The sequence below is a fragment of the Moschus berezovskii genome, chromosome 1, assembly GCF_049115385.1.
Source record: "Moschus berezovskii isolate FMDL1 chromosome 1, NW_MosBer_1.0, whole genome shotgun sequence".
Lineage (NCBI taxonomy): Eukaryota > Metazoa > Chordata > Mammalia > Artiodactyla > Moschidae > Moschus > Moschus berezovskii.
Window position 1 is genome coordinate 19103993 of NC_142460.1, and position 143555 is coordinate 19247547.

Here is a 143555-nt window from a genome sequence, read left to right on the forward strand (position 1 = left end):
CTTTTCCAATGAGTCAGTTCTTCCCATCAGGTGGCCAAAGTACTGGAGTTTCAGCTTTAGCATCAGTCCTTCCAGTGAATATTCAGGACTGATTTCCTTTAGGATGGACTGGTTGGATCTCCTTGCAGTTTAAGGGACTCTCAAGAGTCTTGTCCAACACCACAGTTCAAAAGCATCAATTCTTTGGTGCTCAGCTTTCTTTATACTCCAACTCTCACATGCATACATGACTACTGGAAAAAAACATAGTTTTGAGTGGATGGACCTTCATTGGCAAAGTAATGTCTCTGCTTTTTAATATGCTTTCTAGGTTGGTCATAACTTTTCTTCCAAGGAGCAAGCGTCTTTTAATTTCATGGCTGCAGTCACTATCTGCAGTGATTTTGGAGCCCAAGAAAATAAAGTCTGTTACTGTTTCCACTGTTTCTCCATCTATTTGCCATGAAGTGATGGGACCAGATGACATGATCTTAGTTTTCTGAATGTTGAGCTTTAAGCCAACCTTTTCACTCTCCTCTTTCACTTTCATCAAGAGGCTGTTTAGTTCTTCTTCTCTTTCTGCCCTAAGAGTGGTGTCATCTGCATGTCTGAGGTTATTGATATTTCTCCCAGCAATCTTGATTCCAGCTTGTGCTTCCTCCAGTCCAGTATTTCTCATGATGTACTCTACATGAAAGTTAAATAAGCAGGGTGACAATATACAGCGACATACTCCTTTCTCAATTTGGAACCAGTCTGTTGTTCCATGTCCAATACTAACTGTTGCTTCTTGACCTGCCTACAGATTGCTCAGGTGGCAGGTCATGTGGTCTGGTATTCCCATCTCTTTCAGAATTTTCCACAGTTTGTTGTGATCCACACAGTCAAAGGCTTTGGCATAGTCAGAAAGCAGAAGTAGATGTTTTTCTGGAACTCTCTTTCTTTTTTGACGATCCAATGGATGTTGGCAATTTGATCTCTGGTTCGTCTGCCTTTTCTAAATCCAGCTTGAACATCGGGAAGTTCATGGTTCACGTATTCCCGAATCCTGGCTTGGAGAATTTTGAGCATCACTTTGCTAGCATGTGAGATTAGTGCAATTGTGTGGTAGTTTGACTATTATTTGGCATTGTTTTTCTTTGGGACTGAAATGAAAACTGACCTTTTCCAGTCCTGTGGCCACTGCTGAGTTTTCCAAATTTGCTGGCATATTGAGTGCAGCACTTTCACAGCATCATCTTTCAGGATTTGAAATAGCTCAGCTGGAATTCCATCACCTCCACTAGCTTTGTTCATAGTGATGCTTCCTAAGGCCCACTTGACTTTGCATTCCAGGATGTCTGGCTCTAGGTGAGTGATCACACTATTGTGATTATCTGGATCATGAAGATCTTTTTTGTATTTTGGGTCATGAAGATCTTCTGTGTATTCTTGCCACTGTTGTTAATAGCTTCTGTGAGGTCCATACCATTTCTGTCCTTTATTGTGCCCATCTTTGCATGAAAAGTTCCCTTGATCTCTCTAATTTTCTTGAAGAGATCTTTAGTTTTCCCCATTCTATTGTTTTCCTCTATTTCCCTCAGTTCAGTTCAGTTCAGTTCAGCTCAGTTCAGTCACTCAGTCGTGTCTGACTTTTTGCGACCCCATGAATCACAGCACACCAGGCCTCCCTGTCCATCACCAACTCCCGGAGTTCACTCAAACTCATGTCCATCGAGTCGGTGATGCCATCCAGCCATCTCATTCTCTGTCGTCCCCTTCTCCTCCCGCCCCCAATCCTTCCCAGCATCAGAGTCTTTTCCAGTGAGTCAACTCGTCGCATGAGGTGGCCAAAGTATTGCAGTTTCAGCTTTAGCATCAGTCCTTCCAATGAGCACCCAGGATTGATCTCCCTTAGAATGGACTGGTTGGATCTCCTTGCAGTACAAGGGGCTCTCAAGAGTCTTCTCCAGCACCACAGTTCAAAAGCATCAATTCTTCGGCGATCAGCTTTCTTCACAGTCCAACTCTCACATCCATATATGACCACGGGAAAAACCATAGCCTTGACTAGACAGACCTTTGTTGGCAAAGTAACGTCTCTGCTTTTTAATATGCTATCTAGGTTGGTCATAACTTTCTTTCCAAGGAGTAAGTGTCTTTTAATTTCATGGCTACAATCAGCATCTGTAGGTGGTGGTTGCATCCCTGATGACTGTGACATTCTTTGTTTACTAATCTGGCAGGTAATATTCATTTATCACTTCCCCTTCTTTATTCCCCCATTCCCTGGCAACTGCTACCTACTTTCTGTCTCTGTCAATTAGGCTATTTTGGACATTTCATGGGCTTCCCTGGTGGTGCTAGTGGTAAAGAATCTGCCTGCCAATGCAGGAAACATGAGTTCAATCTCTGGGTTGGGAATATCCCCTGGAGAAGGAAATGGCAACCCATTCCAGTATTCTTGCATGGAGAATCCCATGGACAGAGCAGCCTGGAGAGCCACAGTCCACAGGGTTGCAAAGAGTTGGGCAGAAGTGACTTAGTACACATGCACGGACGTTTCATATTAAGGGAAACATACAGTAGTTGGACTTTTGTGCCTGGCTTCTTTCATTATCATGTTTTCAATATTCATTCATGTTGTATATGAATGGACATGAATCAGTACATTTCTTTTTATGGTTGAATAATATTCCATTGCATGCATCTACATCTGGTTTACCCATTCATCATTTGATGAACATTCGGGTTATTTCTACTTTTTTGGTTATTGTGAATAATAGGGCTATGAACTTTCCTGTGTAAACTTTTGTGTGGACACATGTTCTCATTTTTCTTAGGTCTATACACAGGACAGGAACTGCTCGGTCAGGTGACAACTGTGTGTTTAAGTTTCTGAGTAACTGTCAAACTATTTCTAAAATGGCTACATCATTTTACATTCTCACCAGCAATATGTGATCGGTCCAATTTCTCAAGACCTTCAAATTACATTCTATTATATGAGCTATCTCTGCATGCATATCACTGTTCCTCTTGGATTTAAACTCCTAGAGGGCATGAACTGCACTGAGGCTGTCAAAATAGCAATCACAGCACAGGCCAGATTCTGAACAGATCTCACCTGTCATTGGATGACCTTTTTTATTATAATCACAGTTTCAAACTAGAGGGTAAGCTTGCTTTAGGAGAAAGTACAGGTCTAATTTCCCATCTTCCAAAGACAACTACACAGAAACCCCACTTATTGCGACCTTACAGGATACTTGCCATATATGATCTTAGTTTTCAGATGAGGAAGCCGAAATTCAGGCTACTCTTCCAAGTAATTAACGGCAACGCTAGGCTTTAGACCCAAATTTTCACTGAACCACATTGCCCTTTATGGTGAAGAAATTCTATTTTGCAATAAAGGGGGAGGGGGCAGGGGAGAGAGGGAGAAAGAGACTTATTTAAAGACCTTTTGTTCCCGCATCCATAAACACGCCAAAGGCAAGGACCAAGATTTTGTTTGTTATATCCTACTGTACACCTGGCTTCCCAGGTGGCGCTAGCCGTAAAGAACCTGCCTGCCAATTCTGGAGACGCAAAGAGATGTGGGTTCCATCCCTGGGTGGGGAAGATCCCCTGGAGGAGGGCAGGGCAACTCACTCCGGTATTCTTGCCTGGGAAATCCCCTGGACAGAAGAGGCTGGCAGTCCATAGGGATGCAGTCAGACACCACTGAAGCGACTTAGCACGCACGCAGGAACTCAGTTCATAGCAGTAATGCAAAGATTACTTTGGGAACATGATATAATGACTAATAAGCTAAAAATCTAAAAGGAGGGTATTGTTAATCGGGGTCTGGTTCAATCCCTCATTGCGCCTGTATCTGACAATATACGGTAAGCATGTAACCACTTGCCAACGGCGGCAGCCAGGGCTATATCCCGCTTAAATCCCCCAAAGTTGGCCTCTGTGCCTCAAAAACGTCACCACATGGGACCCACAGAAGCGCTGCCGCTCTAGTTATCATCCCTGCGCGCAAGGCACTGCCCGGCGCCTTGAGCTGGCGTCCGCAGTCAGAAAAGCGGAACTGGGGAAGGAGCTCTTTGCCCCTAACCAACATGGCCATTCTGAGGCTTCAGACTGAGGGCGGCAGCCTAGGGATCACGTGAGGAAAATCGCGCTCTTCTATTGGCTTGCTCTGCTGGACGGCCACGGGGACAATAACCCACGTGGGCCCGCCTTAAAGGGCCCGCGGCTGTCTCCGCCGGAGCTCTGCCCTCGGTGGCCGGCCGGGGCCCCCGAAAGGAAAGGCAACGGGCGGGGCCCGGCGCTCTCCCGGAGCCGCGGTGACCGCCGCCGGCTGCGACGCGAGCCCCGAGGCGGTTAACCGCCCAGTCGGCGGACGGGAGCGGCGCGCGAGGATCCCGCGGGGGGCCGCGCGGGCGCGGGGTCATGGAGGACAGCTCCGCCGGGCCCCGGCTCGGGGCGGCGGCCGAGGCGGCCGAGGCGCGAGCGCAGCCCGGGGGCACGCTGCGGCCCTTCGCTCCGTTCTCGGGGGCGGCCGGGCCCGACGAGGGCGGCGGCGACTGGAGCTTCATCGACTGCGAGATGATGGAGGAGGTGGACCTGCAGGACCTGCCCAGCGCCACCATCGCCTGCCACCTGGACCCGCGCGTGTTCGTGGACGGCCTGTGCCGGGTGAGGGCCCGGGCGCGGCGGCCCGTCGGGCGGAGGGCGGACACTTGTTGCCGGGACGAGGCGGCGCCGAGGTCCGGGGCCGGCCCGGGGCAGCCTCTTCAAGCCGGGCAGCCGGCGGAGTAACGCAGCGATGTCCTCGGCCACCCTGCCTCGGCCCCGCTCTGTCCCGGCTGGGATGGGAGCGCCCTCCCCGAGATGCCGGGTCCCCGAGCACCTGCCGGACCGCGCGCTGCCCGCCCATGGTGGGGATCTTCAAAGGGGCTTGCCTTTCACCTGGGCTGGCCTCCCAGCGATGCCCCTGCCTCCCTCCCCCGGGTGTGAACTCGGGGCGTTAGAGGGGCGACATAGCAGGAGACGATCGGAGGATGAATTAGCTGCCCAGACGGCCGGGGATGCGCGTACCCTTACCTTGAGGCTTGGGTAGTGCCGGGCACTTTACTTAACTCCTTTGAGGAGGGGTCGCTTCATTCATAGGGAGGAGGAAACAGAGACATTTGGCCGCGCGACGTTGACTCACTGTACATAAATAGGACGGCGTCTCCGCATTCTCAATCTGCACGCCTGGGAAGGAAAGCCAATGTTTGGGTGAGGAGCCGCGGTTGCTCTTTATCCAGCGCTTGGCCAGTTTTGGTCGAATGGTGCTGGGGGGAAGGGGCCATTTGCTAGGCCTTGAGGATAATTAGTCGGGAATCCCGCTCCCTTAAGGGGGCGGGGAGGGGGGACAGAGGACACTCAGTAAAGGGGGAATTGGATTTTGTTTTCTGTGTCTTATTTCCCCCTCCAGATCCCCACATTTTAGACACGTTGGAGGGTGAGGGGGCAGGTATGAGTAACAGATGGTGGTGGGGAGGAGGGATTTATTTCTGATCTGCAATCACTATGCAGAATAAAATGTGAACCTTGTCCGGCGTTACAGGATAAAGCCTGCCTTTGAGAGAGATGGCCCATTAGGGGAGCAGCTATCAAAGAAAGTGCTGCTTTCGGATGTTTGGCTCTGAGTCCACAGTTAACCGTCAGTGAACTGGAGATGAAGGCGGCTGCCAAGAGGGACACCATTGGAACAGAGAATGGTGCCCTTAAGACCCGTGTGTTTATCAGGTACAGGCCCATCTACTCTCAGAAAGGATGTCCAGTGCTCTGTGCTTAGATAAGGGTCCATGCATGCTTTCTAAGCTACAGTTGGCACAAATACAGGGTCTAACTCCTTTCACTCTAAAACCTTTTCTTGAGACTGAGGTCTGTCAGCATATGGAGTCTCTTTCTTAAGGGTCCTAGGCTGTCATGCCAAAGGAGCAAGATCGGATCATACAAGATGCTGCTTGTGTGCCTAGCAGTCTAGTTTTGCAGTCTTCCCTGTGTCAGAGACCATCCTGAAATTGCTGCGTCTGAAATGTTCCCACCTTGCAAGCTCTTCACTTTAGCAAATGGGTAGAGATTCTGCTTTGAGCCAGGCACTGTTCTAGGCTCCGAGGGCACAGCAGTGAAGAAAAGATACTTCCTGCCTTCAGGACTGGCATTTTTGTTGGGGAAAACAAGACAGTAAATAAATACATATCAAATAGGTCAGGAGGTGATGGTACTATAGGAAAAAAATTGGCCTTAGGAGATGGGGCTGTTTTGCCATAAAACGATCGGGGAAAGGCCTACTCACAAGGTACTGTTTTGAGCAGAGACACCGTTCATTCATTTATTCTTCTACTGTTTAGCGAATGCTTCAGGTGCTGTTTTAGGCCCAGTGGACAGAGTGGTGAACACGATGAGCTTTCTGCTTATGTTCTAGCAGAGGCTGAGGAAGGGAGAGACAGTTTTAAGAGGGGGGTGCACAGGTGGGAATCGGGATGATGTGATAGGGAGTGACCGAGGAGAGGATGGGGACTGGGCTGTACCAGTCAGGGCCTAGCAGGGACACTGTGGTGGTTCAGGAGGTTTAATGAAGAACTGGTTGGCTGGGGCAGGACTGAGGGAATCAGCAGAGATTATTGGATGGAGGGAAGTCCTGTTGCTGGGACCCTGGGGGAGGAACCTTCTGGCAGGAGCTATAGACATGGAGGGATGGAACTGAGATGCTGAAGCAGCAAGCTGCAGGTTAAGAAGTACCCCAGCTTGCCCCAGCTTTCTGATCGCATCATTGGCAGAACCAAGCTGGCAGCCAGGAGGCTGGGGACTCCAGGCAATACAGCTGGTAGGTGGGGTCAGGACTCAGAGAAGGTGGAGCGGGCAGAACGCGGCCCTGGGATCAGTGCTGGCAAAGAGGACCTGCAGAGAGAGTCAGCCTGCAGCCCACTTTACCCCGAGTGACCCCAGAAGGCCACTCTACACTGCTTGGATGTGGCTGGCAGGAAGAAGCTCCTCATGTAGATGTTGTGTGGTGGGCATCCAGGCAGAGGGAATAGCAGATGCGAAAGTTCTAGTGCAGGGATGAGTGGACGCCTTCCCAGGGCCCAGTGAGGGTGGTGGTGGTGGCCGAGGTTGGATGCAGCCAGGGAACTGTTCCCTGGGAGCCTGGGAGGCCCTGGGAGGGATTCGGGTCCTGTTCTAATTAAAAGCTATCTGGAGAATGGCTTTGGGGAAGGAGGTTGGGTGGGCAGGAGAAGCAGTAAGAAGGCCCCTTGTGAGGATCTTAGCTTGGGTTGTCAGGGGAGCTGGTCAGGTGTTTGCACTAGGCTTGTGGGGTTGGAAACCATACTATCTTCTCCATTCGGGGGTCAGGAGCCTCTGAATGTGGGCAGGGGGAACTCTGTGCCTTGGTTGCCCATCTACAGGGTCCTTCAGACCCCTGGAGAGCCTTCCAGTAGAAAGCTAGTCTCTCATTTAGCCAACACCACCCCTCCAGGTGGGAAGATGCAGCTTCTGAGATTTCAGTTGGACGACCTTATCGTTTTGAAGGCCATTTTTCCTAAAGCTGGAGTGTCGCCTTGGGGTGCTGTACTGAAAATGTGATTCTGCTTGAGGTTGGCAGTGTCTGACTCTTGAGTAGGCAGACTGTTAACTGTGTTGCCCACAGAGGTCCCCTTTGTGCTGGTGGTCTGGCCATGTGGGTCTCTTTACCTAGTCTGTTGGAGGGTCACCTGGGTGAGTGACAATGTCTTAACCTGTTAAAGCTACTGTAACAAAATACCACAGACTGGTGGCTTCTAAACAACAGGAACTTATTTCACACAGTTGTGGAGGCCAGCATGGCTGGGTGAGGGCCCTCTTGTGGGTTGCAGGCTTCTCCATGTCCTCATGTGGTGGAAGGGATGAGAGAGCTCTGTGGGGTCTCTTACAAGGGCACTAATCCCATTATGAGGGCCCCACCCTCATGATCCTTAATGACCTCCCAATAGCTGATGCCATCATCTTCGAGGGGGAGAACATCAGTCTATGAATTTGGAGGAAACAGGCATCTAGAGGGTGGCAGGTGATGTGAAGGAAAAAGGCTGTGTCAGTTTTGTCCCATGTGTTCATATCATTCTGACCTTCATCTTAAAGGAAAGAAAGAAATTGACCTGAACTATCAGTTCATTTCCTGGTGGCACAGACGGTAAAGAGACCACCTGCAATGCAGGAGATCCAGGGTTTGATCCCGGGGTCGGGAAGGTCCCCTGAAGAAGGGAATGGCAACCCACTCCAGTATTCTTGCCTGGAGAATTCCCTGGACTGAGGAGACGCAGGCGACAGTCCATGGGGTCGCAAAGAGTCAGACAGGACTGAACAACTAACATCAGTTCATTAGGGAGTTAATATTGGAAGCTCATTTTCTAACTATCACAGTTGGATCTGATATGTAAAATGTATTTTTGTTAGCTGGATCATCATCCAGTATTGTAAATTATTTATAATCAACATGTTCATTAATTGTTTATCTAAAAATGAAGCATATCATCATTAATTTCAAGTAATATTAGTCATTTCAAGTAATATATTAGAGTCACACCATTACAAATAAATGAAAACTTTTATTAAAATAAGATTATTTTTCTGTTGTACAAATATTTGCTTAGCATATTCCACTGCCGTGTTCTTTTTGTGAACCTTTTTGCTTTTTACTGAGAAAGCAGAGCTGTGCTTTGCACCAGTAATTACCTGTGCTTTGGATTGTTGGCAGCAGTTGGCTGGTTCCCTGGAATAGGAGTTCAGTTAGTTGTCACCAAGCTAACCAGAAGTTTAGAGTTGTCACATAATATTGTTAGTCTCCAGGCAGTAGAGCCGGTTCCATAGAGTAATGGAAATGAACACCACGTTTCTGTTGTCTGAGCCATGAATGTACATTTGATCGACAGAGCTTTGCCTGCAGGCTAATTTGGAAAATGCTAATCATAGAAAAATTCACTCTCCTAGTGAATAAACTCACCTTTTTTAAAACAAATGCCCATGTAAGATTTGTGATACTGCCATAACTTTCCTTTAAAAACATGAAATATCCTGATGGTCATGAAAGGAGTTGGAGCAGTGTCCTTAAATTCTTTTTATCAGTGAAGGCCCCTGAACAGTTTGCGAAACACCTGTGCCCAGGCCCCTCCAGACCAACTCCAGTCTCGGCCTGGAAGTCTTGGCCTGGGCGACTCCCCAAGGTGATTCTAATTGGGAGACAAGGTTGAGGACCACTGCCTAGCCAAAAAGGGTCTAGCCTGACCAGAGTCGTTGTCATATCATGAACATATCCTTGAGTCATTGATCACTGGTTACACCCTCAGCCAGATCTGTACCTTGGTCTCCTCCAGTCCAAAATGAGAGTCAGGCCATGCTCTGGGGCCTCCCTTCTCCTAAGTGCCATTTGACCTCGTGGCTGTAAAGCAAGGTGACTGGCCATCAGCCTGAGAACCCAGCCTTTGGGACAAGAACAAGAACACGTGAGACAAGAACACCTCAAACATGGGCTTACCTCGCATGGCCTCCGTCCTCAGCCTCTTGTGCTGCTGCTCACTCTCTTGCTGCTGCTGCTAAGTCGCTTCAGTTGTGTCCGACTCTGTGTGACCCATAGATGGCAGCCCACCAGGCTCCCCCGTCCCTGGGATTCTCCAGGCAAGAACACTGGAGTGGGTTGCCATTTCCTTCTCCAATGCATGCATGCATGCTAAGTCGCTTCAGTCGTGTCTGACTCCGTGCAACCCCATAGATGGCAGCCCACCAGGCTCCTCTGTCCACAGGATTCTCTCCACCAGACGTCAGATCCCAGACTTGTCCTCGCAAAACCTGTAGTTTGGTAGTAAACAAGTTATCACTCAGTAGTGATCTGATGATTGAAACACTGGGGAGATCCCAAGTGGCACAGCTGAGGTGCGTGGTTTCCACATGTACGGCTGTTATGTGCTTGGCCATGTAGCTGTCTGTGCCTGTCTCGAGTCAGTTTGTGGCAGCGTGCTGTGAAATGTGACATTCCGGCAGAAGAGTTGGGTTCTGTTTCAGTGTGACATCCCTGCCTGCCCGGACCATTTGCACTTCTCAGCCTAGTGTCACCGGCTTTCTCAGACTTGAACCAGGCCTCACAATTCCTCGTAAACCTCCTGAAGAAGAGAGATTTTAAGCCAATATGGTATGCTTTAGTTTATAAAGTTCAGAATGTTCTAAGTTTAAGAAAAACCCGCCTATTATATATGTGCAAAGTTTACAGTTATCCACCGTTTCCCTAATTTCAGAACTTCTGGCTCATGTATAAACAAACAGAGGATATATTAATGTCCACGAGGTTCTTTTGATCTCTCCTCCCTGCTCCCCTCTCTCACAAGCATCGACCCCCTTTTCAGCTCAGCCCATCAGCACCCTTCATTCATTGCTCACAGCACGTCTTCTTCGGTGCAGTCGTTTTCAGGACTCTTGTCAGCAACTACAGACATTTCAAGCCCCAAGACAATTACATAAGGGAACCTGAAAACAAAAAAAAGACTTTGTGATATAACAGCTAAAGCAGAGGTTGTTTGATTCCAGTGTTTGTATTTCAGGCTTTACTCCTTTCTACTCCATTCTTTTTGCCTACAGGCCACCCCCTGTTCTGTGTCTGCCCCACTCCTGTCACGATGATGGCGCTTGTGCACGTCAGTGTGTGTGTTGAGGGTGGGCTGGGGAATCGCCTCCTCGGTGTATGTTTTCTGCACACAGTTGTTAGGACCCATTTCAAGGGCTGAGGAGCGCTAGTCATTCAAAATACAATTCAGTTGCAACAGAGAATTTTTTCCTTTGTAAATACTAATCAGAACATGGAGACGCTGGCACTTAATGAAACTGTAAGTGACTCTGCTCTGTCCTCTGAGCAGTGATGGGCTATACCATGGCCATACTGGAGTAGGTTGCCATTCCCTTCTTCAGGGGAATCTTCCTGATCCAGGGATCGAACCTATAACACTATAAAGAATGCGATTTTAGACTCCACTACTTAATGTAAGTAAAATACCTGATTGATAGGTTTGCAGCAAAAGCTGTCAGTCCATATACTTCTGAACTGAAAGTTCGGGAAACTAAAGCTTTTTTTTTTTTTTTTAACGTTGGGAAGGCTCAGTACTTTTCCTTTCATTACAAATTTCAGCAGGTGCAATATGTAGTTCCCACATGTAATCACAATTAACACCAGAGAAAGAGGTGTTTGACATTGGCCTGAATTCAGAATTAAAAGACAAAAATGTTATTGGATTCAGAAAGCTAATTTTGGAGGTTTTTTTCACTCAACAATAGCTTGTTTTACTTTATCACCTTTATCATTTTTGTTAAATTTTCTGCTTCACTTTACTGATAATAAAATAGTTTCTGTTCATTTACATGAAGTGCTTTCTGTCTAATATATACCATTTCATCATTTTACAAGAACTCTATGAACTTGGTACTATTATTCCCATTCTACAGATGTGAAAACTGAGGCCAGGAGAGGCCAAGTAACCTGTCCTGGGTCACACAGTAAGTGCTGGCCCTATGATGGAAACTTGCTTTCGTGTTAGTTGCTCAATCATTTCTGACTCTTTGCAACCCCATGGACTGTAGCTCACCAAACTCCTGTCCATGGAATTCTCCAAGAATACAGAAGTGGATAACCGTTTCCTTTTCCAGGGGATCTTCCTGGCCCAGGAATCAAACCCCAGTCTCCTACATTGCACAAAACTGGCTTTAGCCAACTCCAAAGCCTGTTCTGGAATGATCTTACAGTATGCAGTAATGCACGTGAATTTTTCATATCTTTCACATCTTATTTCAGCCCTAGGATAGCTCTATGAATAAAGTTCTTTTATCCACAGGAAACTGAAGTTCAGATGAATTACAACTCTATTATTCTCTCAGCCATTTATTTATGTTTGACAGATATATTTGAGTGCTTTTGGTACATCAGTTGCAGCCCTGATGACATTCTTGGGCTCAAGCAGAAGGCAGTACCTGGGTGCTGGAGCCAGACAGACCTGGATTTAAACCCTGGCTCCCATCGCTTCACTCATGCATTCATCCATCCATCCAACTCACTCACTCCTTCCTTCCATCATTCGTTCACTCACTCGTTCAACAAGTATTTTTTAGCTAATATATTTGAATTTTATTTTTATTATTGTCATTGAGTTTATACATTTTGATACATTTTTAAATTTAATTTTTTTGAATATAGTAATATATTCACATTGTTCAAAACCCAGAAAGTATTAAAAGGTATATAGTGAAAAGTCTGTCTCCAATCCTTGATAGTCAGTCCTCTCAAAAGTAGCTATGATTTTTGGTAAATTTTCTGCTTCCAGAGTTTCTACATGCATATTTGAATATAACATGGGTATTTCACCAGACTTTCATCTCTTTCCCCTTGGCACACTAAAGTTGCATATTTGTTTACTGTTCTGTATCTTGATGTTTCCCCCACATAACGGTATAGCTTGGAGATGTTTCTATAATGGTACACAGAAAGGTCTCATTTTTTCCTGCTGCATAGTATTCCATCGCACACATATTATACTTTGTTTAATCAGTCCCTATTGGTAGATATTTGGTTTGTTTCCTTATTTTTCCTGTTACACATGACTTTTCCATGAGTCACTTCAGATGGGTGGCAGAGAATTCGTCTAATCAAAGGGCATGTTCATTTTCACACATGCTTCTCAGGGCCTGCTGTGTGTGAGCACTGTGCTGGTGGCACAGCCCTCTGCAGGACCCCAGAGAATTCAGTCAACCTCCCCAGGCCCAGCCTGCCCAGTTGCAGAAGGAGGACAGTCACCCCACCCCCACAGTCTCGTGAGGTCAGTGTGAGAGGTCACGGCCCTCGGTGGATGGCAGACAGCAGCCTTCCTCCTGGTGCTCACAGGCCAGGGAGAACACGTGATTTTTTTTTAAATTTTGTATGCTATGTAAATACAGTCCAAGGGCTTCATGGGCTTCCCAGATGACTCAGTAGTAAAGAACGTGCCTTCCAGTGCAGGAGATGTGGGTTCGATCCCTGGGTCGGGAAGATCTCCTGGAGAAGGAAATGGCAACCCACTCCAGTATCCTTGCCTGGAGAATCCCACGGAGAGAGGAGAGTGGCGGGCTACCGCCCATGGGGTCGCAAAGAGCTGGACACAACTGAGCACACACACACACACGTGCAAGGGATTAGCAGATCCACAACCAACCAGCTGTCCTCAGGCAAGAAGGCCACCCAGACCTCCGCGACTTCAGCTATGAAGTGAGCAGGTTGAGCTGGATCAGCTCAGCGAGGTTGCTTCCAGCTCTTCCATCGGTGTAGCGCGGCCCCTTTGCCCCTTGCACCCCCATAGGATTTCCCCGCAGGAACTGGCTCAGGAACAGAATGTTCTTTAGTGTGACTGTGAATCTAGTTCTCTTCCATCTGGTTTTCCAGCCTCGAACCTGTAGCAGAGGCAGAACCCTGCCTCTGCCTGTCCTAGGTTTTCAGCTGTGACTCTTTAAGAAAAACATGGATCACAAGAGAAAATCAGTTACTAACATGTGCAGTGTGCATCGAGGGGAGAACCCTCAGCCCAACAACGTGGAGACTTAGAACTCGGCTTATACAGCCTCTTCAACAAAGAATAAGTTGATAAGAGAAACAGTAGGAGGGAGGGAAGCCATTTCAGACTTCCAGCTCGCTGCAGGGAAGTCAGTTCGTGGGAGGAAGCTGATGGCACATTGGCACACTCCTCCATGAGAGTCTGGAATGTCTCCATTAAGAGGGTCATTTATATCCTACCTTCGGGCAGGAAAGAGAGGGAAGATGGAGGTTTCCTGCATATGTGCTTTGTAACTGCCTTCAGCTCCAAATAACTTTTATGTTGAAGAGGCATTCATGGGGGGTGACGTTCTGGTTTCCCCATCCCCATGTTCCTGCCTTACCCTGCAGTGGTCCCTGGGAAGCCTGTCTGTGTCCGACTCTTTGCAGCCCTATGCCCTGTAGCCTTCCAGGCTTCTCTGTTTGTGGGATTCTCCAGGTAAGAATACTGGAGTGGGTAGCCATGCCCTTCTGCAGAGGAATCTTCCCAACCCAACATTGCAGGTGGATTCTTTACTGTCTGAGCCACCAGGGAAGCCTACTCATCCTTCTTACAACCTTCTGTGATAGATACTGTATTTGCCCATTTATAGATGACAAAGTCTTTCTGCTTCCTTTGAGAAGGTAATCAGCACACAGAATCCCATGGCAGCTGGGCATCAGATTCTGGGCGCAGCTACAGAACCATGGCAGAAAGGACCTCGGGCTCAAGCCTTTTTCATTTCTGCAGGGAGGAGTCAAGGCTCAGAGCGGTGCTGAGGTTTCCTCAGGGGGAACTCATTACATACTGGCAGAACTAGGATTTTCTCCCAGCCTGCCAGTTACACCGCTTGTCTGATTTCCTGTGCAATGATGTCCTCCTCTGCTCCATCCCCCAGCCCTCACTGAGCACGAAGAGTTGTTGTTTAGTCAGCTGAGTCGTGTCAGAATCTTTTGTGACCCCCTGGACTGCAGCCCTCTGTTCCATGGGATTTTCCAGGCACAAATACGGGAGTGGGTTGCCATCTCCTGCTCCAGGGGTATGTGATAATGAGGTGGACATCCAGAGTCTCATCGGCTGGAACAGGAAGAACTGTGACTGCGCCACCATTAGGGGCCCCCAAAAAGCAAGGTATCTGTGGCTGGTCCTGGTGGAGGGGCAGAGGACCGTGTCCTGAGAGCCAGTCCCTGGGCTGTTCGAACACCAGCGCCCGCCACCAGGGGGAGGTCACCTCACATAAGTTCTGCCATGGAGACTGGTGGTTGCCTTAGACTTTATTTCTGGTGTCAAAGACAGAAAGTGCATTTTCAGAGGGGGATCTCCCTCCTTGTGCTGCAGAATAAGCTATCATAATCATCAGTGTGTAATTGAAACTCGGAAGTGGAGAGACACCCTCTCCCCTCCCAGAAAGCCAGCCAGGGGAGGGGACCCTCCCTGCTGCTGGGCAGTGGGACCCCCTTTGGTTCCAACAGGGAACAAGGATGCTGTGCCACAAAGAGTGACCCTCCTCTTCCAGCTGCCCCTAGTACACGCTATGACATCCTCCCCCCCTGCTCTGATCTGTGGTTACTTGTTCAGACGGTGACTCAAACTATCAGCGTAAAGAAATACAAAGAGAGCTCACTCAGATGAAGCAGGCACTTCACTGCAGAGATCAGGGCGATTTTCTGAGCTGGCTTCTGCCATTAGGTTGCTGCAGAGATGAGTTTTCAGAGGCAAAGCTCATGCTGCTGCATAGGTTGCCAGACCCCTGTGGTGACCCCTTTCCTCCGAGGAATTATCTGCTGCCCAGGCAACACGGTGACAGTATTGTTCTGGGCTGAAGTCAGGATTTGGGACAATTCGGGTGGATCTCAGGTCTGCTCACACAACCACGTTTCCATCCTAAGCTGCAGATCTCAGATGGTGATGGAGAACCCTCAGGTCGGAGTCAGCTGACTTGTTATTCAGTCGCTAAGTCATGTCTGACTCTTTGCGACCCCATGGACTTCAGTGCGCCATGCTTCCCTGTCCTTCACTGTCTCCAAGAGTTTGCTCAGACTCACATCCATTGAGTTCGTGATGCCATCCAGCCATCTTATCCTCTATCACCCGGCTCTCCTGCCCTCAAGCTTTCCCAGCATCAGGGTCTTTTCCAGTGAGTCGGCTCCTCCCATCAGTTGGCCAGAGTATTGGAGTTTCAGCTTCAGCATCAATCCTTCCAGTGAGTATTCAGGGTTGATTTCCCTTTGGGTTGGCTGGTTTGATCTCCTTGCTGTCCAGGGACTCTCAAGAATCATCCCCAGCATCACAGTTCAAAAGCATCAATTCTTCAGCACTCAGCCGCCTTTATGGTCCAACTGACTATAAACTCCTAAAAACAGACCACTCACCAGCAAAACTCACTGGGTTACAGTTCATGAACTGGCCAGGAGACCCTTGCTGATGTCTGGCAACATCTCTCCCTCTCTGGAACAGCCCCACCGTAGATGTATCCTTCAAACTCAACCACCTGTTTGACCCTGACACAGCATTTCCAAAGCCGTTCTCATTTTTCACATCAGCTTTGAATTTGTGTATTTCTTCACAGTGATTTAAGTTTTCTGGGCATGCTGGGACCCCAGTGTGTTCTGTCACTCGTTATTTCCTTGGTATATCTGGGGAAATACCACCATCAAATGGTCAGGTGGTCCGTAACCTCCACGTCCAGAGTAGTTCCGTTATTTGGGACACATTGAAGATACTGACCTGGTGCTCACTGCTGTGAACATGCCTGAGACCCTGGCGTAGATGAGTTGGGTGGGCGTAGAGAGGTTATATGTTTGGGGGTGACTTCCTGCATTTATTGGAGGGTAGCTGTGCAGAGGACCGAACAGAGTCCAATGTGCTAACAGCCAGCCTGTGGCTGAGGCTGTGAGCACGTTCTTTATCTTATATTGTAAAACAAGGGCTGGGTGGTCCTTTACCCTACTAGGATACTGCGAGAATGAAATACAGCAAGGTCATGTTTGTGATAATACTTGAAGGCAGAACATACCCTGAAATGATCTGTTTAGTCTTTATCAAGGACTTTGTTACTTACTTTATGATCATAGGTTTTGCATTGAATCAGTTCAGTTCAGTTCAGTCACTCAGTCGTGTCCGACTCTTTGTGACCCCATGGACTGCAGCACGCCAGGCCGCCCTGTCCATCACCAGTTCCCAGAGCTTACTCAAACTCATGTCCATTGAGTTGGTGATGCCAGTGTATTAAATAGCCATTTCATTTTTATCTCATTTTCCTTTCTTTCCCTCCTCTGTTTTCTCTCCTAGATAGCACAGGGAACACACTGGCAGGATCACCTACTGGCAGGCTTTCTTCTTGCCTGTTGCTCACTGTATTTTAATGGCTTAGCCCAGAGTGAAAGTGTGCAAAAGAGAATGCATGCATTGCCCAGAGAATGCCCACCTTCTTTATGGACAAATGCCTACGTTCCTTTAGGGCTTCCCTGGTAGCTCAGTGGTAAAGAATCCTCCTGCCAATGCAGGAGACACAGGTTCAATCCCTGGGTCGGGAAGATCCCCTGGAGAAAGAAATGGCAACCCACTCCAATATTCTTGCCTGGGAAATCCCATGGACAGAAGATCCTGCTGGGCTGCAGTCAATGGGGTCGCAAAAGAGTCGGGCATGACAGCAACCTACTTTTATTTTGGTGTTGTGCGTGTTAAAAAAAGTGCAAAGAGTCAGACACAGTTGAGCGACTGAGCACAGCACAGACATGTTACAGAAGCAGTAAGATGCAGTAGTTACACGGGTGGACTCCAGAGTCTAGTCGGTCTAAATTCAGATCCCAGATCTGTGAGACCTTGGTCAAGGAAGTTATCGTCCCTGTGCTTCAGTCCCTTTGTAAAATGGGGCAATAAAAGTATGAGATGAAAAGAGCATATAAATAGAGGGCTAAGAATAATAACTTCTAACTGTTAGCAGTTTTATTTCAGTGATTACTAAAATGCAAAGACTATTGTATCTGAGATTGCTTTCTGCTATAATCCTGTGCCCAGGACAGTGTCTGTACATAATAGGCACTTAATAAATATTTGTGCAGCAGTGGAAATAAGGCATTAACATTATAAGGAAAGTATTGCTCTTTTAAGTTCATTAAACGTTAAGCCTTATTTTCCCAGGAGTGATTTTAGGCACCTCCAGATGCCACCTACATTATCTTAGCCCAGTAGGCTCTGCTGGGCTTCCCAGGTGGCTCAGTGGTAAAGAATCTGCCTTCGATGCGGGAGACTCGAGTTCGATCCCTGGGTCAGGAAGATCCCCTGGAGTAGGAAATGGCAATCCACTCATATTCTTGCCCGGAAAATTCCATGGATAGAGGAGCCTGACGGGCTACAGTCCACGGGGTCCCAGAGAGTCAGACATGAGTGAGCGAACTGGGCACACAGAGGCTCTGTAGCTTTAAAATTGTTGCACGCGTGTGTGTGCGACATACCCACGCCTGTGTGAAATTGACAGGCTTAGAGTTTCCTCAACATTTAGGCTACTGTTGTGAAATGTGTTATACCAGATGAATACCCTGGCTTGTTATCACTTGTAATGCTCAGAAAACCATGTTTTAACATGAATGAGTGTTGCCACAATGTTGAAAACAAAACTATAAACACTTAAAAAAATAAGTCAGTAAGATTATGGACATAAAAGTCATCATTTTTATCTGAAACAAAATCATTATTGATGAAAAGAAATCCTAGGCTTGTCCACACACACACATACAATCCTGTAATTGAAAAATATACTGTCATCTTTGCTGGTGAGGTTTCCCCCTCCCTCCACCCCTCCCTTCTTCCTCTCTCTCTCCGCTCCCCTCGTGCTTAGAATGCCTTTTTGAGGACACACAGATCTTTTCAGAAATTCATTGTCATCTGCTGAATCCCACGTGCTAGCCAGCCTCTGGCCTCCCTGTTAGAAGGGAGCAGGTCATTCTTTGCCAAATCTCGTCCAAAGAGGGCGAAGTCAACTTGTGAGCTTCTTATCTCTGAACGCTGCTGCCCTGGTTTCCATCAGATTGTGCCAGGAAAGATGACCTTCCTTAATGAAATGCATGCTGTCTGCTTAGTACTCAGTAGCCTGCTGTGCTTTTAATTAAATGAACCAGTCCTTAAAAACTTGAGTCTCATCCCCGGAGCAGCATGGCACCCACAGTCTGTCCCCAGGTCAGCTGTTCCAGATGGTTACATCATAGAGTGGCACCCTTGCGGACTGAAGATTGGATCAGAGGCTTTAGCATGGTGTGATCTGGGCTCATGGTTCTTGGAGCACTTCTTTGTGCTTTCGGTCCAGGATAACTCAGCCTTCATCCAGCCTTCTAGTCAGAGTATAGCCACGACGCGCTGACGTTAGCAAGAAGTTACTCGCCCTGTGTGTACGTCTACACTGTGCCCGGGGACTGTTGTCCAGTCGCCAAGGCGGGTGTCACTCTTTGCCCCCGCCCCCTGCCCCCACGGACTGCAGCACGTCAGGCCTCCCTGGCCTTCACCATCTCCTGGAGCATGCTCAGGCTCATGTCCATCGAGTCCGTGACGCCATCCAGCCATCTCATCCTCTGTCATCCCCTTCTCTTCCTGCCTTCAATCCCTCCCAGCATCAGGGTCTTTTCCAGTGAGTCAGTTCTTTGCATCAGTTCTTCTTTGTGCTTTGAAGACTAATTCATTATAAAATTTACATTTGGTCATTAAAATAAAAGCGTTAATTGAAAATATCTCATCCTCTTCTCTCATTCTGTTTCTTAGAAATAACCTCTGGGTTTTATGTGTACTATTTCATGCATGGGTACACACTGTGTATGTATTTATAAATATCATATACACTCTTTTGCTACTTGCTTTCTTAAAATATTGGACATCTTTCAATAGACTCAATGCATTTCTTTTGATAACTGCCTTGCATTTCTTATTAAGAATACAATGTAGTTTAACCAGCAATTCTTTTTTCTTTTTTTCTTGTTAGACTTTTGGCCATGCCATGTGGCCTGACCAGGGATCAAACCCATGCCCCCTGCAGTGAGAGTTCAGAATCTTAGCCACTAGAGCCCTAAGGAAGTCCCAGCAGTTCCTACTGATAGACATTTAGTTTGTTTCTAGGTTGGGTGTTTTGTTTTTTGTTTTTTCCTATTATTAGGAGCATCCTTACACAGACCTCCCTGAGTGTCCACGGTGGACCCATTCCAGGACGTATGGTTACCAAAATCTACAGAAGCTCGAGTCTCTTATGCTAAATGACATCATATTTGCACATAACCTTCTCAGTGTAAATGCTCTGTGCATTCGTGCATACTTAGTCGCTCAGTCGTGTCTGACTCTTTGCAACCCTTTGGACTGTAACTCGCCAGGCTCCTCATTCCATGGGATTCTGATGAGAATGAGGAGAATATTGGGGTGGGTTGTTCTTTTCTTCTTCAGGGGATCTTCCAACCCAGGGGTCGAACCTGGGTCTCCTGCACTGGCAGGAGGATTCTTTACCCTCTGAGCTACCAGAAAAGCCCCTACAAAGAATGAAAGCAAAACTCAACGACCAAACCTTGTTGGAATTTTGAGTGAGATTCCTTTGGATTGATAGTTACTTTGGGATAATTGACATTTTTATATATTATGTTGTTATAATGTTGTTCTGGGCTTCGCTGATGGCTCAGATGGTAAAGAATCTGCCTGCAATGTGGGAGACCCAGGTTCGATCCCTGGGTTGGGAAGATCCCCTGGAGGAGGAAATGGCACCTACTCCAGTATTCTTGACTGGAGAATTCCATGGACAGGGAGCCTGGCGGGCTACAGTCCACGGGGTTGCAGAGTGTCGGACACGACTGACAGAGTGACTAACACACAGTGCTGTTCTGCTTACTTAAGCCATTTTTTATGCCATATGTGAAGGTTTGGCATTTTCCGTATGCATGTATATATTCTTCACATAGATTGCCTGTACATTTCTTTAGTTTGTTTTTATGTTTTAGATTTTTCAGTGTAAATATTTTCATGTAAGCTTAAGAAATATGAGATCTCCTTTTCCATTATACTTCCTTTTCCTTTCATGTAAAGGGATTGTTGTTTCCTGCATATTGATTTTGTAACCATCTGCTATACCAAAGCCTCTTATGGTTTCTTCTGCATTTTGCAGGTGTTAAATCACATCATCTGCAAATAGTGACAGTCCTGCTGTCCTCTTTATGATACTTGTGTTTGATTCTCTTATCCACACGGCTCTTGGACACTAGGTTGCAGGGGCAGCGGGTGTCATCTTTGTCTTATGGCCAGCCCTTGAGGGAAATGTGCGGTGTTCCACCATTGACCTTAACCGTGGCCAGGCGGTGTACTATTTCAACTCACCTCTGGTGTTTCTGACAAATACCTGCCTGTCCTAGACCTGGTTACAGGAACAGACACACCCAGCCATCTCACTGCTTTTCTCTTACCGAGTACCAGCTCTGCTTCTAAAGAAGTGACGTCAGCCTTTTGGCCAAAGTCATCGTCTTCCAGTAGCTCACCAAAATAACCAGCAGTGAAAGGAAAGGAGGAAAAGTGCCTGCTTTGCGTTCTCTCGGTCTCTCAGAAAGCACCGATCTGTTGCTTTAACCACATGTGTGCAAATCTACAAAAAAGGTAATATTGTGGACATCAGGGAACTTGACACTTGTGGGCACTGTTGACAATGGAATGCCCCCAAATGTTCCCATGGCAAGACTGGAAGAGCCCACAGCGTGGCCTGGTGTACTGTTAGGATTGTCACAAAATTAATGTCCACTCTGAGCATATTCGGCTTTCTAAGAGTCTAGATAGCTTCCTGAAACCTGGGAAGGGAAATGATTGGAAAAAGAAAGAAGCCAAAGGGGAAGGTACTTGGGTTCAGCTGAAGCCCTAGCTGGCTCCAGCCAAAGAAACACACTTTGTAGAAACCTGCAAAAAAGGAGCTTGAGCTGCTGGAACGCATTCGCTATGAATTCATGGCATAATAGGCATAAAAAAATAAAAGGTCTCTGGACTATAAAAAGCAAAGAAAAAGAGGTGACTTCAAGAATATTAAAAGCATTTTTATTGTAGTGTTGTTGATGTACAATGTTATGTACGTGTACAGTGTAGTGAGTCACAATTTTTGATGATTGTACTCCAGTTGCACTTACTATAATATATTGGCTGTGTTCCTCATGCTGTACAGTGTATCCTTGTAGCTTATTACTTTATACATAATAGTTTGTGCCTCTGAATCCCCTAACCTTTCTTGCTTCTGCCTCTGCCCTCTCCCCTCTGGTAACCACTAGTTTGCTCTCTGTATCTGGGATCGGTTTCCGTTCTATTATATTCACTAGTTTAACTTTCAGATTCCACATGTAAGTGATAGACAGTATTTCTGTCCGACTTAATTCACTTAGTGTTGAGTGACTTGCCCTGCAAGTTCAGCTGTATTGTTGCAGATGGCAAAGATGTCCTTCCTTTGTATGGCTGAATGGTATTCCGTTGTATACACACGCACCCCATCTTTCAAGAACACTTTCTGAGCCCTGTGTCTCTGCACAGTCTGGACACTGCTGCTGGAGCGCCCTGTGTTGGTGGAAATCTTCTGTGTCTGCTCTGTCCCACGTGATAGCCGCTGAGCATTTGAGACCTGGGTATGCCTGTGAAGCTAAATTTTATTTCATTTAAATTAATTAATTTAATTTAAATTAATTTAAATCATGATCAACTGTTGAGCTCTTAAAATGTAGCTAGTGCTGCTAAGGAACTGAGTTCTTAATTTTGCATAAGTTTATTTTTATTTTTTTGTGTTAAGACTATGCTGCATGGCACGTGGGTTCCTAGCTCCTTGACCAGGGATTGAACCTGTGCTCCTTGCAGTGGAAGCACAGAGTCTTAATGATGGGACCACCAGGGAAGTCCCTTCAGTCAGTTCACTTCAGTCGCTCAGTCGTGTCCGACTCTCTGCGACCCCATGAATCACAGCACGCCAGGCCTCCTTGTCTATCACCAACTCCCAGAGTTCACTCAAACTCATGTCCACAGAGTCGGTGATGCCATCCAGCCATCTCATTCTCTGTCGTCCTGGTCCCCTCCAGCCCCCAATCCCTCCCAGCATCAGAGTCTTTTCCACTGAGTCAACTCTTCGCATGAGGTGGCCAAAGTATTGCAGTTTCAGTTTTAGCGTCAGTCCTTCCAATGAACACCCAGAACTGATCTCCTTTAGAATGGACTGGCTGGATCTCCTTGCAGTACAAGGCGCTCTCAAGAGTCTTCTCCAACACCACAGTTCAAAAACATCAATTCTTCGGCGATCAGCTTTCTTCACAGTCCAACTCTCACATCCATACATGACCACGGGAAAAACCATAGCCTTGACTAGACGGACCTTTGTTGGCAAAGTAATGTCTCTGCTTTTTAATATGCTATCTAGGCTGGTCATAACTTTCCTTCCAAGGAGTAAGGGTCTTTTAATTTCATGGCTGCAATCAGCATCCGCAGTGATTTTGGAGCCCCAAAAAATAAAGTCTGACACTGTTTCCACTGTTTTTCCATCTATTGCCCATGAAGTGATGGGACCAGATGCCATGATCTTTGTTTTCTGAATGTTGAGCTTCAAGCCAACCTTTTCACTCTCCTCTTTCACTTTCATCAGGAGGCTTTTGAGTTCCTCTTCACTTTCTGCCATAAGGGTAGTGTCATCTGCATATCTGAGGTTATTGATATTTCTCCCAGCAATTTTGATTCCAGCTTGTGCTTCTTCCAGCCCAGGGTTCCTCATGATGTACTCTGCATATAAGTTAAATAAGCAAGGTGACAATATACAGCCTTGACGTACTCCTTTTCCTATTTGGAACCAGTCTGTTGTTCCATGTACAGTTCTGACTGTTGCTTCCTGACCTGCATACAGGTTTCTCAAGAGGCAGGTCAGGTGGTCTGGTATTACCATCTCTTTCAGAATGTTCCACAGTTTATTGTGATCCACACAGTTAAAGGCTTTGGCATAGTCAATGAAACAGAAATAGATGTTTTTCTGCAACTGTCTTGCTTTCTCCATGATCCAGCAGATGTTGGCAATTTGATCTCTGGTGCCTCTGCCTTTTCTAAAACCTGCTTGAACATCTGGGAGTTCACGGTTCACATATTGCTGAAGCCTGGCTTGGATAATTTTGAGCATGACTTTACTAGCATGTGAGATGAGTGCAATTGTGCGGTAGTTTGAGCATTCTTTGGCATTGCCTTTCTTTGGGATTGGAATGAAGACTGACCTTTTCCAGTCCTGTGGCCACTGCTGAGTTTTCCAAATTTGCTGGCATATTGAGTGCAGCACTTTCACAGTGTCATCTTTCAAGATTTGAAATAGCTCAACTGGAATTCCATCACCTCCACTAGCTTTGTTCGTAGTGATGCTTTCTAAGGCCCACTTGACTTCACATTCCAAGATGTCTGGCTCTAGGTCAGTGATCACGTTATCGTGACTATCTTGGTCGTGAAGATCTTTTTTGTACAGTTCTTCTGTGTATTCTTGCCACCTCTTCTTAATATCTTCTGCTTCTGTTAGGTCCATACCATTTCTGTCCTTTATCGAGCCCATCTTTGCATGAAATGTTCCCTTGGAATCTCTAATTTTCTTGAAGAGCTCTCTTGTTTTTCCTATTCTGTTGTTTTCCTCTATTTCTTTGCATTGATCGCTGAGGAAGTCCCTTAGTTGAGTTGAAATAGCCACATGTGGCTATTAGCCCCAGCACTGGGCAGCACTGGCTCTTCAGTCCTAAATAACATGAAAGGCTAGGATGTGCACACAGAAAGGACCTGGTGGCCCCCGCTGTGCTGGAGAAGGGGAGGCTGGCCTCAGATCGTCGCATGCAGTTCATGATTAACCAGAAGCCAGGCCCCCTGTCCTTGTCTCTGGCTTTTCTCACTGTGCTTGACCCTCCTCTTAAGGCCTCACTTTCCAGGTCCCTTCTTCAAATGACAGCCGAAGTCCAGGTGTGTACCAACTCACACACCTTTGATGAACACGTCTTAACCCACTGACTGCTCCACTAAGTCTGGAGAAGTCTGGCTTCGGGGCTGGTGCAGGTGTGGAATTTTCAGCTGTGTGGTCTTCCCTGCAGGGCCAAGGCTCTCTCGTGAGAAGGGCAGGTGCAGTGGGCCTGGCCACACCCCACGGCGGTGGGTCCAGGCGCTGTGTCTGGCCTCTCTGCTGGTGGGATCAGAACATCCTGAGATGCCTGAGGATGTCTAAGATGCTCCAGCATCCTCAGGAACACTCGTTCTGTGCCCTTTCAGTTCACGTTGTCTTCTGGTCCCTTCCTTCCGTCCGTCCGTCCGTTCCGTCGCTCAGTCGTGTCCAACTCTTTGCGACCCCGTGGACTATAGCCTACCAGGCTTCTCCGTCCATGGGATTCTCCAGGCAAGAATACTGGAGTGGGTTACCGTTTCCTTCTCCAGGGGATCTTCCCGACCCAGGGATCGAACCCGGGTCTCCCTCATTGGAGGCAGACGCTTTAACCTCTGAGCCACCAGGGAAGCCTGGTCCCTTCCTTAAAAGATTATAAACATCAGTGCTTCTAGCATGACAGCAGGGCATTGCTCCTCGCCCCTTGGCCAATCTAAACCTTAAGAAAACTCAGGTCCCGCAAGTCAGGGAGGGGGATAAAGAAAGCAGAGCCTTCAAGAAGGCCCTCAACCGGGGACTCCAGGGTAGAGGGAGGGAGGACCTCTGAGTCTTGAAGGGCCCCCACGGCCTTGCTCTTGAGGCTCTTGGAATTCTTCCCACCTCTGCCAGCCCTTTCTCTTCCCTGGGGGTTCCTGGTCAGTCACTCAGGGTCACTGCTGAGGTCCTCCTTAGCTGGCCCCTCTAGCCACTCATTCAACGGAGGCAGGAGGGACCCACCCAGGAAGGAACTCTTTTTTTAAAAAAAAAAATTTGTTGACGTACAGTTGATTTACAGTGATGTGTTAGTTTCAGGTGTATAGCAAAGCGAATCAGCTATATATATTATATACATACATGGAGGTGGCAGTTTAGTCACTAAGTCATGTCTGACTCTTGCGACCCCATAGACTGTAGCCCACCAGGCTCCTCTGTCCATTGGATTTCCCAGGCAAGAATCTTGGAATGGGTTGCCATTTCCTTCTCCAGGGGATCTTCCCAACCCAGAGATCAAACCCATGTCTCCTATATTACAGGCAGATTCTTTACCGCTGAGCCCCCAGAGAAGTCTGTACATACACATATAGCCACTCTTTTTTTTTTTTTTTTAGACTCTTTCTCATCTAGGCCATTACAGAGTGTTGAGTAGCGTTCCCTGTGCTCTACAGCAGGTCCTTATTAGATGCCTACTTTATTTGTAGTAGTGTGTACGTGTTGATCCCAAATTTTCCAATTTATTCCTCCCTGCCCCTTTACTCGGAGAAGGCAATGGCAAGCCACTCTAGTACTCTTGCCTAGAAAATCGCATGGACAGAGGAGCCTGGTGGGCTGCAGTCCATGGGGTCGCTACTAGTCGGACACGACTGAGCAACTTCACTTTCACTTTTCACTTTCACACATTGGAGAAGGAAATGGCAACCCACTCCAGTGTTCTTGCCTGGAGAATCCCAGGGATGGCAGAGCCTGGTCGGCTGCCGTCTATGGGGTCACACAGAGTCGGACACGACTGAAGCGACTTAGCAGCAGCAGCAGCAGCTCCTTTACTGGGCTTCCCCCTGGTGGCTCAGACAGTAAAAAATCTCCTGCAATGTGGGAGACCTGGGTTCAATCTCTGGGTTGGGAAGATTCCCTGGAGAAGGGACAGGCTACATACTCCAGTATTCTGACCTGGAGAATTTCATGGACTGTATATAGTCCCTGGGGTCGCAAAGAGTCGGACACAACTGAGCGACTTTCACTTCACATATATATATATATATATATATATATATTATCATATTAGAAAGGCTTCCCTGGTGGCTTAGCTGGTAAAGAATCCCCCTGCAAATGTGGGAGACCAGGGTTCGATCCCTGGGTTGGGAAGAACCCCCAGAGAAGGGAAAGGCCACCCACTTCAATATTCTGGCCTGGAGAGTTCCATGGACTATATAGTCATGGGGTCACTGGACGGAACTCTCCCCTTTCTCTGATCATGGTCAGCTTAGCTGTTAAGAGTGCAGGACTGCCTGGGGTTCAGCCCAGCTCCACCCCTTCTTCCACTTGGCCAGGCCACGCTCCACCGGGTCTGTGCCTCGACTTGCCTGCCTGGAAAATGGGGGTGGTCACTTTCAGGGCCCCTCCCAGGACTCCCAGTGAGGAGTGTGTGAGTCCCTAGATGGAGCGAACTCAGAGGACCTGCCTTGCCAGGACACCCTCCACAGAGAGACATGACAGCTCTCCGCATCCTGTGGGCAGGTGACCCCCCCCCAGGCCCGGCCCCCCTCTGCCCCTCCAAGGAAGATGCAGACAGATTTGGGGAGCACCCCCGGCCCCAGAGAGTCTCCCTTCCTGGTTGCATCACACATACAACCCAGCTTGGCAGAGGGGTGGCTGGTGTATCTGACCGTGGGTTCCAGGCGCCTCATGGCAGTTTGTCCTGCCCCCATGACCCCGTTTGGAGTTGTTGGGATGTCAGCTCCTCAGGTGGGAGGAGGGCCTGCCTCCCGGAAACCTGATCACACCCCCCACCGTGTTTCTCTTTCTTGGCCCAGGCTTCCACGGTGGCTCCGATGACGACACCCACCCACAGAGCCTGGCCCCCCTGTGCTGGAATTTGCAATGAATATGTGGCTTGTGTACACTCATCGCAGAGTCAGTAATTTGCTAAAAGGTCAAACTCAGCTTGATCAGAACACAGCATATCTAGGATTCTAGTCCTTCTACGGATGTTGCGCCATTTTTTACCTCATGATCAGGGAAAAGTCTTGGAGAACTCTCTTACAAACTGGGTAACTTTTACTGCCCCTGGGATGACCTTTTCCTCTGCCTCTCAGCACCATCCAGAGAAGGGAAATGGAGCCCCGGTGACTTGACCCACTGTCTACGCAGAACCTACTGTGTGCCAATGCCCAGAGCAAGGGGTGCACCTGGGGATGCTGACGCAAATGCTTGTGTGGTATGTATTCCATGCCAGGCGCTGTTGTACATGCTTAGCAACATGGATGGATTTCATCCTCACACAGACCCAGGTGGGAGATGCTGTTCTTGTTCCCGTTTGATTTATGCAGTCACTGAGGCCAAGGAGCCTGCTTATCGCTGCACAGCTAAGTTGGGGTGGCAGCAAGACTTGAACCCAGAGTCTGGGTTCTTAACCACTCTGCCCTCACCCCGACCGCCTCTCTGCTCTGGTCCCTCACTTTGCCTGAAGCCAGCATCCCTGGGAGGTACTCACTTGCTGTGTGAAGATGCTGAGGCCTGGAGAGTCAGTGTACAGGCCAGTAGCCTGCCTGGGGTTCAGACGCCACACCCAACGCCCTGACTGCAAACCCCACTCCTCCCTCGTGCCTAGAGGCTTTGCCAGCCCCAGCCCCTAGACCCTGCCCTCCTCCCCCCTCACATCACCCATCAAGCCGAGCGACTTCCAGGGGCTCCAGGCTCCCCTAAAGGGAGCGCCTCTCTGCTCCTCTCTCCCACAGAACATTCTCATATTCTTTTTTTTTTTCTTCAGCCACATCTCTGACTACAAAATTGTTCTGTCTTCCCACACGTGTGTTGACTGGTCATGTTTCCTCTATCTTATTTCCTCTGGACAGTTCTTATCGTTTGCCTGTTCAGCTGCTGGACTGGGTGTTTTAGGCAGGTCCACTCTCCGACTCAAGGGTCAGGACCGAAATTCACCTGAGTCCATCAGTTGAAACGTAACATCTCTGCCCCTCTTCTGGCCTGCAGTGACTCTGAAAATAACCACGTGTCCTTGGCGCTGAGTAAGGGGATGAGATGGTAGACCATGTCCATCCCCCAGCCCTCCAGCCTACCAACCAAAAACCAAGGGTGGGGCCTTCCCTGGTGGTCCAGTGGTTAACACTCCATTCTTCTACTGCAGGGAGTGCGAGTTCGATCGCTGGTCGGGGAGCTGAGATTCTGTATGCCGTGGGGTGCAGCCAAAAAAAAAAGGCAACGACATAAACAAAAAAACCAAGTGTAGAGTGGCAGTGTTTTCCTTGCACGGAGGGCGAGGCTGCACCTGGTTCCTCCTGCCTGGGGCCTGGCGCGCAGGAACCTTCCACAGGCGTCCATCAAGGGGACAACTGGGCAGCTCCCATGTATTAGATGGGAAGACCCAGGAAAACAGAAACTGGCCCAGAACTTCCACAAGAGAAGAGAACACCCACAGCAGTTTTATTCTCGGTTTCCCAGATATTTCCCCATTTCTGTATTCACTGAACCCTGTCTCCTATTCTGAAAACCATGCACACCTGTTCTCTGGGTACATCTCACTAAGGCCCAGTTCCCCCAGTCTCTGGGAGGCTCTGTGTCCACGTCTACAAAACCCACACAGTTATTCCCGTTCAGGCCGCCTCTCCCCCCATCCCTTGCCTAAGAGAGAAGCCAAGTGGGTTCATGCACGAGGACCTTCCCATCTGTACAAGACAGCAGTAACACCAACTCGCTTAGCATCCCTTCATAACTTCCCTAAAAGGAAGCTCGTGATTTGAGGTTGCACCTCAGCCCATGTCACTGGCCGAATATTATTCATAATAAGTGTTATGATCTGTGATGATGCATCCGGGGATCTGTCCAGCGAGAGTGAGCTTTGCATGTGGTAAACACAGGTTGTGCCTTGTCCAAGAGTGTCCATAGGCACTCTTCAAGCACAGAGTTGATGGGTGGGAGGGTTCATTAGCTTTGTGTTGAAACGCACGACACCGCCAGTATCTGAGCATTATTTTTTTTAATCTAAAATTGTTGATGCTTCACTATCACACCTCCCTCTAGGATCAGGTTTCTCTGTGAACCCATCTCAGTGACCTTCTCTGCAACTGGAGCAGGATCGAGGTCTTCGTATGAAGACCCGGCCCATATAAACTCGAGTTACATCTTACTGAAATCTAGGTGAGGGAAAATTTAGCTCGTCTTGGAGAGAAGGCCAGCCCACCCAGCCCTGGCACGTGACTGTGCCCGTGGGCCCCCTGTGTGCCGAAGGCCCCTCTGCTTAGAACCAGGGCTGGGTCCTGTCTTCATGCTCCTGTGAGTGGGTGCTCAGTCCCTCAGTCTGACTCTTTCCAGCCCCATGGACGGTAGCCCACCAGGCTCCTCTGTCCACGGGATTCTTCAGGCAAGAATACTGGAGTGGGTTGTCGTTTCCCCCTCCAGGGGATCTTCCTGGCCCAGGGATCGAACCTGCGTCTCCTGCGTTGCAGGCACGTTCTTTAACCACTGGGGCCACCAGGGAAGCCCCTCTTCATGCTCCCAGATGTCCTTAAAAGGAGCAGCGCCACAGCCCCTGCCCAGGTCTTCCTGGCTCCCAGTCGAGCCAGGACGGTGAGGTTTTCCTGTGATTGAAGACTGACGTCGCCTAGCGATCACTAAGGGCGCAGAAGTCACACAGGAGAAACTGGTCAGGGAGGAGATGGCCTCAGCCCAGAGAACGTTCCTTCTTGGGATCAGGAAGCACAAGGAAGAGACGATTGGGTTCTGTTCACTTTTTAAGGCTCCGGATGGCCCCAGAAAGACAGCTCAGACAGAAAAAGCTGGTTGGGGATCTGGTGGATGGGTGCGGGAACAAACTGTCCCACCGTGTTGAGAGTGAAGTCGCTCAGTCGTGTCTGACTCTTTCTGACCCCACAGAGTGCAGGGATTCTCCAGGCAAGAGTACTGGAGTAGGTTGCCGTTTCCTTCTCCAGGGGATCTTCCCTACCCGGGTCCCCTGCACTGCAGGCCGATTCTTTACCATCTGCGCCACTGCCCCGCTCCCCAGCCATTGTCTTGACCTGCCAGCTAATCCTGGAGCTGGGAAAATGGGACTTACCCCTCCCCACCCCCAGCCTAAAGACTGATCCTTGGGTTTTATCAAATCTTTTTTTAGCCCCTCAATGGGGTACAGTGCTAGCCGGTGTGGCCTTGTGCTTGTTCATTATCAGTTCAGTTCAGTTCAGTAGCTCAGTTGCAACCCCATGGACTGCAGCACACCAGGCCTCCCTGTACATCACCAACTCCCGGAGCTTACTCAAACTCATGTCCGTTGAGTCGGTGATGCCATCCAACCATCTCATCCTCTTTCTTCCCCTTCTCCTCCCACCTTCAATCTTTTCCTGCATCAGGGTCTTTTCAAATAAGTCAGCTCTTCACATCAGATGGCCAAAGTATTGGAGTTTCAGCCTTAGCATCAGTCCTTCCAATGAATATTTAGGACTGTCTCCTTTAGAATGGACTGGTTGGATCTCCTTGCTGTCCAAGGGACTCTCAAGAGTCTTTTCCAGCACCACAGTTCAAAAAAATCAATTCTTCAGCACTCAGCTTTCTTTATAGTCCAACTCTCACATCCATGCATGACCACTGGAAAAACCATAGCCTTGACTAGATGGACCTTTGTTGGCAAAGTAATGTCTCTGCTTTTTAATATGCTGTCTAGGCTGGTCGTAACTTTCCTTCCAAGGAGTAAGCGTCTTTTAATTTCATGGCTGCAGTCACCATCTGCAGCCAAAAAAATAAAGTCAGCCCCAAAAAATAGTCATCCATTGTTTCCACATCTATTTGCCGTGAAGTGATGGGACCGGATGCCATGATCTTGGTTTTCTGAATGTTGAGCTTTAAGCCATCGCCCTGCACTAATGACAGTGCGGCTGTTTGGGGAGGGAAGCCTGTGCCGAGCAGGAGAGAGCTGCCTGCAGGTGGGGCTGGCAGGGGTGGGGTCCTGGCTCCTCCTGACACCCAGATGCGATGCCAGTCTGGCGTTTCCTCCCTCCTCCCTCCATGCCCACCCCGCTCCCCAACCCCCATAGGCAACACTGCTCTTCTCGATGAAAGTTGAGACATTTGGGTGAACTGGGTTGTTTTTCTCGGGTTCCCCGACTCCCCATCATTTTTCTTTCATCTGTCGATAAAGGAAGATTAGGTGAAGATGATGAGCTCTGAAAGCCTGGCAGAAGGAGCAAGGGGGTCAGAGAGTGTTCCCCACTCTTGGTGGCATTTTTACAGCTAGATTCCTGGTCTTGCTGCAGCTTGCTGTGTAAACCACCTATGTCGTAGTGGGGGTGAAGGGAGTGGGTAGGTTAGATGAGATGGTGGCTTTTTCTACCAACTTGTGTCCACTGAGGGCCATTTGGGTTTTCATTAAAGACCCTGATGCTGGGAAAGATTGAGGGCAGGAGGAGAAGGGGATGACAGAGGATAAGATGGTTGGATGGCATCACCGAGTCAACGGACATGAATTTGAGTAACTCCGGGAGTTGGTGATGGACAGGGAGTCCTGGCATGCTGCGGTCCGTGGGGTCGTGAAGAGTTGGACATGACTGAGCAACTGAACTGAACTGATCATCATTAAGACCCAAGTTGTGGGTTCTCAAACTCTTTATGTAGATCAATTAATAGAATTGGAATTCAGCGGCATTTAAATGACTTAAAACTCTGTTTCAGTCTCCAAGTAGTTGTGTTTGAAGCTCAACTTTGATTTCCATCCCTTTCTTCACATCCTCCGGGGTTTCCCTTGTCCCCAGCATCCAGGGGTGTCCCTGCGTTGACCAGTCTGTCTCTGCTGCCTCCGTGGGTCACCAGGCCTTTGCTCTCGCTCTTCCCTCCTCTTGGAGGAGTCTTCTTTCAGAAAGCATCGTTGGGCTCTCGTGTCCCCTGGGTCTCGGCTTGCCTGTCGTCAGCGCAGGGAGCATCCTGTCCATCCCTCTCCACTGCACGCCCCCCGCCACTGCACATCTTCTGTTCCCCTCACTTCGTGTCCTTTGTCCTGCTTCTCATGCGCCACGTGTCTTACTTATTATTTATCACCTACTTCCGACCTGCCTGTGAACTGCGCATGGATGGAGGTTGGTTTCAGGCGGTTCACCACTATGTCTGTGTCCCCCACTCCTAGAGAGCTGTGCGAGGTACACAGTATGTGCCTACATCAGTATATATCAAATGAGGAAAGGAATCCTCCAGACAGATTTCCTCTGCCTGGTGTCGGCTGGGCAGCGTCCAGGTAAGCCCTGGGCTCGACTCGCTATTGATACTCTGCGCGTCATAAGGAGCTTCCCTGGTGGCTCAGATGGTGAAGAGTCTTCCTGCAGTGCAGGAAACCTGGGTTTGATCCCTTGGTTGGGAAGATCCCCTGGAGGAGGGAATGGCAGCCCACTCCAGTATTCTTGCCTGGAAAATCCCATGGACAGGGGAGCCTGGTGGGCTACAGTCCATGGGGTCGCAAAGAGTTGGACACGACTGAGCAACTTCACTTTCACGTCTTCATAACGAGATAGCTTCTGTGTGTCCTGGTTTCTTCTTTTGAGCCTGCACACACATTATAAGGGTGCGGCTTGATGAAATTTTTACTAAATAAGCAAATCTTTATCATCACTTCCCACCCAGATCATAACAGAGAATATTATTGTGCCCAGAAATTTGTAGACCATCCAAATATAATGGTCCTGATCACTTTATTACACAGCTGTAATTGTCTAGATAGGCTTTATGTCTTCATGAGGACTCAGTTTTTCTAATCTATGAGATTCCCAGCTTCTCAAGTGTAGGAGACGAGGCCTCCAGTCCTTTTGTAACCCTCCTCGAGGACTTGCCCACAGGGACAGACCAGCCTTAGGCCCTGGCTTTGCCATCGGAGGAAGTGTTGGATAAATCCTGTGGTCCTGGCACACCAGAATGCTGTCGGGTACTAGGTGCTGGTCAGATGCTGGGAAGGGGGAGGTTTGTTAACCTGATAAAGCGTGTGTCAGGATAATGTGGAGACTAGGCTCAGTCGAAGTGTACGTAGAAAGGGTGTTGAGAACGTGTTTCCTAGGCTTGAGTGCTCAGCCTCTCTGGGGTCAGCGTCCTGGGCTGCTCATCAGACGCTCATTCACTCACTCGCCCGGCCAGTCTTTCCTCAGTGCTTCTGGCCATGTCCTCAGACCCAGGGGAAAACCGAGCCACGCTTTGCCATCAGGGGATGGATCTTTGCATGGCAAAGACAGCTCATCTTTTTATTTATTAAGTATTCCAAAAGTCATTTATTTGTCCGCATCGGTTCTTAGTTGCATCATGCAGGATCAGTCATTGCAGCGCACGGATTCTCTCGCTGTGGCTGGTGGGCTTCAGAGCACGCAGCCATAGTAGTTGTGGCATGTGAGCTTAGTTGCTTCACCGCATGTAGGATCTTAGTTCCCTGACCAGGGGTTGAACCCACGTCCTCTGCATCACAAGGCGGATTCTTAACCATTGGAACACCAGGGAAGTCCTCAGGTCATTTTTAAATGTCTTGGTTATAGATTATGATTTCTGCTACAAGTAAATCAAATGGGGAGCTGTGAGGAGCAGGGACAGGAAGGATTTAATGGGCGTTCGGAAGGTTCTCTGAGAAGGTGACATCTAAACTGAGGTCTGAGGGTGCAAATGGGTCCAGGCAGGGGGGTGGCTGGTGCAGAGGCCTCAGCAGAAAGAACTGGGGACCTTCACACAGGAAGCCGGTGTGAACAGAAAGTGGTAAGCAAAGGAAACTGGTTCAGTATTGCAACCCTGAATGCTCACTGGAAGGACTGAGGCTGAAGCTCAAGCGCCAATACTGTGGCCGCCTGATGCGAAGAGCCAACTCATCTGAAAAGGCCCTGATGCTGGGAAGGATTGAAGGTGGGAGGAGAAGGGGACGACAGAGGATGAGATAGTTGGGTGGATCACCGAATCAATGGACATGAGTTTAAGCAAGCTCTGGGAGTTGCAGTCCATGGGGTCGCAAATAGTCAGACACAACTGAGCCACTGAACAACAGAGTATTGAAAAGTGTTCATTGGACTTCTGTATTAGTTAGGGCTTTCCAGAGAAGCAGAACTCAGAGGAGAGATCGGTATCTATAGGAAGACCTCAGACAGTGCGGGTCCCATTCCAGACCCTTAGATGTACAGCAAATTATTGCAATAAAGCAAGTCACATGAATGTTTTGGTTTCCCGGAGCACGTAAAAGTAATGTTCACATTACTCTGTAGTGGTAATAATAGTAATAACTGTGCAATACCATTGTATCTAAAAAAAATCATACCCTAATTAAAAAATACTTTTTTGCTAAAAAATGCTAACCATCATTTGAGCCTTTGGTGAATCATAGTTGTAACAATGCAGGTCACCCATCACAGATACCATAACAAACTAAATAATAATGAAGAGTTGGCAATATTTCAAGAATTCCCAAAACGGGACACAGAGACACAAAGTGGGCAAACGCTGTCGGAAAAATGGCAGCAGCAGCAGCTTGATGGAGGCAGGGCTGCCACAGACCTGCCATTTCTGAAAAAGCGCTGTGCTGTGCTGAGTCGCTCAGTCATGTCCCGTTCTTTGTGACCCCGTGGATTGCAGCCCCGTGGACACAGGCTCCTCTGTCCAGGGGATTCTCCAGGCAAGCATACTGGAGTGAATCGCCATTCCCTCCTCCAGGGGATCTTTGTGACGCAGGGATCGAACCCAGGTCTCCTGCATTGTAGGCGGATTCTTTACCCTCTGAGCCACCAGAGAAGCCCTCCCCCCACAAAAAAAAAAAGTGCAGTTGCTTCAATGTGCAGTAAAATGAGGTCCCCCTGCTCCTGTATTTAGCTTATGTCTGTATGTGAATAGAAGCAAACTAATTTGCATATTCATGGTTACAGCTAGCCATGCCCAGATGTCAACTCCACGGAGAGCTTCCTTGAATCTCTAGGCAGAGCAGCACACAGTCCCTCTGCCTCTCCCCACCTGTCCTCACAGTTGTCCGCAAACACCTGTTTTAGGGTCTAGGCCACTGCCCTTTTGGCTCACCCCGCTGGTACTCACTAGCAGCATATCAAAGCATGGCCCTTAGATAAGACCTAATGGCACATATCTACCCGAGGCTCTGGGACTCGTGCTTGGGGTGTGTTTAATTTTTGTCATTGGCATTCCAGATGCTCTTATGAAGCCTCTGGTGAAAGTCAGGCTTAGAAAGCATAGAGGTTTCTTTTCAAAAAAGGCTGTATCCCCAGGCAGGCAGGTACTTCTTCTGCCGTGGTTTGAGGAAGCTTGGCCTGTGAGCATTTTTAAAAATTTCTAAGCACATAATCCAAAGCTAAAAACAACTTATGATCTTTTCAGTATTTACCTCCTCTGGGCTGATGTCCTCTGTATCCTTTGTAATTTTCCCCCTGCCTGTCCCTAATTACGCCAGTTCACCTAGCAATTTGATGAACATCTTAACGGGTATTCATATCAACGGGATTATATTTCGTAGGGGAATGTAATTTTCCACTGCAGTCAGCGATGAAAGAAGAGGAGGTCAGTAAAAGAAAACGTTTTGCAAGAAGGATGTATTTGAGGAGTTCTTCAGAAGAACACACTATAATTATGAAGTTTTATTTTTACCGAGTACAATTTTTTTAAAAAACAATATCTGTTTTCTCAGATTTGGTAGAAGCATCAGGAAAGAGAAATACTTTTTATATTGAAAGGCTTGTTTTTCATCATTATTTTGCTGTAAGGTTTTTTTTGGTGCATTCACCCTGAACAAGACAGACATTTGGGATATTTCAGGCTAACTGCGTTTCTAATTTCTCTTTAGGTCCTTAATGTCCTCTGAGGACCGGGCAGGGATATAAACTGAGATTCCTTGAAATAAGGTGTGACTTTTCTACATCTAGAATTTGGGCAAAGATGATGTCATTCAGTTGCTAAGTCACATCTGACTCTTTTCAACCCCATGGACCACAGCACGCCAGGCCTCCCTGTCCATCACCGTCTCCCGCAGTTCACTCAAACTCATGTCCATTCAGTCGGTGATGCCATCCAACCATCTCATCCTCTGTCGTCCCCTTCTCCTCTTGCCCTCAATCTTTCCCAGCTTCATGGTCTTTTCCAATGAGTCGGCTCTTCACATCAGATGGCCCAAGTGTTGGAGCTTCAGCTTCAGCATCAGTCCTTCCGATGAATATTCAGGACTGATTTCCTTTAGGATTCACTGATTTGATCTCCTTGCAGTCCACAGAACTCTCAAGGGTCTTCTCCAACACCACAATTGAAAAGCATCAATTCTTCAGCTCTCAGCCTTCTTTACAGTCGAACTCTCACATCCATACGTGACTACTGGAAAAACCATAGCTTTGACTAGATGGGCCTTTGTCAGCAAAGTGATGTGCCTGCTCTCTAATATGCTGTCCAGGTTTGTCACAGCTTTTCTTCCAAGAAGCAGGTGTCTTTTTTCATGGCTGCAGTGATTTTGGAGCTCAAGAAAATATAGTTTAACTGTTTCCATGTTTTCCCCATCTACTTGCCATGAAATGATGGGACTGGATGCCATGATCTTCGTTTTTTGAATGTTGAGTTTTAAGCCAGCTTTTTCACTTGGCAAAGGTGAAACTCAGTAAACTGTTGCCTGGGAGTGGGCAGCAGGCCGGGCATTCCAGAGGATTCTTGCAAGCTGTCTCTGAGCATCCCTGTCCTTGGGAATCCATACAGGAGCCGGGGCCACTCCCCACCCCACCCCCCAGTAGGAAGTTCAAAGAAAAGTTGTCCTGGGGTAATTGGGAATAAACAAGTAGCTCTCAGTTAGACTTCTTAATCTATTTAGCTTTGTGTGTGTATGTGTGTTTGTTTTGTTTGTTTGTTTGCATCAAGCAGCATGCAAGATCTTAGTTCCCCGACCAGGGATCGAACCCGTGACCCCCACAGTGGAAGCGCATACTCTTAACTCCTAGTGAAGTCCCTGTAGTTTGATTTTTTAATGGTCAGCCTTCAGGTATCCACAGTGGCTGACCCAGTCACCGATTCTCTATAAAGTGTGGTTAAGTTTATCAACCTACAGATATTCAAACAACATAGAGGCTCTGGGTGTTTGCCAGGGCTGCTGTATCCAAGTGCCACAGACTAGGCAGCTTAAACAATAGACGCTTACTGTCTCACAGCTCTGTAGGCTGGCAGCCCAAGCTCAAGGTGCCGGCAGCTGTGGTCTCTCCCGGGGCCACTCTCCTTGGCTTGTAAACGTCTGTGCCTTCACACGGCCTTGGCCTTGTGCACGGGCTATGGCCTCATCCCGTCTTCTGATAAGGACACCGATCAGATTGGGCTAGGGCCCACCCCAAAGGCCTCATTTTACCGTAATCACCTCTTTAAAGGCCCTGTCTCCAAATACAGTTACATTCAGAGGTACTGGGAGTTAGGGTTTCAACACATGACTCTGGGAGGTACGTCACAGTTGAGCCAATAACGCTGTTAGTGTGTGTGTGTGTGTGTGTGTGTGTGTGTGTTTCCCTGATGGTTCAGTGGTAAGGAATCAGCCGGCAGTGCAGGAGACGCAAGAGATGGGGGTTCGCTCCCTGGGTCGGGAAGATCCTCTGGAGAAGGAAATGGCAACCCACTCCAGTATCCTTGCCTGGAAAATTCCATGGACAGAGGAGCTTGGTGGGCTACTGTGCATGGGGTCGCAAAGACTCGGACACAACTGAGCAACTAAGCACACACACATGCTATTATTGTAATCTTCTCTCTCCAGCTGAAACAGAGAGTAGGATGGTGGTTGGAGGCTGTGGAGGAAATAGGGAGATGTTGGTCAAATGTACACACTTTCAGTTATGAGATGAGTGAGTTCTGGAGACCTAACGTACAGGGTGGTGACTGTGGTTGATACTCCTGTATTTTTTGAAATGCGTTAAGTAAGTAGACCTTAAGTGTTCTCATCACACACATGAAAGGGGAGGGGGTAACTCTGTGATGTGATGGATGTGTTAACAGACTTCATTTTCAGTGATCTTGGTCATGTGTAATGGGATTGCCATCTGGGAATGACCGCTCATTTTCTTTGGGGCTCTTGGCTTCTAGGCTCAGAATTTAGCAACTGGCAAGAATTGGGGGAGAAGCAGGGACTGGCAGGGGAGGGAATTTCCTTTTTCCTCCTCCTCCTGCTGCTGCTTCTTATTTTTCTTCTGTTTGAGGAAACTTTTCAAGTAAGAGGGAAGAAGAGGGTATGAATAATCGTTTCTCAGATTGGCAAGATCTTTTAAGGGGTGATACCAATGCATCTTTTGACTCTCCGAGGTATTCATTTTTATTTTGTTCTGTTTTTAAGAAGCCTTTATTCCCTGCCTCCCTTGCTCCACCCAAGTCCAGAGCTCTCTGAGCAGAGGCAGTCAGGATCCTAGAAACAGCGCCCTGATTTGACTGGGACATTAGAACTGGCACCTTTCAGTTCTAAGATGCTCTGATGAAATGATGAGAGTGAAAGTGTTAGTCGCTCAGTCGTGTCTGACTCTTTGCAACCCTGTGGACTGTAGCCCGCCAGCCTTCTCTGTCCATGGAATTCTCCAGGCAAGAATGTTGGAGTGGATTGCCATTTCCTCCTCCAGGGGATCTTCCAGGCCCAGGGATCGAACTTCCATTCTCCTGCACTGCAGGCAGATTCTTTACCCTCTGAGCCACCAGGGCAGCCCGACAAAATGACGCGGGAGGCACAGACACACTGGTTCCTTAGACTCTCCAGCCTGGGTGCATGTCTGGTTGCTGTTTCCCGCAGAGACCAAGACAACCCCAGGACAGCTGTAGGTCAAGACGTCTCTAGAAGGGTCGAGACCTCCAGACTCACTGCTCAGTGTTTTTGTTTTTTTTCCCTGTCCTTTTCCTGCTGCTGCTGCTGCTGCTTAGTTGCTTCAGTCGTGTCCGACTCTGTGCGACCCCAGAGATAGCAGCCCACCAGGCTCCACCGTCCCTGGGATTCTCCAGGCAAGAACACTGGAGTAGGTTGCCATTGCCTTCTCCAATGCATGAAAGTGAGAAGTGAAAGTGAAGTCGCTCAGTCCTGTCTGACTGTTAGCAGCCCCATGGACTGCAGCCCACCAGGCTCCCCCGTCCCTGGGATCCTCCAGCAAGAGCACTGGAGTGGGGTACCATTGTGTTTGTTTCTCTGTCTTCCCCTAGTACTGGCTTAAAGCTGTATTTGCAGTTTTGGCCTAACACCGCCCTCCGTCCTCCTTCGCTGTCCTGGTCACAAACGTCCCCTGTGTCGCTGGCCTTTCTCTGCTCTTCCACGGCCCGCAGTGATGTTTTAGACCCGTGTAAAGGTGACGCTGGCGGGGTGGTGGGAAGCTCCCGGGTCCCGGGCTTCAGACCCGAAGGGCCAGGGTGTGGGGGTCTGTGCTCCGCACAGCCTCAGTCAAGGCGCTCAGTCTGTGCGGCTGGAGTCTCTCCTCTGCTGTTGCTCAGCGGCTCAGTCGTGTCCCACTCTTCACAGCTCCGTGGACTGCAGCTCGCCAGGCCTCCCTGTCCTCCACCATCTCCCAGAGTTTGCACAAGCTCATATCCGTCAAGTCGGTGATGCCATCCAGCTGTCTTATCCTGTCCGATCTTTCCCAGCATCAGGGTCTTTTCCAATGAGTCAGCTCTTCCCATCAGGTGGCCAGAGTGCTGGAGCTTCAGCTTCAGCATCAGTTCTTCCAATGAATATTCAGTGAAAGTGAAAGTCACTCAGCTGTGTCCAACTTTTTGCAACCCCATGGACTATACAGTCCATGGAATTCTCCAGGCCGGAATATTGGAGTGGGTAGCCTTCCCCTTCTCCAGTAAATATTCAGGGAGTGGGCAAATACTGTTACATCTCTTAGGATCACAGTGAGGCTCTCACAACGGTGAGTGGCCTTAGAGAAGACTCCAGAGCCTAGCTGGGCGCTTGGGACTGTGAGGAGCACAGGCGGTCACCCTCATCCCCACCCCCCACCCCCTCACCTCCCCGACCTCAGTTGTCGGGAGCTCACCCCCTCCCGCCACTGCCTGGCTTTGCAAGCGCTGTCCGTCCAGCTGCCTCGAGCCGCAGCCCATAATTCCTGCAGCCCCGGAGGACGTGTCTGGATGGGAGCCCATCAAGTGAGCTGCAGTGATATTTGAACACGAGCCCCAGTCTGATTATTCCTCAGTCATTCAACCCCAGGCAAGAATGGATTCATACTTTCCACTGCCGCCTGCGCCAGCCGGTTTCCATATCAGCCGGAGCCTCAAGAAGATGGAAGGACACACTGTCATTCTTTCCATCCCCGCTGACCCGGCCTGCTGTCGGGGCAAATGCCAGCACGTTTGGCCAGAGGAAGTTGCAACTGCTGACCCAGGTCAGGCCGACCGGCCCCCACCGTGTCCAGCGTACTTGAAGAGAGATAAGCTATCTCTGGTTGTTCTACACTGGACTCCACCTTACCTGGGAAATGATCAAGGCCTTCTCCTTGCTCCTTGGGAATTCTCAGTCAGGAGCTTTCATTTTGAGCCGTCGACGCTTTGGGTCTGACAATAATGCAATGTGACATTTCACCCAATGTCCTGTGGTGTCAGTTGTAAAGAGTGAGCTTGATAGCAAATTCCATATGGATTCGTCCCAAGAGCCCTGGGAGACAGATCGGTGGCTGTTATTTCTATCTTACAGAGTAGAAAGGCAATTTAAAAGGAAAAAAAGCATTCTCCTGCTTGCTCGGGGTCATCACTGCAAACCAGAGGGCCGAGTGGAATTAGAGTTCACAGCCCTGGACTTGCCAAACCCTCACCTCCCTGCTCCAAGCCGAGGAACATTCATTGCGGACATTCTATTTCAGTTTTAGGAGATTTCTTCAAGGGGAATGAGAAACGGGTCTATTTTAGGACCCCTGATTAAATTTCATTTCATTCCGTTTTCCGTAAAGCAAAGAGTTATTCATTGGCAAGCATTAAGCGACATCTGAGTAATGCAAGACCACTGTTAGATTTGGGGTTACAGTTGTTGAATGGGTCATGAGCATGTGTTAAATATATGCATTGAGTCATATGTTTTAAGAGCTGGGAGGGACTTGGTAATCATCTAATCCACTGGCTTCCAAATCAGGCTGCTTGTTAGAATCATCTAGAGGGCTTATCAAACATACAGATGCCCCAAAACTACTCAGGGCCTGGATCAGTAACCTGCCCTCTGTCTTTCGCACTGAATTTCTTTTTGCTTGTCTATTTTTTTCCTTTTTTTTTTTTTTACTTTTTTGCTGCACCTTGAGGCATACAGGATCTTAGTTCCTCAACCAGGGATCCACCCTGAGCCTGCCTGCACCCCCAGGGAAGTCCCAGCACTGCATTTCTAACAAACTCCCCAAGTGGTTCCTAAACAGTCAGCCTGAAAGTCACTAAAGAACCCACCTTTGAGAATCACTGAGTACAAATCGTTCTTTTTCGCATTTGCCTGTTTATTTTTCTGCTCATCTGTTTTTGTTGTCCTTCCGGAAAGCAATCCAGGGCCCAAAAGCTAAGCAACCTTACCTGGGGTCACACAACTAGGCAAGTGTCAGAGTTGGGACTGGAAACCTCATTGTGTCATCCCCAGGGCATGAGTGTAAACGTGGCCTGACTGCATGGCTTGCCCGGGGCAGGTGGCCAGGGCACTGTCTGCAGAGCCACCCAGACCTCTCCTGGTGACATGTGCCCAGGCTCCTGCAGAGTCACTCTGGCCAGGACGGGCCTCTCAGATGACCCAGTGGGTTCAGGAAATTCCTCCTCAGCCCTCTGGGAGTGTTGCTTGTGGGGCTGTCCAGAAAGCCTTCTCTGTCTCCTGGCAAGCCCACCTCATTATGGCTCAGACAGGACCCACCAAGACCAGAGCAGGTGCCAGGGCTTAGCCTGGAAACAGAGCTGGTCTGTCCAGTTCACCTGCTGCCCTGTGATAGCAGCCTGCCTGAGAATCCTCCTGTTATACAGTCCGTTCACCTATCATAGACCATGAGCGTACTTGTCGGTGGCTTCCATTATATGGCCCATTTTATTTTATTAAAAACTTTTTTTCTTCCAATTTCTTTTTAATAGATCTACATTTTTATTTTCTCATGGTATTTAATTCCACCAAAGCCCATTTCCGTAAATAATTAAGACCTAGCTATCTCTGATGGTGAGATTATTAAAAATCATCAATATAGATTATTAGGTTGTCTCTCCCACATTTTTAAAAATAATTAAATGCATTTATTTTAAACTGAAGGATAATTGCTTTACAATATTGCATTGGTGTCTGCCAAAGATCAACATCAATCAGCCACAGGTATATACCTATGTCCCCTCCCTCTTGAAACTCCCTCCCACCTCCCTCACCATCCCACCCCTCTAGGTTGTTCCCGAGCCCCGGTTTGAGTTCCCTCTCCATTTTGTTGAGATGTAATCGGCACACAGCACTGTCTTAAGTTTCAGCTGTACAGCATCATGATTTGACTTAATACATCATGACATGATCACCAGAATGTTTAGTGACCATCCATAATTTCATACAGATACAAAATAAAAGAAGAAAGAAAAAAAACATGTTTTTTTCCCTTGTGATGAGAACTCTTCGGATTTACTCTTCATATATAACGTGAGACAGTATGGATGATGTTAATCGTGTTGTGCATTGCATCGTCGGAGAAGGCGCTGGCACCCCACTCCAGTACTCTTGCCTGGAAAATCCCATGGACGGAGGACCCTGGTGGGCTGCAGTCCATGGGGTCACTAAGAGTTGGACACGACTGAAGTGACTTAGCAGCAGCAGCATTGCATCGTACTTGAAACGGCCCACGTGTAAATGACTGTCCAGGAGACTTCAGATAGGGCACTGGCTATCTAATTGCTCTTTTGGCTCAGTGGAGAGGTGATAAGAATACATAGTGTGGTCTGTCTCAGATTTCTAGGGAGTCTGGCTAATTGTTACTCACAGCAGGAGACCTCCTAACCTATGATGTAATACATTTCTTAATTTCCTCCTGCAAGAGAATTCTGATGTCTTTCTTCCATCCCTCCTCCTTCCTGGAGTTTCTCAATCTAATATTCTAACTTATTTCCAGATCAAATCAGTGCAGTTCAGTTCAGTCGCTCAGTCGTGTCTGACTCTTTGAAGACCCCATGGACTGCAGCACGCCAGGCTTCCCTGTCCATCACCAACTCCTGAAGTTGACTCGAACTCATGTCCATTGAGTCAGTGATGCCATCCAACCATCTCATCCTCTGTCATCCCCTTTTCCCTCCTTCAGTCTTTCTCAGCATCAGGGTCTTTTCAGATGAGTCAGTTCTTTGCATCAGGTTGCATTAGTCCTTCCAATGAATATTCAGGACTGATTTCCTTTAGGATTGATTGGTTGGATCTCCTTGCAGTCCAAGGGACTCTCAAGAGTCTTCTCCAATACCATAGTTCAAAAACATCAATTTTTCAGCGCTCAGCTTTCTTTATAGTCCAACTCTCACGTTCCTACATGACTACTGGAAAAACCATAGCTTTGACTAGACGAACCTTTGTTGGTAAAGTAATGTCTCTGCTTTTTAATATGCTGTCTAGGTTGGTCATAACTTTTCTTCCAAGGAGCAAGCGTCTTTTATTTCATGGCTGCAATCACCATGTGCAGTGATTTTGGAGCCCAAAAATATAAAGTCTGTCACTGTTTCCATTGCTTCCCCATCTATTTGCCATGAAGTGATGGGACCACATGCCATGATCTTTGTTTTCTGAATGTTGAGTTTTAAGCCAACTTTTTCACTCTCCTCTTCCGCTTTCATCAAGAGGCTCTTTAGTTCTTCTTCACTTTCTGCCATAAGGGTGGTGTCATCTGCATATCTGAGGTTATTGATATTTCTCCCAGCAATCTTGATTCCAGCTTGTGCTTCTTCCAGCCCAGTGTTCCTCATGATGTACTCTGCATATAAGTTAAATAAGTAGGGTGACAATATACAGCCTTGACATACTCCTTTCCCTATTAGGGGGAAATTTCTTTTCCAGATGGTACTCATTTAACATGGATTCCAGTATGATGTCCTTATTGAGCTTACCTAAATTATGTATATGTTGAAGAGGGAGGATCATGAGGTAAGTAGACAGAGAGATACAGGGTCAAGGGCAATGTAAAATCGTCTATTTCTACTACACGCATCTTTTTTTTTTTTTTTGGTGTCTCTTTATTCCCATCCAGATTTAAATGCAATTTTTCTGTTTAATTGAGAGCAAACATGTCAGTATATGTTACTAACAAAAGAGTCCAAGGTGTAGGACCATGTGACCTGAACTCTATCCTTACCGTTGTGTGAGCTTACGGCCAACTCTCAGTCAGCCTTTGCCGCTGCCCTTCTCTGGATCTTGAATTCTCCATGTGTGGCATGAATGGCTGATTAAACGACTGCTAAGATTTCCTCCCACTCCAGCATTTGACAGTTGCATCTCTCTAATGATGCAGACAACACTACAAAAAGAAAACCGCACACACTTTGAACTCCCGTTCAGTTGTAAAAAGAAAATTGCCCATTCCAGTAATAAGACAATGAAATCAGATCCAGAGATACGTGTTTACAATTGTCTATCAGAAATTGCAAACTCAAATGAGGTCACAAGCTTGCATATAAATAGGTGAAGCCGACCATGAACAAGTGTTTTTAGGGACCAAGGAGCACATGCCCTGTCTATAGAAGGTCTCCTGCCGCCATGCAGGAACGCAGGTCGCCCTGTCACCCAAGAGAACTCAGAAATCCAGACTTTTCTGTTCAGTGTCCTGATAGTCAAATCCCCACGGCACTCGCCCTTCTGCCTCTGAATCCTCAGCCCCGTGCTGGTTGTCCTCAGCACTCTGGCCTTAGCGGGCTCAGCTCCCTTACCCTACTCGCCACTCCTGCTGGTCTGCTCACTGGCACGTCTGGACCCCCCTGGAGGGCTGCAGACCCGGCTTGCCACCTTCCTAGGGGACCTTCCGCTCCGACGCTCACAGACATTTCAAGCTCTATGGGTCCGAACCTTGTTCACGGTCTTTACTCCTGAACTTGCCACCTCTCCTTGGTTCCCGCCCAACCACTCAGTTGTTTGAGCCAGCAACAGGAAAAATGCTGCCGCCTTTTCTCTCATCCTCGTCCATTCAGCGAAAAGGTTTGTAGAATTCACATCTCAACATGCTCTCCGTCTGTTTCCACTCCCCCTCCTACCTGCAGACTGTCTTGGTTCTCGGAACACCTCTTGCCTTAGTTATTGCATCAGCCTCCTACCGGGGTTGGCGCCGCCAGGTGGCGCTAGTGGTAAAGAACCCACCTGCCAGTGCAGGAGACATAAGAGATGTGGGTATGATCCTTGGGTCAGGAAGATTTCCTGGAGAAGGGAATGGCTACCCACTCCATCATTCTTGCCTGGAGAATCCCATGGACAGAGGAGCCCAACAGTCCATGGGCTCACACAGAGTTGGGTATGACGGAGCGACTTAGCATGCACACACAACCTCCTACCTAGCCTTCCTGTTCTGCTCCAGCAACCTCCAGTCCACTTCTAGTCTGTTTCCCGAGGGCTCATTCTAAGACCCGTTCCATCATCTCTCTCTGTTTTTTTCATCTGCTTTTACCAACTTTTTCTATACTTACTGGGCTTCCCGGGTACCTCAAATGGTAAAGAATCTGCCTGCAATGCGGGAGACCTGGGTTCGATCCCTGGGGTCGGGAAGATACCCTGGAGAATTAAAATGGCAGCCCACTCCAGTATTCCTGCCTGGAGAATCCCCATGGACAGAGGAGCCTGGTGGCAACAGTCCATGGAGATCGCAAAGAGTCAGACACGACTGAGCAACTAAGCACAGCACAGCACATTGCTCAGTCATGTCCAACTCTTTGCAACCCCATGAATATATATATTGTTTATATATATATATATTGGTTTCAGATCCTTTTCCCATATACGATATTACAGATCATTGAGTAGAATTTCCTGTGCTATACAGTAGATTCTTGTTGATTATCTAATTTCTATATAGTAGTTAATGTTAATCCCAACCTCCTAATTTATCCCTCCTCCCCCCACCCCCCACCACCTTTCCCGTTTGGTAGCCATAGTTTTGTTTTCTGAATCTGAGTTGTTTCTCTTTTGTAAATAAGATCATTTCTATCATTTTTTAAGATTACACATAAAAGTGATATCACGTGATGTGTGTCTTTGTCTGGCTGACTGAAGGGTTCACTCTTGGTGCTGTTCACTCTATTGTTTGGTTGCTAAGACATGTCCAGCTTTCTGCCACCCCATGGGACTGCAACACGCCAGGATCCTCTGTCCTTCACCATCTCCTGGAGTTTGCTCAAATTCATGTCCTTTAAGGTCAGTGATGCTGTCTACCCATCTCATTCTCTGTAGCCCCCTACTCCTCCTGTGTTCAATCTTTCCCAGCATTAGAGTCTTTTCCAATGAGTTGGCTCTTCACATCAGGTGGCCAAAGTATTGGAGATTCAGCTTCAGCATCAGTCCTTCCAGTGAATATTCAGTGTTGATTTCCTTTATGATTGCCTGGTTTGATCTCCTTACAGTCTTCTCCAACACCACAATTCGAAAGCATCGCTTCTTCAGCGCTCGGTGTTCTTTATGGTCCAGCTCTCAGATCCGTATGAAACTACTGGAAAAACCATAGCTTTACTATGCAGACTTTTGTCGGCAAAGTGATGTCTGTGCTTTTTAATATGCTGTCTAGGTTTGCCATAGCTTTCCTTCCAAAGAGCAAACGTCTTTTAATTTCATGGCTGCAGTCATTCTATGAATTTGGACAAATGGATAATGCCGTGTATCCACCAAGATGGTACCATACAGAGTAGTTTCACGCCCTAAAAATCCTCTGTGCTCTGCTTATTCCTCCCAAATAGGCTTTCTCCTCCCAAGTAACCTCTGATCTTCTTAAACAAAGAAACTGCCTAGCATTGCCAGTGCCTAGCACAATTTCCTGCCATGTTGTGTATTATTAACAAGTGTTTGACAAATGAATGAGTGTTAACAAGTCACTTAAAAACTGAGTCATAGAAGTGACCCAAAAGGGAAAGCATGGTTCCTTAAGCATCTCTGCATTGTCTCCTCCCGCGATGCTCTTGAGTATGATGAAAAATCATCCAACTGCAGTAGATTTCCTGCCGAGCAGCAATTAGACTTCGTGGAAATCTGCCCAGTTTAAATTTTAAAACCTTCTCGTGCATTTACCAAAACGTGCAGATTTCTTTAGTGTTTCTACATTATTCTCTAGCTTTAGCTGCCCTAATGTCTTTCTTCTAAAGATGATACTTCCCGGCTGGTTGGGGTTTTGTCTGTAATAAAGTGTATCATCCTTCCTTTAAAAGGAAGGCTGAGGGTGAAGGTGGGATGATTTGGGAGAATGGCATTGAATCATGTATATTATCATATGTGAAATGAATCACCAGTCCAGGTTCGACGCATGATACAGGATGCTTGGGGCTGGTGCACGGGGATGACCTGGAGGGAGGATATGGGGAAGAGGGGAGGTGGGAGGGGGGTTCAAGAAGGGGAACACATGTACACCCGGGGCGGATTCGTGTCAATGTATGGCAAAACCAACCAATATATTAATGTAAGGTAATTAGCCTCCAATGAAAAAAAAAGCTTAAAAAAATAAATAAAAGGAAGGCTGAGTTTAGGATCTCAAAGGGCAATGGGAGGCAGAGTTAAAGTGAGAAGGCGGAACCCCTAACAGCCGCCCACCCACCGCCACGCAGTGATTTGGAACTGGATGGTGGCCCAGGGGCTCTTTTTATCCTTGTCACGGGCTCATCTGGAAGGCGGCCAGAGCCCTGCCCTTGGAGAGGCCCTGTTGCTGGAAAGAACGGGTCAGGGAGAGGGCATGGCTGAGGCTGGGGGTGCACATGTGAGCCTGTGGAGCTTGTGGTCTTGGGCATCATCCTTCTCAGACAAAAATGGTGCAGAAGGAGGAACACTGAGCAATAGAAGGAAGAACCTGGGGCCACGTACTTGGAATCGTGTTTTTTATCTTTGGGTGATTCCTAGGGATGTCTGGGCCTCCCTTGTGGCTCAGCTGGTAAAGAATCCACCTTCAACGCAGGACAGCTGGGTTCAATCCCTGGTCTGGGAAGATCCCCTGGAGAAGGGAAAGGCTCCCCACTCCAGTATTCTGGCCTGGAGAATTCCATGGACTGTATAGCCCACGGAGTCGCAAAGAGCTGGACACGGCTGAGCGACTTTCACTTTCCCTATGGATGTCTATGCTGCTGAGTTCATGGACATGAACCAAAGTCTTCCTCAAGTTCTCCCACACATTCCGTTTTTTTCTCCTCTTGGCGTCCCGTCTGAGATGCAGGATTGTGGAAATGTCCGGAGGGCCTTGGCTCACTCACTCACCCAGAGTAACCAAGACTTAACCATCGCCCACAGTGCGGTGGAGAAAACCCCAGCTCTGGTGCCACGCAAGCCTCACAGGGCCAATTCAAGTCCTCTGAGCTTGTTTCTTCACCAGTAAAGCAGACCTCAGAGAAATGTCCTGAGGATGACTGAGCTGGCTCGTTTGAGGGTCACATAGTGGCTGCTGTCTCATCTACTCTCCTGGGTCTCAGCTGGTGATTTTGGAGGGGCATGTCCTGGGTTCATGGAGTTATGCTTTGTTGTGGTTCAGTCCCTCAGTTGTGTCTATTTGCAACCCCATGGACTGCAGCACGCAAGGCTTCCCTGTCCTTCATTATCTCCTGGAGATTGCTCAAACTCCTGTCCATCGAGTCGGTGATGCCATCCAACCATCTCATCCTCTGTTGCCCCCTTCTCCTGCCCTCAATCTTTCCCATCATCAGGGTCTTTTCCAAGGAGTTGACTCTTTGCATCAGGTGGCCAAAGTACTAGAGCTTCAGCTTCAGCGTCAGTCCTTCCAATGAATATTCAGAACTGATTTCCTTTAGGATTGACTGGTTTGATCTCCTTGCAGTCCAAGGGACTCTCAAGAGTCTTCTCCAGCACCACATTCTGAAAGCATCAATTCTTTGGTGTTCAGCCTTCTTTATGGTCCAACTCTCATATCTGTACATGACTGGAAAGACCATAGCTGTATCTCATAATGTTTATCTGTGAATGTGTGTGGGTGTGGGTGTGGGTGTCTTAGCACACACCAAGTCCATCCATGTTGTTGCAGATGGCAAATTTTCATTCTGTTTAAGGATGATATCTTTATATGTTTTTATGACATGGGTAATTTTGGCAATTTTCTACTAGTTGGAGAATTATACATATGCAATGTCTGTCATAACAGGAACAAAGAAAATTACAAACAACGGTAGTTATGAGATGTACTCGAGCCTGAGAGGAGACAGGAGGGGACAAAATTGAGGGAATGAATGAAGGCTTTCTGTTTAGGAAGAAGGAAGGATGTTTCTTATTGACATGACAGCCAAGGAGCCAAGTCAAGACAGAGAAAAATGTTACAGTACAGAGGGGAGAAGTTGATTCAAGTATCTTGGGCTTGATAAGCATATAAAGTGAAAGTGGAGGGTATCTACTTAGATGGAACACTCAGAATACAAAAAGGGATGAAACCTCAGCTGAGGCAACATACAGTGAAGTTTGACCTAGAAGCCTTGAAGACCCATCTGAGGTACACAGGATGTATTTGTGGTGGGACTGGTTGGCCAGGTTTTGTAACATCCAGGGCTGTGAGCAGGAGGGAGACTGAAGTTTGGTGGCAAGCATGGTAACAGGACTTTGATGAGAGAACTTGACTGAGGCAAAATATTTTCACCAGTGCTGTTAATCAGGAGATGAGCTCAGTAATCCTGACTTTGTCCGAGTCCCAGGGTTCTCTGTGTCCCTCGCCCCGTTCCCATCACCATCACCACGCCAGAGTTTGTCCCGGGAAGAACAGAGACTGAGAGGAAGCTGGGAACTCTCAGTCCCCAAACCTGAGGGTCTCTGCTGCCATCTTTCCATTTATATCAAGTGCATGTTCAGACATTATCCTTGGATCCCCATCATAAGACCAGCCATTTCTGCTCGCCCACAGAGTTTTCAGCTTGGATATAGGGGTGGAGTCCAGAGAAGCCAAATGCACCCACTTCCATGGACTTTATTTTTAAAAAACATTGTTTGTTTGGTTTTTTAAATTATTTTTTGACCGTGCTGGATCTTCATTTGACGCGTGGACTTTTCTCTGTTGCGGCGAGCGGGAGCTCCTCTAGTTGCCGTGCGCAGGCTTCTCCTTGCAGCAGCTTTTCTTGTTAGGGAGCACAGGCTCTGGGTGTCAGGGCGTCAGCAGTCGCGGCTCCCGGGCTCTAGAGCACAGGCTCAGTCGTTGCGGTGCACGGACTTGGTTGCTCCCAGCATGTGGGATCCTCCCAGATCAGAGAGCAAAAACACCTTTCTCTTGCATTGGCAGGCGGATTCTTCACCACTGAGCCACCAGGAAAGCCCTTTCATGGCCTTTAGAATGTTGAAGCAGGGAGAAACCTTAGAGATCAAGTGTGTTAGTCACTCGGTCGTGTCTGACTCCTTGCAACCCCATGGACTGTAGCCCACCAGCCTCCTCTGTCCATGGAATTCTCCAGGCAGGAATACTGTGGCGGGTAGCCATTGCCTCCTCCAAGAAAAGAAAATGACTCTTTGCGACTCCATGGACTATACAGTCTGGGAGTTCTCCAAGCCAGAATACTGGAGTGGGTAGCTTTGTCCCTTCTCCAGCAGATCTTTCCAACCCAGGAATTGAACTGGGATCACCCTCATTGCAGGGAGATTCTTTACCAACTATCAGGGAAGCCCAAGAATACTGGAGTGGGTAGTCTATCCCTTCTCCAGGGGATCTTCCCCACCCAGGAATCAAACCGGGGTCTCCTGCCTTGCAGGCGGATTCAAGAGATCAAGCTCAGTGGTTTTGAACTTGTCTCATTTTTGCGGGGGTGGTGTTGTTTTTAATGAAATATTTTCTTAAGATGGACTCTTCCTTTGAACCTAGCACATAGAGCGAAGTGCAGCTGCCCCCCTCATGGGGCACTGTGGCCACAGACCCGCTGGGTTTCTCCTTGTTTTATAATTGATGAAAGGGCAGGCAAGGTCAGAGCTTGCCCGCGGGCCCCTGTGTTCTCTTCTCTGGGCTGTCCTCCTGCCACCGAGAAGCAGCAGGTTCTGGACACGAAAGGGCCGTGGACAGATCCAGATCTTTGACATTCTAGCCTCACAGGGATGAAAGGAGATAGATATCTCAGGAGACTTTTAATCCGAGGCTCTTCTACCGCAGCCTCTTATGAAATCCCTAGGTTAGAGGGGTGTTAACTGCTCTTGTTCTGGTCCCACAGATGCCTATACGCCCTTCAGATAAAGGGCAAGCTCACCCTGAAGATTTTCCAGCCTCTCATCCAGAGCAGCACGGGATGCCATATTTCCCTTGTGATAACGAGAGCTCTTCTTGCAGTAGGGTGATGGTTCTCTGCCTTTCCTTGGTCATCAATTATGTTAATGATCATTAAATTAGGTCTTTGATAGGCCTGCCAGTAAAAGCAGTTTGTTGTAATTTACCAAATTAAATAAAGTGTCTTAATGATTAACCATAAAGTCATTTAAAAATTGTGTCAGCCGGGACTTCCCTGGTGGTCCAGTGGGTCAGACTCCAGCTCAGACTCCACACCCCCAGCGTGGAGGACCCAGTTTCCATCCGCGGCCAGGGAGCTCGACCCCACCTCCCACAACAAAAGATCCTGCATGCCACGGCCAAGACCCATGCAGGCAAGTAAACAGGTTAAAATAGTAAATGTTAAAAACTGTATCTGTCTTCTCTGCTGCTGTCGTTGTTCAGTCACTCAGTCGTGTCTGACTCTTTGCAACCCCAGGGACTGCAGCACGCCAGCCTTCCTGTCCTTCACTGTCTCCCAGAGTCTGCTCAAACTCATGGCCATTGAGTTGGTGATGCTCTGTGTAGTTTTAACTTAAAATGAACTGGTTGGCATTGGCATTATTAGGGACATTTGATTTCATAAATTAAAAGTGCATTCGTGTTTGGCATAATACTTATTTTTAAGAAATAGATGTATGCTTGATTTTCATAGAATACATCTAACCACTTTTTAAGTGGTGATCTATTTTTATTTTTTCAGGAGAATTTTGTCAGAAAATCAAAGTATGTTTTGGCATATTTAAACACGTTTCAGTCATTTATAAACCAATTTCCCTCTGAGAACATTTCAAACATGGTAAATTTTTGTGGGTCTCTGTTAAAGTTTGCAACTTGCTTGAGTCTGTGATGGGGGAAAGGATTTTTTAAAATATATATAGTTTTATATAAACCCATGTAAATCTCTATAAGCAGGCATTTTCTAGTGCTTTACCAGAAGTAATCTGTAGGTCTTCTTTCCAAATTGTGTTTGGAGCAAGTTGACTGTGCCTGAGAAAATTAGAGAGGACTGTGATCACATTCTAAGGGTGTCCGTGGCCGCTCAGACAGTAAAGAGTCTGCCTGCAGTGCAGGACATCTGGGTTCACTCTCTGGGTAGGAAAGAGCCCCTGGAGAAGGAAATGGCCACCCACTCCTGTATTCTTGCCTGCAGAATCCCATGGGCCAAGAAGTCTGGCGGGCTACAGTCCATGGGGTTGCAAAGGGTTGGACAGGACTGAGCAAGTAACATACACACCACAATCACATTCTATTTTGCTGTTATAATAGTGTTATTAGGTTGATCGTGTACTTCACCATACCGAATTTTGGTTTCAAGTGTTCAAAAACAGAAAGAAAAGAAACCAAATCCACAACCCTCAAAGGGTAGAGACGTGTCATCAGAAAGGTGTGTTGCAGATGATGATACAAGCAATACGGAAAGTGACTTCCAAGAGTCTGAGCCATAAAGCACGAAGGACGTGGACAGCATGCTTTACATATTTCAGTGGCAGAGTGTTGATTCAAGACGCCAGCCAGGCTGCTCTGCAGTCTAAACTTATTGTTTAAGAAGTTGGCATTTGCATCCTGTTCTTAGGATATTTTTTCTCTTTTCCACAAGGGCTCTTACACCACTGGTACTTAAATTAATGGAAATTATGTGTGGAATGGAATGTAGTTAATGGAAGAAGCAAATCACCTAGTCTTTTGGAGAATTCTTGAGTCTGAGAAGAGCTGCTGGATTTCCCTCCCCCAACTTCCTCTCTCCCGCACCTCTTACTTTCTTTGCTCTTTGTCTCTTCCTTCTTTAAGTTATTATTTCTTTACTTGATTTATTCTTTTTTATCTTCTCCAGAGCATAATTTACCTATACCACCTTTTTCTTTTTTTTTTTAACTCTTCATATTTAGAAAGGAAGAGGTATTTTTCATGGTCTGGGATCCTCTAACTTGATGGGTTTTCTTTAAAATCTCCTTGGCCACCTGAGGCGAAGAGCCGACTCCTTGGAAAAGACCCTGATGCTGGGAAAGATGGAGGGCAAAAGGAGAAGGGAATGACAGAGGATGAGATGGTTGGATGGCATCACCGACTCCATGCACATAAGTTTGAGCAAGCTCCGGGAGATAGTGGAGGACAGAGGAGCCTGGCGTGCTGCGGTCCATGGGGTCGCAAAGAGTCGGACACGACTGAGCGATGGAACGGCAACAGCAACAACAGGCAGCACACTTCCTGAAAGTCCGCTCAGACGGGGGCCCGCGGTTCTCCTGGTGGGGCCTGGAGGACGCAGGCCCTCCCTGCCCCGTGTCCTCTGCCCTGGGCTCTGTCTGTGGCTGGACCATGCCGCGGGGTTCCGGAGAAGCAGCGGGGACCTGCCTCCCGTCTCCACCGCCCCCCACTCCCTTAGAGAACGTGCTCTGAGCTGGTGACCTTTGGCTCCAGAAGGGAACTAACTGATGAACCCAGACATGGCTGTCACCTCTCTGAGATTGTTTCCTCCCATGCAAACGGAATTAACACACACCCAGATGAGAAGTTTTAAAAGATAATGTGTACGAGCACTGACACACCGTTGCCGGCACATAGGATGTGCTTACACTGTTGGTTGCTTTCCCTTCCTTTTCTTTCCTTTTCCCTCCAGCTAACCCCTCCACTCCCATGCCCTCCCGTGTTCCAGCCAGGAGGCTCTGCCTTGAGACGTTGTCCCTGCCCCAAGCAGTGCCCAGAGGGCACACAGCAGGAGGCACTCTGGGGTGGGGGTAGGGGTCCCTGCCTTCTGTCTGCAGCTCAGGAAGTTCTTTACCCCCAGATCATGGTCAGATTGGGTTTCCAACCCAAGATATATTAGCGTGCACAGAGTCACCACAAAATAAAGGCCGCAGTTGTTTTTTTTTACCGACTCAATGGATGTGAGTTTGAGTAAACTCTGGGAGATGGTGAAGGACAGGGAAGTCTGGTGTACTGCCGTCCATGGGGTCACAAAGAGACATGACTTAGTGACTGAACAACTACAACATTAAAAAAAAAATGACTTCAGGGAAATGGACTCTTCTTTTTGAGTCTGTCTTTTAGGATTAAGGGAAATTCCTACACAGCAATTCTCCCAGCTTCAAAAATCAGTTTTATTCCAGAAGATTATGAGCCCACCGTTTGGGATTTGGAAGGCATTTTCCCATGTGCCCCTGAAAAGGCAGGTACAAACATGTTCTATTCCGTGGGCTCCGTCCCAGCTGTCCATGAGCATAGTAACTTAGAGAAGCAAAGCTCCCTTCTGCCTAGAGCCCCTCATCCTTAACAGGCCATCAGTATGGGATTCCTCCCATTAAGGTGAAAAGTGAAAGTCGCTCAGTCGTGTCCGACTCATAATGACTCCATGGACTATGCAGTCCATGGAATTCTCCAAGCCAGAATACTGGAGTGGGTAGCCAGCCGTTCCCTTTCCAGGGGATCTTCCCAATCCAGGGAGCGAACCCAGATCTCCCACATTGCAGGCGGATTCTTTACCAGCTGAGCCACCAGGGAAGCCTAACAATACTGGAGCGGGTAGCCTATCCCTTCTCCAAAGGATTTGCCCAACCCATGAATCAAATCAGGGTCTCCTGCATTGCAGGGATACTCTTTACCAACTGAGCTATCAGGGAAGCCCACCCTCCTCCCACCACCCCATTAAGGTGAGGAGATCCATCTGAGGAGCTCCCTGTACCATAAATGTCAAGAAACTACGGTGGCACAAACACACCGTTGCTCCCTGGCATCCCTGCCACTTCCCACCATCAGATGGACATTTTAGACTCAATTGCAACTTCATTCACATCACTGTAAAGATGGAAAACAGAATTCTCAAAATTAACCTTAAGGTTAAAAGACACTCTACTCAAGGTCAAACTCTTAACAGCCAATCAGATTATGTTAGCAAGGTCTTTCCATGGATTTGGTGGTGGGGAGGAAGTGCATCCAATATAGAGTGCCTTCCTCCTGCCTAACGGGAGCACAGAAAAGTGTCTAGGTTTCAGGACAGAATTCTGACTTTGGGGGTGGGGATAGGGGGATGATGAGGCGTTAGATAAGGCGTCAGCAGCCAGCGGATGTGCTGAAGCAGGAGTCAGCTTTCAGTGTGCGTCCAATAATAGGACCTCGGTGTGCTTGAAAAACTGGGGCTCTGGTCCTGAGTGGAAGGCTCACGTCCGCGTGGACGCTATGTAAGCACATGGCCACACAAATCAGCCAACCCCTCTCCTTTTTTCAGAGCCAAGCCCCTTTTATCCATCATGAGAAATTTGGTCCTGACCGTGAGACCAACCGAATGCACGAGAGACAGGTTAGTATCTAGTTCATTCCGATTGTCTCCTGCCCGGTAGCAGACAGAAGTCTGGAATATAGACAAAAGAGAGAGCTGCTTTCCGTCCCCTCCCCACTTTGCTGTTACATTACTATTCCATTACACCAGCAGTAGCAGCAAGAAGTAGGAAATTCCAGTGACGCCCATACTTGCTAGACATGTCTCTGGTTGTTAAGTTTACATCCTGCAATGATTTCCCTAAGCATTTTCTCTCAGTAACTGGGCTGAAGTGTTCCATTTGAAAGTTGATTTAAGATTAATCCGAACTGCTGGTTACCTTTATCAAAGAGAGGGATGCCACCTAGAGCTTTTGTTCTCCATCTTTCAAGTATTCAGGGTTTCCTTTTGCCTTAAAACCTGGGTTCGCGCCCACACAGCCTCCAATTGCAGCAACCGGCAGAGCCGTAACGGGGCTTGGGGGCCGCACGGAAGTGGGGGGACGCAAAGCTGCGCCGTCGTCGGGTTAGTTCATGGCGCCGGGGCGGCCCTGACCTCCGCAGCTCCCTTTCCAGGCGAGGGCGAGGCTCGATGGCCCTGTGCGTCTCCTCGGGGCCTGATGCACTCTCACCTCTTGGCCCAGACTTGTGTGCGCACCCTCATGCACAGGAGCGCCTGGGCTGTGCACGTGTGCAAGGTGTCTGTGTGTGCCTTGTGCACGTGTGTGCACACACTGGGAAGGGAAAAAGGAAAAGGAACAGGGAAGCAGAGGCAGGGAGGGTTTGGCTCCTTGTAACTGAGAAGCTATAGGACAAAGGAACCGTGTTGGTTTGGGGGTGGGGTGCGGAGGCAACGGGGCACTGCTTGTCTCGTAATCAGGACCTCCGCAGACCCCGGCAACGCGCACTGGCCTGGGCCCCGTGCTTCCCCACGCAGCTGTCCTTCGTGCACATCCACACGCCCGCCAAGGGGACGCGCCACCCGGAGCCTCCACTCCGCCATTAATGCGCATTCTGGGTGCTCAGTTCAGCCGCTCAGTCCTGTCCAACTCTTTGTGACCCCATGGACTGCAGCACGCCAGGCGTCCCTGTCCATCACCAGCTCCCAGAGTCTACTCAAACAAATGTCCATTGAGTCCTTGATGCCAACTAACCATCTCAACCTCTGTCGTCCCCTTCTCCTCCCACCTTCAATCTTTCCCAGCATCAGGGTCTTTTCCAATGAGTCAGCTCTTCACATCAGGTGGCCAAAGTATTGGAGTTTCAGCTTCAGCATCAGTCCTTCCAGTGAATATTCAGGACTGATACCCTTTAGGATGGACTGGTTGGATCTCCTTGCAGTCCAAGGGACTCTCAAGAGTCTTCTCCAACACCACAGTTCAAAAGGGAACTCAGGACCCTGCAGTTCCCTCCCCAACTGACCCAAATCCACTTCCAAGCTCTGTGTGAGCTTCTTTCCTCAGACCATGGACTGAGCCACAGGTGATGCCCTGCTGGGCCCAAGGGTGGCTGAGAGACATAGTCTCCAGGGCTGTGAACAGAGCTTCACCACTTCATCTTGGATGCCCACCTGGAGTGGGGAAGTTCCCTTGAGGTGTGACCGCAGGGTGTAGGGAGCAGGCAATGGTAGAAGAGGTCAATATTCTGTCACACTCCAGTGAGGGACACCAAGGAGTTTGAGATCTTAAATTTGAGCCCAGTATTCCTGGACTCTGACTCTCTCTGTCGACTCAACTTGCAATAACACAACCCCGTAGGCTGGGTAACTTATAAACATCAGAAAGGTATTTCTCACAGCCCCAGAGGATGAAAGTATGAGATCAGAGTGCCAGAAAGGTTAGGTTCTGGTGAGGGCCCTCTTGTGGGTTGCTGACTGTTATCCTTACTTGGTAGAAAGACTGAGTGACCTCTGACCTCTTCTCATGAATGCACTAACCGTCTTGTTCCACCCTCTTGACCTAATCACCTCCTTAAGGCCACACCTCCAAATACCATCACACTGGGATTAGGGCTTCCACATCTGGATTTCAGGGGGAACATTCTGTGCATTGCAATTTTTTTTTTCTTCAAGGCAGTGATAGCTACTGGTGAATGATGTCGGATTCCTGATCTCCAGAGAAGATTTAGCTTCAGGACCAATGTGTACCAGAGTTTTATTAAAGTATAAAAAGGGACAGAGCAAGCTTCTAACACAGACATCAGAAGGGGGATGGAGACTGCCCCCTCACTAGTCTTAGCAAGGGAGCTATATGCAGTTGGTTATTAAGTGAAAGTGAAGTTGCTCAGTCGTGTCTGACTCTTTGTGACCCCATGACCTGTAGCCCACCAGGCTCCTCTGTCCATGGGATTTTCCAGGCAACAGTACTGGAGTGGGTTGCCATTTCCTTCTCCAGGGTTGGGTCCTTCTCAGTTGGTTATTACAGTAAATCAGAAGAATGTCTCAAGGTTGTAAATGAAACCTTAGCTCAAGGAAACTAAGCCATGGCTTGTGGGGCCACCCAGATAGGCAGGTCATGGTGGAGAGGTCTGACAGATGGTCCACTGGAGAAGGGAATGGCAGACCACTTCAGTATACTTGCCTTGAGAACCCCATGAACAGTATCAAAAGGCAAAATGATAGGATACTGAATGAGGAATTCCCCAGGTCAGTAGGTGCCCAGTATGCTACTGGAGATCAGTGGAGAAATAACTCCAGGAAGAATGAAGGGATGGAGCCAAAGCAAACACAATACCCAGTTGTGGATGTGACTGGTGATAGAAGCAAGGTCCGATGCTGCAAAGAGCAATATTGCATAGGAACCTGGAATGTTAGGTCCATGAATCAAGGCAAATTGAAAGTGGTCAAACAGGAGATGGCAAGAGTGAACGTCAACATTCTAGGAATCAGTAAACTAAGATGGACTGAAATGGCTGAATTTAACTCAGATGACCATTATATCTACCGCTGTGGGCAGGAATCCCTTAGAAGAAATGGAGTAGCCATCATGATCAACAAAAGAGTCTGAAATGCAGTACTTGGATGCAATCTCAAAAACGACAGAATGATCTGTTTGTTTCCAAAGCAAACCATACAATATCACAGTAATCCAAGCCTATGCCCCAACAAGTAACACTGAAGAAGCTGAAGTTGAATGGTTCTATGAAGACCTAAAAGACCTTTTAGAACTAACACCCAAAAAAGAAGTCCTTTTCATTATAGGGGACTGGAATGCAAAAGTAGGAAGTCAAGAAACACCTGGAGTAACATGCAAATTTGGCCTTGGAGTACGGAATGAAGCAGGGCAAAGGCTAATAGAGTTTTGCCAAGAGAACGCACTGGTCATAGCAAACACCCTCTTCCAACAACACAAGAGAACACTCTACACATGGACATCACCAGGTGGTCAACACCAAAATCAGATTGATTATATTCTTTGCAGCCAAAGATGAAGAAGCTCTATACAGTCAGCAAAAACAAGACCAGGAGCTGACTGTGGCTCAGATCATGAACTCCTTATTGCCATATTCAGACTTAAATTGAAGCAAGTAGGGAAAACCACTAGACCATTCAGGTGTGACCTCAATCAAATCCCTTATGATTATACAGTGGAAGTGAGAAATAGATTTAAGGGACTAGATCTGATAGACAGAGTGCCTGATAAACTATGGACAGAGTTTCATGACATTGTACAGGAGACAGGGATCAAGACCATCCCCTGGAAAAGAAATGCAAAAAAGCAAAATGGCTGTCTGAGGAGGCCTTACAAATAGCTGTGAAAAGAAGAGAAGTGAAAAGCAAAGGAGAAAAGGAAAGATATAAGCATCTGAATGCAGAATAGCAAGGAGAGATAAGAAAGCCTTCCTCAGCGATCAATGCAAAGAAATAGAGGAAAACAACAGAATAGGAAAGACAAGAGATCTCCTCAAGAAAATTAGAGATTCCAAGGGAACATTTCATGCAAAGATGGGCTCGATAAAGGACAGAAATAGTATGGACCTAACAGAAGCAGAAGATATTAAGAAGAGGTGGCAAGAATACACAGAAGAATTGTACAAAAAAGATGTTCACGACCCAGATAATCACGATGGTGTGATCACTCACCTAGAGCCAGACATCCTGGAATGTGAAGTCAAGTGGGCCTTAGAAAGCATCACTATGAACAAAGCTAGTGAAGGTGACGGAATTCCAGTTGAGCTATTTCAAATCATAAAAGATGATGCTGTGAAAGTGATGCACTCAATATGTCAGCAAATTTGGAAAACTCAGCAGTGGCCACAGGACTGGAAAAGGTCAGTTTTCATTCCAATCTCAAAGAAAGGCAATGCCAAAGAATGCTCAAAATACCGCACAATTGCACTCATCTCACACGCTAGTAAAGTCATGCTCAAAATTCTCGAAGCCAGGCTTCAGCAATACGTGAACCGTGAACTTCCAGATGTTCAAACAGGTTTTAGAAAAGGCAGAGGAACCAGAGATCAAATTGCCAACATCTGCTGAATCATCGAAAATGCAAGAGAGTTCCAGAAAAACATCTATTTCTGCTTTATTGAATACACCAAAGCCTTTGACTGTGTGGATCACAATAAACTGTGGAAAATTCTGAAAGAGATGGGAATACCAGACCACCTGACCTGCCTCTTGTGAAATCTATATGCAGGTCAGGAAGCAACAGTTAGAACTGGACATGGAACAACAGACTGGTTCCAAATAGGAAAAGGAGTACATCAAGGCTGTATATTGTTCCCCTGCTTATTTAACTTACATACAGAGAACATCATGAAAAATGCTGGGCTGGAAGAAGCACAAGCTGGAATCAAGATTGCCATGAGAAATATCAATAACCTCAGATATGCAGATGGCATCACCCTTATGGCAGAAACTGAAGAGGAACCAAAAAGCCTCCTGATGAAAGTGAAAGAAGAGAGTGAAAAAGTTGGCTTATAGCTCCACATTCAGAAAACTAAGATCATGGCATCTGGTCCCATCACTTCATGGGAAATAGATGGGGAGACAGTGGAAACAGTGTCAGACTTTATTTTTTAGGGCTCCAAAATCACTGCAGATGGTGATTGCAGCCATGAAATAAAAGACGCTTGCTCCTTGGAAGAAAAGTTATGACCAACCTAGATAGCAAATTAAAAAGCAGAGACATTACTTTGCCAACAAAGGTCCATCTAGTCAAGGCTATGGTTTTTCCAGTGGTCATGTATGGATGTGAGAGTTGGGCCATAAAGAAGGCTGACCACCAAAGAATTGATGCTTTTAAACTGTGGTGTTGGAGAAGACTCTTTGAGAATCCCTTGGACTGCAAGGAGATCCAACCAGTCTGTTCTAAAGGAGATCAATCCTGGGTGTTCATTGGAAGGACTGATGCTGAGGCTGAAACTCCAATATTTTGGCCACTGATGGGAAGAGTTGACTCATTGGAAAAGACCCTGATGCTGGGAGGGATTGGGGGCAGGAGGAGAAGGGGACGAAAGAGGATGAGATGGCTGGATGGCATCACCAACTTGATGAACATGAGTTTGAGTAAGCTGCGGGAGTTGGTGGTGGACAGGGAGGCCTGGAATGCTGCGATTCATGGGGTCGCAAAGAGTCGGACACGACTGAGAGACTGAACTGAACTGAACTCCCAAACCCACTCCCACAACATACATTTTAAGATAACAGGATTAGAACTAACAATAGAAAGATCTTACCAGACCCACTCCCATAAAATACACTTTAAGATGACAGGATTAGTCTGAAGGTTCTTAAGGTTCATGTCCTTGAGTAGGATACATTGTTGTTATATAATCATTGGTCAGAGTTTAAGGAAAATCATATCCTGGAGCAAGATGAGTTGTTTTGTTGTGTAATCATTATCCCTGCTTAAAGAAAATGATGTTGAATATGACTGAGATGTGGGAATGTAGAAAAAGTAAGTCTATCCCTTTCTTCTCTTTGAGAGCCCCACATCCCTTTGTCCTCCTCCTCAGGGGCACGAGATTTCTCATCAACCTACCTAAGAATTAACTCTCTCAGTAGGAAGATGGAAAGTATTTAAAATTTATTATTGATGTATAATTTCTGGCCATTTAAGTACATGGTATGTGGGCCAGCATTTGTTCATGGAGGCGGCCTGCTTCGAACCCCTGTGCCGTTAATCTTGAGCTGCTCTGAAATTCTTCACACAGGTTTTAGAGGCCTGGGGTCTGGGAAGGACCTTCCATGTAGAAGCCATCTGTGTGGGCCACCTTGCTGTGCCCAGGCCCACCCCATGTCTATGCCACGCGGCTGCCCGGCTTCTGCACCTGGGAAAGGGCAGCTTCCTCTGTCCCCCGGCTTCTTGTTTCATCTTTACACAGGTCTGAAAGTTTCCCCGTCTTTGAAGCCAGCTCTCCCCATTTACACTGTGGAATTATCTAGAACATTCCAGAGAGGTGGAAGGTTAGGCAAGAAACGGAAAGCTCCCCAATGAATGCAGTAATTAGCCTTTGCTGCCCAGGAGACCGGTTGCAGCTCCCCTGAGACAATAAATTTGGAAAGCCTTAAAAATAAATTGCTAGGAGAATGAAGTGGAACAGGAAGACATACAAAGCATAAGCTTTAACATGTTGTTGTTAGATGCAGCATGCAATTTTTCTGATAAATTGCTTTAAAAGTTTCTGGGCGCTCTCAGTTTGTCCTGTGACCTCGCTGCAGACGGGCGCTGTCCGCAGACCTCACGTGCCAGCAGACATGCGGTCGTGTCACTCACTCTGTGGCCCTGGTCGGTGCCATGCGTACATGCATGCGTGTACAACAGTGAGCAAAGACCCAGACGTGAGCCCGCCCTTACAGAGCAACAGTCACATGCAAGCCCACAACAGTTTCAGAGCTCAGAGAGAGGAAAGGCCACCGGACTCATCTAGAGGCACCCTGTTTACAAACGGCAAACATCAAGGTGTCAGCCAGGAAGAGGCCCCAGTGCTCTGCGACCATGTCCTTTCTAGTGTAGGCAGTGTTTTCTTTTTAAAATTAATTAATTTGTTTGGCTGCATCAGGTCCTAGTTGCAGTTGGCAGGCTTTGTTGCCCTGAGACATGTGGAATCTTAAGGACTAGGGAAGTCCTTAGACAGTGTTTTCTGATCTGCTGTAATATGTGGCACACACACACATGCTCATGCAAGTGGTCGCTATCAGAGTGTCTTTCCCTAGCTGTGACAGTCTAACCGGATAATGCGGCTGTTTCCCAGCTGCTAAGCCCCAGCATCCCAGTCACCATGTAAATGGCGCATCTGTCCAGATTTGGGGCGGGGGCTAGGCTGAGAGGCACTGCTAGCCACCTCTGGGAGACCCCAGCTGTGCAGTGTTTTTCAATCAGCGTTTCTCAAACTGTCTCTGAGGATGACCTGCTTTGTTTCAACCTCTTGCCAACTAATAAATAGAATATAATAAAAATGAATTACTAGAAGTATGCACAGGAAGATAGACAAAACGCAAGCCGTAATGTTTTATTGGTAGATGCAACAGATGGGCAGTTTTTCTGATAAGCTGCTTTAAAAGTTTCTAAACACTCTCCTCAGTTTCTGTTCAGACGGGCGCTGACCACACTTGGGTCACGCTATCCAAAATGGCAAGCAGGTCTCAAAGCTTCGACTCAAAATTTTAAACATGTATTTATCATTATGAGGTTTTCATAAGCTTCTCAGAAAAAAGAAAATCAATGAGTATCATATTCAATTTGCAGTACTCTATAAATTTATTTGAAAATCTTTTCTGATGAACAGAGGCAGCATTCACATAGTTGTGATCGTTAGCTGGGTTTTTGTTCTGCTTTTATTCCCTGGCCGTCTTCTCACGTGCGCGCTCGGCACTGCTGCCCGGGTCCGGGCCCTCCTCGTCTCCACCTGGTGGCTGCCCTAACCTCCACACACTCTCCCCTCTGACCCCTGTACCCCGTTCAGGTCAAGCTCTACGAAGTGCCTGGAGTGGTCTTCCTGAGTCTCAGGCCTCATCTCGTTCCTTCCACTGGGCTCCCAGTTCTTACAGGATGGTGTCTACGTCCCTACAAGGCCTGATCTGGCCCCCGCTTGCCTCTCCAGCTTGATTTCCTTAGATATTTCTCTGTCATGAACAGCCCTGACCTAAACATCTTTATACGATTTGTCTTTTTTTTTTAATATACTAATTGTGCTTAGTTGTGTCTGATGCTTTGCGAGCCCTTGGGCTATAGCCCTCCATGCTCCTCTGTCCATGGGATTCTCTAGGCAAGAATACTGGAGTGGGTTGCCATTCTCTTCTCCAGGGGATCTTCCCAACGTAGGGACTGAACCCGGGTCTCCCTCATTAAAGGCGGATTCTAAACCATCTGAGCCACCAAGGAAGCCCAATATACTAATTATTTTCCCCAAATGAAACCATAGAATCCAAGATCATGGACCTTATAAACATAATTGGTTACATATTGCCAACTTGTTTTCCAGAAAGGCTGAGGCCCTTTTCAGCGAAAACACCATGCATGCTGAATTTCAGCTCAAAAAGGTGGGGCCGATATTGGCACCAAATTGAGTTTTACACCGGAGCGTATAGCGTGTTCTTAGGTTTCTAGGCAAGTGTGAAGTGTTAGTTGCTCAGTCGTGTCCGACTGTGTGTGTGTGTGTGTGTGTGTGTCACTCAGTCATGTCTGACTCTCTGTGACACCATGGACTACAGCCCGCCAAGCTTCTCTGTCCATGGACTTCTCCAGGCAAGAACACTTGAGTGGGTTGTCACTCCCTTCTCCAGGGGATCTTCCCGACCCAGGCATTAACCCGGGTCACCTGTGTTGCAGGCAGATTCTTTACCCTTTGAGCCGCAGGGAAGTCTTAGGTTTCTAGTAGCTCGTGTCAAATGAAGTGGCTTTCTGGTTTGGATTTTAGTTCTGAAAAGGTAAGAGCCTGTTCTCCAGCTTTCTTTTCCCCTGAAAACAGTGGACACCCAGTCAATACATGATGGCAGTGGTGATGACCGAGTCCGAGGCTGATGTGAGTAGAAGTTAAGATAAAGGGTTTGTTGAAGAAAGATGCCCTTCCCTATGTGTCCAGCAGAGGTGAAGCTGGAAAGTAACAAAGGTGGCCAGGCATGCTGGGGGCAGAAGGTTGACAAGGATGCGCCATCAGCAGCATCTTTGATTATTTGGGTTTAGAATATCAGATTGATGTGTGCGCTCATGACAACATACCAGCGCTGTGAGCGCTTTGCATGTCTCCCACTGAATCCCCACAGCAACTGTGTGAGCTAGCATACCTGTAGAATATCAGATTGATGTGTGCACTCATGACAACAGTACCAGCGCCGTGAGTCCCCTGCACGTCTCCCACTGAATCCCCACAGCAACTGTGTGAGCTAGCTTACCTGTTTACACGTGAGAGACTCAAGCCCATAGTGGTGAGACTGCTTGCCGAGGTGGCAGGCGCACAGGCCTGAGCGTGAAGCTGCTGTTCAATCTGGGCGGCCCCAGCGCTACCCTGAGACAACGCTGTGTTGAACTTCTCCATATGTCTGCCTTGTCATTCTTTTTTGTCTTTATTATCGTTGTTGCTGTTATTCTTGTAGAAAATTCACAAATTCAATACAGGCAGCTTTTTTTTCCTGAGTCATTTGAAAATAGTTGCCAACCATGTTGACCACCCCTGCCTACAGTAGAATATCCGCTAAAACAAGGACGTGCTGCCGCATTAGCACAATGAAACTGTACGGATCAGTGTTTATGTACACACTGATATATTGCTGCCGTGTAATCCTGAGACTCCATTCAGAGTTCTCCACTGGTCCCCCGTGGCATCCTTTGGATCCTGGTGGAGCTCACACGTGCCCGGTTGGTTGTCTGAGGTCTTGAGTCCACTTCGGTTTAGAACGGCTCTCCCATCTTCCCTGGACTCTCAGGACCTGGACACTTTTGATTTGTCATTTCATTGAATGGCCATCAGTCTGATGTTTCCTCATGATTAGATTTCAGGTCTCATATCTCTGTTTTTGGGTTTGTTTTTTTTTCTTTTAAGTACACCTCAGCAGTGTTAAGTATATTGACGTTGCTGTGCAGAGATGCTGCTGTCCTAGACATTTCGGGTGTAAGAACCCTGCAAGAGGATGCGGGCTTTGCTGGCACCGCCATCCCCCATCCTGTTCTCCCAAAGACGTGCTCCCTCTGAGCTCCGCGGTCCTCCCCAAGGCAGGCCCCGGGCCTTTCTTCCTGTGCCACCCGGTTGTCCAGCCTCCCCTAGAAAACATGCTTTCCTAGGAATGCCTAGCCCATAGTAGGCATTCGTCCAGTGATGGCCAAATATTCAGAACGCTCGGAGGTAATTATGGCATATAGAGTAATTGGGTTGTTCAGGAGAACAAGCGTGTTCCCAGACTGATGTCACTGCGGACGTGATCAGGGCTCCAGGAGGTCTTTATTGATTTACAGCTAACATGTGACCTTCAGAGGTTACCCCAGTGGGAAACAGAGCTAGACGGTTGTTTTACGTGACTTCATAATGGAATTCACAGAGCACTCAAGATTTTCTTGAAGCACTGGTTCTGCCTGACATCACATAAAATATGAGGCTGATCTGGGAGTGGCCGCTTCAGTTAATGCAGTCACATTTAAGAGGATGTAGTGGAGTGTAACACAAGTGCACTGGAATGACACACGGTGTGCAATTTTCTGGGTAGATCCTTGAGTCGAAGGAGATAGGATCTTGAGCCTGTGAAGGAGCCCAGCCCTGAGCCTGTGGAAACTTCAGTGGGCCGGGAGCCAGTCCGGTGTGCACCAGCCAGCTTGAACAGTAAGACCATTGTACCCCTCCCAGCCCACCAGTGACATGGGGCCAATGTTGACAGAATAGTTCCGAGTTAAAATTCAGCCTTTATTGGTGTCGACACTGTATGAATTCCCGTTTAGCTTCTTTTCATAAACAGATGACCCAGGTAACTAACTTTTATGTAACCTAATCCAGGAAGAGGTAAACATTTTCCAGAGAGAGCTCATTCTTGCAGTTCTGCTGTCAAATATTCAAACTAGTCATGCAGCACTAGCAACAGTATTTTATTATACTCCTGGAGGAAAGGAAAACTAGTCCAATGCATTTTGGTTTACATACAGAGCATCAGAATGGTACTTAAATAGGATACACAGGCAGATCACTGTTTTCTTTCTTTCTTCTTCTTGTAACTGTTTTAGTGTTTTTTTCCACCGAGTGGCATGCAGGATCTTAGTTCCCTGATGAGGGATCAAACCCATGTCCCCTGCATTGGAAATGCAAAACCTTAACCGGAGTGCCAGGGTAGTCCCTAGATCATTATTGTCGACATCAAAAATAGTCCAGCCACGGCTTACAGATACACGTTGGGGATTTTTTTTCTGGTACTAAAAATAAAAGTTTTAAAGTAACCACTTGCTAAGAAGAGTTTCTTGGTGCTGGAGAAAATGGCATACGTTTTATCCCTTATTTACACCGATCATGCTTTCAGTAAGGCGTTCGTGTGTGAGTATCCTCAGAGAGGCTGTGCTGGATGTTACTCTTTTGGTTCATCATTTCACCATTCATTATTCTCCATGTAACTTCCCAGGCTCTCGCTGTGCTCCCTGAACAGATGTATCCTTCTGATGTCTTTGGGAAATGATGTCAGTTTTTATGATTTTCGATTTTTCGACATCTTGTTTTTGTTGTCACTTCAACCAGATTTTCTTCTGGTACATTTCAAGTTATTGCATTAAGTATTAAAATTATTAAAGAATTGCAAAATAGTTTCCATTATAAAACCATGTTTTCATTATTTAAAACTATTCAGTAACCTTCCTTATGGAAAGATGTTTTCCAGTAAATGGATGTCCTGTGAAAATCAACAGCCTTGAGGTGAATATCAGTATGGACCTTGTCTGCCCGCAGCTGTTCTTGCTCATCAGTTTTTATCCTTATTCACTATTACCTGTCTCTTCTAAGTACAAAAGATGGAGAAATGGTAAGGACTTTTTAAATTCTTACATAAGTCTAGGTTCTAATCCTTCTATCGAGTAGTTCACAGAGGTTTTTTACATTTTTATTGAAATATATTTGATTTACAATGTTGTGTTAGTTTTAGGTGTGTAACAAAGTGATTCCCATATATATATATATATATATATACACACTTACATTATTTTTTAGATTCTTTTCCATTGTAGGTTATTACAAGATGTTGAGTATCATTTCCTATACTATACAGTAGTTGGTTATCTATTTTCTATGTAGTGGTATGTATATTTTAATCCCAAACTCCTAATTCATCCTCTTTGGTAATTGTAAATTTGTTTTCTATGTCTCTGAGTCTACTTCTCTTTTGTAAATAAGTTCATTTATATCATTGTTTTTAGATTCTATATATAAGTAATACTGGAGAAGGCAATGGCACCCCACTCCACTACTCTTGCCTAGAAAATCCATGGACGGAGGAGCCTGGTGGGCTGCAGTCCATGGGGTGGTGAAGAGTCGGACACTACTGAGCGACTTCACTTTCACTTTTCACTTTCCTGCATTGGAGAAGGAAATGGCAACCCACTCCAGTGTTCTTGCCTGGAGAATCCCAGGGACGGGGGAGCCTGGTGGGCTGCCGTCTATGGGGTCTCACAGAGTCGGACACGACTGAAGCGACTTAGCAGCAGCAGCAGCGTGACTGATGCCGTGTATTTGTCTCTCTCTGTCTCTGACTTAACTCACCTAGTGTGAACATCTCTGGGTCCATCCATGTGCTACAAATGGCATTATTTCATCCTCTTTTGTGGCCAAGGAACATTCCTTTGTGCATATATACCACATCCTTATCCACACATCTGCAATGGACGCTTAGGTTGCTCATGTGTCTTGGCTATTGTAATTAGTGTCGCTAGGAATATTGGGGCTACGTGTATCTTTTCAAAGTAGAGTTTTCTCGGGATTTATGCCCAGAAGTGGGATCACTGCATCACATGGTATCTCTATTTTCAATTTTTAAGGAACCTCCACTGTTCTTCACAGTAGCTGCACCAAATTACATTCCTACCAACAGTACAAGGAGGGTTCCCTTTTCTCACACCCTATCCAGCATTTATTGTTTGTAGCCTTTCTGATGATGCTGTGAGACCTCACTGCCTGGTGCGAGGGGATACCATGTTGTAGTTTTGATTTGCATTTCTCCATAGAGGAATTGTTTTGTTTTTAATTAATTTATTTATTTTAATTGGAGGCTAATTACTTTACAATATTGTGGTGGTTTTTGCCATACATTGACATGAGTCAGAGACACATATGTCCACAGAGGAGTTTTAAAACCAACCTTCCTCACAGAAACTTCCCGCCCCTTCCAATGTGGATGCTTTCTCACTAGCCCCTTCATGGGTAGCTTGCATCTGTGCTGACATGTGCCTTTGATGAGCCAACACCTTCAGACTAAAGCATGCTTGTCAGGATCACAAATCACGCACTTCTGTTTAACAGTTTAGGCTGATTTGGGGGTTGTGCTAGAGTGCTCAAGAATGCCTAGATCCTGACGTCTTGGATTCAAAAATAAATTTGAGGAAAATTTTTTAATGGTCTTAACTCTTACCTCAGTTCAGAACCTGACATGAATGAGCTCACCAACTAACGTCACCTTTAAGACATGTTTACTAACTCACCACAGAAATCTGAGGACAGTGTATATACCTCAACTAGGCCTTTTTTGGCACTGTCTTAAGGATTTACAAGAACGTGTCTTTGGTTATAGCCATCCTGGGTAATAACAGTCAGAGGGCACGAATGTGCATGTTACCTGTTGCCAGTAGGAGCTTCGTGACCTTAGGCAACCGATCTGAGCTCACTGAGCCTCGTTTCTGCAAAAGCAAGGATAATAAAATCCTCCTCTATATCATCCGAGGATTTCAGGCAACTCAAATGAGTTCACAAGTGACAAGACTTGTGAACTGCCAAGCGTGGGTTGAATGTAACTTAAAATTACTGTTATTCAGAGCCGGCATAATAAACCGGAAAGGGGGAGCTATGTTCTCAGATGATGATCAGGACCTTCTATGGGACCCAGTTCTGGATATTTTGACTGACTTAATCCGTGGAACAAGGGGATATTTGACAGAGTGGCATCTGAAGCATTAGGCTAACTAGACCATTACCAGCAGGACCTTTGTGCACCTTACAAACAAGTTCTTTATCTTCTCCCTTGCCTATGAAAGTTATAGAGCCGCCTACATAATAGGATTCAGTGTGGAGCTTATTAGCTTGAACTTGTCTGAACTCATTTCACAAGCCTACCCGCCCCTATCTAGAACAAACAGGGTCAGATAAAGAGTTCTTACGAAAGAATCCTGTGCTGTGAATCAAACACAGATCACGTTAAACTTCCTGACACTACTTAATTTTTCGGGCAAGTTTTCTTTCTTATTCCCCCACCCCCTTATCCTGACCTTGGATGAATTTTCCAACGATTCCTGGAATAAGAAGGCTACATTCATCCATCTTTGCATCCTCACAATTTCCAGTGACTCTTAATAGGAATTTCATGCAGCTAGGCTGACAGTAACTTATGTTCTTTTTTTTAAAAAAACGATAATGATTACTCGGAAGCCTATTTTTAGTATTCAGGTGAAATGGTTTTACAGTGCTCCATTAGCATAGCTATTAATACACTTGAGTGTTAACGTCTCTGCTTCGCTTCCCCATAGTTTGTCCTGTTCTGTAAGCTGAATTATGTTTCAGGTGATGTATGATCTTTCCTGTCCCTGCTGTCATCCCCCTGGAACTCCTTTACCATTGATTTTGCAACAGGTGGGCCAGATCCAAGGAGGTGAAATGTGCTCCCCAGTGTGGCATAGCTTGTTTTTGCCAAAGCTGGGGCCAGAGACCGTAAGTGACTCCTGGACCAGTGTCCTAAAATGCCATCAGTTCAGTTCAGTCGTGTCTGACTTTTTGTGACCCCATGGACTGCAGCACGCCAGGCCTCCCTGTCCATCACCAACTCCCGGAGCTCACTCAAACTCATGTCCGTAGAGTCAGTGATGCCATCCAACCGTCTCATCCTCTGTCGTCCCCTTCTCCTCCTGCCCTCAATCTTTCCCAGCATCAGGGTCTTTTCAAATGAGTCAGTTCTTCGCATTAGGTGGCCAAAGTATTGGAGTTTCAGCTTCAAGACATCAGTCCTTCCAATGAATATTCAGGGCTGTTTTCCTTTAGGATGGACTGGTTTGATCTCCTTGTTGTCCAAGGGACTCTCAAGAGTCTTCACAGCTCCTTGGAAAACCAGAGTAAAACCTCGGCTCTTCAAAATCCTTACAACAGCCAGGTTTTCTGTAGGAAAAGGATATACCATTCTGATTGTTAGAAGTTTGATGTTTAACTATTTGGAGATCCTAAAGGAAAGTGACCCTGAATGATTGATGGCATCACTGGCTATGAGTTTGAGCAGACTCCACGTGAAGTTTGCTTCAATGTTTGCTTCAAGTTCACCTATCCATGGTGAAGGATAGGAAGCCTGGCTTGGTGCAGTCTATGATGTTGCAAAGAGTTGGGTACGACTGAGTGACTAAGCGACAGCCATTTGAAGATTAGTGTCTAATGTTTCACAGTCTGTCCTGCCTTAATCTTAAATAGAGATGAAAGGAATTTTTTTTTTTGAGAATTTCCTTTCTTGGTAATTCTTCATTTTTAAAAAATGTATATTTGTTTTTTGGCTGAGCTGGTCTTTGTTGCTACCATGCAGGCTCTCTTGAGTTGCGCAGAGTGGAGGCTACTTCCTAGTTGCGGTGGCACAGGCTTTCACTGTGGCTTCTCTTGCTGTGGAGCTTGAGCTCTAGGGTGTGCAGGCTATAGCAGCTTCAGTTCCTAGGCTCTCCAATGAAGGCTTAGTCTGTGGCACATGGGCTTAGTTGCTCCACGGCATGTGGGATCTTCCCAGACCAGGGATGGAACTCATGTCTCCTGTATTTGCAGGCGAATTCTTTGCCACCGAGCCATCAGGGAAGCCCCTTTTCTTGACAATTCTTGATAATGCCTTTCCTAGCTGATTCCAACTCATCAGGCAGTCTGAGCTTTAGTTACTGTGTGTTGCCTTAGGTGGAGGTGATATGGTTTATAAGATAAAAAACAGCAAGCCCGAGGCCTGCTTTCTTATAGAAGGTCACTGGCCTTGCAGACCTTTTGATGATTTTTTTTTTTTTTTTGAGCATGTTCCTTTGTTAATCTGTCAGGGCAGGGGGCCACATGGGATAACATCTGCCCTGGAGTGGCCAGGTGTCTTGGTGAACTGTCAGTGGCATTAAGAGAATCAGGCTTTTACCATCAGTAGTTAGTGGGGCCACAGGCATCTCCTTGATGGCTTGATCTTGTCAACATGGTTTGCCGCCGGGTATAATGGATCAGTCTTCACTATTTTAAGAATTCGTGTCAGGCCGGGTACAATTTCACTGTTGCTTTGCTGCGGATCCTGATTCCAAGTCAAACATCCAAGAGAATTACGCCTGACGTTGTAGCCTCGGTTCCTCATCTGTGAGAAAGCAATCTCGCTTTGTGTCCCAGAGAAGCCTGAGGATGAAGGAGAGCAGGGGCCAAGTACCTGCCCCCAAAACCTGTCGGTAGGAAGCTGCAGCTTACAGGAGCTGCTGTTTCCCCGCCTCCTCATCATCACCACGGTCGCTGATGGGTGATCAGCCTCATCTTCTCCGGTGAAAACCCGACGCCGCCTTTCTCATCTTTTAAGTACCTCCAAGTGTCAGTCGCTCAGTTGTGTGTGTCCCACTCTCTTCAACCCGCAGACTGTAGCCCGCCAGGCTCCTCTGTCCCTGGGGTTCTCCACGCAAGAATACTGCAGTGGGTTGCTGTTCCCTTCTCCGGGGGATCATCCCAACCCAGGGATCGAACCCAGGTCTCCTGCATTATAGGTGGATTCTTTACTGTCTGAGCCCCCAGGGAATCCAGTGTGAAAATACTTTCATTGTGAAAGTTGTTTTAGTGTTTTTTCTTTTAAAAAATTGTTCCAGAAATTAAAAAGCTCACCACTTGATCCGTGCTAATACGCATCTTAATGTGTCGCTCACTTCAGTGTCTTCCCCAAGCTTGGAACAAAGCATATTCTGACTTTGAAAGCTGTGTGCCGGGCTTTCCAGGTGTTGGGTTGGGGTTTTGTTTTCTTCTTCTTTAATAGTTATTTATCACTTTGGCTGTGCCGGGTCTTAGTTGTGGCACTCCGGATCTTCGATCTTTGCTGCAGCACGTGGCAACCGGGGATCGAACCCAGGGCCCCTGCATTTGGGGTTCAGAGTCTTAGCCAGTGGACCACCAGGGAAGTCCCTGGGTTGGGTTTTATTTCCAGGTCTCTTCTTGAGTCTCTCTCTGACTTGGGCGGTCACATGATCTGCATCAGTCTTTCCATAGGTGATATAAAAGCAGGTTGCCCCTGCCATACCTCATTGGATTGTTGTGGAAGTTATGAGTTAATGTCTCTGAAGTGGGTGGCTGGAATGAGCCATGCAGGTATGAGGTGTCCACGTGGCTTGATGGTCAAAGGGACGTCGCTCTTACCCATGGCTCTGGTTTGGTCCTCACAGCTTTGAAGTACCATAAAGCATCCAGTGTTTGATCAACTGTGCAGTGATAGCATCTTTCTCAGCATTGACCTGAGACCTTTTGGATCATGTGACTGACCTGACCCAGTTCTGATCGAACCCAGTTCCTACACATTAAGAAACAAAAACTTTGATTCTGTCATGTCCTCCTTCAAAAAATGGGCTGAGATATTCCCAGGTGCCTATCTTCCAGCATTTTGAAAATTGTTCTAAATCTTTACCCTATTGTCTGTTTGGGGCTGCTAGGTCAAGTTGTGTCTAAGAGTTCTGTTGTATACTTTGTGTCAGAGTCTGAAAATTTTCACTGGAGACCTCACTATCTTGAAAAATTGCTAAAAATGTAAAATTGTGTATTTTCAATTTGTATGGATTATACATTTTATTACGAAAGCCGTCTGTGTCGGTTTAGCATGGGTGCAGGTGCGCACAGTCGTGTCCGACTCTGCAGCACCCTAGACTGTAGCCCACCAGGCTCCCCTGTCCTTGGGATTCTCCAGACAAGAATACTGGAGTGGGTTGTCATGCTCCTCCAGGGGATCTTCCTGACCCAGGGGTCGAATCTGCATTGACCGGCAGGTTCTTTCCCATCTGAGCCACCAGGAAAGCCCCAGGTAATGCTGCCCTTATCATTTTGCTACTTTTTAAAAATAACTTTGCATTTATGAAGATTTTCAAACACGTGCAAAAACAGAGTAAATAGTCTAATGAACCCCAAGAACTCAGCTCATCACCCAGTTTCAGCAGTGATCAGCACATGAAACCTCCCTCCCAGCCTTACACCTCGGGGCAGTTTTAAACGCTCACCCCCTAGCGTTGTATCATTTCAAGGATATGCATATCTAAGAGAAAAGGAGTCACAAAAGTTCTTTCTTAATATCAAATATCGATTCTGTATTTCAATTTCCCAAACCGCCTCAAGAATCTGTTTTTGTACTTAGCGTGTTTGGATCACAATTCAGATAAGACAGACCCATTCCACTTGGTTGATATTTCTTAAGATCTGTTAATATCTGGGTTGTCTGTCTGGTAGAAAGTCCCTTTTTAGACACTTCTTGGCAATAGCACACTGTTAGCACATCCCTTTATACGCCTATTTATCGTGAACTCAGAGATCTGAAAAGTGGTCAAGTCAGAGTGTTTTGTTAGCTCTGTTTTCATTTACGTGAGATGTCCTGTTACTGCTGCCCATCAAGAGGTGCATACCGTCTTGTTGTCTCCCCTTTCGTGTGTCAGATGAGTCCATCCCTGAATCGCTGTGTGGTCAGTCTGATCCAGCTTCTAAAATTCCCCGTCAGCTTTTCACCTCCTGGTTTTAGCTGCCACTCTTGGCCCTGGCCTCCTGAGTGTTTCATTAGCGCTTCAGCACCCAGTGCATAACTTACTTTGAAAGGTTTTTCCAAACGTGTCCCTCAGTGGGTATCAGACACGTTGAATGATTGTCAACTTGATTCTTTTAAGGAAAAAGTGATTGCCTGATTCAAAATGTTTTCACATCTTTATATAGAAACACACATATTTTTCGGGTTGTTAACTAGAAAAATAAAAATAATTCTAAATCTCAAAGATAGGAGATGAGTATGGGCTTCCCCAGTAGCTCAGTGGTAAAGATTCCCACCTGCATATGCAGGAAACGCAAGAGACTTGGGTTCAATCCCTGGGTCGGGAAGATCCCCTGGAGAAGGAAATGGTAACTCACTTGTGTATTCTCGCTGGGAAAAACCCCATGGACAGAGGAGCCTGGCGGGCTACAGGGATCACAGAGTCAGATGTGACTGAAACGGAGCACAGCATGGGGCCTGAGAAATAATTAGTAAAGAGTTGGCGTGTGTACTCTTTTCCCATAAACTCCAATTAAAGAGTTGAAATGTCCATTGTTTCTGAGGGTTTTGTTTTTTTTTTGTTGTTGTTGTTATTTTTTTTTAGAGAACACAAGTGATTTTAAAGCATTTATCTTCCTCAAAACACAGGGAAATCAATTTAAAGTACTCCACATTCATGTTGATGTATGGCAAACACCAACACAATATTGTAATTATCCTTAAAAAAGTTCTAAGTGCCAAAAAATAAAAATAAAGTTCTCCACACTAAAGGAATAAAAGATAAAGTACCCCATGTTCCTTTTGTTAATAATGTAAAAAAAAAAATCAGTGATTAAATAGTGAAGTTTTCTTTAAACAAAGCATAATGGTGATCCCATTTTACAAAACAGAAGGGTCTATACTCCTTCTAAGAGCTGACTCATTGGAAAAGACCCTGTTACTGGGAAGGATTGAAGGCAGAAGGAGAAGGGGCGACAGAGGATGAGATGGTTTGATGGCATCATTGACTCAATGGACGTGAGTTTAAGCAAACTCTAGGAGAGACTGAAGGACAGGGATGCCTGGCATGCTGCAGTCTATGGGGTTGCAAAGAGTCAGACACAACTTAGTGACTGAAAAACATGGGCTTCCCTGGTGGCTCAGATGGTAAAAAATCTAGTTGCAATGTAGGAGACCCGGCTTCAATCCTTGGGTCAGGACAGTGCCCTGGAGAAGGGAATGGCTACCCACTCCAGTATTCTTGCCTGGAGAATTCCATGGACAGGGGGCCTGGTGGGCTGCAGTCCATAAGGTTGCACAGAATCAGACACAACTGAGCAACTAACACTATACTCCTTCTCATTCTTTTACATCCTCATCTTGATTTCAGACCTCTTTTTGGTGTGAAAATATTTCTGCTTTATAGCTTACTTGTTTCATAGAAAGTAGATCTGATTCTGAATTGAATTCAGGAACTTTTGATCACGAGCCCAGGACTATGTTACAGCCTCATCTCCTGGAGTGTGTGATGTCCTTGTGAAGCCCAGAAACATGGGTCCATCTGATGAATTTATGACCAGAAGTTCATCTGGGTCTTAGACTTAAGATTCTTAAGTTGTACCTAGGTCTCTGGATTGTATATATTATTCCACTTTTTATGTGGAATAAGCTTCATCAGAATCATTTCAGGAAATGAGAAAAGTAGGATATGGTGATGAGTCAACCTTGGAAAACTACAGCATGGAATGAATTAGTCAGAAGAAGGGTTTCGGTGGCCAGCGTGAGCTGTGTGCTCTCAGGAAGTGGTGTGACTTTCCATGGTTTTATGTTCTGCAAATCACGTGGCAGAATGCTCCAGACACCTGGAATCTTTCTTTTTTTTTTTTTTTAAGCCACAAGTTTTGAGATACAATTGTAAAGTACCCTGGAGTGAAAGCACAGCCCCTTCAGTAGTTGGGCCGCCCTACTGACAGCTCGAATGGGTTTCCACCCCAGTCCCACTCCGTGGGGTATACAGACATTTACCTGAACGCCCTTTGGGTGAAGCCCTTTTGAGTCAAGTCAGAAAAGCAGTCAGTCTTGACAGAGTCACTGCTGCTGAGGGGTGGCCTCTGTCCTTTTGTCCCTGATACTTTTTTTCATACTTAGTGTGGCTGGTTATGAAGCAACGTCATTCACAGTCAGCAGGAGGGTTGCTCTCCCGGTGTTGTGCTGTGTTTTGGAACGGTGCTCTGAAGTTCAGAACCAGGCGGTGTGACCTGGCCTTCCATCATCCTGTTTAAGGGCAAAGGGAACCTTGAGGAAATGGAGTGGATTAAAAGTTTGAATCTTGTAAGTTTCTTAAAACTACCTCACTAGAGGAAACCGTTGAAAACGTAGTCAACCGGTAAAACTAAACACGGAGAGAAGTCGGTTTGTGGTTTTACTGGCAATAGAGGTCAGTTAGACAGTCGAGGGTAACCAATCACCTCTGTCCTCTCCGTTAGGCTTGGTCGGTGCAGATAACATTCAGTATTACAGCTTGGGAGATAGATGTACAGACAGAGAGAGACTCAGAAAGAAATAGGGGTATACCTGTATCCTCCATTAGTTGCTCAGTCATATCCGACTCTTGCGACCCCATGGACTGCAGCCCCCCAGGCTCCTCTGTCCATGCGTTCTCCCGGCAAGAGTACTGCAGTGGGCTGCCATTTCCTTCTCCAGATATATGGATGTGAATATATATATATATATTTGTTTTAACCAGCTGATCTAGTGGAACGATTCACTAAGAACAGAGCCTACGCCTGACTGCTCAACTCCCATTGAACACCAGCGAGAGTCCAGTTGACTCTGTCGCCCTTGGCGACCTGAATGATAAACATTCCTCTGGAAGAACCCTGTCAGCCAGGTTTGCCTTGTTTGCCATGCGTGGCCACCTGGCAAGATTCCTGTGGAGAATTGCCTGTCCGCACGTTAACCCCAGGACTGCTTCGTGTCCCTGTCACGTGGCATCGCTGGTAACGATCAAACCCTCTCCCTCCCCTTCCAGCCTGGACCTCACCGTGTGCCACAGATGGATGCTGAGCAATCTCCCCTGAAATTCACGCTTCAAAATCCTAGGCCCCATCCCCATGTGACGGGATTAGGAGGGGTGGGGCTCAAGGAGGCGATCAGGTCAGAAGGCAGAGCCCCATGGATGGGATTAAGTATTGTTGCTGCTCTGTCATGTCTGACTCTTTGGGACCCCGTGGACTGTCACCCCCTCAGGCTCCTCTGTCCATGGGTTTCTCCAGGCAAGAATGCTGGAGTGGGCTGCCGTTTCCTTCTCCAGGGGATCTTCCTGACCCCAAGGATCAAGCTCACATCTCCCTCCATTGGCAGCCATGAGCAAGCAGATTCTTTACCACCCTGAGCCACCAGGGCAGCACGGATGGGATTAGTGCCCTTGTAAGACAGACCCCAGGAGAGCTCCGTGCCCCGCCTGCCACGAGGACACACTGACAAGACAGCCCTCTGAACCAGAAACTGGGCTCCCACTGGGCACCACACCTGCCAGCACCTCGGTCTTGGACTTCCCAGTCTCCAGAACTGTCAGAAAATAAATTTCTGCACTTTTTCCAAGCCATCCAGTCTATGGTATTCTGTTTTAGCAACAGAACAGACTAAGTCAGCAGGTGTGGGCATCACCCGGACCCCTTGTGAATAGGCAGACTCTGCTTCTCTGGGTCTCAGGTGGGGCCTGGTGTTCTGCGTGTCTCACGGGTCACAGGTGAGGCCGGTGCTGCCCGTTCAGGGCCGCCCCATGAGTATCCGTGCCACCCAGGGCAGCAGTGCATAAATGAACTCTGTCTGCAGAGTTAGCAAGAAGCCCAGCCCCGAAGGGTGTCGTCCCCTGATGCTAATACCCTGTGTGTCCACAACCTCAAGTCTCTTGACATGACGTTCATACCACCCCCTGCAGGACTGGGAAACACCCCAGGATGGAGGAGCCTCACAGGCACGTGGCAGGAGTCTCCTGCTGGCCCTTCAGCCAGCATCAGGCCCTGCACGCCATCCTCTGAGCCACACACAGGGCGGTCTGCCCCGGACTCTGCCTGGAAAGGCCTGGTAACTGCTTCCCTTTCTCCACTGACCGTACTCTCTGTTAGTGTGAAGAAGATTTCTAGAACAATTGGTCATCTAAGTCTGCTCATGGGACCATGAGCCCTACTCTTCTTTGTAATCTATGTTTAACTGGAGGATGATTGCTTTACAGTGTTGTGTTGGCTGCTGGCGCACATCGGCATGACTGAGCCGTGGGTGTACGCGTGTCCCTCGCTCTGGAACCCGCCTCTCGCCCACCCGGCCCCACACCTCTAGGTCGTCAGAGAGCACCAGGTGGAGCTCCGTGCATCACATAGCAAATCGCACTGGCTGTTTTACAGATGGTAGTGTATGTGTTTCAGTGCTCCTCTTTGAATCCGTCGCACCCTCCCCTTCCCCCACCGTGCGCACAAGCCTGTTCCCTGTGTCTGTGTGTCCTTTGCTGCCCAGAAAATAGGTTCATCAGTACCATTTTCCTAGACTCCATGTTATGCGTTGATATACAGCATTTCTCTCTGACTGACTTCTCTCTGTAACACAAGCTCTGCGCTTAATCTTCATCCTAAGATTTGTTTTAATTACACCCACCGTGTCTTCATCCACCAATGTGCAGGGCTCAGAAAGTTCAGAAGGACAAGAAAGCATTTCAACTTTAGTGGCCAAGGGAGAAATGCTGGACGTTCCACCAGTGACGATTTGAGAGGCTTAATTCCTTAAGGCTGATTGAAAGAAAGAAAGAAGAAAGAATGGTCCCCAGGGAGGCCCCCACCCTAGGCCCTGCAGCACTTGCTGTATTTCAGAGCCACCCATTGTCAGAACGTGGGTTTTGTGTTTTGGACTTGCTGACGAATCGTTAAATCAAAGTATTGGAGCTGCTTTCCGCTGCCTCTTTCTCCCTTGATTGCTCTGATGGAAATAGATTGAATTTCTCATTGGTTATTTTATGACCATGGAATTTTCAAATAAACCAGCAAATCGACATCATTATTTTAAGATTCTAGGAAATATGATTCAGGGTTTGCCATTTTTTTCCAAGGAAGAAACTGTTATAGATATTTTCTGCAAGGGTAAATTTCTGTAACTTTTCCAGTTAGAAGCCGGCCAGCAACCTTTCACACAGCCGGTTTGAAAAGAAACAGTGTTTGGAATGTAGGAGTAAAAATAGTTACTCTTGGCTTGCTCGCACCCTCATGGATGGCTTCGCTTGGTGTAATGGGTGCCTTTGAAAGCCTGGCCTCTGTTTTCCTTGGGTCTTTGTTTAGGAGAAAAAAAAAAGTCCCATTCCAAATGATTGCCAAAAATGTGGCATTTGAAAAGGCAAGTGTAATCATTGTCATCGAGTTGCCTGTCTTACTTTATCAACATCACAGAGTTCTGTGGTTTTGCGTGTATGAATGTCTGACTTAGGGCTTGGTCCTGGGTGATGGCATGATGTGAGTTCCATCAGATACACAGCAGAGCTTTGCACACACCACTGTGTGTGTCAGAAGAGAGCTGGCTGTACATTCCAGTGGTGACATTCCTTTCCAAATGGTTTTCTTCCAGTGCCTTTTCCTTGAAAACATTCAGGCAAACTTCTGCAGAGACTTTATATGAGGATTTTTGGTAAGAGTGGTTATATGGTTGTGTGTGCATGCTCAGTCATGTCCAACTCTTTGCAACCCCCTGGAACTGGAGACCACTTGGCCGCATCTCCAAATACAGACACATTCTGAAGTCCTGGGGGGTTAGGACATCAACACAGGGATTTGGGAGGGAATGCAACTCAGCCCATAACTAAGGTCTTTGAAACTGCAAAATTATTTCTTAAACTTGGATTCTTTTGTATTCCGTCCACTCCTTTTCAAGAATGGTCCTGTCAGCATCTCAGCAGGGGGATGGCAGATCTGGAATTTTACCGTGGAAGTAAGAATTGCAACAGCAACCTCGTTCTCCAAGTGATATTTCTGGTCCCTGGGGAGGGTTTTACTCTGGGAGAAATGGATTAGGATAGACATCCTGAATGCTCCATGGGTAACAGCATGGACCTCTGCCGCTTCAGAGTCCCAGCTGTGCTTCCTCCCTGCTCCCTGGCCCACCTCGCCATGGAGGCTGCAGGACTTCTGGGGGTCGGCCCTAGGACAGACCCCTGGCTTCTGTGCTCAGGAGCTCTTGAGGTCAGTGCAGGGGGCCAGGTCTACCCTGGGGTCCCTGCCAGCTCCTCCAAGAACCACAGTAGAGTCATATCTGGGCCCCCAGCAGTGCCTGGCCTGTGGTAGACATTCCCCGAATGGGTGGATTTCAGAAGCATGTCAGCCATGGGGGCTACTGACCTCCTTGTCCTGTGTCACGTCCTCCATGCCACCCGGTCTGTTTAGCGGCAGAGGATCCCACTCGTGGAGTTAACCGTCACCCTTTGCTTTGGGTAAGCTGGGAGCAAGGTGGATGGGGCAGTCCTGTTTCAACCTGGGCTGGAGGAGAGAGTATTCATTTTCCAAATCTGCCTCCACAATTGGTCCTCTGGGGGTCTAGCTGCCCACCACCAACACTGATTTTGAGCAACCACAGCCCGTCCTGTAACAGTTACATCTTTAAACCACCTAAACCACCAGGTGCCAAAATGAACATTGTTTTTGAAGAAATGAAGATAATAATTACACTGAGTTACAGGCTGTCCGAGAAAGTGCCGTACGGGCAGATTTCGCCATTTTGAACATAGGCTACCAAAACCATGACTGCTGGGTGCCTGACTCTACCCTTTTGCCCAGAACCCTCAAGAGCCACTGACAGCCTGAGTCAGAAGACGCCAGGACCCAAACAGGGCAGGCATGAACACGGCGCCTTAGTCACCAGCCAAAGACACACAGCTTCCGTTCGTCACATGGGATGGAGACCGTAATGCGCCTAGTGGGCCCTATCACCACGTCCGGCAAACAAAATCTCACAGGCCCCCTCCCAGCTGTTGACCACAGGGCAGTTCGTTTGGTAGTGCCAGTCAGCAAAATCACCAAACCTAGACAAAATGAGAAACAAGCTCACAGAATAAGCATAGGGAGGAAAAAGCATGCATTTCTTTGTAATCGCTTTATCCTGTGATAGTCCTTTGCTTGAATTTACAATATAAAACTTGGAAGAAAGTTTTCTTTAGGTGACACCTAGAGAGAATTTTGGGCTTCCCAGGTGGCGCTAGTAAAGAACCTGCCCACTAATGCAGGAGATCTAAGAGATGTGGGTTCAATCCCTGGGTCAGGAAGATCCCCTGGAGGAGGGCATGGCAACCCACTCCAGTATTCTTGTCTGGAAATCCCATGGACAGAGGAGCCTGTCTGGCTACAGTCTACAGGGTTGCAAAGAGTCAGATATGACTGAAGTGACTTAGCACATACACAAGACAGAATTTAACTTTCTTCTGCCAGCCCATGACATTAGTAGATTTACTAAAAGATGCAGACATTCATAACAGCTTTTTAAATTATTATGAGTAATATTTTCCAGTGAAAACTTTTATTTCTCATCATGTTTAGCAAAATATCAATTGTACCACTATAGTTAAAGACAAAGATTTTGATGCCGTAATAGTATTTAAATTATAAGTACATAAATGTTGTGTTAAAATGTACTGTGCTTGACTCGCTGATGTAGAGAGTGAGCTAGTGGTAGCCAGTGGGGAGAGGGAAGGGAGAGCGGGCAACATAAAGGTAGGGGAGTAAGAGGTACAAACCATTAGGTATAAAGTAAGCTACAAGGATATATTGTATAACACAGGGAATATAGCCAATATCTTATAACAACTATAAATGGGATATAATCTTTAGAATCGTGAATCACTATGTTATACACCTGTAACATATAATACTGTACAGCAACTATACTTCAGTTTTTAAAAAAATACTGTGTTCCTATTTCAAAGGCTTCAATAGTGCTGCTGCTGCTGCTGCTAAGTCACTTCAGTCGTGTCCGACTCTGTGTGACCCCATAAACAGAAGCCCACCAGGCTCCCCCTTCCTTGGGATTCTCCAGGCAAGAACACTGGAGTGGGTTGCCATTTCCTTCTCCAATGTGTGAAAGTGAAGTCGCTCAGTCGTGTCCGACCCTTAGCGACCCCACGGACTGCAGCCTACCAGGCTCCTCCATCCATGGGATTTTCTAGGCAAGAGTACTGGAGTGGCTTGCCATTGCCTTCTCCGCTTCAATAGTGCAGGAAATGTAAATCCTGAGCACGTACTGACTTAACCTGTTTGACCGCTTTTATCCTTTTGAAGTCTGTACTTTCTGAAGTTTACATTTGAAATCTCAGCTTTCCCAGTCTTAAGAGGTCATTCCAGAGCTTTTGCAGGAATCAGCGATGTCATTTTATTAAGAAAACTTAATATTGACTTGACTATTGTATGTTTGTTTCAGAAATCTGAATCATCCAGCTCACATCTAACCTTGCAAAACAAGTTTCCTATGTAGTTTTGAAAGCAAACAGTACCCTGTAATTAAAACACATTGAACGTCTTAATCCAGTGTTTCTCACAAAGTGATAAAGTGTAGTTCTTAGGAATGTGAGTTTAGAACCCATAGACTTCGGTTCACAATCCTGGTTCCAAAGCTGACAGATAGGGAGTCTTCTTAGCTCACTTGATGAAGAATCTGCCTGCAACGCAGGAGACCCGGTTTCATCCCTAGGTTGGGAAGATCCCCTGGAGAAGGAAAAGGCTACCCACTCCAGTATTCTGGCCTCGAGCATTCCATGGACTGTATGGTCCATGAGGTCACAAAGAGTCAGACACGACTGAGCGACTTTCACACTTCACATAAGTTAATCACCTGAAATTTCTCACAAGTGTGACTGACTTAACAAACACCATGAAAATGCTGCCGGGTCCACTCCAATAATTAGCTCATCTCTGCAAGCAAAGAACTTATACAGGAATATGGTAGTGAACTGTACGTCCTAAGTCGCTTCAGTTGTGTTCAACTCTTTACAACCCTGTGGACTGTAGCCCTCCAGGCTCCTCTGTCCATGGGATTCTCCAGGCAAGAGTACTGGAGTGGGCTGCCATGCCCTCCTCCAGGGGATCTTCCTGACCCAGGGGTTGAACCCCTGTCTCTTGTGTCTCCTGCACTGGCAGAGGCACCGCTGTGATGAAATTCCACAGTCTGGGTGGCTTCGATAGCAGACATGTGTTTCTCACCGTTCTGCATTCTGGGGAGTCTGGGGGTCAGTGCGCGCGGTGCGGGCTCTGGTGTGAGCGCCCGAAACCCCACGGTGAGGCCTGAAGGCGTGCATCTTCTTGCCGTGGCCTCACATGGCAAAGGGACAGCAAACTCTGCTCTTTCTTCCTCTTGATAGCTTTTTATTTTTTTTTCTTTTTTGGCTGCACCACATATATTGTCACCCTGCTTACTTAACTTATATGCAGAGTACATCATGCGAAATGCAAGGCTGATGAATCCCAAGCTGGAATCAAGATTGCCAGGAAAAATATCAATAACCGCAGATATGCAGATGACACCACCCTTATGGCAGAAAGCAAAGAGACTAAAGGGCCTCTTGATATATGTGGAAGAGGAGAGTGAAAAATCTGGCTTAAAGCTCAACATTCAAATAACTAAGATCCTGGCTTCTGGTCCCATCACTTCATGGCAAATAGATGGGGGAAAAGTGGAAACAGTGTCAGACTTTATTTTCTTGGACTCCACAATCACTGTGGATGGTGTCTGCAGTCACAAAATTAAAAGATGCTTGCTCCTTGGAAGAAAAGTTATGACCCACCTAGACAGAGTGTTAAAGAGCAGAGACATCACTTTACCAACAGAGGTACATCTAGTCAAAGCCATGGTTTTTCCAGTCGTCATGTATGGATGTAAGGGTTGGACCATAAAGAAGGCTGAAGTCTTCAACATATGAGATTGGGGTGGGGGTGGGGGAGATACAATTCCATCCATAGCAGAGGGAGAGACACTTAGTTTTTATCTCATTCTCCTGGCCCTTTCATGACAAATTTATACTTTTTCTGCTGGGACTTTTCCCAGATTTTCTGTATTTGCTGCGGGTATTTGCCTCTATGGCAGGTAAGGGTCTAAGTGTGGAGATGATAGATCATCCAGGAAAGCTTTTCTCTTGGCTCCACTGGAAACGCCCAGATCTCTCAGGGTCCTTCGTGCCTGGCTCAGGTCCTGAGATGACAACTGCTAGGGACCCTAGTCCTTCCCTGACACCATGACCCCTTGGTTCTGGGAGTGGCCTGCCCGCGGCCTGGTGGCAGCCTTTCTGTGACCCTTTCGGTTCCAAACAAAACACGCCACCCAAACCCACTGTGCTGCTCACTATGTAGATGTTTCGAAGCAAGGACCCCAATAGAGAAGGCTGTGGGAGGCGTTCAGTCATGCAGACACATCCCTGTAATCCAGAAGCCCGTTGTTACTAAGTCACGCACTTGTGACTCATCGTTTCTCCACCTTTTCAATTTTCCAGATAAGACATTGTAATGGGGCTAACAACTTATGCTTCCTGTTTCCCCTCTCAGTGGGGAGAAAGACACTCTCTTTCCATGTCTAAAATGGAATCGAACACTTACTGTGACATGGACATCTCAAGGGAAAACCCATTGCTATTTTGAACCTGCTTCCTCCTATTCTTCAGTTCCTGGTACAGTGGGTGTTGCTTATGTCCCCTGACTTCTACTTACTGAACTGGAGGGTTACACTAACTTAGTTGCTTATTAGTGTTTGAGGACCCTGTGTTTATCTTCAAACTACAGTTTTAAGCTACAGGTGGTTTTTCTTTGATGTTCATGTATGGGCCACCTGTAGACAATATGTGAAAAACTGACTCATTGGAAAAGACCCTGATGCTGGGAAAGATTGAGGGCGGGAGGAGAAGGGACAACAGAGGATGAGATGGCTGGATGGCATCACCAACTCAATGGACATGAGTGTGAGCAAGCCCTGGGAGTTGGTGATGGACAGGGAAGCCTGGCGTGCTGCAGTCCATGGGGTCACAAAGAGTCAGACACGACTGAGAGACTGAACTGAACTGGTACAATATATTGGCATTACTGGGATTCTTTTCAAATCTTTTAATGCTCAATTATTGCAGTAAGCGTTTTGTAAGTGAAAGCGTACTTAGTTTGAAGCAAATAAAATGGTTTTTATGTTTAAAGCAAAACCAAACCTAATGGAAAGGAAGAGACAATGAACACGTTACTGAGTCAAGATTTTTATGTCATTTCCTCTTAGAGCCAAAATTTAGTAAGTTCTCTGCCTGCTGGCAAATGTTTGGAGCCAGAGGTTGTTATTAGGCAGAGTTTTGGGGGATTTTTGAATGGAAAAAGGTAAACTTTTGCCTGGTGTGATTTCTAGGCATTTTCTGAGTCACCAAAATGTTTGTTGTTATCCGTTTTATTTCTGTAAGTCACTTTCTTTTACCACTCTTCCGATGATCAAAGAGCATGTTGTATCTCTGAGGGATGTCATCTTATTCAAGATGCACTGAAATCTTCCAAGTTTTCCGTGTGTTCAACCGAGCAGTTGAGACTTGGACAATATCTCCTTTGGACCCATTTGAAATGACATGTTCCAAAGGAACTCTCTGTTAAAAGAGGTCGTTGTTTCCTGTTGGACAAGACATTAAATGAATGTGTTTGGCTCACTGGGGCTGTCCTTAGAACGTTAGAACAAACCTGCTTGAGTTCAGATCCCAGAGTTATTGTCCTTCCAGGAATGTTTGTAAATCATGGGAGACATCGGGGTTGCAGTGGTGACGGGGGGTGGGGCGGGGCCGGGGAGAGCTGCTGGCCTTCAAGGAGGAGTCCCTGAAACAGTCTAGGATGTAAAGGGCAGGACCACATGGGAAAATTCATTTCATCCAAAACGTCCTGTTTCAGGGGCATCTACATCAGTCAAACTTGTCCAACTGTACTTTTCAAAGATGGGAAGCTTGTTGTATGTCAATAAAGTTGTTTATTGTTGTTCAGTCGGGTCTGACTCTTTGCCACCCCAGAGACTGCAGCATGCCAAGCTTCCCCGTCCTTCACTATCTCCCGAGGTTGCTCAAATTCCTGCCCATTGAGCGAGTGATGCCATCCAACCCTCTCATCCTCTGTCACCCTCTTCTCCTCCTACCCTCAGTCTCTCCCAGCATCAGGGTCTTTTCCAAGAGGTGGCTCTTCACATCAGGTGGCTGAAGGATTGGAGCTTCAGCTTCAGCATCAGTCCTTCCAGTGAATATTCAGGGTTGATTTCCTTTAGGATGGACTGCTTTGATCTTGCTGTCCAAGGGACTCTCAAGAGTCTTCTCCAGCACAATACAATTCTTTGGCATCCGTTCTTCGGCCCTCAGCCTTCTTCATGGGTCAACTCTCACATCCATACATGACTACTGGAAAAACCATGCTGCTGCTGTTAAGTCGCTTCAGTCGTGTCCGACTCTGTGCAACATAGATGGCAGCCCACCAGGCTCCACCATCCCTGGGATTCTCCAGTCAAGAAAACTGGAGTGGGTTGCCATTTCCTTCTCCGGTGCATGAAAGTGAAAAGTGAAAGTGAAGTCGCTCAGTCGTTTCTGACTCTTAGTTACCCCATGGACTGCAGCCTACCAGGCTCCTCTGTCCATGGGATTTTCCAGGCAAGAGTACTGGAGTGGGGTGCCATTGCCTTCTCCAGGAAAAACCATAGCTTTGTACTAAAAAAAAAAAAAAATATCGTAAGTGTAAAAGTCCTGAGAAACGTTGAGACAAGCCTCACTTGACTCTTAGGACATAAAGGATCTTCCCACTCTACACCCGCCCCCATCCTTCACAGGGGGCAGACTGAGTGACCTCATCTCCTTTCTCAGTGTTCTTTCACCCGTGTCCCACATTGCAGCAGCTTTCCTCAGAAGCCACAAGGAGCCCGAGATATACTTCCTCATTTGCAAAATGGCCTTCTTAGTCAGGACTCAGACCAGTTCTCAGTGGGGGCCCACGCTCACATATGTCCCTAGCCCAACCTTTTGTTGGAAAATACGAAGCCGCAGTTCAGATCGTCCTCCGGCCGGGCTTCGGAAGGGTGGGTAACACGTGCTGACCAGGCCTGCACTGCCCCCCGTGCAGTGCTGTGGTGTCCCCACCCCAGAGCAGGAAGCAAACTTGAGGAGACAGCGAAACAAAGCCAGGGTGTAAGGCAGGGTGCTGGTCTTGTGACTTTGCTCAGCTCTTGCCTCCTGGTTTAGTCTGCACTCCGCTGAGAAGTCAGGGGGTGCCGCTGAACCAGATTGCACCCCCGGTTGCAGGTGCAGGGCAGGGGAAAGGTGGTCCCAGCAGCTCCCAGCACTGACGGGGCCGGAGGAGAAGCTTCGTCCACATATCAGATGCCCCCATCTTATCTCACTGCCCCCTGGCCTTCAGGGACACGCCGTGGTGTTCACATGGCACAGCATTACGAGGTTCCCCGCTGGTACCCGAGGGTCCCCTCTGCACGCATCACCGGTGCTGCTAAGACGTAAAGGGTAGTTCTCAGGGGGTGCATGCTAAGTAGCCTCAGTCGTGTCTGACCCTTTGCGACCCCATGGACTGTAGACCGCCTGGCTCCTCTGTCCATGGGATTCTCCAGGCAAGAATACTGGAGTGGGTTGCTGTGCCCTCCTTCAGGGGATCTCCCTGACCCAGGGATCTAATTGGCGTCCCTTACGTCTCCTGAATTGGCAGACAGGTTCTGTACCACTAGAGTCACCTGGGAAGCCCCCCAGTTCTAAGTGAAAGTGAAAGTGTTAGTCACTCAACAGTCATGTCCAACTCTCTGTGACCCCATGGCCTATAACCCACCAGAGTCCTCTGTCCATGAGATTCTCCAAGCAAGAATACTGGAGTGGATTGTCCTCCCCTTCTCCAGGGGATCTTCCCAACCCAGGGTTTGAACTCAGGTCTCCCACCACTGCAGGCAGATTCTTTACCATCTGAGCCACCAGGGAAGCGCTGATGGAAAGTGGGTGTTTCCAGAGAGCAGGGCAGTTTCTCCTTCACTTGCTCTCTCTCAGGGACCAGCGTGGCTCCTCCTCAGGAGGTGCTCAGCAGAAAAGCCTGATGAATGACTGAGGAAAAGAACCCCAAATCAGATTTTCCTCCACTCATTTACAAGTTTTAAAAAGTACCAGGTATCTTTTTCTTTCCTTTTTTTTTTTTCTAAATTCCTCTTTTCAGTTCAATATTTTGGTGTTTACAGAGAACACGATCATGAATTCATTCAATCACTCAGTCCACAGAGAACCTCTGAGCCGTCTCCCGGAGGCCGGGGCCTGGGCTGGATATGGCAGGCAGCAGGAGGTCACTTTCCAGTCCTAAACTCCAGACCAGTTACCGCTGTCAACGTGTGCTGGGAAGGAAAGGGAATGCTTAACAGAGGACTCGGCCGTGTCCGAGGGGCAGCGTCTCTGAGGAGTGGTGTTTCTGTTGTTTTTCATTGGGACTCAGACTTGGAGCAGGCGCGGGAGGCGGCCCAGCAGAGAGCTGCCTGGATAAAGGTCCTGAGACATGAATGACATGTTTCATTCATGGATGAGTCCATGAACCAGGACAGTGGCTGGAACTGGCCTGCATCGCGGGTGGGACTTGAACCAAGGGATGGCAGGAACCACTTATCGTGAGGCTGGGATTTTCTCCTGAGGGTGAATGGCGGCCATAGGAGGGCTCACAAGGAGAGGACAGGTGGGTTCTTAACACCTGGCTTGGGAACATCTCAAAGAAGAGTGAGCCGTGGTGCATTCTCTGAGGCTCACCTTCCGGCATCCTTCCCCCGATGCTTCCTCCTCCCTGTGCTCCAGGCCCCATCTGAGGAGCACCATGCAGCGAACTGGGCGGAGCTTCCAGCCGTCCCTTCCGATAAGCAGGCTGCCTTTTTTATTGTTCAGTCACTTGGTTACGTCTGACTCTTTGCGACCCCCATGGACCGCAGCATGCCTGGCTCCACCGCCCTTCGCTATCTCCCAGAGTTTCTTAAATTCACGTCCGTTGAATAGTGATGCTATCTAACCATCCCATCCTCTGCCACCTCATCCTCCTCCTTTTACCTTCCATCCTTCCCAGCATCAGGATCTTTTCCAATGAGTCGGCTCTTCGCATCAGGTGGTCAAAGTATTGGAGCTTCAGCTTCAGCATCAGTCCTTCTTCCAGTGAATATTCAGAGTCAGTTTCCTTTAGGATGGACTGGTTTGATCTACGGCATGGCCAAAATGAAATAATTAGGTTAGAGAAAGATAAACATGCGAACACTAATCCAAAAAAGACAAATCAGAAAAGCTGGGAGAAGTGAGAAGGGTGCAGAAGTATGAACTGGGGGAAGATGGAACCGGGGACAGAGGCAGGACAGGTGCCCCCACCTTCCTGTCCCTGTGCCAGGCCCTGTCCTGAGCCCTGGGGTGCAGCTTTAACAGCCTCACAGCCACCCTAGGAGGTAGGCCTTGCTTTTATAGTTTCAGAAACTCAGGTCAACCTGGCCCTGCTTGCAGCCTCTCGGAAGATGGTGTGTGGTCCTGCCTTCCCTGGCCCCACTTCCCTTAGGACTTTCCTTTTGTGGCTGTTTTATGGGTAATAGCTCCACCTGCTCTGAACCCTTAGGTTGAGGGGGAAAGGGAAGTTTCCATGGCCCCGCCTTGTCTGGTATTTGCAGAATGTCTAATGATCTGTCTGATATTCCACCTGAAAAGGGAAGGTCTGGAACACTGTGTGTTTATGTGTGTGTGTGTGTGTGTGTGTGTGCTTTTTAAACTGTTTCAAATGCAGCAGAGGAGCAGAAAGACCCTTGGAATATATGCTAGGACAGCTGCAGCTGATAATTACCGCATCTGAAGTTGCCTAATCTCTGCTGGGTGGGCCCCTTGTGGACACCAGAGGTGCTCAAACTTGCACGTGCATTCCAGTCACCTGGAGGGCTTGTTAAAACCCAGAGCTTCTGATTCAGTAAATATATGCTCCGCTGTGTAATGAAATACCACAAGTGGAATGGCCTAACTCAACACCCACTTATTAGCTGGGAGGTCTGGAGTCAGAAGTCAGGGTGTGTAGTCAAGAGTCGGGGTGTGGTGTGGCCAGCTTCTCTGCTCCAGGTCATACAAGGCTAGCATCAAGTCACAGGTGGGGCTGCCTTCCATCTTGGAGGTCTGGGGAAGAATCTGCTTCTGCAAACGCTCAGATCCCCATTTCTTTCCAAGGCCACCCTCTCCCCTTGAGGCAACTTACATCCTGACCCCTTCCTCCATCAAGCCAGTGACAAGGGATCTCTCTCACATGTCAAATCTCTGACTTCAGAAAGAGCCTGGTCTCTTCTAAGGGCTCAGACTGGCTAATCTCCCTTTCATACACTGTGGGGTGTGACACTGGAAAGGGAAATGGCAACCCACTCCGGTATTCTTGCCTGGAGAGTCCCATGGACAGAGGAGCCCGGCGGGCTACAGTCCACAAGGTCACAGAGTGATAAGCCAATCACGGGTAAAGCCCATCGTGGCCATGGTCCTGGGGACAATGTTATGACTGGAGTGTCCACCCGGGGAGGGGGACAATGGGCCATTTTAGAATTCTGTCTGGTACAGTAGGTAGGGCAAAACTGTGCACTTCTAACACATTCCCAGGCAGAGAGAGGCTGCTGCTTTGAAAGCACTTTGGGAGAACTACTTACTTAGGCTAACTGTACCACCTTTAACTTTTGCTGTTGTTGTTCAGCCGCTGAGTCATGTCTGACTCTCCGTGACCCCACAGGCTGTAGCACACCAGGCTCCCCTGTCCTTCACTGTCTCCCAGAGTTTGCTCTAACTCATGTCCATTGAGTCAGTGATGCCATCCAACTGCCTTATCCTCTGCTACCTCCCTTCTCCTTTGGCCTTCAATCTTTCCCAGCATCAGGGTCTTTCCCAATGTGTGGGTTCTTTGCATCAGGTGGCCAAAGTATTGGAGCTTCAGCTTCAGCATCAGTCCTTCCAATGAGTATTCAGGACCGATCTCCTTCAGGATGGACTGGTTGGATCTCCTTGCAGTCCAAGGGACTCTCAAGAGTCTTCTCCAACACCACAGTTCAAAAGCATCAGTTCTTCAGTGCTCAGCTTTCTCTATAGTCCAACTCTCACATCCATACATGACCACTAGAAAAACCATCACTTTGACTATTCGTACCTTTGTTGGCAAAGTGATGTCTCTGCTTTTTAATATGCTGTCTCGGTTTGTCATAGCTTTCCTTCCAAAGAGCAAGTGTCTTTTAATTTCATGGAAGTGGTCACCTTTGACTTAGCTTATGCCTAAGTTACAGAAGAGAAAACTGTTTTGCGTCTAGAGGTAATATTCAAAATTTGTAGCGACTAGGACCTTGTGGGCACCAGTCAGTCAGAAAGGATACCCACCAGTCAGGGCAGATGCTGTCAGTGTATAACCACTTAGTCTTCCTGGCTGGCACATGCTGATGGAAGAATCCCAGCAAACGAGGGCTGGAGTCTGTGCTTATACCTGAGCTGGGACTTTGGCTACTCCGCAAGCTAAGATTAAAGAGGAAATGTCCCAACAATGCTAAGTCAGGAAAAGAGAAATAAAGAGATGTCTTACTGATTCCGAAATTGATTCATCTTCTTTTCATTCTGTGTACTCCATGTTCTATAACCTCCCTCAAGGTTAAGATCTGGGTTAGTTTCCTATTTCTGCTGTAACAAACTACCACAGTTTTAGTGCCTGCAACCACACAGGTTTATTATCTTGCAGTGCTGGAGGTCAGAACGCCAAAATCACTCAGTGGGCTAAAATCAGGAATTGGTTTCCCTGCCTTTTTTCAAGTTCTAGAGGTGAAAGCATTGGTTCACAGGCTCTCATCACTTTGACCTGCTTCCATCATCATATCAGGGTCCAACTCTGACCTTCCTGCCTCCTTCCCCCTGCCCCCGGACAATCTCAAGGTCATCTCCCATGTCAAGGTCCTCAGTTTAATCACACCTGCAAGGTCTCCTCTGCCTTGCAAGGTCACGTGTTCAGAGTCCCAAGGATTAGGACGTGGATGTCTTTTGAGAGGCCGGTCTTCAGCCCACCTCACTATGCAAGGCCCATAGTTACGTGGATCACAACAGCAGACACTTTCCTATTACTTGGCCTGTGCCAAGCCCTTTTTAGACATTCAGTTCAGTTCAGTTCAGTCGCTCAGTCGTGTCCGACTCTCCGCGACCCCATGAAGCACAGCACACCAGGCCTCCCTGTCCATCACCAACTCCCGGAGTTCACGCAAACTCATGTCCACAGAGTCGGTGATGCCATCCAGCCATCTCATTCTCTGTCGTCCCCGTCTCCTCCCGCCCCCAACCTTTCCCAGCATCAGAGTCTTTTCCAGTGAGTCAACTCGTCGCATGAGGTGGCCAAAGTATTGCAGTTTCAGCTTTAGCCTCAGTCCTTCCAATGAACACCCAGGATTGATCTCCTCCAGAATGGACTGGTTGGACCTCCTTGCAGACATTAGGTCACGACTATCACAAGCGCTGTGCGAGGCAGGTTCTATTGTTATGATCCTCCTTTTACAGACAAAGAAACTGAAGCACGTGGGAGTGAAGAACCTTGTCCAAGTTCACCCAGCTGAGAAATGTCAATGCCAGGGCTCCCACCCAGACAGCCTGGCTCCAGAGTCCATGCTCTTTCCCACTCTGTCACATCCTTCCCGTCCATGGCCAGGTAAAGAGCAGCCACTTTATATAAATGACGAAAAACCAGAGTCACCTTCCCAACCTCAAGCCCTAACCTCCCCTTCCATCCTCTGCCTGTGAAGGATCCTACTCTTAGTGGGAAGGCGGTCCGTCGGTCCAGCCTCTCCTCGCTGCCACCCAGGTCTCATCAGGTACAGAGACCTGGCCCCGTGCGCCCGTCTCGGAAACATTCTTCCAGTTCCTACTTCTGGGGAACAGACCGTCCCGCACTCAGCAGCTCAACACCGCAGCACTCGTTTATTTTGCGCAGGAATCTGCAATTTGTGCCGAGATGACTCTTCTCTCCTCCACATGGCATCTGCTGGGTTTGCCTGGCTGGATGCGGGGAAGCCACTCCAGATGTCACACTCACACGGTTGGCAAGATGTGCCAGCTCTTGTTTGGTAGCTCAGCCAGGGCTTTGGGCCAGGGGCCTCAGCTCCTCTCCACGGGCTGCCTGGGCTTCCCGACAGCATGGTAACTGGTTTCCAAGAGAACAGGGCACAAGTGCATGGCTTTTTATGCTCTAGCCTCAGAAGTCACGTGATGCCATTTCCACCCTATAGCGTCTGTGGTTGGTGTTCATTCGCTAAATTGTGTCCGAGTCTTAGCGGACTGCAGCCTGCCAGGCTCCTCTGTCCATGGGATTCTCCAAGGCAGGAATACTGGAGTGGATGTCCATTCCCTTTTCCAGGGGATCTTCTTGACCCAGGGATCGAACCCAGATCTCCTCCTTTGCAGGCAGATTTTTTACCGTCTGAGCCACTAGGGAAGCCCCAAGGTGTCTGTTGAGACTGTCACAAAGGCTCACCCATGTTCAAGGCCAGAAGAGATGTAACTGTCCTCTTGGGGGGGGAATGACAAGGTTCCACAAGAGCATGTGGGAGGGGAGGTTTGTGGCAGCTCACTTCAAAAAATTCCATCTGCCAAAAATGTCTTTAGAGCAGCTCTCTGCATCCTCCCCACACTGATGGATACTTTATTCAAAAACCCCAGATTGGGTCTGTGAACTAACAGAAGATCTTGTCTAATCATTTATTTTGATACTTTTACCAAAATATTAAAAATGTAGCCACATGTACTGCATGGTTTTTAGAAATAAATGGTATTTTAGAAATAAATCAAACTAACAAAACTAGGATTTCCTGAGAAATCCAGGACATCAGATTAACAAATACCAACACTTAACCAATTCCATGCTAAAATACAGGCACTCAAAGAAGTTTCTTCAAAATCACACTATGTATGTCTTTAATAAAAAGCAACTCCTTTTTTGAGTTGGCATTATTGTGGATGAAGAAAATATTAACTTTCCTAATACCTTTGATGCTTTCAAACAGTGGTGCTAGAGAAGAATTGAGAGTCCCTTGGACAGCAAGGAGAGCAAACCAATCAGTCCTAAAGGAAATCAACCCTGAATTTTCACAGGAGGGACTAATGCTGAAACTGAAGCTCAAATACTTTGGCCACCTGATGCAAAGAGCTGACTCATTGGAAAAGACCCTGATGCTGGGAAAGATTGAGGGCTGGAGGAGAAGGGGACGACAGAGGATGAGATGGTTGGATGGCATTACTGACTCAATGGACATGAGTTTGAGCAAACTTCGGGAGATAGTGAAGGACAGGGAAGCCTGGCGTGCTGTAGTCCATGGGCTTGCAGAGATTTGGACATGACTGAGCCACTGAACAACAACAATACCTTATATTCAGGTAGTAATGAGGAAATACAGGGCTATATTCTCTTCCTTCTCATTTAAAAATCTAACCCTATTTTTAAGGCCTTAACCCACAGGACTTTTCATAGCTAGACTAATTGGGTATTGAGACAGGATCATCACTGATCCCTACCCTCCAACTCCAATATCCTGAGCTTTTACTGCCTGCAACACAGATGGCTTGTGTATGTTATCTCATCACTAGAGTTGCAGTCTCATCTCACAGGCTATGATGTTAAGCCCCTGTAATGGCAGGAACTGTGTCTTAGGCTTCTGAACCCCCTCACTGAGTACTGTGTGTGTGTGCCTGTGTGTTGGCAGCTTAGTCATGTCCGACTCTTTGAGGACTGCAGGCCACCAGGCTCCTCTGTCTATGGAATTCTCCAGGCAAGAGTACTGGAGTGGGTTACCATTTCCTTCTCCAATGCATGAAAGTGAAGTCACTCAGTCGTGTCTGACTCTTAGAGACCCCATGAACTGCAGCCTACCAGGTTCCTCCGTCCATAGGATTTTCCAGGCAAGAGTGCTGGAGTGGGTTGCTATTCCTTTCTCCATAGTTTAGTGGAGGAAACCAATTAAAATGTGATAAAGGAAATTCCCTGGCAATCCAGCAGTTAGGACTCTGAGCTCTCACTGCCAAGGGCCTGGGGTTTGATCCCTGGTGAGGGAAATAAAATCCCAGAAGCTGTGAGGTGCGGTCAAGAATATGTGATAAATACTAAACACTAGAGGCTCCCAGTGTTATGAGACTATTATAGTTGTAATTTAACCCGGCCATGGAATCTGAGAAGGCTCAGAGCAGATCCTGGATAAATGGTGGTTGAACGATCAACAAATGAGGAGTTTTCTTCAGACATGGAAATCTGTTCTTAACTCCAAACAGCCCACACAAGATGCTGCTCAGCGTAGATACTTGAAAAATAATGTCTTATCTGCAGCTAGGGAAACACCCAGCCCTGCGAGAACCCACCTGTCCAAGGAATTTTCCCCTGTAACTGATTTGCTGCCTGGAATTTCCCTCTTAGTAATGCATTCATTTGTGACTGAGACTTTGATCTTCAGAAGTTGATGATTAAATGCGAATTCTCGGTCAGGTCTTACACATTAAACAGCTGTCATTGTGAACACAGTCACAGGGTAAGGTTTATTAGGTAATTCCAGTCAAAGCTATGGTTTTTCCAGTAGTCATGTATGGATGTGAGAGTTGGACTATAAAGAAAGCTGAGTGCTGAAGAATTGATGCTTTTGAACTGTGGTGTTGGAGAAGACTCTTGAGAGTCCGTTGGACTGCAAAGAGATCCAACCAGTCCATCTTAAAGGAAATCAGTCCTGAATATTCATTGGACGGACTGATGTTAAAGCTGTAACTCCAATACTTTGGTCACCTGATGCGAAGAACTGACTCATTGGAAAATACCCTGATGCTGGGAAAGATTGAAGGTGGGAAGAGAAGGGGACGACAGAGGATGAGATGGTTGGATGGCATCACTGACTCAATGGACATGAGTCTGAGTAAGCTCCAGGAGTTGGTGATGGACAGGGAGGCCTGGTGTGCTGCAGTCCATGGGGTCACAAAGAGTTGGACATGACTGAGCAACTGAACTGAACTGAGTCTTGTTAGAAGGAGATGCAGAAGGCAGGATTGTCTCAAGGAGAAAGAAAAAGATTAGATGTGATTCTGGAACAAAAGGACAGAGGAAAAAAAAACCCAGCTGAGGAAGCAATAGGTGTGGAGACTTGGCAGGGACAGGAAAGAGCTCTATAGTTTTGCTCTGAGAAGGCACTGCCCTGGGGGACATTTGAACGACCTGGATGGGAGATCTTTGCCCCAAAATCAGATATTCTGTGCTGACCATACTATGGAGCCTACAGAACGTGTGAGATCTGCTCAGCCCAGCGACTCACACTGTGGAGCCAAATAGAATCACAGGACCCTGTCCTGGCCAGTGCATGACCTCGATTCCAGGGAAACAGGCTCAGTCCACACACTTTGGACATTGCACCAGCTAAAGAGGGTTGGCGGGAGACCTTATCACAGGTAAACAAAATAAACACTTTCTGGTGAAATCTGTTTGTTAAAGATATTTAGATTAGAAATGGGATTCTTCTCACAGTTGAAACTTCCAAATATTAATGAGTTAAAAACACAAGGCTTGGGAATAATGAATTAAAGGTCATGATTGAATGCATGCTCAGTCACTGTTGTGTCCAACTTTTGGTGACGCTGTGGACTGTAGCCCTCCAGGATCTTCTGTCCGTGGGATTTTCCAGGAAATAGGTTGCCATATCCTCTTCCAGGGGATCTTCCCGACCCAGGGATTGAACCCACATCTCCTGCATTGGCAGGTGGGTTCTTTACCACTGAGCCACCTAGGAAGCCCCAGGACACCAAACTGCTATCCAAAAAAAGAAAAAAAATGAGTAGATTTCCTCTCTAACCTTCTGCCTGCCTTAGTGTATCTGTTAACCATGGTCCTTGACCCAATATTGACATAGAACACAGAGTGGGGAGTGGGGGAAGAGAAAAATCTTTTTTTTGTTACAAAAATAATAAATGTGCATTGTAGAAATTCTAATAAGTCCGAAGAAGCAGGATGCTCGGGGCTAGTGCCCTGGGATGACCCAGAGGGATGGGATGGGGAGGGAGGTGGGAGGGAGGTTCAAGATGGGGAACACATGTACACCCGGGGCAGATTCATGTCAATGCATGGCAAAACCAATACAATATTGTAAAGTAAAAAATAAATAAATAAAAATATTAAGATCATAAAAAAATTAAAATGAGAACAGATTTTTTTAAAAAAAGCACTGCAATCTTTCTTTTCATCAAGATGAAGTCACAACAGTAAACACTGCTTTGAAAACTGGGGTTTTTTTCCCCTCTAAATAGCAAGTTGTGAGCATCCTTTTTATGTCATTAAATAGTTTTCACCTCCTTCCTGTGAGGTATTAGTGGCTCTGTAATGTACTGCTGCTGCTGCTGCTGCTGCTAAGTCACTTCAGCCGTGTTCAACTCTGTGCGACCCCATAGACGGCAGCCCGCCAGGCTCCCCCGTCCCTGGGATTCTCCAGGCAAGAACACTGGAGTGGGTTGCCATTTCCTTCTCCAATGCATGAAAGTGAAAAGTGAAAGTGAAGCCGCTCAGTCGTGTCCGACTCTTCATGACCCCATGGACTGCAGCCTACCAGGCTCCTCCCTCCGTGGATTCTCCAGGCAAGAGCACCGGAGTGGGGTGCCACTGCCTTCTCCGGTAGTTACTGATCCAGCATATTTATTAGCTGGTTTCTGATCAGATGATTAGTTTGTTTCTAGTGTGTTATTTGCATAAAGAACAGTGCAAGAAATGTATTTGCATCGAAATCTTCTCCCACAGCCCTGAGGATTTCCTTAGGACAAACTCCCAGGAGGGATTCAGGGTTTTTGTTGATCTGGTTTATACTCAAAGTTTAAACTGTTGGGTTTACTACAGTTCACCTGGGGCTTCCCAAGTGGCCCTAGGGGTAAAGAACCTGCCTGCTAATGCAGCAGACGTAAGAGATGAGGGTTCAATCTCCGGGTCCAGAAGATGCCCTAGAGGAGAGCAGGGCAGCCCACTCCAATATTCTTGCCTGAAAAATCCCATAGACAGGGGAGCCTGGCAGGCTCCAGTCTGTAGAGTTGCAAAGCGTTGGACATGACTGAAGCGACTTTGTAGGTACAGTCCACTACCATATTCCTTTAGAAGTTCTTTACCTGGGGAGATGAGCTAATTATTTGGAGTGGACTTAATAGTATTTTCATGGTGTCCAGTTTAAGTCAGTCATATTTATGAGAAATATCAGGTGATTAACTTATGTGAAGTGTGAAAGTCGCTCAGTCATGTCCGACTTTTTGCGACCCTGTGGAAGATACAGTCCGTGGAATTCTCCAGGCCAGAATACTGGAGCGGGTAGCCTTTTCCTTTTCCAGGGGACCTTCCCAACCCAGGAATTGAACCGGAGTCTCCTGCATTGCAGGCGGATTCTTTACCAACTGAGCCACCAGGGAATCCTGGTTAGTTGGTGGGTTGAGGGACACAGTTACGCACCCAGATCCCTTCAGGAATGATGGATTTGTCCCCCAGCTGCCCTTGTCAGTTGCCCCCTTTTGGGGCTGAGTTCAGCTGAGAACGACCTCCCTAAGTCCCCTCCTTCTCAAGGTACCTCCCATCCCAGAGCTGAACAATGCAGGGGTATCATGGCCCAGCCCTTCTGCTCCAGTCAGGTTGTCCCATCTTCAGAACTCCCCACATTGTCTGCAAGGCTTCCACTGGAACCACCTGGTAGCTCTACCCTCCCTCTGCCCAACCTGTTTTTCTCCCCTACCTTTCCTCTCCCCTCCCACCCCTCCCATCTCCTTCCTCTCCCTGGGTGTTGATCACCAAAGAAAGTGAAAGTGAAAGTCACCCCATCCTGTCTGACTCTTTGCGACCCCACGGATTATACAACAGTCCATGGAACTCTCCAGGCCAGAATACTGGAGTGGGCTGCCTCTCCTTTCTCCAGGGGATCTTCCCGACCCAGGAATCGAACCAGGGTCTCCGGATTCTTTACCAGCTGAGCCACCGGGAAGCCCAAGAGTACTGGAGTGGGTAGCCTATCCCTTCTCCAGGGGATCTTCCCAACCCAGGAATTGAACCAGGGTCTCCGGATTCTTTACCAGCTGAGCTATCATACTCCCTAACAAACCTCCTGCACAATAACCTGTGTCTCAGAGTCTAGGAGTAGCCAGTGACTGTTGGGTTTTTGGTTGGCTGTGTGGGGATTGGTTACAGGAGCAGAAGTAGGGGCTCAGCCAACCCTGGCCACGGATCGCTGAGTGTGCCATGGAATTTCACCCCCGAAAGGGGAGCGCTAGCAACACCACAGCCTCTGGGGCGGCTCACACTCAAGGATGAAGTCAGGCTCCCTCTTCCTGAGAGTTGTTTCACATAAGAAGATGGATCAAACTGTATCCGAGAATCTTACAAGACCACTTTAAAACACTGTCTTCTCAAAAGGATCTTTAAGAGCCTCACCCTGAGAATACCCGGATCTCAACCTACCTTTAGATCGTCTTTCTAACTCGTGTTGCCGAATATCGGTGGTAACCAAAACCTTCCGTCTCCATTCATCTATAAACCAGTTCTGTAGAAATCCATCAGTGCTGATTCTCAGCCGTGCCATGCGCCTCCCTGGAATGGCCCAATCCTGTCTTCCCTAATGATTCCTAAAGAAACCAACTGTGGTTTGTAAACGTTTGTGCAGAATCTAGGTCATCTCCATACTAGCGTTCCCAACATTTACTTGCATAAGGGTATAATTTCAGGAGTGAAGAGAACACACTGCAGATGCCCAGGGAGTCACCCATAGAAATGCGATGTGTCGGAAAAAAGTAAAGAATTGCTGTGTAAGGAGGAAGGGACGTGTTCTCTCTGTGCGTTATTTGGAGTAATTATTTGACGCAGAACATTTTGAGCCCGGGGATGTGGCTGGGTAAGCTGCTTTGTGTGTGTCCCTGCCTCTCAGTGTCTGGCTCAAAGCAGGTGACTAATCTATTTTGATGACTTACTAAATTAAGCCAGAGGCCAAAAACTCATGCCTCTGGGGTCTGGAGCATGGAGCCATTGGTATTTGAAGAGCAGGGGCTTAGCCACGGGTTCGGCCATTGCCACATGAGCGTCTGGGCTCTGAATTGCCACATCTTCCTTTTTTAAAAAACAAAAATTTTATTTTTTATTTTTTTAATACCAAAAGCATTTTGTATTGGGGTACAGCCAATTGACAATGTTGTGATCATTTCAGGTGAACAGTGAAGGGAATCAGACATACATATACATGTATCCATCTTCCTTTTTTTTTTTTATTAATCCCCACCCCCCAAAAAAGAAATTCTATTTCTCTGTGAAAACTCCCAATTTCTTAACATTGGCAACTAATAGTTTTATTAGGGGGAGGGGCGCTGCCAGTTCCCAACCGGCAAACTAACCTGGAGAAAAAGCAGCTTACTTTTCAGATGCTCTGCTGTAAAGAAGGGTGTGCATGTTTCAAGTCACTTGACAGAAACACCCCAGTCTTCCTATGAACACGGTTGGCGTGATGGTCCTGGTTTTTTCATGGTGACTGTCAATAACCAAGATGTGATGTCTGGTTTGTCCTGTGTTTATTGTTGTGAAGTCTGTTTCGAATCATTGTGATACCCACACGGAGGTGACAGGATAGACTTCCGCAGGCGACTTCTCATCAGATTTTAAAATAGTCCTCGATGATGAAAATGTGAACTGTGAAAAGACAGCAGGCTCTGTGGTCCCCTGGGTAACTTCCCAACAAAGACATGGAAATGGGGCCTATGGGTGGTAATGGAAAGACTAGGTAAGAACACAGAATGCTTTTCTCTTCTCCCGCTCTCGGCGAAACACGATTTCTGAGCTGAGATCCTGAGATTTAAAACCAGGTGTGGATACAAGCTCTGCGAAGCCAAGTTACTGAAAACCGAGTTTTCTCTCTGTTGTTAAAGACTGACAGGGTCCGGTCTGACCTCATTCCTTCCCCCTTCGTCTCTCTTGACCTTTGATTCAGCCAGTCACTCACCCGGTACTGATGGGGTGTCTGTGGGCCCGCAGCGCTGTGCCAGGGTCCCTGGGAGAACTTACCAGAACCAGAGCAGGATCCAGGCCGGCCTTGAGGCAGCATACTTACCAGCCAGAGTTTGAGTTGTGTCAGTTCTTCCAAGATGAGTGTGGAACATAGAATGAGACAAGCAAGGCTTTTCCGCCAGCATTCACACGACAGCGTCAGACTCATCGTTTGAATCTAAAGGGACTTACTGCATGGGAATGAAGTAGTCTAGGGTTGTGAAAGCTGTTTGGAGCTGGAATGGAAAAAAAAAAACAGGTCCTGGGAACTGATGAAGGCTTCCCAGGTGGCTCAGTGGTAAAGAATCCACCAGCCAATGCAGGTTCGCTCCCTGGGTCAGGGAGATCCATCCCGTAGAGGAGGAAATAGCAACCCACTCCAGTATTCTTGCTGGGAAAACCCCTGCACAGAGGAGCCTGGCAGTCTGCATTCCAGGGGGTCGCAAAAGAGTCGGACACGACTCAGTGACTGAGCATGCACGCATGGTGACTGATGGACACGAGAGCAGCCTGTTGCCAGCCCAGCCCTGCACAAGTGTTCTGTCCAGGTTTCTGTCACCACGGGGTTGTGCCCTGGCTTGAGAACAGCCTCAAAGCGGAAGTGAAAATCAATCATTAAAGCAAGGTGTGTCTGGAAAGGAACAGACTGAAGAGAGCAAACAAGGAATGATTAGTTAGTGTGGCTTGGGCCCCAGTCATCTCCAAATAAATGTTACCTCCCTTAATCCAAGTCATCCAGTGTAGTTTAGATTTGCCCATGGCTATTTCTCCCATCTTAAGAATTGCAAACAGTGAGTTTCCGAGAAGTGACAGAGGGGTGGTTAACCTTCACATCTTAATGCTAAGGAAAGATTGAGGTAATAAGGAAAAAAGTTAATGGGATTTCAAGTGCACATGGAATTTAACAAGCACAATGAAATCTTGGATGAACTGTGACCTGTCTTTTAAGGTATCGGTTTGAACACGCTTCTCTCTACTTTTCCCCATCGGTTATTTTATTTTACTTTATGTCTTTCTTTTCTTTCTTTTTTTGGGGAAAGGGTGAATGCATGTTTTCCTTTTTTTCCACATAAGCTTTAACAGAGCATGATTGCTGTTCGGCTAAAACACACCTCTAGCATTTTCACCACTGCAGCCGTCACTTTTGGCTAAAAAGAATAGGAAGTTCTATGATATCCCAGAAATACAATTTATTTGTACACTATCGTATACTAACCTATGAAGAGCATCAAATGATATTTCAGGCTTTTCAAATTTTTTCCCAAAGTATCAAAAATGACCAAGGCTGAAATTTAGATTTAACACATTACTGACTGGGGGATTTTGGCAGAAACTAACACCTGTGGTGTGAATACATCTCCAGTCAATAATGTGTTATTGTTTCTGCCATGTTGTCATACAGACTCAGAAGATTAATGGTTATGAAACATGAAGATGAATTTCATTAAAGAGGGTTTTCCTTGCCCAGATCTAGAATTCATAGGCGTCATCCTCTGTAGGGGGAGGCGAGCACACCCTCTTGTCTCAGGGTTTCTGGTTGGGTGTGTGTCCTCAGTCACTCAGCAGTGTCCGACTCTGTGACCCCATGGACTGTAGCCCTCGGGGCTCCTCTGTCCATGGGATTTCCCCAGCAAGACCGCTGGAGTGGGGTGCCATTTCCTTCTCCAGGGGATCTTCCTGACTCAAGGATCAAACCCATGTTGCCATGTCTCCCGCATTGCAGGCAGATTCTTCACCCAGTGAGCCATAGAGTAAGTTCTCTTGCCTAAGGGGTTCATAACCTTCCAAGTCCATCACTAAAAAGGCTATCAGTATCAGCTCTGTCTTATATTTTCTTTCATGCAAAGCCCGCTCGCTGTGGTCGAGCAGATCTTACCAGTCACAAAGCAATTCCATGAGCAGTAAATTTCTGAGCCACATCTGGCTTCACCCCCTTCCCCTGCCCATCCTCCCCCATTACCCCTCAGAGATAACAAAAATGGAAAGAAGAATAGTTTCTGTTCTCTTTTTCACACGTGATCATCACGAAAAAAACAGGTTGGGAATTTAACCACACTACTGTGGAGACAATAGGTCTCCAAACATTTTTGATCGTGAACCTCGTAGATAAAAGATTTTTTTTAATAAAAATTTTTGAGTGCAACTGCCAGTAAAAGCATTTAATTTGTAAATTCTAGACAAATTCTACTCTACACTGTACACCTTAACAAAACACATCCTAAAAACCGGCATTTTAAAAAAGACAAGTGAACGTCTATTAAATTGTTCATGTTCTTCCCAAATGACAAAGGGTTGGTGGGACCCTGGTTGTAGACCCCTAAGGAGAGTCACACACCTCTGGGAGTGTCTGTGGCGGGGTGGGGCTCAGTCTCAGTCTGGTGGTGAGCTGGTGCTGCAGCTCCTAGCCCGGACTCCCACGAGCCACTTAGCTGCAAGGAGGGAGGAAGTGCACCCCGGAATGTGATCGGCACCCGCTGAGCAAACGTGTGCCTTTACCACCTCCTTCAGTGAAAAGGAATGGCATGGTCTTTGTTTAAACCGAAGACACGGGACACCCTCCAGTTAGGAACACAGATGGCCGTGGCTTTTTGATGGCTGGTGGATTCTGGCTCTTTGCTTGTCTCAGATGGACCATCCCTGGTGAAGTCCTGTAGGGCTTCCAGGTAAGCATATAACTAGGGTATCAGGCAGACTGCACGGGGTGCCTGTTGTGGGGCAGGGGCATCACCAGGGGTAAAGGTGGGAAAGAACATGAGGCCTGGAGGGGTGCCTCCTAGAGAAGGGGTGTTCAATGCCGGGCTTTGAGGGATAAATAGGAGGTGGTAGGCAGAGAAGAGATGAGGGAGGAGCTCACTGAGGGACCCGAGAAAAGCAGGCAAAGCTGAGGGCTGCCTAGAGGAGTCATGAGCTCCACAATCAGAGAAGGCCTTGTGCCTTAGGGGCACCTTTGCCCCCAGCCTACATTTTCTGAACCCAGACACTGAAGTAGTTTTGTGGCATGGAAGTCCTTTCATGCCCCTCCTCTGCTCAAATCCTTCTGATATCAGCATGCAAGCCAGAGTCCTTCCTGTGGCTAAAAGTCTCACTTTGACCTCCCTCCAACCACTCCCTGCCATGCTGAGGCTTCTGCTGGGTCTGGAATGTGCCAGGGGACTTTGTGCCTTCTGTTCCCTCAGCCTGGAATGCTGTTCCAAGCATTCCACTACCTCCTTTAAGTCTTGATGTACCCACCTGTCATCTTCTCAGGAATGCCTTTCCCGGGGAGTCTGTCTGTTTTCCCTTTCGTCCTTCCTTCCTCCCCGCTTCTTTCACACTCTTTCTATCTCACTTTCTTTTCTCCCTTTCTCAACTTTAATTATTCCTCTTACCACTATCGAAACACACCATATATTTTACCCGTTTATCTCATTTCTTTCTCTTTTTTTTCATCTAGAATATAAGCTTCATGAGGGCAGAGAGTTTTGTCTGTCTTCACCTTTGAACCCCCAGTACCCGGCACTGTGCTTGGATAAAAAATTGGGTAGATGGATCGATGAAAGGAAAAATCTTATCTTTAACCTACAGAGCAACAGGAAATCACTGAAATCTCTATAGTCTTAGTAGGAGAGGAATGTGATCAAGCTCAGCTTCAGCAAGTTTTTTGTTGTGGGAATTACACGCTATCTGGGAGCAATAAGAAACTGGCCACAGCGAGGCCAGTTAGAAAGCTACCATGGTTGCAGAGGGCGGCTTGAAGCTGGGTGCAAGAGGGCCAAATGGGGGTGGGTGGAGAGACATCTCCACTGAGCAGAGGGCACCTAAGAGCGGAAGGCATGCAAGATGCCAGAGAGATTTAGAGAACGCAGATGGGCAAATACCAAGGGACAAGGCTGCAGTGCAGGAGTGGTTCCATGGAACAAGCAGGGACTCTGCGGCAGAGGATCAGGGCAAGTCCTGACTCTCCCCAGCACAGAGAAGCCGTCTGAACCTCAGTATTGTTATAGATGAGACAGGAACTAGAAGCTCGACACATCAACCGCTGACAGTGCTTCGGGCACCGTCCTGGGCTCTCAGCCTGTGTCACATGGTTCAGTCTTCACGGCCACTCGGAGTTCGACATGAACCTGGTTGACAAGGTGAGCACAAGAACATCCCTTCGGTGAATAACACCTAGACTGGGGAGTGACCAAGATGAGTCAGCGGCCGCTGTGTTTTTCTTTTGCGCAATAACTTAGGTTGGGGGAAGGAGGCTTCACATCACAGTGGGAAGGACTGAGAATATTAAACAACAGTGAAGCTAGTCCATTATCTCAGAAGCTGAAGGCGCCACTAAATGTGAGTTTCCTTGCCATTCAAGATAAGCACTGATATCTTTGATCTCAGTTGGGTGTGTCATTTTCCCTCCCAGGAGATCTTTGGCAAATGTCTTCATCCTCTGCTCTGCTCTGCGAAACACAGTCAGAACTACTTCTCTCTCTGGTCATCCCATGGAAGGCTTTGCAGGCAGCACATTCTTGGTGTGGTTGTGAACCCCTTGGGGTGTTTAACAGGTGTGATGAGGTCATTTTCACTCAGCTTTAGGCGTGCTGTATTGGGAATGATGAATTTCAACATAAACCTCATTTTTTCCTCTCTGAAAATGGAAACTTCTTGATGAAAATATGTTCTGACTGCTTGGAGCCAGAAATGCAGGTTGAAGAGCTTCATTTCAAATTTTGAACGGTATGAATGGAAGAAATGCAAAGCATCTAAAGCGCTCAATGAACAAAAGCATTTCATTGTGCTTCTCTAACTTCTGGTTGCAGTTTTACTATTTAAGTGCAATTTTTAGCATGCTTTTCGAGAGTTTTAATGAGACGTTTCGGTGGGCACTGTTTTCTTCAAATCACTTACATCCAACTTGAAAACAAGAATTAAGAAGGTAGTTGAGTTTCCAACCACAAGAAATATACAAATACCATGTGTATTCGTCGCTCATGTCTAACGCTTTGCAACCCCGTGGATCGTAGCCTCTGTCCATGGAATTGTCCAGGCAAGAATACTGGAGTGGGTTGCCATTCCCTTCTCCAGGGGATCTTCCTGACCCAAGGATCAAACCCAGGTCTCCTGTGTCGCAGGCAGATTCTTTGTCATCTGAACCAACAGGGAGCTCATACAAATACCAGAGGACGTTTAGAAATGCAAGTTTGTGTGTAATAGACGTACAGTCCAAGATGGACATTCCTAACAAGAACTTTCAGGTGAGCAAATGCAGTGCCAGCTGGGGCTTTGGAACACCACGAAGGGTCCAGGCTCTGTACCTCTCATACCATGGCACACTTGTGCTATTGGACCCAGAGCTCAGGGACACTTTGTGACCCAGTGATTTTTGCCAGCATCCAGTCTAGCCTCCCTACAGTTATCACCACTTTGAGCCCCTTTCCCTGATCTAGAGATGGAAGCACTCAAGTTCCCTAAATATGATTCAGATGGAAGTGAAAGTGTTAGTCGTTCCAGTCATGTCCAACTCTTTGCGACCTCATGGACTATATGTAGCCTGCCAGGCTCCTCTTGTCCTCGATTCTCCAGGCAAGAATGCTGGAGTGGGTAGCATTCCTTTCTCCAGGGGATCTTCCACACCCAGGGATCAAACCTGGGTCTCCCGCATTGCAGGCAGATTCTTTCTTTACTGTCTGAAATTCAGATGGAGCTCACCATCAGTTCAAAGGCAGGTACAGAATGGCATGTGTTGGGAGGCTTTAGGGATGGCCTAATGAAAAATCTATCATTTATCACTGATTTCTTTGGGCAAAGACAGTTGAATCATCTTCAGATACCTCACAATAACTTTTTTTTTTCCATGCATATAATGAAACCATGGAGTTCTCCCACTCCTCACCCCCATAGCTCAGAGGGTAAGGAATTTTTCCCTGCAATGCAGGAGACACTGGAAATGTGGGTTCAATCCCAGGGTGGGGAAAATCCCTTGGAGGAGGGCACGGCAACCCACTGTAGTATTCTTGCCTGAAAAATCCCATCGACAAAGGATCCTGGCAGGGCTACAGTTCCAAAGGTTGCAAAGAGTCAGACACCCCTGAGCACGCATGCCGTGAAACCACAATTATAAATTTGAGTGAGTTCAGTGCTGTTGTCTCAGATGAACAGAAACATTCCAGGTTTGCCCACACAATTGAGCTGGAGCTTCATGTCATGACTTTTAATAGGAGGGGGAGGCAATTGAGGAGGGGATGAAGAAATGAACCTCTTCCTCCTCTGATCTGCCTTTAGCTTTTTTTTTTTTTCCCTATCCATCTGTATGTATTTTTTTTTTAATTGGAGGCTAATTACTTTACAATATTATATTGGTTTTGCCTTACACTGACATGAATCCACCCCGGGTGTACATGTGTTCCCCATCTTGAACCCCCCTCCCACCTCCCTCCCCATCCCATCCCTCTGGGTCATCCCCATGCCCCAGCCCCAAGCATCCTGTAACATGCATCGAACCTGGACTGGCGATTTGTTTCACATATGATAATATACATGTTTCAGTGTCATTCTCCCAAATCATCCCACCCTCACCCTCTCCCACAGAGTCCCAAAGACTGTTCTATACACCTGTGTCTCTTTTGCTGTCTCGCATACAGGGTTATCATTGCGCCTTTAGCTCTTGTTCGTGAGACAGACTCCAGGAGAGAGAGGAGAGGAGGCACAGGCGCGCTGGGGAACGGAGTGCACCTCGGCGTCTTCTACCTCCTTGTCCCTTTTCCCCGTTGCCTCCCTCCACCAACGCCTCCCATACCCATGCTGCCACCAAAGCCTGCATGTGCTTTCAGTCATGAAGGCTGAAAATGCAGCCAGTCCAAGTGCACAGTCCCTGGAATCAAGCACCACCCAACGTGACCCTGTCCTCTTGCTGTTTGATGCATCCCATAGAGAACCTGCCTGCTAACACAGGAGACACAAGAGACACAGACTTGATCCCTGGGTCGAGAAGCTCCCCTGGAGGAAGAGATTGGCAACCCACTCCAGTACTCTTGCCTGGAAAATCAGATGGACAGAGGAGCCTGGTGGGCTATAGTCCATGGGGTGGCAAAGAGTTGGACACGACTGAGCAGATACACACACACACGTACACATACACTATTTTACAGCATTCAAAACTTTTTTTAGATCTTTTGCATTTAAATCTCCTGGGTTGGGAGTTACAGGTAATTTGGCCAAGCAAACACCGTAACTGGTCTCTTACATAACCCTTTAACTGGCAGCAGGGAACCACGCATGGCGATTAAGTAACCCTCATTCATCCAGGAAGACTTTGCGTTTCCTTTTATGGAGGGATAAATACTCCAGTTTGCTCTTTCCTGTTGCATATATTCTTTTCATTATTGGTTGACTTTAATGAATCTTTGAAGTTAATTTTTACATGTGAACAGCAGGATTCCATTTAACTTTTGGAAGCTTAAGAGGTATCTGTCCACGTGTGCCTCTATACTAGAGAATGTTTTTCATAAATAACGTGACTGCATTTAGGTGAAAATGAAATTGGGGAGAGTGGGAAGAACCTACCACTCAACCGCCATAGGGACCTAAAATGACAAGGTACTTGAAAGTTCAAAGAGTTGCAGCATCTTAATGGGATTAAGGGCTTCCCTGGTGGCTCAGAGGTAAAGAATTGGCCTGTCCATGTGGGAGACTCGAGTTTGATCCCTGGGTCGGGAAGATTCCCCTGGAGAAACAAATGGCACCCCACTCCAGTATCCGTCCCTGGGAAATCCCATGCACAGAGGAGCCTGGTGGGCTACAGTCCGTGAGGTTGCAAAGAGTTGGACACGACTTAGTGACTAAACAACAACAACATTTAGGAGAGATAAGCAACAAGGACCTGCTGTACAGCACAGGGAACTGTAGTCAGTATCCTGTAATAACTGACATGAGAAAATAATCTGAAGAAGAATAGAGAACGTACACGCATAACTGGATCACTTTACTATACACCTGAAACTTACACAACAGTGTAAATCAACTGTACTCCAATTTAAAAAATAATAGTAAAACGAAAATTTGGGGGGAAAAAGGAGTTGCAGCTTTTTCAAACAACTGGTATCCTGCTATTCCAGTATGCTGCTTCTAGACCAGACCTCTTACCTGCAAAAAGCCAACTGAACTAGCTTTTCAATTGTACTATCCATTCTTTCTATTTCTTCATCCTTTCCTATTTAAAACAAAACCGAAAACAGCCTCTGAGTCTCCAAGCAGACAGCCTCTTAATGTTTTCTTTCTCAGCTTCAGAGGTTCACATTACTCTAAAACGTTTTTGTATCTTTTTTCCGAATTCAGTAGGCGTTAGAAAATCATCAAAGAGCTGCCTATTCCTAGTTGTCCGATTACAATTATAAAGTTTTCCAACGAAAATCTTAGGATCGCTTCCCACATTCTCACTATGAAATGCAAGTGGGAATTAGGACACTCATCCAATAAAGTTTCATCAGAAAAAAAAAGGTGGGGGTGGGGGGGGACAGGGCACATTTCGAAACGAATTCTACTTTTTTTCTTTATAAAACAGAGGTCATTGACCAAGACAGATTTCCAAATGTTTTCTCTAATATCCCAGTGTATGAAACTTTGATTTAAGTGTTCAGGAAATTACAGGGATCAAACCATTCCCCAAGACTTCGGTTTCCAGGTTTCTCCAAGCCTTGAAAGTTCCCCGCAGGGTAATTACTGTTTACTGCTGTAGCCCTTCCTCCTTCTGTCTGTCACATTTTCCATCCTAAGAAGGGTCGTCCCATTCAGCGGCGGAGCCTGGTGACTGAGTGGCTGAATGGAATTACTACCAGTGGAAACTATGCTGCAAGAGGGAGAGATAAAACAGCTGCAAAGCAGACCTCGGCCGTTTTTTCCACCCTCCCCAAGCGAAGTTAATTAGCATAGGGAAAATGACTAAGGCGTTGACGTCACCTCTTTCCAGAAGAAACTTACACTGTCCCTGTCCGCCTGCGAGTCAGGCAGGGCTTGACTCAGGAATTTGGTGTCCAAACAGGATGCCCTGGAAGCGGTGCTTTTTTTTCCCCTGGGGTTGGGGAGGGCGGGGGAGCCGGACCTTGTTGCTTTATAAGCGCCAGCTCGAGAAAGAGCCTAACAGTAAAGGAACTCCATCCACTTGGGGCCTGACTGCGCGAGTCGCTGTAGCTCTCACTGTAAGAAAGCAAGATGCACTTTAGAAATTTTAACTACAGTTTTAGCTCCCTGATTGCCTGTGTGGCAAACAGTGAGATCTTCAGCGAAAGTGAAACCAGGGTAAGGCTTCTGATATAATGTGATTTTTTTTTTTGAGACAGTTTTCAAAGCATGATGTTAATTGGTACTATTAGCTGAGATAGTTGGTGGGGATGTGTGGTTCTCTTTGTGGGTTTGGGGGGTTTTTGAAATGTACCCAGAATGCTTTGAGCCTTCAGAATCAAAAGGTGTTGCCTGAGGAATTAGCTCTGAAGGACTTTTTTAAAGCTCAGTATTTAAAAATATCTGTGTCCCTTGGCCAGTTAGTAAGGCAGGGTTCAGCATGATGTTTGTTTGTTTTTTTCATTCTGTGTAGATTGTAAGTAAACTTTTGGAGGGAGGACTTTTCTGACAGTGCACAGAATGTTTCACTTTGACATCTAGAGTTCAGGATACTTTGATTTTGTCTTAGGAAATCACTATTGTAGAGATATTCAAATGTTTGCAGTAATTATAAGGGCCTGTCTTCAACTTTCTAGGTTTTTCCAGGTGGAGAAAATGCACCCATAGCAAATAATAAATAGATAAGTTAAATATCCTGCCTCCTGGAAAGCAGCTGTCATCAATGGTTATTAATATAACTAGTGATTTTAACTACTATGCTTTACTTCTTCATTTGATTAAAATGCCAAGATTTCCATCAGTAGCTATGAAGCTCTAACTGATCTCTAAAACAAGGCTGTATATGAATGAATTCTGTGTGTTCTCTTTAGGGGGCAGTGATCATGTTATATCCTTATACCTAAAGCCATACTGAGACTAGTTTTCTTTCTTTTTTTTAATCAAGTTTAACTCCCTAATCATGTCGTCTGCTTACAGCCAGAATCATAGTTTTTTAACCCGATATTAGAGCATGGTCTATATGTACGTGCGTGCTTATTAAGTAGCTTCAGTCTCGTCCAATTCTTTGCAACCCCATGGATTGTATGTAGCCTGCCAGGCTCCTCTGTCGATGGGATTCTCCAGGCAACAATACTTGAGTGGGTTGCCATGCCCTCCTCCAGGGGAACTTTCCGACCCAGGGATCGAACCCACGTCTCTTAAGTCTCCTGCATTGGCAGGTGGGTTCTTTATCACTAGCGGCACCTGGGAAGCCCAATCTATGTGTAAACGTACTACAAAGTCTATGTATTTAATGTTAGCCTTATGTGAGTAAAATAACTGTTTACTCATTTGAATAGAGATGCCACCCAACAACTGTAATAACAAATAAGATTGTTTTATAAAAGAACGGTAGGAGAGCAATACGAAATTAACAAGGTGGTGTGGGTTCTCTTGCGCTCTGGTCCTCAGCCCTGACTTGCCGTCTAAAAATATCCATCAAAGTAATCTCTCTTAAGTTATGAATCATAACTCAAAACAGTTGGTCACAGTGCCTATGGATGAGGTCGTGTGAAATTCCAAATCTGCACAGACACCCTCACGCCCCGGACTCACCCGTGCTCCGCAGAGGGGCGGAGACCAACTGAGTCACGCGCGGCCAGATTAACTCGAAGCTTGACCATCTGCTGCACGTTCGCTCTCCTGTTTCTCTGCGACACCTCTCTTGGGAAAGTCACAGACTTTTCCATCAACTAAAGAAAAGCCAGGGAACTGGAAGAGAGAAACTCTGTGAGCTCTTCCCACTCGCCTGGTGGAGACGCCAGCCAGGAGGGAAAGCAGGCCCTGCCCACATCCCTGCCCCGTGGAGCCCTGCCTGATGGAGCAGAAACTGACCAACCACCCATCCATTCGGAGGCCCATCCCCTCCTCCACTTCCTAGCACCAAAAAGTCTCAGGGACGTTCGCCTCTTCTGCTGGAATCCTCTCTGCCCTGTGCAGAAACAGCATGCTCTCTATAGATTTCCAGGGTCCTTCCAGGCCTCCTCGTCTCGCCAGTCACCTGGGTAGAGGACACACTGCCTGCCCCAGCCCCGCTCTCAGCCACCCCCATCGGCCTCTCACCATCCCCAGAGTTTAGTCTGCAAAAAGATTCAGAAATCTGGTAACTGACAGCCCCTGCACAATCTTCCTGCAAGTTTCAAGACTGTCCATCAACACCTTCCCCTCTGGTTGGAAAAGATGACAGTGGTCTCCCAGTTCCCCAAAACGACACCCCATTCAGGACCCAACCCAGTGGGGGGCGGTGCTCCTGCAGAACTTTTCCCAGGAGCTGATGAAACACTCTCCTGAACCTAGGCTTTTAATCATTGAACTCAGGCATTTCAGTTCTAATATCTCATGCTGTTTCACAATGTTCACTAGTTCTTAAACACTAGAGCTAAATGCATACCTGTATTAAAGCCAGTGTATAGAAACAAGGTCTTTGACAGTACATTCATTTTTAAAAGCCAGTACTATTTTAGAGAGTTAAAAAATGACAGACTGAATGGGAAAATACCACTGGGAATTTTTTTTTTTAAACTGCTTCCTTTACGTTAAGAAATGCAAGGCCTTCTTATACAGAGTGAATACGCTAGAAAGAAAGAGGCAAATATCATATATTAACTCATATGTATGAAATCTAGAAAAACAGTACGGGTGATCTGATTTTCAGGGCAGCAAAGGAGACACAGACATAAAGAACAGACTTGTGGACACAGTGGGGAAAGAGGAGGATCTGAGGATTTGCAGGAACAGCATTGAAACATATACATTACCATCTGTAAAACAGCCAGTGGGAGTTTGATGTAAGACACAGGGAACCCACAGTCAGTGCTCTGTGACAACCTAGAGGGGTTGGGTGGGGTGGGGAGGAAGGTGGGAGGGGCTTCAAGAAGGAAGGGACATATTTCTGGTCAATTCATGTTGATGTATGGCAAAAACCATCACATACTGTTAAGTAATTATCCTCTAATTTAAAAAAAAAAAAACAGAAAAAAAGGCAAACAACCATAGGGAAAATGTACCTTTACCACCTATAGGGCATAAAAAAAAAAGAGAGAGAAATGCAAGCCTTTTTAAATTAACTTTTTTGTTTCCCAATTCAATTAAAAAAAATTTTTTTTTCAAACTAGCTCCAGTGTTTGAAAGCCCTAAGTAATATTTGATGGACAGGGCATTGTCCTAAGCAGAGTGGTGGAACTGACGTTCACTGGATTGGGGAGGATCATGGAACAATAGGATCTGAAGTTGGAAGTTCTTGAAACAATTCAGTTTCTCCATAAGAACTGTGATGAAGCCATCCAGTCAAAGGTCATGTGCAGGTAGATTCCAATTCCTTTCATTTTTTATTTTTCAGGCCAAATTTGAATCCCTCTTTAGGACTTATGACAAAGATATCACCTTTCAGTATTTTAAAAGCTTCAAACGGGTCAGAATAAACTTCAGCAACCCCTTATCTGCAGCAGATGCCAGACTCCAGCTACATAAGACTGAATTTCTTGGAAAGGAAATGAAATTATATTTTGCTCAGGTGAGTGGATTTCACTGATACCCACATTTCCCCCTTCTCCCTCTCACCCTTAAAGTGAAAGAAAGTGAAGTCGCTCAGTCGTGTCCGACTCTTTGTGACCCCATGGACTGTAGCCTACCAGGTTTCTCCTTCCATGGGATTCTCCAGGCAAGAATACTGGAGTGGGTTGCCATTTCCTTCTCCAGGAGATCTTCCCTACCCAGGGATGGAACCCAGGTCTCCCGCATTGCAGGCGGACGCTTTACCATCTGAGCCACCAGCTTTCCCATAAAACAGTGTATATATCTGTTGTTGTTACCATCACTCAGCCGTGTCCAACTCTTTTGTGACCCCATGGACTGTAGCCCGCCAGGCTCCTCTGTCCATGGGATTTCCCAGGCAGAAATACTGGAGTGGGTTGCCATTTCTTTTTCATGGGGATCTTCCCGACCCAGGGATCGAACTTGGGTCTGCTGCATTGCAGGTGGATTCTTTACCACTGACCCACCAGGGAAGTTCCTAACACCCATTACCTATATGTTGATTGAAAACTCCAAGAAATCATCTTCAGAAGGGCAAAATTCATACTAGAAATGTATCACGTCCCCTATTTTAAGAAGATAGCGGGGTATAGTTGATCCCTGACCTCATAGATGACCTTCTTGAGTTGAGTGATGATGGGAAAGTCTTTTCCTGACTCTGGAAGGTGGAGGATCACAGGGTGGTGGGCGTGACTTTGCTAGAACCTCAGACTAGAGCGGTTCTGGCCTTATGCAGGTTCTGAGCAGGGCTCAGTAGCCTGCTCACTTTTGGAGAGCCTGTATCTGCAAACCCGCCCCGCACATCAACACAGGGGCTGCCAGGTCCGGTCTGAAAGTTGGGGGGAAATGGGTTCATCAGGCAGGTAGCGAAATGGTAAGAAATCCTTCTGGGAAGAAATCCTTCTGGTAAGCGGGGATCCGGGCACCGGGGCAGTCCCAGGTAGGGTAGGGGGCTCCAGGGCAGGTTTGCTTTTCCTCCTACCCATCGCCCCTTTCCTGCCCCCTCCCCCTGTTGATGGTAGACCACCCACCTTCCAGGCAGCTCATAAATTTCCACTTGACGATGTTATAGAAGTCTTAACAGCTTGGCAAGAGGGCAAGAGCCCTTCAGCTCCTACTCCCTGGTGAAAGAGACCCCCTTGGGGGCCCTGAATTCTTGGGGCAGACCCTGTAGAGGAGCTTCCGGACCCTGTGGGGAAGGCAAACTTGCCAGCCCTGCCTGGGTAAATTGAAGCCGGATGCCCTGCCCCCTGGTGGATCCAAGCCTTAGACCTCAGATCCTTGGAAACAAATGCCCTTCTGCGTTTGGTGCGGTTCCCTATAAGTGATTGCTTAGACCCTCCCACTACCTTTTCTGGTTTATTAAAGACATGTTCATTGTGAAATTTTTAGGCAGGGGGTGAAGGAGGGACGGGATACTAAAGAACAAAGAAAATCCAAAGTGGCCAGATTTGAATGTAAGATGACTCCTAACAGCCCTCCATTCCCTGGCATAACTTTTAAGCCCCCAGAACCAGGATCTCGGTTATTGTCCCTTATCATAATTTTTTTTCTTAAAATATGTATCCTAGAAGCTGGGCTTCCCAGGTGGTGCTAGTGGTAAAGAAACTGCCTGCCATTGCAGGAGACAGAAGAGATATGATTGAATCCCTGGGTCGGGAAGATTCCCCGGGAGGTGGCCATGGCAACCCACTCCAGTATTCTTACCTAGAGGATCCCCATGGACAGAGGAGTAAGGCTGGCTATAGTCCATGGGGTGGCAAAGAGTCATACACAACTGAAGCACCTTAGCACGCATGCACACATCCTAGAAGGTGCATTTCTTTTTTCCTTCCTCCCTTTTGGCATCTGATTCAGAGCCCCAAAGGGGGAGGGAAGCCTGAGAGTGTGGCAAGTCCCCATCCCTGCTTTGTCCCCCTGAAAACTGATGTCTGTCCTGGAGGTCGCTTAGCCTTTGGAGTGTCTGTGATATGTTGTAATGCCTCCGTAACACGAAGAGCAGCAGGCAATTGGTTCTGAGATCCCTTCTGACCTCGGCCACAGCGCTTTATTTTTTTTTCCATCTGTACTAAAATTACCTCTGTATATTTTCTATCAGTCTCAGTTCAGTTCAGTCACTCAGTCGTGTGTCTGACTCTTTGCAACCCCATGGACTGAAGCACTCCCGGCCTCCCTGTCCATCACCCACCCCCGGAGTTTATTCAGAGTCATGTCCATTGAGTCGGTGATGCCATCCAACCATCTCATCCTCTGTCATTCCCTTCTCCTTCCACCTTCAGTCTTTCCCAGCATCAGGGTGTTTTCCAGTGAGGCTAGGCCAAGCATCCTTTCTCGTGGTCCACAGTGCCTATGAGTCCCTATCCCGGGAGGGCGCTCTAATGACGTTTGCATGGTGATCTGTGTTCCGTCTCCCCGCCGCTGGTGAACGGCGATCCATCCCGGGCTGAGCCTGTGGACACGGTTGCGTCCCTGACCCCTGTCTTCCGCAGGCGGTCGTGAGGCACCCTCACGCCTCTCAGTCCTTCCCGCTTTGAGAAACATCTCCTCCCTCTCTCCTCCAGACTTTACACATAGGCAGTTCGCACCTGGCCCCTCCGAATCCAGACAAACAGTTCCTCATCTCTCCTCCCGCCTCGCCGCCGGTCGGCTGGAAACAAGTGGAAGACGCTACTCCCGTCATAAATTATGACCTTTTATACGCTATCTCCAAGTTGGGGCCAGGTAAGCCGAGCCCTCGGGTAAGGACTGGGGGTGTGTGTGTCGGGGTGAGGTCACATGGAGAGGTTTGCCCAGGGCATCCATCGAGCACCCCTCTCACCCCGTCACCGGATGGATGCCAGCGCGTGCTGTGAATTGTCTCTGTTTGGCTTCCTGCCTCTGCATCCGGGCCACCCATTGCCGGGGAGCATGCACACCCGCCTGCCTCTGGCCTTCTTCCTTAGGAAGAGGGCAAGCTGGCCCTGGGGACCCATCACCGTGAACTCTCTGCATCTCATCACGTGACTGCCTCCCCTCACCCACTGAGCACAGCCCACAGTGGGGGGTGGGGGACCCAAGACCCCCCTCACAGGTCCTGTCGCCCCAAGCGGGGATGAGCTGTTGCACTTTGGAAAGGGGAAAGTGGGCCTTTCCCCACTTCCGTTCAGTTTCATGTTTAGTCAAGGGAATTTTGTCCATGGGCCCGGTCCTCACCTGCCCGTTTGAAGGTGTGAGCAGTCAGAGACCCATAGTCACAAGAGGAGAAGGAGCCCCAGACACACAGGCCCACAGGCAGGGGTGCCCACCCTCTGAACTTGCCAGGGAAGGAAGAGGTTCTGTGCCTCTGAAGGGACAAAGGTGTGCGCATTTGGGAAGACAGATACTCTGGCCTCAGGCTTCTCATCCAGAAAATGGGTATTTCTTGGTAGAGTTGTGAGCAATATATAAGATCATCATGTAAAAAGCACTTCATACAATGCCTGGCTCATCGGTAGAGCTCAGTATCTGTTTTCTGGAAACAGTAAAATGTTGGTGGTTCCCATCCTATCGACAGGGTTTGGGTGAGCCGGAAGGTGCAAGCAGGGGTCTTGGGGTGACCAGGTTTGAGCCCCACTTCTGCCCTATCCATGGGGCAAATGCAATAAACACCGAGGCCATCAGCTTTCTCCTTGATTGATGTTCCTTTGAGTGGAGAGTTTTGTTTTCCTGAACCATCAGCAGTTTCATATGAAAAAGGTGAAATTGCTGTTAACAACTCTCAGACAGAAAATTCCCTCTATGGCAGAAAGCAAAGATCACCTTACCCGCTGCTCACTGTGGCATGAAGGTCAAGTTGGAAGTGCCAGTGTTCCTCCGAGCAGCTCCAAGCTAAGGTGCATTAGCAGAGCCCAGGGTTGGGAACTTCTGAAATGTTAGAGAGGGGAAAAGGAAGACGTCCACCTGGAGAAAGGAGTCAAACTGTCCTGAGGGCGGGAAGTGCTGTTAATGAACATTCTTTACACTCTAGAACCTACCGCTTTTTTTCACAGACGTCTTGTTTGAGAAGCCCTTTTAGAGAATAGACGTCAGTTTGCTTTCAGTTTACCCAACAATGAGCCTGAATAGTAATTCATATTTCAGCTGTGCTTTTCAGCCAACAAGATTGCAAAGATTTTGCAAATGTGATCCCGTCCCCTTGCTTTCTGGATTGTGCCTCCTTGGTAGGAGATAAAAGATTTGTAAAGAGGATCTTGACCAAGATTTTGAGTGATATATCTGACCCTCTACCTTAACTTTCTGCCTCTGAGAATACTGAAGCTCGTTCACCCTGTCAGTACTCAGTCCCCCAGTCACATTCAACTCTCTGCAACCCCACGGACTGTGTGCAGCCCACCAGGCTCCTCTGTCCATGGGGTTCTCCAGGCAAGAATGCTGGAGCGGGTTGCCCTTCCTTCTCTAGAGGATCTTCCCAACCCAGGGATTGAACCTGGGTTTCCAGCACTGCAGGGAGATTCTCTACCCTCTGAGCCACCAGGGAAGCCCATACATGCAAAGAGTAATTAAATATACATTCCTTCTATACCTGTCATATGCCTGGACTCAGAGTGTTTGAAAACAGAGTCATTTGCAGTGTTGAGATGTATAAAGAAAGTGAAAGTGAAGTCGCTCAGGCATGTCCAACTGTTTGGGACCCCATGGACTGTAGCCTACCAGGTTCCTCAGTCCATGGAATTTTCCAGGCAAGAGTCTGGAGCGGTTTGCCATTTCCTTCTCCAGCGGAACCTCCTGACCCAAGGATAGAACCCGGGTCTCCCACATTGTAGGCAGATGCTTTACCGTCTGAGCCAAGGAGCCACCAAAGAAACACCAGTCCAGAGTGTGTCTAGCTGTGTCCTTCGGTCCCCAGTGGATGCCCACAGAAGCTCGGCCGAGCTGACTCCTGCCTGCACATCCCTTTGCGCTTGCTTTTTTTGGCTCTCACCTCACCTTTTTTTTTGCCTGAGTTACCCTGCAATTATTTTCTTTCCGCAGGGGAAAAGTATGAACTGCACGCAGCCACCGACACCACCCCCAGCGTGGTGGTCCACGTCTGTGAGAGCGATCAGGAGAACGAGGAAGAAGACGAGGTGGAAAGAATGAAGAGACCCAAGCCCAGAATTATCCAGACCAGGAGGCCGGAGTACGCGCCCATCCACTTAAGCTGAACCGGCGCCCGGACGAAGACGTGCTCCAGACCATGCTCGCGAGAAGGCATCTTTTACTGAGGAAGCGGCCGGCCACAGCTTTGGAGGCGGCAGCCGTGACCGCTGTGGCGGAAATTCCAGTTCCCGTTGCTCAGAAGAGAACCGAGGCTCGTCCCCTGGTCCTAACGCTGCGCCTCAGTCACTGTTCGTGGCTCCTGGCCATGCCCCAGGCCGGTCACTGAGTTTCAGGTGATCGCACAAGGACATCTGGGAGCATCGCGAGAAAACCAGTAACGATAGTGTTTTGTACTTGTTCTCTTCTGGTAGGTTCTGTCTTGGCCAGGGGCAGATTGATCCGCGGGCCGGGGGAGAGTCTTTGTGTCTAATCACTCTACAAGGTAGACTCTCTCTCTCTTTCCTGGTGGGAAAAGGCACCACGCAAAGCCACGAGGCTCTGGTGCAGAAAGGCTGTGAAAGAAACAGTGCAACGTGGGAACTGTAGCGTTTCATTTCCCCCTTCATGTTCTGATGTTTGTGCATGTATATTACTGATTTCTCAGAACTAACCTTCGTTCGTATATAGAGTTGCGCCATTGCTGTTTTACATCTTTTGGGGAGATAGGAAGGCATCTGCAGTCTATCACTTTTCCAGATTCATGACTGTCTTTGCAAGGGCACCCACGGTGGGGTGGAGGGGATTCTACACGGAATACACACACCATTCCGCATCCTGTCCAATGCAACCAACAACTTGTGCTTTTGCAAAAGAAGTCGATCTGGAATTCCTGTGTAGCGTTTCGCTTATAAATTAAAAAAATAGCACTTTCACTGCCAACTTCTAGTGGGTGAGAAATTTTAGTTTAGATGTTTTAGATCAGACAATACGTGGGTTTCATTTCTTTCTTTGACGTGGTGGTTTATATAACATGAATCATAGCCAAAACCCTCTTCGGGGGGAATAGTCAGTTGAGATCATTAATTTTTTTACCCCCACTAAAACATCAAGATAAACTTGTAAATAAAGCCGATAGTATAGATTCACACCTGTTGTGCACTTGGGTGAGACATATATGGCCGTGGAAGACTAGTGTCAGATGTGTTAACCTCCCCGTGAATTGTGTGTGTAGAAAACGCCTTTCAGACATCTGAGGGGACTTGAATTCAAAGCGCGTGAAGTGGATAGTGGATGTGAGAAGGGTGCAGTGCCTTTCCCATTAACCCTGGTGGGGCTGTCACACCAGGTTAACGTTTGTAATTTTTTTCTAGTGTCCTGTGTATGTCTGGTCGATGGGTATTCCCTTTTGGCCTTATGATACTGTAACAATGTTTGTCCTTGTGAAATGCCTAACGCCAAGTAACAGTGCATGCTTTGGAAAAGGGGAAGAGGGCTTTCTTTAAGAAGCAAAGGCGTTTGGCTGTTCCTATCAAGAAACTGACTGAATGGTCCCCAAACCCTGTTTACAGGACCTGGTGGGGCGTGGGGGACAAATGAGCAAGAGACGCTTGCATAGCCGTTCAAGTGTTCCTAGTTCAGTGCTTTTAAACTGGAGAGGCTAACCTCGAGATATTTTTTTTAACTGCATTCTCTAATAAATCACAATATGCTCTTTATGTAAAAGCTTTCCGTTGTTTTATTTCTAAGGGTCAGCCTGTGAGCCCTTTGACTTCTGCAGTCTCAGAAGGATGCACTCCTTTATCAGTCTGGGTTTGAAAACTCCCAGTTCCTAGCCGTGGTTCACAGGCTGTCGGCTACTCTAATGGGGCATCACGTAGCAAAGAGGAAAATGGATAAAACTGAAATCAGAAGTCTGGAGTGTTTCTTTTGTCCAGGGAGAGGATGCTGATATGAGCATCCCTTTTGCCATCAGCTCTGCTAAACAATGGGCTTCCCAGGTGGGGCAGTGGTAAAGAACCCACCTGCCAATGCAGGAGGCAGAGGAGACACGGGCGGGTTCCATCCCTGGGTCTGGAAGATTCCCCTGGAGTAGAAAATAGCAATTCATTCCAGTATTCTTGCATGGAAGATTCCACGGCCAGAGGACTCTGGCGGGCTATAATCCACATGGTGGCAAAGAGTCGGACATGACTGAGAACATGCCCACACACACATGCACACACCCCTCTAAACAATGTTTCTGATTGTTAATTTGAGGAATTTTCTTTCCTGTAGAAAATATGCCAGTGGAACATACTAAGTTGCAAAGGCCAGTTATGTTCAGAAAGTCTATCTGTAAGCCTCCTATTTGAATTTCATCTGGAAGTCTGGTCAAAAATGGTGGTGTGCTCCTGGCCAGCCCTCAAAGGCCTAAATAATACCGTGTTTATTTGCAAATGATATATGTATGTGTACACACACACACACACTTATATATACCTTTTGGGCTCAGATGGTAAAGGAATCCATCAGCAATATGGGAGACCTGGGTTTGATCCCTGGGTTGGGAAGATCCCCTGGAGAAGGAAATGGCTACCCACTCCAGTATTCTGCCCTGGAGAATTTCCATAGCCAGAGGAGCCTGGCGGGATACAGTCCATGGGGTTGCAAAGAGTCAGACACAACTGAGAGACTTCCACTTTCACACTCTCTTATTTGCGAATGATGTCTGCATCTTTTTCAAGATGAACATCAGGCATTTTTCCATGGAAATTCACGTGCTCCTCTGTTTTCCGTTGAAGAGCAGCTTCATTCTGTCATTCTACAAGAGCACCTGCATATTTTAAATTCATGTATGTTTGAGGTCTAAGCATGTAGGAAAATCCTCATTTGCATCAAGTTGGTTGAATCTTACTGTTGAGAAGATTCACTAATTAACCACCAGGGAAGGAGGGTGAGGCTGTTTTTTGTCATCATGTTGAATAACTAGGAGCCACTGCAGAGCAGAACTGGATTGGGAAGCGTGCTGGTCCAGGGTCCTGTTTCATAAATAACCCTGGAATAAAGTCGAATCGTGTTGCCAGTTAACTCAGATTTCCAGCAGGTCCCTTTACACATAACTGGAGAAATATGGGTGGCTGGTCCCATTGGCCAGGAAGCCTTCAGATCCTAGAGTAGAAATCCACATGTCAACAAACAGTCTCACTCCTGATGGACGATGTCTGATGAATGGTTCTGGGTTCAGGTACCTGTGGCGGCCTCAGCTCAAATTCCAAAGCTAAGAGTGCTCACAGTCTGGTCTCCAGGCAGATGGCTATGTTGTTGTTCAGTCGCTAAGTCATGTCCAGCTCTTCGCGACCCCATGGACTGCAGCATGCCAGGCTCCTCTGCCCTCCACTATCTCCCGGAGTTTGATCACACTCATGTCCATTGAGTTGGTGATGCCATCCAGCCATCTCATCCTGTGCCACCCCCTTCTCCTCCTGCCCTCAATGTTTCCCAGCATCATGATCTTTCCCAGTGAATGGACTCTTTGCATCAGGTGGCCAAAGTATTGGAGCTTCAGCTTCAGCATCAGTCCTTCCAATGAATATTCAGGACTGATTTCCTTTAGGATTACTGGTTGGCTCTCCATGCAGGCCAAGGGACACTCAAGAGTCTTCTCCAGCACCACAGTTTGAAAGCATCACTTCTTCAGCAAAGGCCCCTAAATCATGAATGTGCCCAGGACTCAAGTATCTCTGTAGCCCTCCTAGTGACTGGGCTCAGTAAAAGGCAAAATGACAGACACCAAACAGGCAGAGTCCTGCAGAGCGCATCCTTTGCCATTGATTGGATGTGTTCCTTAAATAGATTTTGATAGAATATATTTCTCATATGATGGTAAGTAGCTTAGAGCTATCCATCCCAGAAAAGAAAATCAGCATACTCAAAATGTGTGCTAAATCCAAACAAAGGGTGGTAAATGATGAGAGAAGTATAACATTTCATGCAGCTATTAATACTCAGGCTAAAAACATTGATTTGCAGTCAGCGAGCATTTTAGGATTTGTCATTTCCAGAATATTGTGAGATTTAGTGCCCAGGGAAGATTTGCGTTTTTGGAGAGCTTTAATTTTACGTGAAATTGTACAGACTTCATCACTAACCAACCAGATCTTCTCAAATGTTGCAAAGGATCAAATACACTCTATGGCCCTGTTATGACCAAAATTGAATCAGCAGCTGGGGTATGTCCTAGTTTATAGCATTTAAAGAATCCTGTGGAATATTTGCTCAAAGTGCCTATAAAGTAAAGTCCGTCTAAAGGTCAACAGTTCAGATGGAAACTACATAAATAATTTACCTTAAAATGATTTGAGCAGTTAGAATACAAACAAGAAATACATTTTTTTTTTCTTTCCCAGTTCTCCTATCTTCTGATTCTAAAGTAGGGCACGGGGAATTTCAAATATGCCACTGCTTTTGGCAATCTTTAATCCACATCTGAAATTCTCAGTCTCGTGACTCACCAAATGTTACATGGCAATCAGGTAGATGGATTTTATTCTCACATACCTCATTTTCTTCAGCAATCCCTCCCCACTGTTCGTGAAAGGTCGTTTTAATCATGACTATGCTTGTGAAAGACAGAGAAGATTATTTGCAAGTGATTGAGATGAGGCGCCTACAGTCCTCGTCTCTGTTTAAAGATTCTGATTAGAGATTAGATACCGTTCTGCACAGCGACTGAGAGCCCAGTGATTGCTATACCCCCTGCTCAACGTTGTGCCTCCTGATTGACGTTCACGCTCTGGTCACGTGGAACTTGCAGTGTTTCTAACTTGCTCGGTCCCTCCTCTCTTTCCTGTGCTCCACTGAGTGTGTCTCCTAAAACGTCACCCCACTGCCTAGCCCCACCTAGCTAACCCCACAGTGATGTGTGTCCCATGAGACCGGTCCCATGTCTTCCCTACTCACCTGTGTCTGAATCTCCTGCAGCTACCACCGTGCCCAGCCTGCAGGGCTCAATAAATAAGCCTGAAATAATTAACCAATTCAACAATCCTTGCCCTCTGTCTCCATTATTAATGTCTCCCTCTCCCTGAGAATCATTCCCAGCCACTCCTGCTGTGTCACCCATTGTGCCCCATACTTCCCCATCGTAATGTATGGCCTTCTCAGCATAGATGTTAAATTGTCTGGCTTCCCTGTTAGAACAGAAATTAAGTGGAGGTGGGATTCCTGGTGACCCATGGCTCATGGTAGACATTCAACAAAAAGTTGGATAGATAGATAGCTGGGTGTGTAAGGGAGGGATCAATGGATAGGTGGGGGGTGGGATGGATGGATGGATGGATGGAGATTTCAGAGGATGTGTGAGAGGTCATTGAGAACAAAATAGAAAAATAATAAGGCATAGTCCCCTCTGCCTAATCAGTAGAGCCAATCAGCAGCTCCCTGTTTGAGTCCAACAAACTGACAGACCGCTGGAGCAGTAGTAATCAAAGGGAGAGAAAAGGAGACACAAGTGTGTTGCGGTAGATCAATAGATGAGAAAAGAAAAAAAAATTGTTTTTAAAATTTCTTTTCAAAATAGGGTGAATGACTGAATCATGAAAGAACCTTTCAGGACAATGGAATGTTCTCTATCTGGATGGAGCAATGCAGCAATAGAAGCAGTAACAACAGCCCAGTAGTTGTAAAGCAAGTACATGCTTTTGTCCAAAACTCATCAAGAACTGCAGACTTAAAATGGGTGTGTTTCGTTTTATGTAAAGCGTGTCTCAATAAAGTTAATTTAATTTTTTAAATCAGGATAAAGGAAAAAAAATTTAAATCTTAAGACAAAGGACAAAAGTTAGGGGAAGGCCTTAATGTTCACCATAACCTTGTCATTTTCAAGTGTGTAATGCTTTGGTAACATACTCAAGGGCTTCCCTGGTGGCTCAGTGGTAAAGAATCTGCCTGCCAATGCAGGAGACGTGGGTTTGATCCCTGGGTCAGGAAGATCCCCTGGAGAAGGAAGTGGCAACCCTCTCCAGTATTCTTGCCTAAGAAATCCCAAGGATAGAGGATACTGGAGGATTACACTCCATGGGGTCACAAAGAGTCGGACACAACTTAGCAACTTAACAACAACAGCTACATTCTTAAACACAGAACTTTTTACAACAAGGCAAAGCAGCTTCCCAAATTAGAGTATGTTCATTCTGATTAAGCTTTCCTAGAAGAACTTTATATGTCCATGACAATTTGTTAACTTTAAAAATCAGCTTGAGTCATATTTCTTAAAGTTTAATACATGACTAATTTTTCACATGGTCAGAACCAACCAATTGCTTCTTCAAGAATATAAGCATCCACAAGCAACCAGTGGTATATGAAATTCATTTTAGCAGGCCTCTAATGTCAATCCACACTTTCATCAGGCCTCAGGCAGGAGTGACATACCTGACCAGGAAAATACTTCCTCAATGATACATCTGAAAATAATGAGTTATTAGAAAAAGAAACAAAGTAACAACAACAAAAACAAAATCCACTATGTTTCTGCAAGGTCAATTTTCTTTCTGAAGTTTCTAAAACATTTCTCCTGCAAATTATACAAAATGTGCGTCATTCTTCTTCTTATAAAAACAATTAAGCACCACAAGACTTCCTTGGTGGTCCAGTGGCTAAGACTCTGCACTCCCTATGCCTGGGTTCGATCCCTGGTCAGGGTGTTAAACCGTACAAGCTGCAACTATGAGTTTGCATGCAGTCAAATAAGTAAATAAAAATAAATAGTACAAAACAAAGAAAAAATACTTGGTGAACTTGAGAAGCCCATTTGTCATTAACAAAATTTTAAGCACCATGAGTATTGGAAAAATAATTTTTAAAAGCTATAGAAGATCCTCAACAACCAATATAAATAGTGGCTTTTGTCATATCTGAATGTTTGTGCCTTACAAAAATCTAACAATTTATGCGGTTTTATTATAGGATAAGTTGCCAAATGACTTCTCTTAACTGTGTTAACCTGAAGGTGTGCTTCAACTAATGGGGCAAAATTAGTCCCAGCTTCAGTTTTTTTGTCTTTCTGGCAGCTGTTTGGTGGCAGAGGTACTAACAAGTAGGTGCGTACGTGCTGTCTGTAGCAGAAAGCCCACATGCGTGCATGCGGCTAAGTCGCTTCAGTCATGTTCAACTTTTTGTCACCCAGAGGACTGTAGCCCGCCAGGCTCCTCTGTCCATGGGATTCTCCAGGCAAGAGTACTGGAGTGGGTTGCCATGCCCTCCTCCAGGGATCTTCCTAACCCAGGGATCGAACCAATGTCTCTTATGTCTCCTGCGTTGGCAGACAAGTTCTTCAGCACTGGGGCCATTTGGGAAACCCAGCAGAATACATACAGTCCTGCCAAATCCAGGAGATAGAGAGGAAGCAAAAGTCACTCAGTCGTGTCTGACTCTTTGCGACCCCACGGACTATACAGTCCATGGAATTCTCCAAGCCAAAATACTGGTGTGGGTAGCCGTTCCCTTCTCCAGGGGATCTTCCCAACCCAGGGATCAAACCCAGGTATCCAGCATTGTAGGAGGATTCTTTACCAGCTGAGCCACAAGGGACAGGCAGGAAAAGGGTCTTAAAAGCCAACCAAGATGTGACGTATTTTCATTTGGCATCTGACTGCTCATCTGCTGCTGCTGCTGCTGCTGCTAAGTCACTTCAGTCATGTCCGACCCTGTGTGACCCCATAGACAGCAGCCCCCCGGCTTCCCCATCCCTGGGATTCTCCAGGCAAGAACACTGGAGTGGGTTTCCATTTCCTTCTCCAGACTGCCCATTTACTGTTTCCCTAAACCTAACTGGGCAATATCTAGACCCCGAGTGGCTTCAATTTCAAATCAGTTACTTCAAGTTCTCTCTGCCAAATTTCATAAATGATTTGCCTTTCAGTTCTGTTGAGACCTGATCGATTCCATTTTCTTAATGGATTTAACCCCAACACTGTTTGTGGCCTCACCAAAGCAGATGTCATATGTTCCCCGAAGTTGCGCAATATCTCTGACTGAGTCTAGTGCCATAACGTATTGAGAAGTTACCCTTTGCATGGATGTTTTTTCCTTTTTTTATATTTTTTAAACCCCTGTAGGCTCAGTGATAGAAGCAAGGTCCAGTGCTGTAAAGAGCAGTATTGCATAGGAACCTGGAATGTTAGGTCCATGAATCAAGGCAAATTGGAAGTGGTCAAACAGGAGATGGCAAGAGTGAACGTCGACATTCTAGGAATCAGTGAATTAAAATGGACTCGAATGGGTGAATTTAACTCGGATGACCATTATATCTACTACTGTGGGCAGGAATCCCTTAGAAGAAATGGAGTAGCCATCATGGTCAACAAAAGAGTCCGAAATGCAGTACTTGGATGCAATCTTAAAAATGACAGGATGATTTCTGTTCGTTTCCAAGGCAAACCATTCAATATTACAGTAATCCAGGCCTATGCCCCAACCAGTAATGCTGAAGAAGCCGAAGTTAATCGGTTCTATGAAGACCTACAAGACCTTTTAGAACTAACACCCAAAAAAGATGTCCTTTTCATTATAGGGGACTGGAATGCAAAAGTAGGAAGTCAAGAAACACCTGGAGTAACTGGCAAATTTGGCCTTGGAGCACGGAATGAAGCAGGGCAAAGGCTAATAGAGTTTTGTCAAGAGAATGCACTGGTCATAGCAAACACCCTCTTCCAACAACACAAGAGAAGACTCTACGCATGGACATCACCAGATGGTCAACACCGAAAGCAGATTGATTATATTCTTTGCAACCAAAGATGGAGAAGCTGTATACAGTTAGCGAAAACAAGACCAGGAGCTGACTGTGGCTCAGATCATGAACTCCTTATTGCGAAGTTCAGACTTAAATTGAAGAAAGTAGGGAAAACCACTAGACCATTCAGATATGACCTCAATCAAATCCCTTATGATTATACAGTGGAAGTGAGAAATAGATTTAAGGGACTAAATCTGATTGATAGAGTGCCTGATGAACTCTGGACGGAGGTTCGTGACATTGTACAGGAGACAGGGACCAAGACCATCCCCATGGAAAAGAAATGCAAAAGAGCGAAATGGCTGTCTGAGGAGGCCTTACAAATAGCTGTGAAAAGAAGAGAGGTGAAAAGCAAAGGAGAAAAGGAAAGATATAAGCATCTGAATGCAGAGTTCCAAAGAATAGCAAGGAGAGATAAGAAAGACTTCCTCAGTGATCAATGCAAAGAAATAGAGGAAAACAACAGAATAGGAAAAACAAGAGACCTCTTCAAGAAAATTAGAGATTCCAAGGGAACATTTCATGCAAAGATGGGCTCGATAAAGGACAGAAATGGTATGGACCTAACAGAAGCAGAAGATATTAAAAAGAAGTGGCAGGAATACACAGAAGAACTGTACAAAAAAGATCTTCATGACCAAGATAGTCACGATAACGTGATCACTGACCTAGAGCCAGACATCTTGGAATGTGAAGTCAAGTGGGCCTTAGAAAGCATCACTACGAACAAAGCTAGTGGAGGTGATGGAATTCCAGTTGAGCTATTTCAAGTCTTGAAAGATGATGCTGTGAAAGTGCTGCACTCAATATGCCAGCAGATTTGGAAAACTCAGCAGTGGCCATAGGACTGGAAGAGGTCAGTCTTCATTCCAATCCCAAAGAAAGGCAATGCCAAAGAATGCTCAAACTACCGCACAATTGCACTCATCTCACACGCTAGTAAAGTCATGCTCAAAATTCTCCAAGCCAGGCTTCAGCAGTATATAAACCGTGAACTCCCAGATGTTCAAGCAGGTTTTAGAAAAGGCAGAGGCACCAGAGATCAAATTGCCAACATCCGCTGGATCATGGAGAAAGCAAGAGAGTTCCAGAAAAACATCTATTTCTGCTTTATTGACTATGCCAAAGCCTTTGACTGTGTCGATCACAATAAACTGTGGAACATTCTGAAAGAGATAGGAATCCCAGACCACCTGACCTGCCTCTTGAGAAACCTGTATGCAGGTCAGGAAGCAACTGTTAGAACTGGACATGGAACAACAGACTGGTTCCAAATAGGAAAAGGTGTACGTCAAGGTTGTATATTGTCACCTTGCTTATTTAACTTATATGCAGAGTACATCATGAGGAACGCTGGGCTGGAAGAAGCACAAGCTGGAATCAAGATTGCCGGGAGAAATATCAATAACCTCAGATATGCAGATGACACTACCCTTATGGCAGAAAGTGAAGAGGAACTCAAAAGCCTCTTGATGAAAGTGAAAGAGGAGAGTGAAAAGGTTGGCTTGAAGCTCAACATTCAGAAAACAAAGATCATGGCATCTGGTCCCATCACTTCATGGGAAATAGATGGAAAAACAGTGGAAACAGTGTCAGACTTTGTTTTTTTGGGCTCCAAAATCACTGCAGATGCTGATTGCAGCCATGAAATTAAAAGACGCTTGCTCCTTGGAAGGAAAGTTATGACCAACCTTGATAGTATATTAAAAAGCAGAGACATTACTTTGCCAACCAAGGTCCGTCTAGTCAAGGCAATGGTTTTTCCCGTGGTCATGTATGGATGTGAGAGTTGGACTGTGAAGAAGGCTGACCGCCGAAGAATCGATGCTTTTGAACTGTGGTGTTGGAGAAGACTCTTGAGAGTCCCTTATACTGCAAGGAGATCCAACCAGTCCATTCTAGAGGAGATCAATCCTGGATGTTCATTGGAGGGACTGATGCTAAAGCTGAAACTGCAATACTTTGGCCACCTCATGTGACGAGTTGACTCACTGGAAAAGACTCTGATGCTGGGAAAGGTTGGGGGCGGGAGGAGAAGGGGACGACGGAGAATGAGATGGCTGGATGGCATCACCGACTCTGTGGACATGAGTTTGAGTGAACTCCGGGAGTTGGTGATGGACAGGGAGGCCTGGCGTGCTGTGATTCATGGGGTCGTGGAGAGTCGGACACGACTGAGCGACTGAACTGAACTGAACTGAACTGAGGCTTATTAGGAAAACTATGGGAAGAATTTCCCCTTCCAAAGTGTTGAACCAGGATAATGTGCTCCTAACCCTGGGCTCCATGAGCCCCCAGATGATGTCAACAGGATCTCTTGGGGTCCTGGAGTCTGGAGATCCCGTCTCTGAAAGATCAAGGGCTTCCTGGTGGTCAAGTTTGCAATGTCTGAGAAAAGAAGCAGAATGAAGAGTCTGTGCTCAGTGCTGGGAGGGGGCAGGACTGGTTGGAGCTGGGGTGGGAGAAACAGAAGGGGCTACAAAAGGAGAGGGCTGACCTTGGAAGAGCTTGGCTCATCATGGTGAGGGTGTCAGCACCAAGTGTGAAGCCAAACCTGGTGAGACCGGGAGTCAACGGCGGCTCCCACTTTAGGAGCCTCTTCTTTGTCTGAGCCATGCAGGCCTAGGAGCAAGGGCAGGGGTAGCTCCTGCAGAGGAAGGACTAGACCCTCCCATGGCACAGCCAGGCAGGGATAGGGGTGGGGTAGGTGGTAGGCAGAGCGCCAGGTTGCCTGCGTTCACTCAAAGAGCCCCCAGCACTTACCTGCACTGACGTGCCAGCCAACCTCTGAAGGCAACGTCCTGAGTTTCCTTTTACCCTGTTCTTGGGGTGTCTGGGTTATTTTCCATTCAGTTCAGTCGTTGCAACCCCATGGACTGCAGCACGGCCAGGCCTCCCTGTCTTTCATCAACTCCCAGAGTTCACTCAAACTCACGTCCATTGAGCTGGTGATGCCATCCAGAAATGTGCCCCAATCCAGAGTTTCACTTTTTTTTTCTTAATTTCCACACAGGACCCTTAGACCTGTCCCTCCTCCCGTGTTCCTTATCCCCCTGGCCCACAGCACAGCCCGCCTCTCTGCCCAGAGAGCGGGGAGCTGGCGCCGGGAACTCAGCGAGAGGCGGTGGGCTCGGGGAGCTGACACCCTCGACTCCCGGAGCTGCCCGCAGCCAAGGCCAGCAGCGCCCCCTGCTGCCCGTGTCGAGCTGCGCACGCTCCGGGAGTAGGGAGCAGAGAGACCGCAGCCCGTGCGGACAGGAAATGAGGAGACGGGAGGCAGAGAAGGAACGCGGGCAGGCAGGGGGCCAGCGAGAGGCCACCCCTGCTCCGATGAGACATCTGCATCGTCCGCAGTCTTGAGGAGAGTTCCCGGAGCTTAGCAGAAGTTGCCTTAAAACTCAGCATTCAGAAAACTAAGATCATGGCATCCGGTCCCATCACTTCATGGCAAAGAGACGGGGAAACAGTGTCAGACTTTTGGGGGGGCTCCAAAATCACTGCAGATGGCGACTGCAGCCATGAAATTAGACGCTTGCTCCTTGGAAGAAAAGTTAAGACCAACCTAGACCGCATATTAAAAAGCAGAGACATTACTTTGCCAACAAAGGTCCATCTAGTCAAGGCTATGGTTTTTCCAGTCCTCATGTATGGATGTGAGAGTTGGACTATAAAGAAAGCTGAGCGCTGAAAAATTGATGCTTTTGTTGTTGGTTTTTTTTTCCATTTTCCCTAAATTATTTTTTTAAATTTTTTATTGGAGACTAATTATTTTACAATATTGTATTGGTTGGTTTTGCCATACATTGACATGAATCCGCCCCGGGAAAATTGATGCTTTTGAACTGTGGTGTTGGAGAAGACTCATTGTGGCATGTGGGATCTAGTTCCCTGATCAGAGATTGAACCTGGGCCCCCTGCACTGGGAGTGCAGAGTCTTAGCCACTGGACCACCAGGGAAGTCCCATATTCCATCAGTCTTGAAAGACTCCTTACACCGTTTCATACGGGTTGGCCATGATGAACCGGAACAGACAGCAGGAGAGCAGCATGCCAATCTGCTGAAGGAATGTGATTCCAAAAGTCACTCCACCGATGAGTCCCATGTTGGTCTGCAGGAAACTGGTCACCCCATCGTAACAATAGTCTGATTCACATTAGTGGCAGCCATGGTAAGGTTGTGTAGATGCTGGGGATTATAATCAATTTTGTTCATACAGCAGTTCATAGGGCTCCCCTGGTGGCTCAGACAGTAAAGAATCTGCCTGCAATGTAGAAGAACCGGGTTCGAGCTCTGGGTCAGGAAGATCCCCTGGAGAAGGAAATGGCAACCCACTCCAGTATTCTTGCCTGGAGAATCCCATGGACAGAGGAGCCTGGCAGGCCACAGTCCATGGGTTCGCAAAGAGTCAGACACAACTGAGCAACTAACACTTTTCACTTGTTTATGCAGCAACTCAAGGCAATGCCATGCTCCAGGAAGTGGAGGCTGGAGGTTCGGTTGGTGTAGTTCTGCATGGCCACAGAATCTCAGCCGTTAACAGGGAAAGGAAAAGAATTAAGTGCAGCAGATCAAAAGCTTTGTGGTCCGGCATTCCTTTTTCTTTGACTCTAAATGGAGGCAGGTCCCTCAAACACAATTGAGAAGGCCGTGTTGGGGGGTGGGGACAGATAGAACCTAATGAATATGAAAATTTCACACAGGTGTTTTCTCGATGGAGCCTGTGCACCAACATGGAAACACAGGCCTGGCTTTCCCCAGCTGTATCCAAGAGAGGCTGGTTCCCATCTCCTCACCCTGTGGCTGTGTTCCTACTATTATCTGCCCAATCGATCCAGCCAGCAGAGTTAAGCTAAAGCAAGAAATCACTGACTGATGAGAAAACATGATTAGTCTAGACGCTCTTGGGATCTATAGAGCCAACCATGAAGAGTTGGGACGGAAGGAACGTCCCTGTATCTGTGATCCTGACCTGAAATATGGAACCACTGTTGTTGTTCAGTTGATTAGTCACGTCCAACTCTGTGACCCTGTGGACTACAGCATGCCAGACTCCCCTGTCCTTCACTGTCTTCCAGAGTTTGAGTTGGTGAACCACTGCAACCATATAATTCTGAACCTGAAATAGTGATTCATTCCTGAGGAATTCCTGGTAGCACCTGAAAACAAAATAATCTCCAAGCGTCAGCCATCTTACATACAAGGACTCTACAACTCAACTGACAAGGAGTGTATGTTGAAATGACTTCTAAACAATGTTCCATTAAAAAATTACTCCCATTAAAAACATTTTTTCTTTTCCCTAGAAACTTCTGTCTTGTCTCATGAAGCTCAAGAAACGGGAATTTCTACCAACTTGGAGGTGGAAACTGGGTGTGAAAATGACTAGGAGACACCCCAAGCCAGGGGCCTTTGCAGGGGTGTAGCCTGGCCTCTTTTAAGCTGGAGCAACCAGTGCGAGTGTTTGCATGCACTGGACTTTTTATCAGACAGAGGGGAGATGGAGAATCCGTATGGTGATGCTGAGCAGTACTCAGGACACATCAGCAAAATGAGTGCCACTCCATTCCCAGCTCCTAGGAGTTGCGGTATAGATTAGAGGACAGGTTTGCATCCTCACATGTCGACTGGCCCTGCTTGAGTCTCTAAGACCCCGGAGAGGTCAAACCCCAGCTCCGTAACTTGGGAAACCCTGAGCCTTACCTGATGCCTGCGGCTTCCAGTCTTACTCTCTCCCCATCCAATTCGGCCTCTCTTTGGATCCACACCTCCTAAGTCACAAAGTGTGCCTCGGTCAGCAGCCGCCAAAAGAAACCAAAGGGGCGGAAAGAAGGTCTTTGATTTTGTTTTGCTTGTTTGTTTTAAATGTGTTTGCTATCAGTCAACCAGTCGTGTCTGACTTTTGTGACTCCATGGACGGTCTCCTGCCAAGTTCCTCCGTCCATGGGATTTCCCAGGCAAGAATCCTGGAGTGGGTTGCCATTTCCTCCTCCAGATCTTCGTGGCTCAAGAATCAAACCCACATCTCCTGCATTGGCAGGTGGATTCTTTACCACCTGAGACATTTTTCTACCATCTGAGACACAGAGAAGCCCTTTTATGAGATATACAGCTGTACAACACCCATTTAATGTGTACAGTTCGGTGGTTCTTGGTATATCACCACAGTCAATTTTAGAGTGTTTTCATCACTTCAAGACGAAATCCCAAACCCTTTATTATCACCTTCCTTATCCCATCCTTCCCTGTCCTGCCCCCAGCCCAGCCCATCAACCAGGGACAGAAGCATATATGTGATCCTTTCTGACTGGCTGCTTTCACTTACTGTAATATTTATGAGATTCTTCCATGCTGTAACATGTAACAGTACTCTGTTCCTTTTTATGGTCGAAGACTATTTCATTGTGTGTATATATATAGCATTCTGTGTATCCGTTCATTAGTTAATGGACATGTGGGCTATTTTTCTGCTCTTCTGAATAGTGTTACTGTTACTGAAAGAGTCTGTGTGTGGGGTCCGACTGTTCGCTATTCAAAATTCCATAAACAGGCCAGGTTGGTGGAAAGGAAATTTGCTTTATTTCCAATGCCAGCAACTGGGGGGCAGGGGACAGTGGCGGACATCTGATCAAAGGCTGACTCCCCACCCCTGACAAGCAGGGGCTGAGAGCTGTTATAGACAGAGCGGGGGGCGGTGTGCTCCATGCAGAAGCAGCACAGTCGTCTCTAACACTCATCTTCAAATTGGTCATCAGCGGTCTCACCAGCATCAGCTTGTTTCAGGTACAGTTAATCTTCAGTTCCAGGGTGCACTTGTTCCCATTTCTTTCTGGTCCGTTCTCGGAACTGTGGCAGCTCGTAGCTGGGTACCGTCTGGTCGTCATGTAGTTCGCTTCTCCACCTGGTATTTTGGTGTCTATAAGACAGCTCCAAAGATATGGCGCAGAATATCATCTACAGCCCTTGAGAAGGAACTAAAGGTCCTTGACTGTGCTTAATGACTCCATTATTATCATTTAGTTTCCTTTGACTGTCTCCTTTGTTTTCATGTTTCTCACTTCTCTGATTAAACTTATTCCTTGACTAAGGTTTTCCACAGGCAAAAGGGAGGCAAAGGACATGGTTGGGGCAGGGGGTGAGGACCACGCGGCCCTGCTCTGTTTCGTTGTTGCAAGCCCTGTAGCGGTTTTACGTGGACAGAGTGAAAACGTGCAGTAAAACGTTCAGTTTCACGTGGACGGACTTTTTGTTTTTCTTGGAAAGAACCAAACGTAGAATGGCTGGGTCATACAGTCACTCTTCATTTAATCATTGAGGGGCTGCCTTTCTGTGTTCCAGAGCGGCTGAACCATTCTACACACCCACCAGGAGCCTGTGAACATTCAAGTGTCTGCAGTTCAGTTCAGTTCAGTCGCTCAGTCGTGTCCGACTCTCCGCGACCCCAAGAATCACAGCACGCCAGGCCTCCCTGTCCATCACCAACTCCCGGAGTTCACTCAAACTCATGTCCACAGAGTCGGTGATGCCATCCAGCCATCTCATTCTCTGTCGTCCCCTTCTCCTCCCGCCCCCAAACTCTCCCAGCATCAGAGTCTTTTCCAGTGAGTTAGCTCGTTGCATGAGGTGGCCAAAGTATTGGAGCTTCAGCTTTAGCATCAGTCCTTCCAATGAACACCCAGGACTGATCTCTTTTAGAATGGACTGGTTGGATCTCCTTGCAGCCCAAGGGACTCTCAAGAGTCTTCTCCAGCACCGCAGTTCAAAAGCATCAATTCTTCGGCGATCAGCTTTCTTCACAGTCCAAGTCTCACATCCATACATGACCACGGGAAAAACCATAGCCTTGACTAGACGGACCTCGGTTGGCAAAGTAATGGCTCTGCTTTTTAATAGGCTATCTAGGTTGGTCATAACTTTCCTTCCAAAGAATAAGCGTCTTTTAATTTCATGGCTGCAATCAGCATCTGCAGTGATTTTGGAGCCCTAAAAAATAAAGTCTGACACTGTTTCCACTGTTTCCCCATCTATTTCCCACGAAGTGATGGGACCAGATCTTTGTTTTCTGAATGTTGAGCTTTAAGCCAACCTTTTCACTCTCCTCTTTCACTTTCATCAAGAGGCTTTTTATTGCCTCTTCACTTTCTGCCATAAGGATGGTGTCATCTGCATATCTGAGGTTATTGATATTTCTCCCGGCAATTTTGATTCTAGCTTGTGCTTTTTCCAGCCCAGCGTTCCTCATGATGTACTCTGCATAGAAGTTAAATAAGCAAGGTGACAATATACAGCCTTGACGTACTCCTTTTCCTATTTGGAACCAGTCTGTTGTTCCATGTCCAGTTCTACCTGTTGCTTCCTGACCTGCATACAGTTTTCTCAAGAGGCAGGTCAGGTGGTCTGGTAGTCCCATCTCTTTCAGAATTTTCCACAGTTTATTGTGATCCACCCAGTCAAAGGCTTTGGCATAGTCAATGAAGCAGAAATAGATGTTTTTCTGGAACTCTCTTGCTTTCTCCATGATCAAGCGGATGTTGGCAATTTGATCTCTGGTTCCTCTGCCTTTTCTAAAACCTGCTTGAATATCTGGAAGTTCACAGTTCACATATTGCTAAAGCCTGGCTTGGAGAATTTTGAGCATGACTTTACTAGCGTATGAGATGAGTGCAATTGTGTGGTAGTTTGAGCATTCTTTGGCATTGCCTTTCTTTGGGATTGGAATGAAGACTGATCTTTTCCAGTCCTGTGGCCACTGCTGAGTTTTCCAAATTGGCTGGCATATTGAATGCAGTACATTCAGAGCATCATCTTTCAAGATTTGAAATAGCTCAATTGGAATTCCATCACCTCCACTAGCTTTGTTCATAGTGATGCTTTCTAAGGCCCACTTGACTTCACATTCCAAGATGTCTGGCTCCAGGTGAGTGATCACGCCATCGTGATTATCTTGGTCATGAAGATCTTTTCTGTACAGTTCTTCTGTGTATTCTTGCCACCTCTTCTTAATATCTTCTGCTTCTGTTAGGTTCACACCATTTCTGTCCTCTATCGAGCCCATCTTTGCATGAAATGTTCCCTTGGAATCTCTAATTTTCTTGAAGAGATCTCTTGTTTTTCCTATTCTGTTGTTTTCCTCTATTACTTTGCACTGATCGCTGAGGAAGGCTTTCTTATCTTTCCTTGCCATTCTTTGGAACTCTGCATTCAGATGCTTATATCTTTCCTTTTCTCCTTTGCTTTTCGCTTCTCTTCTTTTCACATCTATTTGTAAGGCCTCCTCAGACAGCCATTTTGCTTTTTTGCATTTTTTTTCCATGGGGATGGTCTTGGTCCCTGTCTCCTGTACAATGTCACGAACCTCCGTCCATCAGGCACTCTATCAAATCTAGTCCCTTAAATCTATTTCTCACTTCCACTGTATAATCATAAGGGATTTGATTTAGGTCATATCTGAATGGTCTAATGTTTTTCCCTACTTTCTTCAATTTAAGTCTGATTTTGGCAATAAGGAGTTCATGATCTGAGCCACAGTCAGCTCCTGGTCTTGTTTTTGCTAACTATATAGAGCTTCTCCATCTTTGGCTGCAAAGAATATAATCAATTTGATTTCAGTGTTGACCATCTGGTAGGAGACAACTCTTAGTATCGACATGGGCTCAAATGTGTGCATGTATGAAGCTGGAATGTGACTAGTTTACAAGAAGAGGAGCTACTCCAAAATGCCAGAAGGAAGAAAAGAGTTTGGTGGCATATGTTGAAATGCTAGACCCTCAAAGAACTTGCTTTTCCTAAGGATGTACTTCCCTTAGAGTAAAGCAAGTGGTTTTTCTAAAGAAAGAGATTTTGGAAGACGAGAAGTCACCCCTGCCTGATGGAGGCCATGGTGAGATTTGTATGGAAATCTCAGAAATTCTAGAGTCGCGCCTCTTAAGAGAAACAGCCGTGGCTTAATAAGGAGTATTGTGTCCTCTAATCACGTGGTCATCTGATGAGCTTTGTCTCCGTCGCAGCCTCGGACCTGTGCCCTGAACGACTCTTGGCATTTCACCCGTCTCGGTGGCAAACAGTTGACAGCGTGTCCTCAATGCGCGCTTGTTGATTGAAGGAGACAGAGTCATCGGGTGGGGTCAGGTGACTGAGTGGGGGAGGGCGGGGGGGGCATGGGCTTTCCTTCTCTTTGAATAATATGAGCTCCATCCAGGAGGCACTAGGGTTTATTTAATAATAAATTCCTATTTAACAATAGGACTGACCACCAACAAAAACTCCATGGTATGTCTATACCAGTGTGAAGGATAGGGCATGAAATGCAATGGAATAATGAAATGAAATGAACTTTCACCCTGAAATGAAAAAGTCAGCCTGAGTTTTGGTGTTTATTCCCAGTCAGTGCAAAGAGGTGAGAAACTGACAAGCCAGGTGACTGGGTCAAATGGGCAAAGCACCCTTCGGCCAGTTCCTTCACCTGTTGAATTCACTCAGTCATTCATCTCTGAAGTTATTGACACCTGCTTGGTGCCCAATACGGGGCAAAATGATACAGCTAGAGCGATGAGTCTAAATCCTTACTATCTAGCCAGGAGGATACCAAGCAGGACCCTGTGGGGCCCTTCTGAGTGCAAAAGCTTTTCTGTGTCCCCCATTTCTTCTCTGTCGGAAAATGGTTTCAGCCTCCTAGACCTTCCCTGAGTCCCAAAGGCCAGATTGAAAGTTACTGATTAGAGGAATGAGGGAAGGCAGAAACAAAAGAAAGGCAATCAAGAAACAATAGGGCAGGGCTGGGGTAGGGTCCTGATACCGAGCAGGGCTCCTAGACACAAAACCTTTCTGTGCCCCCATTTCTGTGATCATAGGAAACAGCCTGCACTGAGCCTCCATGACCTTCCCTGAGTTCCAGTGGGCAGACTCAAGCAGTTATTATTTAGGGAAGGGAGGCGATGAGAGACCAGGAAGAAACAGTTAAGAGCAACCTTGGGGCAAGGTTCTGTTTCCCCATCAGTGGACACAGACAGCAGTGTCTTGAGCTCTTCTGTGGTATGCTGCCCACAAGGATGTAGACCACAGACCAGTTGGACCTGAAGGTTGCCTGCTCACCTCACTGCCAACCCCCAGAAGAACGTCCATGAGCTGACCACACCCTCTTTGAACAATTACTATAAAACTTCTCACTCTCTTCCCCAAGTTGAGACACATGGTTTTAAGGTCACCAGCTCACTGTGACCTCCTCTGCCTAGCAAAGTAACAAGACTGTCCTTTTCCACTTCACCCAAAGTCTGTCTTTGAGATTCACTTTGACACCGGTGTTCAGAGAAGCTGAGTTTTCAGCATCAGCCCTAGTTCCTCCTGAAAGATATACTTAACGATATATCTCTGAGTTTTTCTACAAGAACCAAGGCCCCCACCTAGGAAGAGGACTCCAAACTGGTTGGGATCAAAAGGCTGAACATTACCCTATTACTTCACCACTCACCAATCAGAGGAAGGTCACATACCTGCAGCTTACTGCCCCCACCCAATTTTTGCCTATTAAAACTCTTCCCCCCAGGACTTCCCCAGCAGTCCAGTGGTCAAGACTCCATGCTTCCAATGTAGGGGGCATGGATTCCATTCCTGATCAGAGGACAGGGATCCACATGCTGCATGGCATGGCCAAGAGAAAGAAAAAAAAAGAAGTCTTCCTCCAAAATTGTTGGGGACTTTGGGCTTTTCGAGCATGATCTGGCTGTTCTCCTTGCTCAACCTAGCAATAAGCCCTCTCTGCCTCAGTCTCCGACACTGTGGTTTGTCTGGCCTCCCTGTCCATCAGACACACAAACTTGGGTTCATCCACATGGACCGAATGCAACAGGAAGGGTTGGGCCATTCGACCTGAGAGGATCCAGGGAAGATTCCTGCAGCGGCTGGATGCGAGTGGTGACACTTGGCACACAGCAAGGACTCTGCCACATGCATCAAACAAAGGAAAGGTGTTTTAGATGCTTGGCACAGCAGCAAACTCATAGCAGTGCAGTATTTAATCCTGTCTGTTCCCAGTTCCCAGGACATCAACATTCACACCCTTACTGAGTTATGGGACTTCCAGGCCTACACCCATGATTGCTGATAACCCCAAGTCAAAGCCCGCCTTGGGATCCAGTGCCCCCCGAGGCTTACAGAGGTTCAGAGTTACTGTTGAGCTCAGTCTCTGGAGTTCAGAGTGCAGCTGAAGCGTACCTTGACCAGAGAGTACCGGGTGCTGGCCGTCATTAGCCTGTACGAACCATGGACACCCCAACTGCCGGGAATGAGCTCATCATTCAGGGCTGGGTCCTCCCATCTGGGCTTGTTCCTGGGGCACTGGCAGGGGGCCTATGAACCCATAGCTTTCTTCTGTACCCACCTTTACACTCCCAGGCTCTAATGACTCTTTAATACTCCGGTGTTCTCACCGACCACACCTCTTGGACCCAAAGACTGTAACCCTTCTCATTCACCTCCACCCAGGCCTCTGGGTCCTGAAACCTATTTTGTAGGGCTGAAACCTGCAAGATCTCATGACCTCATCTTCTCTCTCAGACGGTTGAGTATCTACCTCCAGGACAATAACAAGAGTGGAGTCCTGGGCACGTCCTTCCAGACCAATGAATGCCTGTCCCCACTTCCGTCCTAGGAATCCTGTCTCCATCCCCAGGAGAGCCATGAGCAGCCGTCCTCAAGGTCTACCTTGATGATAGTCGCTCATATCTTCCCTTTGGAGCAGGCAACTTCTGTGTTTCAGGATGTGGGGACCCTTTTACCACCACTTTTTCTTTGGGCAGCAAATTACTGTATCAGATAACCTTGATGTGCCTAGTGCCACTCTCCGCTGTGATATGTATATGAGTTCCCAATCCCCTTTATATATTTGGGGTGGCCTCCATCAGTCAGCTCCTGTGTGCTTCCTGGGCCATCCACTTTTTATGGTGGTGCAGCTCCTTACCTGGCATTCACACATACGTATTCCTCCTTTGTCCGTATCTCCAAAACTCAGCAGTGACCAACCAAGGCGAGTCCTGTAGCTTTAGGCCGTGGTTGGCTGACCCTGGAGCGATGTCCCATAGCGTCTTACCTTCCTCGTCTGCTCCAAAGCGCAATTTGGCAGGTGACACCTCATTTTAAGGAAACTAACAATTCTCATATCTTAGTGAAAGCAGGAAGTTACAACTTGGGAGTCAGGTACCGAGGCTCACTTCCAAAAGAGACCAGAGTCAGAGTACCATCTACTTCACTGCTCACATTTCCAGGTCCCCAAGAAAGACGCTTGCAGGACGCCAAACTGGTAAAGAGCTTGTTTAGTTTTTTTGAAAAGATTACACACATCTCAAAGAGACAGATAAAAGATTATTAGTTTTTTAAATATATGTATTTTATTTTATTTTATAAAATAAAATTTGTATTGTATTTTATTTTTTTATTTTATTTTATATCTATGTATTTTATTTGTCTGCACTGGGTCTTAGCTACAGCATGCACAATCTTGTTCCCTGACTAGGGATCAAACCTGGGTCTCCTGCATTGGGAGCCCAGAGTCTTAGCCACTGGACCACTTGGGAAGTCCCCAGAGAAAGGATTCTAAAGGAAATACCCTAAGAAAGGGAGGGAGGGAGAGAGTTCTCTTTCCCTTCTGGCATCAGGGAAAATCTTTTCATTTCATTTGTAGTCATGATTACGCTGCCCAGGGATGTCAGGAGCAGAGAGGATCCACTGAGGGGGCGCAGCTGCCTGGGAGGATGGTCCCCCAGCTGGAAGTGCCGCTTAGACCATGCAGGCACCAATGGGCTGGCCCTCCTTTTCCTGTTGGCTGGCTGCCTTCATTCTCAGGCCACTGGCCAGTCCTGGGACCTCTTGTCTCACAAGCCGCCTCATCAGTACACGTTCCCACATTTTCCTTTTCTCATCTCCACCCTCTTCTCTCCATCTGAAACATACCATAGGCTTCATGGAGTGACCTTGGAAACACAAAAGTCTTTCTTATTTTTGAGCCACTGGCATCTGCAAATAGTTCCAGAAAATGTCATCAGGTCCTGGGGAAATGAACTAAAATCCAAATACCTGGGACCCTGCCCAGGCTGATTAAGCCACAATCACTGGGTGGTCTTTAAAGCTCTCCAGGATTCTAAAGTGTAGCCAAAGTGTCAGTTGAAAACCACTGACAGAGGAAGAACGTGGAAGGATGTTTGTGTTAGTAGGGAGTGCAGACTGGAGCCTTTGAGAAGGGAGAAGGATAGTAGATTGGAGACTTGATAAGATGCTCAGCAGTATCTGTCTCTCTGGGCATCCTGGGGAGGGTACCCAGGAGAGGAACAGGTGGGGGACCAGCTGGGAGACTGGTGGGTGACCCTGGTGCGAGTCCTCTGAGCCTGGGCTGGGGTTGGAGCAGCAGAAAGAGTCAGAGTCAGAGGAAGAGTCAGAGAAGGATTGAGGAGGGCTTTGACCTTGCTCTAGGGCGTCCTTTCCCTGTCTCACCCCTCTCAGATTTCTGCAGCCTCTAAGTCAGTCTCCAGAAGAACGGGAGTTAGCGTGTGCATCAGGAGGTGGAAGGGCAGAGACATCCGCTCAGGCCACCCATCAAATTCTAGTGCAGGCTGATTCTGACAGCACAACGGTGGGGCTGAGAGATTCTGGAGAATTTTATCTGCACCCATTTTTGTGACATGGTTACATCACGTAGCTAAAGGAAAACCAGACTTATGATAGTAAAGAGCATCATTAAACGAGTTCTGCTCGTGGTTAACATTATTGTGGCAGATTTGAAGTTCCTGGGGTGGGATGCTTGGAATCAAACCCAGGATTGCTGTCTTCAGTTTTCTTCACCTTGTTTCCAACAGTCTGTGAAGGAGAAGGCCCAGCTTCCCAACCTACTTGTCAGTGAAATTTTCTAAAATGGAGTAATAGAGGCTTTGTGCTCAGCCCCTCAGTCATGGCCGACTCTTTGTGACCCCTGGGACTGTAGTCTGCCAGGCTCTTCTGTCCGTGGAATTCTCCAGGCAAGAATCCTGGAGTGGGTTGTCATTTAGTGTGGTGTTTAAGTCTTGGATGCCTGTTGGGGTTCATGGAAATCTCAAGTGTAATCTAATCAATCACTGTTTCTGGTTAGTTCCGTTCAGTTCAGTTCAGTCACTCAGTCATGTCCAGCTCTTTGCGACACCATGGACAGCAGCACGCCAGGCCTCCTTGTCCATTACCAACTCCCGGA

General features: G+C 47.1%; 1 protein-coding gene, 1 long non-coding RNA gene and 1 other non-coding gene across 7 annotated transcripts; 2 read left to right on the forward strand and 1 right to left on the reverse strand.

The window, feature by feature from the left end:
- The first annotated feature begins 4215 nt into the window (after window positions 1–4215).
- Window positions 4216–121285, forward strand: RCAN1 (regulator of calcineurin 1). Of its 3 annotated transcripts, none has more exons than XM_055420870.2 (4): window positions 4216–4650; window positions 114340–114513; window positions 117095–117254; window positions 119523–121285. In XM_055420870.2, the coding sequence occupies exons 1-4, from the start codon at window positions 4405–4407 to the stop codon at window positions 119693–119695; spliced, it is 753 nt and encodes a 250-aa protein (XP_055276845.1). In that variant the 5' UTR covers window positions 4216–4404; the 3' UTR covers window positions 119696–121285. The 3 variants fall into 3 exon arrangements, with proteins under 3 accessions (XP_055276845.1, XP_088691685.1, XP_088691687.1); XM_088835559.1 differs by lacking the exon at window positions 4216–4650 and adding an exon at window positions 110973–111140; XM_088835561.1 differs by lacking the exon at window positions 4216–4650 and adding an exon at window positions 111226–112180.
- On the forward strand, window positions 17445–17553 carry LOC129553829 (small nucleolar RNA snR87). Its single transcript, XR_008685527.1, has one exon. It is a non-coding gene; the product is annotated as a small nucleolar RNA snR87 (small nucleolar RNA).
- LOC129552458 (uncharacterized) lies at window positions 86179–90347 on the reverse strand. Of its 3 annotated transcripts, none has more exons than XR_008685242.2 (4): window positions 90212–90347; window positions 89903–90048; window positions 88790–88927; window positions 86179–86472 (listed from the first exon to the last, which is right to left on the reverse strand). It is a non-coding gene; the product is annotated as an uncharacterized LOC129552458 (long non-coding RNA). The 3 variants fall into 3 exon arrangements; XR_008685243.1 differs by lacking the exon at window positions 86179–86472 and adding an exon at window positions 88207–88331; XR_008685244.1 differs by lacking the exon at window positions 86179–86472 and adding an exon at window positions 88218–88328.
- Window positions 121286–143555: the final 22270 nt, after the last annotated feature.

What these genes read in the sequence shown, in the direction of transcription:
- RCAN1 (XM_055420870.2), top strand. Translation starts at nt 4,405, where the DNA reads ATGGAGGACAGCTCCGCCGGGCCCCGGCTCGGGGCGGCGGCCGAGGCG. An exon ending in TCGTGGACGGCCTGTGCCGG is followed by an intron (nt 4,651 to 114,339) that starts GTGAGGGCCCGG and finishes TTTATTTTTCAG; the next exon opens with GCCAAATTTGAATCCCTCTT. An exon ending in TGAAATTATATTTTGCTCAG is followed by an intron (nt 114,514 to 117,094) that starts GTGAGTGGATTT and finishes TCTCTCCTCCAG; the next exon opens with ACTTTACACATAGGCAGTTC.